The sequence below is a fragment of the Amblyomma americanum genome, chromosome 5 (assembly GCF_052857255.1).
Source record: "Amblyomma americanum isolate KBUSLIRL-KWMA chromosome 5, ASM5285725v1, whole genome shotgun sequence".
NCBI classification, from domain to species: Eukaryota; Metazoa; Arthropoda; class Arachnida; order Ixodida; family Ixodidae; genus Amblyomma; species Amblyomma americanum.
In genome coordinates this window covers 57,553,931-57,675,602 of record NC_135501.1, presented here as the reverse complement: position 1 = coordinate 57,675,602, position 121,672 = coordinate 57,553,931, and the positions used below count along the sequence as shown (strand labels likewise).

At 46.0% G+C, this 121,672-nt stretch overlaps 3 protein-coding genes across 6 annotated transcripts in view; 1 reads left to right on the top strand and 2 right to left on the bottom strand.

The window, feature by feature from the left end:
• Positions 1–21,486: 21,486 nt before the first annotated feature.
• LOC144132467 (cystatin-1-like) lies at positions 21,487–55,857 on the bottom strand. Of its 4 annotated transcripts, none has more exons than XR_013314821.1 (4): positions 55,759–55,857; positions 39,793–39,996; positions 26,822–26,920; positions 21,487–21,687 (listed from the first exon to the last, which is right to left on the bottom strand). XR_013314821.1 is itself a non-coding variant. In XM_077664899.1 (4 exons), the coding sequence occupies exons 1-4, from the start codon at positions 53,988–53,990 to the stop codon at positions 21,580–21,582; spliced, it is 420 nt and encodes a 139-aa protein (XP_077521025.1). In that variant the 5' UTR covers positions 53,991–54,005; the 3' UTR covers positions 21,487–21,579. The 4 variants fall into 4 exon arrangements, 2 of the variants coding, with proteins under 2 accessions (XP_077521025.1, XP_077521024.1); XR_013314822.1 differs by lacking the exon at positions 55,759–55,857 and adding an exon at positions 55,652–55,735; XM_077664899.1 differs by lacking the exon at positions 55,759–55,857 and adding an exon at positions 53,982–54,005.
• Positions 55,858–61,932: 6,075 nt separating this feature from the next.
• Positions 61,933–109,646, top strand: LOC144133899 (uncharacterized). The gene is made up of 4 exons (XM_077666959.1): positions 61,933–61,982; positions 98,977–99,183; positions 104,073–104,180; positions 109,551–109,646. The coding sequence occupies exons 2-4, from the start codon at positions 98,983–98,985 to the stop codon at positions 109,644–109,646; spliced, it is 405 nt and encodes a 134-aa protein (XP_077523085.1). The 5' UTR covers positions 61,933–61,982; positions 98,977–98,982.
• Positions 109,647–114,481: 4,835 nt separating this feature from the next.
• LOC144134718 (uncharacterized) overlaps positions 114,482–121,672 on the bottom strand; it is a 20,202-nt gene continuing 13,011 nt past the window's right edge. The window contains exons 3-5 of the mRNA XM_077667565.1: positions 121,625–121,672; positions 120,436–120,513; positions 114,482–114,783 (exon numbers count right to left, since the gene is read on the bottom strand). The exon at positions 121,625–121,672 is cut by the window's right edge and continues 17 nt beyond it. Of these exons, the coding sequence (XP_077523691.1) occupies positions 114,644–114,783; positions 120,436–120,513; positions 121,625–121,672 (266 nt within the window). The 3' untranslated portion in view covers positions 114,482–114,643. The remainder of the gene's footprint in view (positions 114,784–120,435; positions 120,514–121,624) is intronic.

Sequence of the window (121,672 nt, the reverse complement as noted above, 5' to 3'; positions counted from 1 at the left end):
AATTAAGTATTTTGCGAAAATGACCGCCCCAAAACAGAAAAGGTATTCACTTTGAATTCCACATTCCCTTTACTTTTTCTCTCCTTTTTTCTCCCTTTTCTTTTTTTCAAGTTCGCGCTGGGAAAAGAAATGCGAAGCTGCGTTCTCTCCCTCGCGTGCTCGCGAGGGACCGATGCATAAGCGCCCCCCCCCCCCTCCGCTCCCCAAGAGTGATGCCCAAAGGAACGACATGCGTCGGGACCAGATCCCCCTCCCCCCCTTCATAGCAACAACCACCACCACCACCACCATCGCTGCCACTGCCCAGGCCGCGCTCCCCAGTTCAGTCGACGGATGGCCATTTTGCCCCGGCAGGCCGGGGCAGAGCAGAACCAAGGCGGAGGGAGGAGGGGCTTGGACGTCACTGACGTCACGGGAAAAGCAGCCAATAGCTGCAATCCGGTCCCCGGCCGGATGCGCTCGTCCGCCAGAAAGTTGAAGTTCACCAACTTTCCATCCGTTCGCCGAACGAGGCGGATCCGCCAGCTCCGCTCGCGAAACGGACGAGGCGGAAGGCGCTCCAAAACGATCGTACAACGGCCCTTAGGGTGCCTCGATGCGCGCCCGCTCTCCGCTGAGGGTGGAGCCACTCTTTGAAGGGGTCGCCGCCGCCAAAACCGGTTCTCGGGAGGCGCCGCTGCCATTTTCTTGCATTCCGCTCCCGCGTCCCGTCGACTGCCCACGCTAGACACGGAAAGCGGCATTCTTCACAGTCTTTTTGCAGAATGCCTGGGTGCTGCGTTCCCCAGTGCACTAACAGCGCTAAAAATGGCTGGAGAATGTTTTCGTTTCCTAGAGACAAAAAACGACGTCTTCTATGGACTGTGAAAGTGAAGCGGGACAAGTGGCAGCCGACGAACTACTCTTGCATATGCAGCGTAAGTACCCGACTTCTCAGCAGTGCTAAATTTATTTCGAGGCTCGTGTCAGCTTGTCTTTGAGTCTGTTTCTGATGACCATATTTACGATTTCGTGTTCCTGTCGGAGGCGTCATGTCATGCTTTTGCAGGTTTCTGATATTTGATCGCTGCAAACGGTCGTAGTCTCTTAGAGCTTGGGGGGCGATATGGAACCTCTGGCGCATTTACGTTTCCGTTCATTTCACGTGGCAATAAGGCTCAGCCTTCTAAAATTATTACGATCTTTGTCAGCCACGAATCTTGAGCAGCAGTGCATCACGCTTACTTCACAAAAAGCCCTCGCTGCCCGCTTAATTTTGGCAGGCGCATACCTGTATAGCAGTATGAAAAGGGAATCCCGGAGTGCAGAATAGCATGGGACGCGTTTTAGGCTTGTGTTTGTCCACATTGCATCAAATTCAGATCTTTTATACTTTTGTTCAGTGCGAAAATTGTTATTCATGACATTTATTCTAGCTTATATGTCATGGAAGTAGCGCATGGAAATAAAAAAAAACGGAGTAGTGTGAAGTACATCTCTATTTTGTAAATGTGTGCGGATGTGAGCCCATATGCGTGCCGGCGTGCGTTTGTTTGATTTTCTTGATTTATCGTAATTTAATCTTATTTTTCGGGGAATAAGGCATTTATATTAGCAAAAAAAATTTTTCATGCAGGCTCACTTTGAAGAATCATGTTTTGAGCAAAACCGGGCAGATGGATGGAAAAAGCTGAAACCTAATGCTGTACCAACGGTTTTCTCATTCAGGGGTAGGTATTTCCCGTTTGATTCGCTGCCTGATTCTGTATAAGTGCATACATTCGTTACTAAAAAAAGTGGTGGCATTTGAGCCGCTTGCCCGGTATGGGTCACTTATTTCGCCTTTAACAGGTTATGTGTGCATGCATGCATGTCTTCTCGCACGCTCATCAAGAAGCCTCCCACTTATTCAATTCTACTGTCGATCGGCTCACGCAGCAGCCTTCATCTCAACCGCCCACTTAACCCATTCTTACTTGAAAAGGCAGAATCGGTCGCCTTCTCTAATTAATACAAATGGAATTAACCAAGACGGCATTGTAATTATTACAGGGAGCGGGGAACAAGTGAAGTACTTATGTGCACCTTTTGGCCCCTACCCTTAGAATTTTTTGTGCAAAACTAAAGACTGAAAAATAAAATGCCGAGACGCTGGTCATGCCTTGTTTTCGCTTTGCTCTTTATCTTGATTTTCCATATCCCGTGATTCCCGCATTTTTCCTTTACATAGTGCTCAGTTTGATCATTGGTTTGTACATCCTCCTGCTTCCAGTTGCTCCAAGGAACCGAAAGCCACCTAGAGACAGAACGCAGCTTGTGCCCATATCCGCCAATGAAGAGGTGAACAACCCCGCTGAAGGACTTCACATCGCATCAGAGGCAGATTTGCTCCCCGATTCAACCGAAATGGTGTCCCGAGATACGTCATCGGTCAATCTCCAAGTCGACAGCTTAGATGTAGAATCTTCGAACGTCGGAAGTCCAAGCTCGACAGATGAAACACCTACAGCTAGTGGGACACAAACGGATTGTGCTGAGTTGAGAAAGCAGTTGGTAGACATGGAAAGGAAATACGCCACGCTTCAAGAACATCACACAATTGCTAACAAGACAATCCAAAAGCTCAAAAAGCAAGTTCAAAAGCATGAAAGCATGGCTGATAATTTCGCAAAAAATACACGGTTCTTGAATGCAGACCAAATTTCCGCTATTTCTAAAAATAGCACTCAGGGTCACACGTGGTCTGCGGAGACGGTTAAGCAAGGGTTGCAAATTAAGTTTGCTTGCGGAACGACAGGATATGAGACATTGAGGAAGTTGGGTTACCCTCTTCCGTCCAGCAGGACGTTGGCACGGAGGATCCAGGGACTGAGGTTCCTTCCAGGCATTCTTCAAGAAGTTTTTGATGTCATGAAGTGCAAGACTGACACAATGGAAAACGTGGAAAAAGACTGTGTGCTGTTTCTAGACGAGATGGAAATTGCTACAGCATTTGAACTGGATCGAGGTGAAGACGTTCTCTTTGGAAGTATAACACTTCCTTCGAAGCCAGAGGAGCCCGCCAATCACGCTTTGGTGTTCATGCTGGGAGGAATCAATCAGCGGTGGAAGCAGGTCATCGGCTATGAATTCACTGGCCAACACGTGGAAGGTGCCGTGCTTAAAGACTATGTACTCGACATCATTCGGCGCTGTGGCCAGATTTCCCTCAGAGTCCGTGCTGTCACATGTGACATGGGATCAGCAAATCGAGCGATGTGGCGAGAATTAGGATTTTCAAGCCACAGAAATTCTACCACAGTGTGCTCAATACCGCATCCATGCTTGGACGGGAAAGAGCTTTTTTTCACTGCTGATGCAGCACATGTGTTGAAGAACCTACGAGGGCAACTTTTAAGCTCGAAAGTGTTTGCACTGAGCGATGCCACCGTGCTCGACAACAACCTCCCGTCACCAAACGTGAAACTGGAGCACGTCCAGGCAGTGGTGGACTACGACGCAGAGAGGGAACTTAAAGTAGCCCCTGCCCTATCGGAAGTTCATGTCAGCTCCGGCCACTTTACAAAAATGAAGGTAGGAGTAGCTCTTCAATTCTTCAGAGAGGCGGCACCGGCTATCCGATTTTTGGTGAAAGAAGGGCTGCTTGACCCATCTGCCGAAACGACAGCATGGTTCTTCGATCTGGTGTCAAAGTGGTATGCCCTGATGTCATCACGCCATCCCACTTTAGCTTTAAGCCACCGAAATATGGAGAAATATTACGCTGCTCTGAAAACCTTGCGCCTTGCAGCAGAAACTATACAAGGGATGAATATGGGCGCCACCTCTCAGTGGAAACCATCCCAAGCTGGGCTGCTTATTTCCACGACAGTTGTCCTTCGCCTCCAAGAAGTTTTTCTGGGCAATGAACGCTACGAGTTTTTCTTAACAAGCAGGCTACTTCAAGACTGCCTCGAAAATCTTTTTTCAGTAGTACGCCTAAGGAAGCCAGTGCCGACGGCATATGATTTAAAATGTGCTCTGAGGCTTGTTAGTGTGAGCCAATTTCTACACACGCCACGAACAACAAGCTATGAGCTTTATGATCGAGAGTACCTCGTCGATCTCCTTTCTCAAGCAAAGAAGCAGCACTCAGAAAATTTGCCTGAAGAAATAGATGACTCTGAGATTTTGTTCATCGAAGAACTGACGTCAACGAAATGTTCCATTTTGTACTACCTGGGAGGGTTCATCCTGAAAAGCGTCTTAAAGTCTGTGTCTTGCTCCCAGTGCAAAGATGCTCTCATCGGAACAGCTTGTAATGAATATGCCTCTTTGACAATTCTGAAGGAGTATGTGAGGGATGGAGGAAACTTGATTTATCCTAGCAGTGAAGTGATGCGCACTCTCAAGAACTACGAGGAGTACTTCACAGGCGCTGCCGCGTGGTGCACTAACAAAATACACACGATGAAGTCCCCGCTGAAATCGCTCACTGAATACTTTGCAAAGATAGACCGACCATGCCTGAACACATGTGCAGATCACAAGGAAGCAATAGGAAAAATGCTGATAGCCGCCTACACAAGACTGCGGCTACGTATACATCTACGTCAGTACCCAGCCACACGTGCTGGTGGTCACGGAAGTAAAACTTGTGCTGGTGTTTCTCTTCCTTGAAGACGCTGTAATAAGTGTGAACTTTTCGTGTGCATGCACATAAGCGTGAGAAAAATTAAAGCGTAAGACACACAAGTTGCATTACGCTTGCATTGAATCGTCTTTTGTAATCATTTTGTAGATATTGTACTTGTGCATTAAGGCATTAAATGATTGTTCTTGCGTGCGCCTAGGTTTTTATGTTTTGACTGCAAAATGTTTTTGCCACCATTGCATAATAGTGTAAGTTAACGTAAGTATGTCATGCGTTCGTACTTGAATATGCAGCTGTTCACTTGGCGCACTTCACCCTCTTTCCGCTATATCCACAAGTAAGCGCAATGATAGCAACTCCGTGGCGCCGGTATTCCAACGACGACGATCAGCTGCCCGCCGTGATCACCTATAGCAAAACAAAGAAAGATATCCGCTATACTTTCGCTAATCGTCTCGAAATAGCGAATGCATCACCGAATCTTTACTCTTACTTTTCATCTAAACTATAAAATGAATGATTTTCAAAAGTAAAGTCAAATTCAAGCTCCCAATGCAAGCGGGGCCACCTCTATCTAGGCGCGCCACGCAGCAAACGAGCGTCTCGCGACCAGCGGAAGCAAGAAAATGGCGGTCGCGCTAGCAGACGACGCGGTTGTCCTCACCCTAAGCGGAGAGCGGGCGCGCATCGAGGCACCCTATGCTGGGTGCGATTTGCGCGCCATCTATTAGCAGTGCGAGAAAGCTGGTTGAGTGAACGGGTCGCCCGCTCGCTGAACGAGAGATCCGGATCTCCAAAGGAGCCAAACGGCTCACTGAGCCGAAGACCCGGCTCTTCGAAAGATCCGGATCTTTTGAAGGGCCGGGTCTTTGGCTCAGTGAGCCGTTTGTCTCCTTTAGAGATCCGGATCTTTTGAAGAGCCGAGTCTTTGGCTCAGTGAGCCGTTTGGCTCCTTTGGAGATCCGGATCTTTTGAAGAGCCGGGTCTTTGGCTCAGTGAGCCGTTTCGCTCTTTTGGAGAGCCGCTCTTCTGGTGAACCGATTCTCTCGTTCAGTGAGCCGTTTGGCTCTTTTGGAGAGTCGCTCTTTTGGTGAACTGGTTCTCTCGTTCAGTGAGCCGTGCGGCTCTTTTGGAGATCCGCTTCTCTCTCGTTCAGTGAGCCGTGCGGATGTTTTGGAGGGCCGCTTCTCTCTCGTTCAGTGAGCCGTTCGAAGAACCGTTCAATCAGAGCCGGGTCTTCTGGCAAAGTGCGTATTTCTGGGCGAGTTGGTTGAGATACATTCCGAGCAAAAGAGCGCTCGCAGAGCTTGTCCTCGCTTTGTGTTGTCCTGCGGTGTTGTGTCTTCCTTGTTGCCGTCCGTTGTCTGCGAGCGCTGTTTCGCTCAGAACGTGTCTTCTGGCAAATCATTGGCAAAGGATGGCGCCGTTCGTTGACAGCTGTTGCTCGAGCAGTGTCTCACGACTCCCACCGATCGTGCATCGTGAGCAGGTGCAACATTTCGAAGGTATTAGTAAAAATACCTATAACACGGTTATTCTACTAATGCAAATATCGTTTTTTTAAAGCCAAATAACTAAACTCTATAGCAGAGGTTACAGTGTAACCTGCTAGTTATTTGGCTTTCATGAAAACAAAACGATATATGCATCAGTAAAATAGCCGTGTAGTAAATTCAGGCATGGTCTCTTCCTTTTCTTAAGAGAGGAACAGGGCCTCTCCAGGCAGTGTTTGAAGATGGGGACGATTGTCGAATGCAGATGATGAAGAGAGGAAATATATCTACATAAATGTACAAAGGCAAACTGAGTTACAGAAGCAGATCTCACACAGACGGCCGAACTAACTGTAACTAAAAAAAGGTAATTCTCACACAGACAACATACACTACAAGACCTTACTTATCGACCCACGTGTTAAAGCCTAGGTATATTTGCAGAATTACAAGCCACTGCACGGAGCCTCTAGCTAAACTAGTCAATACCGACCTGTGATTTGTAATGCGCATTTGCTTGCGTTTTTGTAAGTTTTATAAACAAAGAAGTTAGAGCGGCCGTATTTCGAGGCCCGTCCTAAATTTCGATAACCAATGAAGGTAGCCACGTACAGCCCTGAAGTTTGACACAACATCGAGCCCAGGGCTTGGATAAAAGAAAAACACATAACGAAAATTTCTGAAAAACCTATTATTACGGGAGCCCTTACCCTTATTGCGTGATGCTCTTTTCCTTCCCCGCCCCACCTGCGCGTCGCCTCTCGAAGGATGACAAGTTTTCTTTCTTTTTTTTCTCAGCTAACTGGCGGTGCCACTAACCCACTGGCTCGTCCCAGATATCAGATAGCGGAGGCCCGCGACGCCTCGGCGCCATCAAGAATAGAGACGCGATTGAAGGAGCCGGTAGCATGCGGAAGGAAAAGAAAAAAAATGATGGTCCCTGCGCCGCACTTGTGGAGAGAGGGAGTGGAAAGGAAAGAACCACGGCTCACTCGTTCTTTAAAGGAGTTGCTCAAGAGACCCGGCTCTTTCCTGAGCGACCCAAGTGAGTGGGTGAGCCGTTCAAATGATCCGGCTCACTTCAGTGAGCGGAGCCGTTCTGAGCCGATCACTGAAGTGAGCCTTTTTGCCCATCTCTACATAAGATGTACACGTGGTAAAAAATTAGGACAACGCACGCAGATAATCAATTTCGCTGTCACGAAACGCTATCTAAAGTATGCTGACGCATATACGTCGCTCTTTTGTCGATTGTTGAAGGCTTCTTCAATCTCCCTGGTCCGTTGATCAAATTATGACGGGATGACCATTGTGAAGATAAGCTGCAGAGCGCATTCATGCTCTCTGCAATGTTCTGCTAATTAACTGCTGATGGCGCCCTTTCGGGATCTTTTGTGTTCTCGAAGCCGTTCATTCAAACAGCGCCCTGTTTGACTAATGTAGGTGCGTCCGCATGACAGAGGTATTTTACAAACCCTCTTTTCACACATTTCACGTTTTTTCCGGTGCTTTTTCTTTCATTGATTTTTCTTTGCTCGCTGTCGACTGGCACGCAGGCTTCTTAACTTTTTAGGTGCTGACATGAGCACCTTTACGCCAGCTCTTGCTCCTACCCTTTTGAGACTGTGGGAAATGCCATTAATGTAAGGAATGACCGCGTACGGCTTCCTTCATTCTGATGTGGTTGTGACATATTTTCTGCCTCTAAGTGCTTGCAGAATACCTTCTGCGACACTGGATAGCAGTCTCGTCGGGTAACTTGCTGCTTTCAGCCGACTGTTCTGGGCGTCAAAACTGCCTTGAACTTCATGACGACAGGATCTCGTCAATGCGGCTATCATTGCTACTTTTCCTAAGGACTAGAAGAACTAGGACTAGAAATAAGTGAACTCCCAGAAAACAACGTTATACGATTTCTTGACTTGACGCTAGCCTTTCTAGGCGCTCACATATGCTGGCGGTACGGAAAGCTAGAAGGGACTGCTCCGCTACACATCTGCGCACTCCAAGATTATTAAGCGGGGATAGAAAAAAACAGCAATGAGAGCCGCATTGACGAGATCCTGTCATCATGAAGTTCAAGGCAGTTTTGACACCCAGAATTGTCGGCTGAAAGCAGCAGGTTGCCCGACGAGACTGCTATCCAGTGTTGCAGAAGGGATTCTGCAAGCACTTAGAGGCAGAAAATATGTCACAACCACATCAGAATGAAGGAAGCCGTACGCGGTCATTCCTTGCATTATTGGCATTTCCCAAATGCTCAAAAGGGTAGGAGCAAGAGCTGGTGTAAAAGTGCTCTTGTCAGCACCCAACAAGTTAAGAAGCCTGTGCGCCAAAGTCAACAGCGAGCAAAGGAAAAAAATCAATGCAAGAAAAAACACCGGAAAAAACATGTGAAATGTGTGAAAAGCGGGGTTTATGAAATAACTTTGTCGTGCGAACGCACCTACATTGGTCAAACAGGCGCTGTTTGAATAAACGGCTTCAAGAGCACAAAAGATCCCTAAAGGGTGCCATCAGCAGGGAATTAGCAAAACATTGCAGTGAGCATGAATGCGCTCTGCAGCTTATCAACACAATGGTCATCCCGTCATAATTTGATCAACGAATCGGGGAGATTGAAGAAGCCTTCAACATCGCACCAAAGAGCGACGTATGTGTCTGCATACCTTCAATAGCGCTTCGTGACAGAGAAATTGATTATCTGCGTGCGATGTCTTAATATTTCACCACGTGTACACCTTGTGCGTTACTTCATGTTTTTTTCTTTTCCTTCTTATACGAGCGAGATGTATATATTCGACGAACGTGCATTAGAAATCTGGGTGTTAATGAGCGTCGTGTCCTGCCTCTCTCTTTTTTTGTTTCGTGCTGCACTGCTCCCATCACAAGATCATGCACCAACCAGCCCAAATTTTCACCTTGATAAAGCACATTTCATGTAAACAGGTAAGTCTGAATGGCCTAGCCAGCAAGCATTCACGCGAGTGGACAGATGTAGTGCACCACCTGTAAAGTAAGCATGTGCCTGAAATTTGGGACATATGTGCGCTTAGATGCCTGAAGTCTGCATGAAAAAGAATAAACAATTTTATGGAGCCAGACCTGAGAAATATAGCATTAACCTTTTGGGGCCGTCCCTGGGACGCACAACGTTTTGGACACGGCTAGTTGTGGGGACGTTTTTTGGATGTCTTCGGGAAAAAAACACCTCCTTGTGACATTCCAAATGTCCTGATGGGATATTTCTGGGAGATTGTGGGGAGGTTTTGTTCCAGTTCTGCTGAACAGATTAAACGAAGAAAATTTTGACATAACCCAAAAATCAAAACACGAAATTCGGGAATACTGCCGGGAGAATTCTTTTCCTTGAGAATTTCAGATGCAATCTTTCTGATTATTATGCACCATTCTTTGTATGATTATCTATGACCTTTTCATCGCATCGCATTTTATTTTGCCATTTTTGCATGATGTGCATAGGTGGCCTGCGAAGTGTTTATATTCTTTTGCTTTGTATGTATGTATGTTGTATGTATAGCCGTCGCTTTTCCTCCTGTACTGCCGGATATGTAAAGGAGCCGGGACCATTGTCAAGCTGTCGCCACAGCTTTTAGACCCGGCTCCTCCTCTGTAAGAAAGGAATAAAATTTAACTTCAACTTTGTTGGGAAGCTAGGTCTGGAAACGATAGAAATTGTAGAAAATATTAAAATATTAGGGGTGTATTTCAACAGCCAGTTAAGCTGGGATAAGCACGTTAACGCTGTCATCAGTAAGCTTTCTCGTGTCACAGGTATCATTAACCGGCATCGTTACTTCCATGCAAAGTTAAACTTCTCCTGTATAATTCGCTCTTTATGTCCCAAGTAAACTATGAGCACTTAGTTTGAGGTACAACTACAGTTACCAATAAAAATAAGATTTTCGTTTTACAGAAAAAGGCTCTACGTGCAATTCTCAATGTCGGTTCAGATATAAACACATGCGACTTATTCCGCCAGTTCAAGGGCATAAAAGTATCTGAAATGTATAATGTTAGTGCTGGCTGAAAGATGTAAGAAGGACCTAAGACAAAATGTTAATTACTTGCATAACACGGCACACCTTTCGCTAAATGTACAAGTTTATCCTAGCAGACGCAGCGAACTATGGCATATTCCAACATGCCGCACAATATATGGTACATATAGCCTAGCAAACACGCTGCCAAGTCTTTTAAATAAGTTTCATGCCGTAAAAGTTGATGTATCACGAGCATCCCGCAAAAATATACAGGATGTATGTGCTACTTTTCAGATTTCATCATGCTTTCACTACTTCTCTCTTTCGTTGGATGAAGTGTTGACCTGATTTGAATATTCAATGACGTTTTTCTGTGCAGTATATTTTTCGGTTGCTTTTTTTGTCATCATTTATTTGTGTTCGCTTCATTTCCTCATCGTCTTTTCTGATGATTTTTGTGTATGTATGTTGCCTGCTGCCCTGCACTGTAGGGGCCGAGGGGCATGTCAAGCCACAAATTCTGGCTTTTTTCCCTCGACCCTCACCATGTATACATGGGAAATAAATTGAAATTGAAGTTTCCATATTAGTCTCACACAGTTTTGTATATTATGTACAATTTTTCCAGTTAGTCTAATTAGCAGGTGCTTTAGACTAATACATTTCTGTATTAGTTCTTTTATTAGTCAAATAGAAGGGTGTATTTCCAAATAGTGCAAATACAGTCAGAAGGTTGCATGTATACTCTACCTTAATTTGTATTTACCTTATTTTGTTATATTTTGGTATAGGTTATAATAACTTTCTGCAGCTTAATCTGCTAAATTTTATACAGCATTTATGCTATCTCTGCCGTCCGAAATGAATTAAATAACTATGTTTAACTGGTAAGCACCACTAGCCCCATTATGAGAGTCCCACATATGAGATATATAAGCAGAAGCAAAAGGTTACTGTACGCATGGATATATGTTGGGCTTAAGTTAGGTGTTTGACTGTACTAGCTGTTTCTTGTGTGTAATGTATGATTCGTTTGATTTCCAAAAAAGATTAAATTTCCCAATTGTAGTGAATTGGTTTTTTAACTGGGATAGGGCTAGTACACTAATAGGGAAGAGAACTTAATATAATTAGTCTAATAGCTTATTAGATTTTGTATTTGCTGTTAGCTTTATTAGACTAATAGCCTATTAGTTGTCGATAACGGAATAGGCTATTAGTTTTCCTATTAGAATTTTTGCTAGGGAGACGATGATGAGCCGGCAGTGCCACGTGACGAAACGCTCGCCCTAAGCAGTGCTGCATAGAAGACGACGATGAGCAGCGCTCGTGTGAAGCATATATACGCAAGAGCCGATTTTCTTAGGCTCTGAGAGTCTGGATGAGAGCTTTTGCTTTAAAATGCAAATGTGGTTTGCGGCAGGCACGGTGCATCTGCTGGCATTTTTTTACTGGTAGGATTTAGACGCGGGACCATGTCGTGATAGTGGACGTGTGTATGAAATGATTGGCGGGAAAATGAAATTTTTGTCATGAGGCAAAAGCGCTTGACATGATAGTTCACGAAAAAATTCTTCGCGCACATTCTGGAGTTCATATTCTCACTATATCCTTAACTTCACTTTTTCAGATTTTGCCATTAAGATTGAACTACAAAGAACACTACACCCACCAGCTTATCATTATCAGCCTGACTACGCCCACTGCAAGGCAAAGGCCTCTGCCATGTCTCTCCAGTTAACCCTGTCTTTTGCCAGTTGCGGCCACCGTCCCCGCAGACTTCTTAATCTCAACCGCACACCTGACTTTGTGCCGTCCCTTGCCCTGTCTGCTGCCCCCTGCCTTGGTATGCGAAGCGTACCAATTTATGCTCATTGTCGACGTGGGCTTCTTGTTTTAGGCAGCAAATCAACTCACTTATTGTAAGAGATTGGCTTTATTTAAAGTTTAAAGAGTTTTATCCAAGTAATGGCGCAGTGTGGGACCTTAACCATCCGCCTCGGTGGCTCAGAGGTTATGGCGCTCTGCTTCTGGCCCAAGAGACGCGGGTTTGATCTCGGCCGCGGTGGTCGAACTTCGATGGAGCCGAATTTCTACAGGCACGTGTCGTGTGCTGTGCGATTTCAGTGCACTTTAAACGACCCCAGGTGGTCAAAATTTCTGGAGCCCTTCACTACTGCGTCCCTCGTAGCCCGAGTCGCTTTGGGACATTAAACCCTTATCAACCATGAACCTTAAACAGGTAAATCGTGTCGTTTGTTCCTCAGGAAAGCTTCGTTCTTCAGGCTCTTAGATGTCTTCTTCAAATCAGTGCGTTGACTAAGCTCAGCACCGAAGGAATCATTTCTTGGAAAATTTCGAGATTATTGGCTCCGCTCTTTTTGCGACCAGGAGAAGGTGGCCCGACCTTATGAACAAAATATCCGCGTGAGAAACGAAAATAACCCTATGCTTCATGCAAAGGTGAAAATCTGTTAAAACAGATGATCGTAGAAATCCACGAATTTTTGTCGTTACTTCATTATTTTTCCAGGGATAGCTGACAGGAATTACGTAAAACTAAGTTTAATGCATTACATAAAAGCAATTTAATGATAAGACATATAAAGACCCTTAGGCCGCAAAGTCAGTGGTTTGATGCATAGATAGACTGATAGAGAGAGAGAGAGAGACAGACAGATATAGATAATTTTAGTGTGCCTCAAGAGCCAGCTGGCACAAACAAGTGCAGACTGGGTCAAATAGAAACTTCATGACATGAACTGCATACATTACAAAGACATTTTAAAACATGAAGTTCTTCCGCAGGGCTTCGGACGCTTTCTCAGCAAAGGTCCTTGCTGGAAGGAAGACCCCTGCTGAAAATCTTGCCATGAAAGGACGGGAAGCAGGTTAGGTGTGAACGGGTACGCTGATAAACTCATTTCAAGGGCAGCGGAGAAGCTTCTTAGACAGCTTAAGAATGGGGTTCAACCGAAAGAAGGCAAAAAGAAGAAAAAAACCGGCTGTGTTCCCGTATGCACACTGCTTGTGACATGTCACTTGGGCTGTAAAAAGTTGCAGGTAGGTACGACATTGATGTCGCCTTTTCTGCACCTAGAAATAGTGCAATGTACAAACAGATAAGTCAGAGGCACGACGGCAAGAGGGATGCTTGTCAAATGCGTCATGTGTCGCCGCCTATACCTTGCGAGGTGGGGGAGGGGGTGGTAGATCAGGTCCCCTTCTCAGGCGGTGCCACGTTCATTGGCCAGACTGGCAGGTGTGTCAACAAACGTCTAATGGAGCATGAGAACACAAGAATAAATGATACCCTTTCCCACACAGGCGCCCAATGCAGGAAATGCCAATGCAAGCATCAGAAAGATCACGCAGAAAGGAGAGCAAAAGGTGACCCCCTTGCCTAGTCGACTTTTCGATGCAAGGAGGGCAAATGCGTTTCTGATTATAAGAACACGCACTTCCTGTTCCGACACAGCGATAAACTAACACGCGAGGTAACGGAGGCCTTCTATATTACCACAACGGTACTATGTGTATCGGCAGCCCTTCCATTGCATTATCCTAGAGGAAATTGAGTTATCCTACCTCCCACGTGCCTTCCAGATAACTTTATGTCTTGATAAGTCTTCCATTGTCTGTATATATTCGGCTTTCATTCTTCAATAAAAAACCAGTTGATAGTCAGCACTTGTTTGTGTTAGTTTTTCGTCTCGTGTCCCGTTCTTGTTGCACTGTGAGCGAAAATGAAGAACGGCCAGGAGGCGGGTGGAATGAAGACGGCATGCCTTCGGCAGGGGAATAGGTTACCAGTGGACGGTTACCGTGCAGGGAGGAGGGTATGTCAAGTGTAAGGACTGCGCAAGTAGTGTCTGGTTGACACGGGAACCACCCTCCTGACAGTGACCGTTGAAAGAGGACGGTAGGGCGAGATCGTAGGAATACGGGAGCGCGGGGGTGCTGTTGCGGAAGCAGGCGGCTTACCGCGGAAGCGGAGCATGGCCATAGCGGAGTACGTAATGTAAAGTTGGTTACTGCGGCAACCAACCAGTAGGTGAACGCAGTGGAAGGAGGCGGGTGGTATGACGAGAGCGTTGGAATGCGCAACCGGATAATGGCTGCCACGTAAGGAAGTCGTGGGTTGGTTACTGCGGTAGGAGAGGGTTAGTAATACGTCAACAGCTGTCGCTTAATGTCTAGTTGTACCAAGGTATTAGTCCTCTGTGGAACGCAGTTTTCATGACTGATCACTGTACATCAGCCGCAACAATGTTCAGGTGCCAAGGCTTTGATTACCAGTTGGCCCCAATCGCGGCCGTGATATGTCCGTGGATTCCTAATAAAAGAAAATAAAATAAAACGCTTCCATCAGGCGCTATGCCCCTTGGATGTTAGAAAACGCGAGATGGAGAAATTACTCTCCGTGCTCTCCACCTCGTCATCTGCCTTACTCCAGGTAGAGCTTCAGCCCCTTAATTTGCACATTCCATCTTTTAGCGCACCCTGTCGCACCTGTGTTTGTGGACGGAGGAAGAAATAAATATCATACACACCTGGAATCTGAGCCTCCACTTGTATTCGTCACTCGGATACGATTTACAGGGTGTATTTCTAGAATAGTTACAGATGTCGAGTTCAATTTGTATAAATCATCCAGGCAGTTCCTGGAAATGTCCCACGATACTTGCTTATTCTAGGAGGGTGAACAGAGAGCGTCAGAAGCACAGGAATCGCCAGTCTGAAGCTTTTTCTTCCGCCTAAAGCCACAAAAAGCTCCCGCAGTATGCGTCGTGCAAGCTATGAATAATTTTATTGAATATTCGAAGGTTCAGCTGTAAACTCTCAGGCCTGTTGTGCTGCAACTGCGGTATTATGAAAAATACGCCCGTTTCAAGTTTCACTCGAATGATCTCTTCTTTAAGAAAGTGGAAAGCTTGGATAAATCTCTATTTCAGTCAAATGGCAGCTTTTAAAAAAGGCCAGCTCGTTTGCCAAAACATTTTTTCCTAACTAGCCTACACAGAACTCAAGAAATGCAAATAATTTTGGCAATGCAACAAATAAACTGTAGCGATCTTGCATATTAATATAAGAAATTTCCGGTTGTGCTCTTTTGTGCCTTAATGGAAAGAAAGCAACTCAGGCTGTCTAGCATCAAACGCAAAGTTTCGTGCGTTTATGTTGTCAAAAATAGCGAAAAACGTTAAATATTATTAGTGACTTTAGGAGCATTGCTTTGCTTTAGCAAACTGAAAACATCGAATATCGACTAGTGCATTACGTCTAAAGAGCAACGTGACGAGTAAATTGTTCTGTTTTGTTTACAGTTACCGAAACTGCATTTTCCTGAGCTTCTCTAGTTTTTTACACAAGTCTGAGAGGAATTTTCTTGCAATTCACACCCTTCAATATACTTTTACCAGTTTCGTTACATGTAATGCTTAATACGTGTTGGTCCAAAGAGAAGTCGGTATAAACTTACTTGATTGAACTACTCTTGGCATCTCAACTGTTTCCATTCTGTAATAATTAGCTTCACGAGATGTAACATGTAGTTCACAACTTTGTCCCTTGAAAACTGTCACCTAGCTAATAGTTTATTCTGCGCGCACCCCGTACATTTTGTGAAGCATGTTTGATGGCTTTATCTTTTTACAACGGGTTCGTGTGCACACGCATTGGCTCTGTATTTCCCACGGAATCCGACATATGGCTTGGGGCACACCAGAACTTTGTTACGTGTCTTTTTGGTGGGGATATTATCAATCAGCGCTTTAGTATTCGCTTTAAGGTTTGAACGTCTGTTCTGGAGTTTACCACCATGGTTGCGCTCTGAGAATCAATGTATATATAATACTGTTTTATATACACTCGGTCAATAATTTTTCTACAGCCAGAGACCCGCATTGCATTGAGCAGTAGAAGCCTCTTACTGATTTCTCGCAATTTCTATTATAGCACCTCGGATTTAGTGGGCTGAATTTTAACCATTTCTTTGTAAAATTGTGCGCATTCGTTTTCCTCTTTATTTATTTTTAATATTCTTCTTATGTGTGTTCTTGTCGTGCAAGCTCTGTGTGGAAAAGGGCTACTGCGGAGGCACATACATCGGGAAGGCTGTTGCAAGTTGGTATTGAAACGGTTTGCTGGGCAGTATCGCAAGTGTGAGCAATATGCGCAATTCTTTTATTTATCGTCAAAGCGGAGAACTAGTGGGAGAGCTAAGTACTTGTTGAGTGGTATAGACGTGGACTTTACAACTTTGGGACATCAAAGATATTTTGCCAGTGAGCGTGTTTTTAAAGTGTACGCATATGTGCGCATGGTTCTGCTTGCAAGGGGTGGTTCGTTGTGTTTGTTCTTAGAGACTGTGACATCCTATATGCCCCACTTTAAAGCCCAAGCCCTGATTTGTGTGCTGAGTCCAGTCGTTTAAACTAAGGTGCGCTTTCTGACCCACATGTGCTACGCAACCACAATCGTATGAAGAGCGTACTACGACAGGATAGATGTGTAAAAGGCATGATATGGTATGAGTGCGCTATTAAACAGCAAAGGTGATAAAACGACCTTGCGGCTCGCCTGTGTTTGAGGTGTTGTTATCAATTTGTTTATCGTTTATCCGACAGAAAACGTCCTCTCCTTAAGCAGATGATGTGCCGCTTTTATGAACTTTAAGAGATCGCCCAAACATTCCCACACGTTGCACGGGAATGTTTGTTTTATGCCTGCGGGAATGTCTGTCGTATGTAATATGAAGTTTCACCAGCGCAGGGAGATGGAGCCGGTTTCTGTCAGATTTCCCTGAGTGAACTCAACTTTTTTGACAAAAAAGGTGACGTAACCCGCATGTCGACAGGATCATTTTCATGCGGTAGTGACGCTAGCGTCATCTGTAGGACGTGTGCATTGGAATTTGCAGTACGTGAGCAGCAAGACGACAGCAACCGTATTTCAGCCGTGAGCGATGACAGTACCCTCCATCAGACCCAATGAGCGCCGAAAAGACAACACCTACACGCAGGGGGTTGTCACGTGATTTTGTCTGCAGATTTATGCGTTAAAAGCCCCTAAAGATGTCGCAATTTCATATTTAGTGGTCATATACCGCAGAAGACATCGTACTTTGCACTCTTGCTTTAGTATTTAGCATGTTTCCTTGTGCATGAAGTTTTTTCATTGAGGCAAAACATCATTTGGAATTTGTTTCCCTGGAAGCGCGGGAACCATCTTCAAATGGCTGCAAAGATCAGGGCTGAAAAAACCAACCTGAGAAGTCGTGAAGCGGCTTCAATGATGCATGAAGTAAAAAAATATTGTTATAGGGTCATATTCAGAGATGTCAGATATCATAGTTTTTCATTATAAAAAGAACAGTTCATTGTGAAGGTTCCGGCGCATGACAATGCCATTGTGCACACGATACCCTGTTGTGCTGCCCTAGTCAAAAGGAGGAAGAAAGGAGCTATTTTCAATGAACATCTATCGCGAAAAAAAAGAAACAGATAATTATTCTCTTCATGCTTTCCCATTTGATTTCGAACATCACGTCCTATATTCCTCGCTTTTTTTTAAAGAGCAGGGAATATAATAAGAGAAGGGCCATCGTGATTGACATGCAGTCGCCGACGCTGTTCCGTGCTTGAGGTGTTTATAGTTGTTGTGTCCAGAGATAACATAATAAATATATGCTGCAGCTTATTGACAGTGTAACCGTATTACATTTGGTGAGAACCCTACTAACGAGACATGTGTATGGGAGGACTGCGCATTACTCGGGTGACCCACAAAATAATCTTTCATTTTAATCGATGCACATGCAAGTTCAAGTCCTGGGAACGAAGCGTATTAATAATTCTAGCAAAGGAAGTGTGATGCTCCAGAACACGCCAAGGAAGATTTTCTTTATGATGACCTGTCATTGAAGAAAAAGAAGTGCGCAGGAAGGTGGAGACGCGGAGAAGAAAACAGGTGCAGATATAAGTCCTGAGGTGGCGCGCAATCGTGCCGAGAACACATGTACTACCTCGATGGAAAGGAAAGCGAACAATCCGGCGCCAACACGCAGTATGTGTATGTATGGTATGTGCCGTTAGGCCTGAGGACATCATCATCATTAGATGCAACCGCGGAGACAGAAGCCCTATACGGTCATGTAGTACCGGCGAGGGCCTGTCATTCCTGACGACGAAATTACGCTAGTGTTGCGAAAGACCGCCCAGGGCAGCTTGGTATCCGACGTGGGTTCATGAACACGTTAGACAGACAACGTAACGGACGTAGCAGGCGCTTCACATTTCACTAACGTGTGTGATCACAAGAAACCGTGGGCTAGCGCCAGTTGGAGAACAAGCGGTTGTGCAAGAACTAGGCCATGTGCGGTTGGACAAGTATATGACGTCTCCTCTAGCAGTTTCATATCAGTCTTTGGTATCTTCTATCCCGCCTTGTTCATCTGTATTCTCCTACCCATGTTCTTGCCTTTGCTTTACTCTCACTGCCGTAAGTCGGGAGCTGCCCTTCAGTAAATAATGGTTACGTCGCACTTGGTGACGTTACAGTCACTAAATGCTAATTCACTAAACGCGCATTCAATATTACACTTGTTGCTCGCGCATAAAGCACGTTTTCTTGTGTAGAATGCACGCGTACAGACACACATGCGCACTTGTCTATTATGAAGCGCACAAAACATAAGCACGCTTTCTAGTAGGAAGAATGCATACAAACACGCACACCTGTCTGAAAGCGAAGTAATGGCAGGGAACATACACTACAAGGAACAAAAACAACGGTTCAATCAAGCGCCGGTCGCAGTCCTAGTCAAACTTTAATTAGGCCATCGGATGCTCACCGTTTTCTCAAGACATTCCTTCCCAGATCAAGCGAGCATTGCACCAGTGCAGCATGTTATACTAGACACTGTCAGTTATGTTGAAGAGACTGCAAAAACCTAAGCCACTTTTCCTCTCAAATAAAATTTGCTAGATATCTTTGTCGGAGTTGGCATTACGAAAGCAATACCAAGCGAAGTAATGGGTAATTCGAATTAGCCTCTGCAATTCCTATTTACTGGGCACAACTGCAGCCATACATTTCTTCGATTTCCTCGAGCATTTGAAAGAATTATTGAACGCTGGTGCCAGTACATCCTCCTCTAAAAGCCGGGATCACGGGGACCATAGCTAGAAGTGGTGCGCCAAGAGAGCGCGCAACTGAAGACGGTTGAGTTTCAGTGTTAGCGTTGTCAGTTGCCATTTCGTGCTCTCACCTTCACCACAAGGAGGTCGGGCTAGTACGTCCGAGGTCAGAAAAGGACAGCTCAGCAACATTGCACCGCTACCACCGAGTGTGAAGTTATTGCCATGCACAGAAGGGTGCGTCTCCAATTACTGTGGTGAGATTTAAAACACAAGCAATAACATGGGTAGGACAATTTACACAGAGGCGCGACAGAATGCACTTCTACCCGTCACGATCTTCATGCGCACTTTTTTTTTCAGTGACAAATCATTATTAATAAAATTTTTATGGCCGTCTTCACTTGCATCACAGCCGGTTAATATTGGCGAAAAGCGAGGTTCGACTTTTAATCTGGTTGCGTTCACGAACTTGCACCATACCATTATATAAACGCAGTTTTTCTTTCCTTCTTGTAAGAGCGCACCAGTGGTGGTAATGCCTCTTGCTTCAGAGAACCGCCGCGAAATTTGAAATTTATTTATATTTCCTACGCTATATCACAAATAACTGATCATCATTCCCAATCAATGTGGCAGCACAGCGTGATAAATAATATTTATGAACTAATTTGTGTGCATTGGTATACACTGGAGCATACTTAGAACGGCCGCAGTTATAACGAACTTTCGCTTCGTATCAACGAGTGCGGTGCAGCCGTAAAGTACACAGTAAAAGAAAAGGAACTCGTTTCAGACGCAACCAGCAACTGTGGCCCCACCTCTTGGTTAGAGCAAACGACAAGGCGCCCGAAATGCTGCGTACTAACTGAAAGGGTCGTGCTCCGAGCTTAGTGCGGAGACTAAACAGCGTCTCTCTGCCACTGTGACACCGCTCGGAATGAACATGTCCAGCTGGCAAAACTAAAAAGAACACGGCATTGGAACTGCACGTAACTGCTGGCCAATCGCGCTCAGATGACCTACAAGGTCAATCACTGGCTGTGTGTGTGCCGGCTATGAAGAAACTGCCAAATGGAAGCAGAACAGCGTTTGGTGCGATTCAGTGGTAGCGTCGAAAATGATACTTATGCATACATGGTCCTGGATCAAGTAGCGATAAGAATTTGTAGAGTTCGAATGCCTTGCTGTCCACACTGGTCGCGTGGTATGCTTCGCCTGCCTAGTCGGCTTCATCGTTAGTGCTACTACGACGTGCAGGCAGAGCAAGATAACAAGCAGTGCGGCTTATACATGCTTTCTCTGCTTGGGCTCAGGAACGATAGATGATGTGTAGAAAACTTCATGATCAAACGAATGTAGAATTGTGGCAACGGGTCGTTCATGCATAACTGGCTGAATGTTGCCTCAGATGATTACACTCGTGCAGACGGCAACATTGCAGAGCCGTGTTCTGACGAAGTTGTTGTACTCAAAGGACCAGCACACCCCTATCGTTAAGAGCCTGTTGTATGCGGTCGGGCGGCTGCCATCTGCCGTAGAGGCTTCTGCCACGATTAGTTTTCTCTCGTCCCTAAGGCAAATTTTTGGCGACAAGGATCTCGGTAAAGGGAACAAGACCGCTCTGGATAGCCTGGATATTGTGGTAGTAGGGCCTGCTTTCAAGTCATTGACGAGCATGATGCAGTTTTTAAAGAGTGAACGCCTCTTTTTGTGTGCTTAGAATCTTCGATTGTAATACAAGGAGTAAAATTACTACCAACATCGGATGCAACGAACGCCATGTTCGTCAGGTTGGTTATAATTGTGCTCGACTCTATATATAAACGGCATAAATTTTGTTATCTACAGAATCCTCCGTGGTGCGAAAGCCAGCACGACAGCTCAATGAGACTGAGGCAGATAGAACTTGTTTGGAACGCTTCTTCATTAACGCAATCGCAACGCTTATTTTGCTTATCCAGTGCTTTTCATTGCAAGAAATTGCACAGAACTGATGTCAATTTCGCGCAGGCTCTAGGTGAAAATTATGTAAGCAGATTTTTAAAAACGTGCTCCACGTTGTGGAATTCCCCTAACCTCTGAACTAAGTCAAAACACATGGCTCGCCGTGGATTGTATGCTTCTAGCTTTCACGGTCGTACACAAGCGAAGTATCTGGCACAGAACAAGTTACAAATTTAGGTTAAAAATTTCCCTCTAAGAGAAGTAAAAGGAAATAAACATTAGGCTTAAAATGGGTCGTTTTCAGCGCTTTTTATTTCATTTCAACCTCAAGATATCCACAAGGCCTCAATGGAGTCGTTCATAATACCGTGCTTAGACATTCTTTAATCGTAATAGTCATTGTCATGTACACGTTGACAGTCAAATTCTTGCATCTCAAGAAAGTCTTCCCACTCTTTTTCCCAGAATGCAACTCGGCAAATGTGCTCGGCCTGACAGAAAAAAAAGATCGAAATTTCGCTAAAAAAACCATTCTATTTTGATCCCTATGGACATTTCGATTAATATTTCACATACCTGGAGACATGTTCACGGCATATTGCAATTTAAAGGTCTACTTAAGTGTCGTGGTAAACTGAGAATAAGACACTCAGTCATACATATTTTGTAGCAGCCTTGATTTTAAAAGATTTTACGACTTGGTGCCATTTTTTCCTGTTTTATTAAGGATTTCAAATCTGTGCCATGCTTCGAGGAGTTTGCTGTCCAGGGCGCATAAACCAAAGAAATACCGGAATACGACTGTCAACAGCTTTTCCATACTGCGTGCCTTCTTACGTCAGCACAACTGCTTTATGAGTACAGCCAGCTGCTATGTTTTTTCCTCAGCAGAATCACCATTACTTTTGTTGATGTCATCCTTATGTCAGGAGATCTGCATATCTGCATAGAAATCTTTCTCCATATCTGCATAGAAAGGAAAACCCAGCATGGCTGATGCAAACAGATTTGGTCATTACTTAGAAGGCATCCCGAGGTGTCTAAAAAAAGTTCTAGAAATAGAAGTGCAGATATATCAATCAAAACTCTCGTTTTGAAATAGGCTTCCTTTTTTACAATTAAATTTACTAACCACACCACTATCTCGTTTTATGCAGAGAGCAGCATTCCTCATTTAGCACTAATAAGCCGACTATTAGTGAGAAAATAATAAAAAAAGGAGGGGACACTGAAGCCCCGCCTTAACGGTATGACGCGGTAGCGTCGACAGGAAAATGTTCATATATGTGGAATTATCAATTCGTGACCATTCATTTACAGATCCCGGGATTCCTCACAGCCGTCCTGGCGATGTGGTGCAGCGGTTCAGCGATGCGCCACTGCCCTGCGATGGCAGGTGTTGGCACTGATGGGGCTTATCCGGCACAAGTTGAACTTCAGGAGCGATCTCACGACCAGTAAATAAACCAATTGCCACCTGTCACTGTGGCCAGTGTGCTCAAAATTCGGTGGCAAGTTGTGGTGATGCCACAAAGTCACGTGACCTAGGTGATCCACAAAGGTTGCTAGAACGGCCGGTTGCTCCGGCCGCTTCTGCTGCGGGTTTAAAAAGGCCGCCGACGATTCCCGATTGTTTCCGACGTCAGGGCACTAACTCTCTGGCTTTGAAAGTGTGGCCTATACATTCAACTTTGAACATTGCAGACATCATAAAACAAAGCTCCGACCCTGCCACCACCACAAACTCCTTAACGCATAGGACGTCGTAGAGAGCTTTAGACAGACACCATCGAAAGCCTCTGCCACAAATACCTCTTCTTCCCCACATAATATGCTGGATGCTGCCCAACTTCCCCAGCCCAACAGTAGGAATACAAGCTAGGCACTAACTGTCATTGTTTTAAAATAAGTTTTAACGCGGTAGCGTTTAGGCTCCCCTTCTGGAGAACATCTGGTGTCGCCCTCGTCGGCTTTGTGATGAAGATATTCCCGGAGAAGCAGCCGAGGTGGGCCACCTACGTCGCGTGGCCTCATGGCAAACTGCGGATATTCAGCAGACTGACCACCGTTGCAGGTGGTAGTTAAATTAATGATTGGTCGCGAGCGCTTGCTCGAAGAAGCAACTGAGGTCGCACAAGCCCGCAGAGAAACTGCCATCGCAGGACAGGCACGCGTCGCTCTACCGCTGCCACGCTGCGCCAGGAGCTGTATGAGGACTCCCACAGATCTGTGGATGCAAAGTAGACAATGACCTAGTCCCCTTAGATGGTCACTAGCGCTATCGCGTCATACTCTTAAGGCGGAGCTGAAGTGTGTCCCCCACTTGTTTTCTACCGTGGCAACACGGTCATTGCCTGTAATAGCCGGCGGAAGTTTAGGGCTGAAATGCACCCGGCCGATACATGAAAAGATGTAAGATGAAAAAATGTAGGAACCAAAGCTTTCAAGTTTCATACCTCAGACCTTTCAACATGTTATTATGCCCTCTTATATGCTAGCATGCGTGCAAGGCTAGTGTGATGCCACTGTATACCACAATACGCCGTAGCTTTTTATCTAGCAAAGGGATTGCTGTGCTGACACTAAGCCGAGAAACTCAAGCCTGGCACCATATATGCAGCACTATTTATGAATGCTGGCTGTTCTGAGTCTGCAGCATGGCTTTAGGCTGCAGACACCTAGTCACAACACCAGATCGCAATAACAAATAAATTTATCGTTTTTAGCGCATGCCAAAACACACTCCCCAGGCAATTCTGCTGCGCATTAAAAGAAGAAAAGACCCGCAGAGTGCGGAACTTCTTGAGGGGCAGTTTTGACAGAGACGGAGAAAGCACACTGACGAGAGAAAGGGGTCGTGAAGAGGAGATAGTCAGTACTACCAGATAAAGTTGCCATCCAGGAGACTGAACCAAAAGTTTGCTACGATACACTGCCTGCAAGGTAACATGAAAATATATTTCGTTTTCACAGTCACGTGGAATAAGCACTTCGATGCTGTCAATGCCTGCAGTAATGTCTTCACCAGTTCTCGAGCCGCCGTTTCAGTCTCAAAATTTAGCTCTCTGCTGTCAGCACCAGAGTATGTATTCTCTGTCCAGAGTTCGTGCAACTGGTTCCCTAATGATTGGGTTGAATAGACCGAGTTATCCTGTGACCAGAGCTAATCCTGCCGGCAACATTCTGGTTGGTGACAGGCCCTCAAACTGTGCTCTAGAAGCAAAGAGGACTCGTGCTTCCGCGAGTTTTCGAGCATGGGAAACAAAATATTGGACGTTACCACCACTCTTAATCCCGAAGGGGTAGAGCTTCGGGCCGGAACAGTTAAGAACGTTTTTGTTTCATAAATTTGATAAATTGCTGTCTTCACGCTTCCGAAAGGTCATTTAAATAGGGGCGAAAGATAAGTGGCAGAGTTTCGAAGTTCGGGACCTGTAGTCTTGGAGAACGAAGAGGAAGAGGCTCTCATGAGGTGTTTGGCTTGTCGGTGGAGAATTCACTGTCATGATACTAAACAATTCCCTGTCCTCCACGGAATGATTACGTCCGCTTGTCCTCCGTATTATTTAACAGTGGTTGAGCTATCGTATACTTAAATTCCACTCTCCTAGCAAATAACAGGAAAGAAGGAAGTGTGGAAGCATTGCAGGTCTGGTCAGTTTTTCTTTTACAAGAATTGATTCTGGTACGATTACCAATTTGCAAGGACATAAGCATTTTTGTACAGTTGGTCTGATGCTGTTTGAGCAGTCAGATGTGCGCCTTTAACTGCTGTAAACATGCCTGTGATGAAGCACCCCGGATGCAGTCAATGAGCGAAAGGTGCATCAGCTCGTCGATGCACTGCCGGAGAAGGGAGCGAACTCTCAGTTTGCGTCTTTTAAGGAAGAGAAACATTCGTCTCTGAATTCAAGCAAAAAATAGACTCAGCTACAACTCTGCGCTGGAGTTGATCCAACGTTGCTTCAGGATTTGGAATCTGTACTGCTTTTGGGCATCTCAATACTCCAAATTCGTGCAGATAATGGTAGAATCATGGTGCTATGAATGTCTAAAACGGAAATCCATATGACGTTTTCTTATCTGCCTGAGTAATTTCATCTTACATAGCGATAACCGTGACCACTCGGTGCGGAAATATTTATATCGCTGTTGCAACAGACCTGCTGCTTTTGCCGTTAGGAAGGTTTCTCTGGTTTCTCAGCTTGTTGGTGTATTTGTCGGAAAGGCTGGGAAGTTTGAAATTCAGCTGAAAAGGGTATCTTCTCCAACCTCCATCCTGCAGTAGTACTCATTATGGGTTACCCAGAGAATCATCAACTGATCAAAGGGTTCACAAAAGTGCGCTCACCGTAGATTCGCTGCATAGTTTGATTACTCGGTACCAACCCACTTTACACAATTGCAAAGTTCATCACTGGCAGCGCATTTCTTACGTTTAATGTGAAATTGCCCTACCGAACGTTTTCTGGGTGGTCACTGAAATTTGTGAGCGCAGTACTGAAATACTTGCCTCGCATCAGATGCCTTGCCGTCGCAGTCAATTTAGGATGCGGTAACCTGTCTCATTTGATGATTACCTGAGCCGTTCTGCGCGACTTGTTGGTTGAGAACGCTTGGCGTGCTTAGAGCAGTATCTTGAGTTACATCAATGGCGTGCCAAAAGGCGTTGTACCCTCTGGCGTCATGATGGAGTGGTTGCTGGCGGGGATTGTTGCGAACGACAGGCAGGTCAAAAGTGCAGTCCAAGGTGCATTGAAAGCAGTCTTCGAATATCACCTTGACACTGCGACAGGTGAGATGTTCCCCGCCGTGATAATTTATGGCAGCCTGCAACATCGCTTTCATGCGTTTGGTTGTGAAATCTGGGCTCTTCTTCACGGTGGATCTTTCCAGTTTAACACGGACATCTCAGTCACTGATGCCTTGTATTCGTGGCGTCGAGGCATCCGCCCTTACTACGGGGATGAGAATGCTTGATGTGGTGCAGGCCGTATACTCCGGAGGAGCTTACGTTACGAATGACTCTACAACTACAATCGTGCTATTTTCCCTGTGCGTGGAAAATTTCGCTGATCACGACTCACGTGAGCAGCAGGCACCATACGGGCTGCTCACTCCTTGCCATCTTTTATTGCGGTGTGAAGACTGAAACCTTAGTGAAGAGTCTGATCGAGGACACATAACTGCTTCCAAAGACCGCTGCGAGACGCTGAGCTGACGAAAGCCGCGTGTAAATATTTTGAGACTATGGCACCTGCCTGAGCATGGGCCATTGCTCAGAGATGTGTTATAGATAGGAAAAACATGAGTAAATGAAACTTCATGCAGTTTAACCTCTTATAACCATATGGCTTTTTTACTGCCGAATTTTGTTTTTCCAATACGTTAATTCAACTGCCTGATGCCGTGTGCACTTTTTAGCACGGCGTATACCAGGTATTGTGCAGCATCCTTACCTAATGTGAATGTCAATTTCGCAACATAACGATAACTACACTTCCTTACCTTGAGAGCCACAAGTTTCTTCAGATAGTATCGCGAAAGTTACAATTTACTTCAGATAGATGTTGAGCTTGAGGAGAGTTCCGGCACTAATTTGCTATGACGTTGTCGCTTACTCACCTTATCACTTATCGGTGTGCACTTGTGCATTTTGTAACAGCGCCTGCAGCTTGTCACAGCCGTAGTGAAATTCACCCGGTAGATAAATCCGGCAACCAGCTGTTGAAAAGAGCAAAAATGCGCATATTAGATTCAGTGAGGTTAATGACTCCCACTGAGCTCCCCTATGAATCGATTGAATCGTCAGTTCAGCACGTGATATTTAAAGATTTCAAAGTTCAAACAATATACTTTCATTGTAACGCGCTACCAGACATTCTTAAAATATTTTGTTCAAATCTCGAGGCGAACCTCTTAGGAAACCTTGTAGTCTCCTTTTGCTACGCCTTATAGCAAAGACAACTTTGTAGCACAAATTTGATGTTGTGAGTCTCTGGACGGAACAAGCTTTTGCCACTCTCAAGTATGGCGGCCATTTCTCCGAAGACGAAAATGAGCGATGATGATGACGAATATTTAGAGGTGAAGACGAAGGTCGCGTGCTATGCTTGCACTTTCTTCCCCCGCGGACGACTTCTCTTGTTCCAGTGAAGACCCTCCTCCTCCTCCCACGGACGAAGGCGAGCGGCCTGGGCGCAGGTTATAGAGAAGTAGGGCGACGGGCGAAGGCGGTAAAGCGCTATACATGACCTCTACACCGCTACAACGACGGCCATTAGCAGGATGAGCAGCGGCAACGCGATAGTTCACAGGGGACGTTTGTTTGAGTCGAGTCTACGGAAAAATACAGGGGCTGAAGAATTTCTCGCAGAAGCCAGAGCTGGAGCCCATAGCAGCACTTTATTGCCAGGGAAGAAAGACACTGCCCTTTGCTTGAAATAATGGGTGCTTATCCGGGACTCTTGGCAGGCGTCAGTATTAAGGGGGCAAGGGTGCGGTACTAGGCAATACGGGCAGTAAATTTTCCTGGGAGAGTCTGGAAGAGGTTGTGAGTGCAAGGAGAAAAGATACTTCGAGAGTGAAGGTACTTGGGAGGCCATACACAAGAAAAAAGGGGGGAAGCTGGCTGATCTTTGCATGGGAGTGCTGTAAGCAAGTTAAATGAAGGGTAGCACAGTGTCTCAGTTGGTGTGGTCTGGTTGAATATATGCGTACTGCATATCTGCCAGGGTGCGATGAACGCGTTTGGGGAGGCCGTTGGTCTGTGGGTGATAAGTTGGAGCGGTTTTATTGATGGGTCTGGAAGCGTGAAGAATTTCCGCAAGTACGCTGAAGAGGAAGGACTTGCTGTGGTCACTGAAGAAGACACCAGAGGCTCCATGGCGCAGAAGTATGGCGTTGCGGAAGAAATGGGCGGCCTCTGTAGCGGAGCCGGGCGCAACGGGGCTGTCTCAGCGCATCTGGTTAAATGGTCGATTACGGTGACGATCCAACGGACTGCCCGATGGAATAGTAAGAGACCATAGAAGTTAATCCCAGTGACTTCTAAGGGTGATAAAGGACGGGAAAGATGTAGCGGAAGGTCCACAGGAGGAGACATGGAGCGGCTCCGTCGTTGGCAAGGGATGCAAGATGCAATATATTTTGCAACGGAGCATGACAGGCCAGGCCAAAGGAAACGGCGCTCTATACAGTCTATGTTTTCTGGAAGCGTAAGTGGCTGGCCATGGAGTCGTCGTGAAACTCCTCCAAAATTTTACAGCAACGGGAACGGAGAATGACAGGTACCCAGGCGTGACTAAGGTGGTTATAAATGCGTCAAAGGAGGATGTCGTCGACCAGCTTGAAACAGTCAGGTAGACCACAGATGCGGGCATTTGACGGCCGCGTAGCGCCACACAGGTGATCGACGAGACCCCGGCCGTACTCGCAGGTCCTCTGTGCTGAGGCGAAATCGTCGTGACTTGGATGGGGCATAAAATTAGTGGCTGCGGCTTTCAAGGTTTGGATAGCCATTTAATTATCAAACTGGAGAGATGAAGAAGCAAGAGGCGCACACGGAGGTGGCGTCGAGGTGATGGGGCAAAAAGAGCACTTGGGGGTCTTTGTGTTTTTCCAAGCTCATAGGTGACTGTTAAATCATACTCCTTGAGATGGGGAATCCACCGTGCGAGGCGCCCGGACAAGTTCTTCCGTGGTAGCAACCAGGATAGCGCATGATGGCAAGTGACGATGGTGAACGGACAGTCACACAAATACGGGCGAACTTTCTGAACGGCCCAGACAATGGCGAGGCTCTCTTGTTCAGTAATGGCGTCGTTCTGTTCCGCTGCAGTCAGGGTACGACTTGCGTATGCAATGACCCACTCGCTCGAAGAGTGCCGGCGCTGCAAAAGAACCGCACAAATGCCATGAGCACCGGCGTCAGTGTGTAAAATCGTTGGGGCGTTCTTGTCAAAATGGGACAGTATCGGATCAAATGTGAGAGCCTGGTTTAGGGTCACAAAGGTGGGCTCGCATGCTTAGGACCAAACGAAGGGCGTGCTGGCGTCAAGAAGCTTATGCAAAGGAGTTGCGATGGAGGCGAAACTATCGACGAAAGCATCGATGAAATCACGAGCGCTGTCTTAGAAAACTGCGGAGATCTTTAATCCATGATAAGCAGCAAAATAATTTAGAACTGCAGCAACTTTTGCAGCATCAGGCTTTATACATTTCCGACTAGACGTGGCCGATGACATTGATAGACACGGAAACAAAGCAACATTTCTTTGTGTTTAACTGAAATCCGGCGGCTGAAGGAGCTCTTAAATCTTCATCCAGGCAACAAGGTGCTCAGAAAAAGTCGAGGAGAAAACTGCAATGTTGTCCAGGTAGCAGAGACGAAATTTTCATTTTATCCCGAGGAGTACGGTACAGTCATGTGCTCGAACGTGGCCAAAGCGTTGCACAGAGTGAACGGCATGACTTCGTATTCGTATACGCTATAGCGTATGGCGAAAGCTGCCTTCTCTTTGTCCTCTAGATGCATCAGTATTTGCCAGTATCCTGATCTTAGGTCGAGACTAGAGAAAAATTTGGCAGCTTGGAGACAGTCGAGGGCGTCGTCAATCCGAGGGGATAGATAGACATCCGTCCGAAAGATCTTAGTGAGGGTGCGATAGTCGACGCAAAAGGGTACTGAAGCATCCTTCTTTTGTAGCAGCACAACAGGTGAAAACCAAGGACTTGAAAAAGGGCGCATGATTGAGTAGGGCGGTTATATCTTCTCGAATAATTTTGCGATCAGTAGAAGCCACGAGATACGGGGAATGGCGAATGATGCTCGAACCACGAGTGTTCATTTGATGCGTAACCGCTGAGGTTTGGCCCAAACCTTTGACTGAGTTTTGAAGGAAGCTGATCAAAACGGCTTGTTCAAGACGGCAAGCAATTCTTTTTAAACAGATGTGTGATCGGTGCTGATCGTAGCTGAATAAGTGCAGGGGCAGAAGCATGGGACGAAATGGCAGGCCTTGATGGGGAAGAATAAAGAATGGTGGCAGGTTGACCGGTAGCCATAAAAGCGACTTTAGTGCCTTGGAGCAGAAGAATGGACTTCGAAGTAGAATTGTAGGCAGTGAGAAGTGATGATGACCCATTGGCTAAGCGACGAAAGGACACGAAGGGAAAAATAACCCTTGAGAGAAGCCGGAGGCTTGCTGTCAAGGAACCATCCGCAGCGTTTACGTGAGCGGGAGCAACGGAGATGACATTTTCGGAGCCGAGATAAAGTACGCGGTCAGTGGCGGTAATCAAGTGATGAGACGGTACATTAGGAGCTTCAGAAAGGTCGGATTCATTAACTTTCACCATAGGAGGAAACCATGCAGTTACAACTTGCGCCAAGTAGAAAAAATTCCAGCCGAAGACAAGCTTGTGAGCACAGGAGGGAAGTACGGCGAACTTATTGTGTTGCAGGATGCCGTCGGTAGTGACACGAACTGTACACATTCCGGAAGGATGCACTGATTCTTCATAAGCAACACGGAGAGAAGGATCGCAGTAAGGAGTGCACACTTCAAGATTGCAACAAAAAGTGGAACTGATGACGGTAACAGCGGCGCCGGTATCAGTGAAAGTTTCTACAATAGTGCCTTGAAGGATGGGTGGTTGGCGGAGCTTTTCCTCCGGAAGCTGCACAAATTAGCTTACCGTGTGGCGACCAGGGATCTGAGAGGCTGGACGAAGAGGCTTTGAGGAGCGGCGGAAGTATGACGGCGGTGGTGGCGGTTGTTACTCTGGAACATTCTGGGCTGGGGATACTGAACGTGGGTTATGTTGCCCAATTCGTGGGAGCACTTTTGGCTTCTACGGGGAAGGAGTTAGGAGGTGCGTGGAGATGGAGATTGGGGGGGCGGGGGGAGTTTCTGTCGCCGTCGTCACTGTGCTTTTCGTTTTCCAGGGCTCGTGGGGGCAGCTGGCTCTCCGCAGTCACCATGCAGCTGGTCCACCGCAGCAGCAGCATCGGCTCCAGGGAGGGGAAGATGAGCCGCAGCGCGCTGGGAAAGGCGCGCGTGAGTCAGGGGCTTACTGGAGGCAAGCAGCATGACCTCCGACCCACCGCAAAGCTAGGCAGGGGCGCTGCAAGGACTACAGGGCAGAAGATGCTGTCGGCAGGCGGCCGCCGCGTCGAATAGCCCACGCGGCGCGACGACCGGACGTTCGCCGAGTGGTCGGGAGAGGTCGACAGAGAGGAGGAGCGAGGATGAGCACTGGCGGCAAACTTCGGGTGGTAACAGCAGGATGAGTACGTGTCGTCTTGACGGAACTTACCAAACTATTCGCGCTCGTCGCGCTGACGTCGACGAGAAACACGGCCAATATGACCTCGAATTCCACAGTACTAGCACGCCGAACGAGGCAGAGGCGGGCGACAAACCGCTGGATACAGTTGGTCCCGGTGATGAGCGGGTGACACTCTGCCGAACATGCAGCAGATGTGAATGATATAGACGGCAAAAGCAGGAGACGCAGCAACCGGGGAATATGAGGGCATACAAAGGAGTGCAGATGGTTGTGCCGCGGGGCGAGTAAATGAAGCGAGATAGTCTTTGGTGGGATCACGCGAAAGCGAGGCCGGTAGCCAGTGCAGATGGAATTCCACTAGCGGTAAGGTAGAGCCGCGCAGCTCCTCTCATATGACGGAGAGAATCAGAGAAAAGAGGAAGATGTGCGATTATGATGAGTACTTACAGATCAAGACGATGGTCGCGCGCTATGCTTAAAATACGCTCATTTTCTGTAAACCTTCCACGGGCTATCAGGAATTTTAACGAGCTAGAGCTGGTGGCTGAATGGATCCAACATTGCGGTTGTAAGATGGTCATGGCCTGGGAAGAAACGCTTCCTCTTGTGCGCCAAACAGTTACGTTTCTGTTTGGCTCTCAAATAAATTATCTAGACTAGTGAACGAAAGCAAGGAAGAAATCGTGTTGTCATTTTGAACCCTCCGCTGTGAAAAAATATCGCTGGATTAACCAGACGCTGTCAAGGGAATTTCAGATCAATGATACAGGCGACGATTAATCATGTATATTGGACAAAGAACAAAGTATGACGCACAAGAATATGACGCACAAGAGCGGGGTGCGAAAAGAGTTCGCGAGGCTGAAGAGCGAGAAGAGAATAGAGCTGGCGAGGCAGAATAACGAGAAAAGAGCTCGCGAGGCAGAAGAGCGAGAAGCTAGAAGAGCTCGCGAGGCAGAAAAACAGGAGAAAAGAAGGTTAGAACGGGAGGAGTTTATTTTGTGGAAACAGGCGCATGTCGCGAGAGGATATGAGGAGATCACGGACAATGATCAGCGTTCCTTAGCGGGTACAGAATCTCCTAGACCGGCTAGAGTTTGTCTAAGAAAGCTGGTGGCTCCTTTTGATGACAAGAGAGATGATTTGGATGCATATCTGCAACGATTCGAGCGGATAGCTCTGGGGCAAGGCTGTGAGCGTAGTGAATGGGCCACGGCATTGAGCATGTGTTTAGTTAAAAAGGCGCTGAATGCATTTGGAAGGATGCCTGCTGCTGATTCCATGGACTACGAGGAAGTCACGAAGGCACTCGTCCAAACATTCAGGCTTACGGCAGAGGGTTTTCGTGAGGGATTTCGCACCGCGTAACCGGAGGATTATGAAACCTCTAATCAGTTTTCCTGCAGGCTGACCAAATATTTTGATAGGTGGTTTGATATGTCAAACACAGAAAAGAGTTTTGAAGGCGTGCGTGACAAGCTGGTCACGGAGCAATTTTTAGCGTGTTGAAGCTCAAAGTTAGCGCTATTCTTGAGAGAAAGAAAGTTGTGTTCACTACAGGAGTTTGTCGACACTGCAGACCATTTTCTCGAGGCTCAAGGGCTGATAATTATGAGTAAGGCAAGGGAGGAAACACAAAAGGTCCCAGAGACAGATGCGCCAAAACCAAGAGCATATGGTTGTGCATCTGAGGCACCAGTAAGTTGGTTTCTCTGCAGCAGAGTGGGACGCCGTGCAGTTTTCGGTCGGACTAGTATCGTTGACCAAAAAACAGGTTGTGTGTAAAGGTTGTAAGGTTGTAAGAGGAGGGGTCTAACTCTGGATGAGTGCCGATACAAAACGCAGGACCGAGCTGCATGCGTTGTCGACTCTCGGGCAGAACCTGTCACACCTCCTGAAGATCCACAGCTAAAAGGACAGCAAACGCCGCTGGGAAATGAGGCGGTGAGTGGAAGACCCAAGTCGAAAGCAGCGATGCGGGTTGTGGTTCGGCAAATAGGGCACCGTCCTATATTGGTTCTTAGGGACAGCGGTGCCAACACAGTTTTGGTTCGGAGAAGCCTGGTTAAGGACGAGGATCTTACAGGGTAAGCGTCGGTCGTCACTCTTGTGGATAGCGCCATAAGGTACCTTCCCGAAGCCAGGATTCTAGTGTACATGCCATATCATACTGGACAGGTAGTGTCAAAATGCGTAGGTTTGGTTTAGTTTATGTTGGGCTTAATGTCCTAAAGCGACTCAGGCTCTGAGAGACGCCGTAGTGAAGGGCTCCGGGAATTTCGACCACCTGGTGTTCCTTAACGTGGACTGACATCGCGCACTACACGGGCCTCTAGAATTTCGCCTCCACCGAAATTCGACCGCCGCGGCCAGGATCGAACCCGCGTCTTTCGGGCCAGCAGCCGAGCGCCATAACCACTCAGCCACCGCGGTGGCGAAAAATGCGTACAGCAACCCATCTACGATCTCATCTTGGGAAACATTACGGGTGCAAGAACTGTTGAGGACCCCGATCCCGAGTGGATGATGATCGACGTTCAAGAACATCGAAAAAAGGAAAGGCCCTCGACAGCTCAGGCGGGTGATGGGCAGTCAGTTTCTCGTCGGCCGTGGAGAGAAGGGCTCAAGCGACAGCCCGAGCAACGCAGCGTCCGCTCTCTACTTCCGTTACGATGTGCCTGAGCGTAACACCGGGCGAAATGCAATTGGGCAAACAGAAGTCCCGAGATTGAAGGCCTGCTTCGAAAGACTCGTGGAAAAAGTGAAAAGGAAGAGGAGTCGTACGTCATTCGAATATCAATTGGTAAACGGTCTTCTGTACAGAGAATGGATATTTAGCTCAGGAAGGCGGGTCTAAGAGCTGGTGTTACCGAAAGATATGAGAGAGACCGTGTTACGCTTAGTACGTGGCGTCATTATGGCCGGACGCCAGGGTGTTAAAAAAGGTTTCTAGGATCACCGAGGAGTTCTTTCGGCCGGGTGTTCAGAGTGACGTTAAGCGCTTTGTTCGCTCATGTGACGTGTGCCAGCGCACAGTTCTGAAGGGAAGAGTTCGTCCCGTACCTCTGGGCAAGATCCCAGCTATCGACCTATCGTTTCAACAAGTGGCTGTTGACATTGTGGGGCCAATCTCTCCAGTATCCCCCAAAGGCATTTATGTGCCTACTCTGGTTTTCGTGGCCACTCGTTATCCTGGCGCTATTCCGTTGAGGACAATTGACAGTATCCAAGGGGCGAAGGGTCTTGTGGAAATGTTTTCGTGTTATGGGTTCCCGAGGGAAATTTTCAGTGACCGGGGCTCGAACTTCACTTCAATGAGGGAGGTTAACCGCCTTTTGTCTGTAAGGCAGTTACCGACGACGCCTTACCATCCCATGTGTAATGGGCTCGTAGAGCGGTTCAACGGCACCCTCAAAAATATGGTCAAGAAAATGTGCCAGGAGAGACCTACTGATTGGGATAGATATCTCTCAGCTGTATTGTTCGGTTACCGCGAAGTACCGCAAGCGAGTCATGGTTTCTCGCCCTTCGAGATGTTGTATGGGAGAACCGCTAGAAGTCCACTTACAATACTGAAGGAGCTGTGGGCTAATAAGGAGATTGCATCAGATCTCAAGGCAACACGCTCATACGTTCTTGAGTTGCGGGACAAGTTGGAGGAAACATGTAGGCTGGCACATCAAGGACCGGAAAGGGCGCGTGAACGATATAAGGGCTACTATGACAAGAAGGCCACTCACAGGAATCTGAATCCAGGCGACAAGGTTCTCATCTTACTTCCCACGGATCATAATAAGCTACTGATGCAGTGGAAGGGCCCTTGCCTTGTGACAGAGAAGAAAAACGACATGTATTATGAGTTATTGATAAATAACACTAGGAAGGTTTTCCATGTAAATATGTTGAAAAAATACGGAGAGGACCCGTATCATATGCCCCAAGGTAGCATGTTCGGTAAGGGTGATGGGGCCGAGGTACCCATGTGCAGTGGGAAGAAAAATGCAGGAGGGGATGAGGCACTAATGAAGCCCAATGTGAATGAAGGCATACGATCACAGCTCTACTCCAAATCAAGGGGGAGATGTTTTCGGATAGGCCAGGCAAAACGGAGGTCATATGTTACAAATTAGACCTGCATACAAATAGAACCCACTAAACAGCTCTAGGTATTTCTGGGATGTATCTTGTTGTTGCTGTGCAGGGATCTTTGGGATGAATCTTGTAATTGTTGTTGTTGATGTTGTTGTTGCGGTTGTTATGTGATTATACTTGGGAGTGTGTTGTGGACATCAACATGTTTGTTAAGGACTGTGTACGAACAACGACAGTGGTGTGTTAATGTTCCGAAAATGCAGTTTGCTGTGCTGTGTTAGTGGTGTGCTTTTGGTGTGTGCTGGACATCTGCGGTGTACTGTGTGCTAAGTCAGGAATCACCACAGAAGATAGTCGGTTGGCTGGATGGCTTGAAGGTGACCATGACGTGAGAAGTTTTTCATAGAACAATTCTTGAGAGAGGGGGCCCTTGTCACATCTAATAGGGAGTCTGAAATAAAATTATGAAGGAAAGAGGTGTGAACAAGACGACGTGGATTAACCGAAGACTAAAGATGAAGCATTCGGTGAGGTGGAGAGAGATGAATGGTGAAGAAGCATTCGGTGAGGTGTAGAGAGATAATTGGTGGAGAAGAGAAGAAGGAGAACACGACGACAAGGCTTGCGTGGACTAACGCCAAGGCTATAAAAGGGCGAGAGAGAGAGCGAGGCACGGGGGGAGGGGAGAGGAGAACAGGGAGAACAGAGAAGCGGAGGCTCCGGCGGGTCAGGGACGCTTCGGCTGGAAGAGAGCGACGCCGGCTACTGCTCTGGTGAGCTCGAGTTCTACGGCTTCGCATCGTGGACTTCCTGCCGTTCCTGAGCCCGTTCCCGGGAGCTAGCTTAGGACGCTACCACCTGCTACTGCCAGGGGTGCCTCCAGCGCTGTTGCGTCCCATCCGGGTGGTTCCCCCAACGCCAACGTCACCGGCATCAACTCCACGGGCGCTTGGACCGGGAGCTTGTACGACGCAGCCAACGACGCCGCCAGTGACGCCAACCCAAGCACGCCGAACGCCGCCTCGACTCCGGCTACTGGACCCATACAACGCCGCAGCCGCACCGAACCAATTGTGGGCACGAACGCCGACCACTAACAGTAGAACGCCAGTAGCAGACGCTGGTAGCAGTGTTCCCAGGTCGTGTGTATTTATAGTCTGTGTTTTGTGTTAGCTTTGTTAGTTTTGAGTGCTAGTGTGTGTGTCACGTAGGGTGTATTAAATATGCATCTGTGTGGGTACACCTGTCGCCTAGTCCATTCTTTCAGTCCGAGTGTTCTCCAGGGAGATCCGTGACAGTTCTTTAATCACGTGGTAGTATATCGCATGGATGATAGATTGCGCTACCGCACCGCTAACACTCGTTACTTCAACGTCTTCCAGATGTTGGCGGCATAATTTTTTTATTGCCATAATTTCTGTACTTGTATTGTTTCTCTTGCGCAGTCTACTGCTTCTATGCATGGATTGTAACTAAGAAGTTTTTCTACACTTGGATTGTCGGTCATATTTTCTCTTGAACCCTCAATGAAAATAAAGAATACGGGTTGTCATCGCCGCCCAGCATCATGCGGTATGCACGCAGTCGTCTTGATATCACAGTCAGCCAATGCGTTAGTGCCTCTTGCTTTTATGTCGCAGTAATGCCGCGAAAGAAATGTGCCAAAGACTACGAAGGTGAGCCTGATTAAATAGAAAAAAAATCATTCGAGGTCTGAGGCTCAAAGCAAACGGAGACTACACGCTTGGGTAGCGCTGGTTATGTATTGCATGCGCTATTTTATTGAAATATTTTTGTCTTATTTATGTTCCTTTATGCTGGTTCCGGACAAGGTATGGACAGTGATGATGGACAGTGGTCCACAGAATGCGGCGTTTTGGTGGATCGTGTTTTAAGTGAAAACAAAAAAAGTATCTCACATTTCGAAACAAATGCTTGGCACTGCAAGGAATTAAATTCCTAATTGTTTTGCTGGCCGTGCCTTGAAACAAAATGTGCTATGGTTCAAGAAGGCTGATCCTTAGCAAACGACGGTAAGCACACGTCACACGCTCTTATATAGAGAAAGCACGCCACGCGATTTCCGGCTGTTGCGAGTGTGCCGTTGGCTCCGCATACGCCGCTGTGGTTAGGCGCAACCAGTCACGTGATTCGATTCTTGCGAGGCGAGCGAGGGTAGTCAGCTCAACGCGCGCAGCTGTGGCGAGTCACGTGACATGACGTCAGACAAGCCTCCGCTCCTCCAGGTTTGAAGGTCAAATTTCATAGCCACATGATCCTCAGCTTTGTACGGCAGATGTAGAGCTTTCGCTCTAATAACTGCAGAGCAAGAACGGTGCACAGAATGATTTCATTTACTCCTTGGACAATTGATGCAAGTGGGAGGTGCAGTGTTTCGCTAATATACGCAGGCGACGGGGATGGGATTCACGGCGGATCTCGCTTATCGATGGTAGAGCGATACACACGCCTTATTTGCGCGAAGCGGTACTGTTATCGCTGCGTCCACTATATATGTGTATTCAATTCAACCACGGCACGACGAAGTCTACGGCGGCACTCGCGTGAGGCCTCCCACAAAAAAAGGATTACTCCTGCGTCAAGACGTCCATTTTTATGTCACTGCACGTGCGCCTCGCCGCCACTGCTGTCTACAGTCCGAGACAAAACAACAAATCAAACTTAATTGTACAAAAGCATCCATCCAGTGGTTCTGACCCGAGCAAATAACTTTAACGTTTGTTTGTCTGTCTGTCTGAGCCCAACCTAGATTGCACAAATTTTACCGTTCGCAGCACCTGTCACCTTGTGCCGTGTTTTCGCAGTGCATACGAATGCTGTAAAAAGTTGTCATATTTTCTAGGTTTAAGGGAGTGTTGGAAAGAGGGTGTTAAGAAACAATAAACGTGTTGTTGTCTCCTCCAAGACATTCGACTCATGCTATACGGTTTCTATGAGCGTTGTAAGAACAAAAAAAAAACAAGTAGCGATGAATTTTAATGATACAAAGGAAATGCGGTGACATCTTTCGAATCGCCATTCCATTCCGGCTCTGATTAAGTTCTAATTATAGCTATTTACCAATTCGGAGTTCGTAATCCTGCAATCGCCATTTAACACAAATTCTTATTCTATTTCCGTTCCCACCAGGCACTACACAATTTCTTTATCATCGTTAGATTTAGACAAGTCCGTGTACACACTATCAGCGCAGTTGAGCACGGCTCAATCACTGCGACACTGCACTATGAAGTGACTGTTCCAAACACACCAACCGGTAGTGTCTGTCAAATCCAGAATGCTCTTCCCGAGCTATCCTAAAAGCCATAGCTCTTGCTCTCGTCTGAGCAATTTTCTTCTTTGTCATTTTGGTTTTTCTTGGGTTCTTCTTTATCTTGCGTCTCGCCTCTCCACAAACAATGGATTGGAGTAGGGGAGATGCTCGGGTACAGAGGAAACCGCTGCCAGCTGGCGTGCGGAGAAAGGCAAACCCTCCTAAACAACGCGCATCAGGTACAGACTTCACACAGGCGTCAAAGCCACCGGACAGAATTTGCCTTTGGGGCGCTCCTAATGCTGTGGTATTAAACATTGTGTGGTGCTGATGAGAACCTGTTTACTTAGCAAACTTGAGCAAAGAAACAGAAAAAAGTGAACGAAGGAGAATATGCAAATAAAAAACCGAATATGAATCACTTGCCTAGTTCAGGGTGGTGAATGGGGAATATTAGAGCTAAAATTCCTAAGCCTCTCAAAGCTAGGGGTGATGAAAGAATTAGAAGATTTGACTGTTTGTCTGGCCATATTTATGTTTGTTTTTTTTATTTTACGGTTTAGTCCTTTCACTGATATGTATGTGGCAGTGCTGGTGGACCACGTGCTTCCCGTTGAGGGAACATACCTACAATAAGGCAGCACCAGCTTCAGAGAATGCGTAGAGCACTCAGCACTCTGTCGGATTTATTAAACAGTGGGGCCATTCCATCCTAGCTTTAGTCTCACCCTACACAGCATGTGGAAAGCGGTTAAATATGTTATCACATCTGCAACATGCATGCTCGTTTAATGATGTTTTGTCGAGAGCTGATGGTATGCTGAGCAGCCGAGTGAGTTCGGCGGCGCCACTGAGTTTTGCACAACATTTCTTCGGGTAGAGACTCGAGCATTGAACTCTCATAGAGGCTTAGGTGCATATCTCATGAGGCACTTACCTGTTTTGATGCGCTTGTCAGTTCCAACACAGTGACATATCTCGAGTTGACTTTCAGAGGCCGTTCTGACAGAGCATACTCCGCAAGATGATAGTATTTCGGATCACTGTAGGGACTAACATTCGAAGGTGCTCCTTGCATTTCTTCAACCTTGGATACACCGGCGCAGGCAGCAAAGATCAGTAATGTTGTCGAAAGCATGCTCTGCAGAAAAAAAACACGACCCATGAAATGCCGTTTAACATGCCGCAACCACATTAGTATTGTAAGGTATAGGCAGGAAGCTAATCCTTAGAGGTATTTCTCGTTGTGCGCTGAGTGAAAGGCGTCTCCTGACCCTCTTTCGTGATTAAGGTGCCAAAGGGTTCGCGTATCACGTTCGTCGCAATTACTAGGACACCACGGTGGGTCATGTGGGGTGTGGTGGAAGGAAACAGTCGAGGAGAGTTCTTTATGTCAACATTCTCGCTGACTCCCATTTTTATGGATATCTCTGCCCACTTCAATTATACCCGTCTGGGCGCTGTAGCTATCCTGCTGAAATAAATAAATAAACACACAAACAAACAAACAAACAAACGAACAAACAAGCAAATAAATAAATAAATAAATAAATAAATAAATAAATAAATAAATAAGGGCTCTGGCATATAAAATGGCGCACTATCAAAGCATGAAGGTTTGTACCAGTTTTTATGCCTTATTGAAACTGGTTGGTTTAATGCAGGGTAGGAAGTCACTAGGGATGCGCTGGAGAAGTCCTGCAAAAAGTTTAACTTGAGTGTGCCTCGTCTGAAATCGGCAGGTTTTCAAAACAGTGTTATATGAAAAGCAAAAGCTGGCTGTTATCCATCGTATACAGTGGCTTTTCCACGCTCTCACAAAGATAGCATACTGATCTAACATCTCAGTCGTGTTCTCGGCCCCAACAAACTGATAAGCTAAACAAAATAACAGCAACAGGCAAGTGCTTAAATGTGGGACTAGCTGATCTTGATTTCATGTTGAACGAAGGCGCATAATATCACTGCATTGCACTGGCATCCTTACAGTTGTTGCAGGCCAGAGGTTGTGCATTGGAAAATCATCTGTTTGCAGTAGAATCAGCTGACACGAGACATCGTTGAGGCAGCAGACATTCATCAATGTTCCACTAACTGTGTGAACTCTCCATTTGTTTCGTTGCTGGATAAAGAGCTGAATATCGTGGTGGATCAGATATTATGGGGAACTGTGCTTGTGGCACGTGTGGCTTTTTTGTGTTCGTTTTTGTCTTCCTCGTGCCGTTTATTTGCTGTTATTTGTGTGATGCACTCGTAACAAAGGTTTGTTGATGCAGCGCCTCTGTGTCCATTCGTTCTTTTCTTCATATCCCAACCTGTGCTCAACGTGTGAGCGGATAGGGGAGATAAGAGCGCCTCTTCCTAACTGTAACAACGGTCGGCAGCGACACCTGGTTTAATGCAGGCGTCGTTGCCAAAACTACGTCATTGTTGTGCATAGAACACCAGCGCTGCCATGGACAGAAAACGCTAAACAATCGGCACTGACTGTAGCTGAGCTTTGGCTGATAAGGCCTATCCTGCTTTGCTTCCTTCATGACTGGGGGCTAGGTCTCATTTCACTACACTCATTGCGGTCACCCTGTCGAACTGCGACGACAAAGAATATTTGTTTGCGCTCTTGTGCACGCCAAGGGATTTATGATGCACGCAGCGCCAAATAGCACACAAAAATGGAAAGTGTCCGTGTGGTCAATGCGTTCTCGATAGCATGATTGCGCAGAAACTGATAGGGCTGCTGTCGTGCTCAACCTGCTTTCGGGCAACATGGATGTTGCGACATGCTTTAGGAATTAGAAGAAATCCTTCCCTATCCTCGCAATAACATTGACCTTATTCTATGCACCAGCTCTGAAGGGGGCAGTCGAACGACACATATACCGAGGACAAATGAGAGCTAACAGTGCACGCCAATGCATGTCAATTTTATTTTCCAGCTTTCTAGAACAAACCAGTTTATGTCCACACTGTTTCCGGTCACAGATCCTCTTGCCTGGACACACATCCTTAAATGTTCACGTTGCCTATTTCTCCACCCCCAATATATCATTATACTCAGCCGGAATTTTTCTTTATTGGAGTTTTCTAGGACAATCGGTCTAAAGCTCTTCTCCAACCATCCAGCCTGGACAAAATTCCAAGTTCATGGCAGCCTTGTCAACACCTTTCCCACATCGCACCTTCATTCTCTTCACCGAGGCTTCCTCCTCAGAGTGTACGTCCTATTTAACACGCTCCAATGATGAACACTTCGTTCAACCGATGACAATTCCTTATGTCGAAATGTCGGCTAAACACCTTAAGGCTTCGTTCTGCCCCTGTTCACATGGTTTTGTGTTGTCAAGAATTCCATCTCCCCTCTGTCTAAAACACCTGTTGAAGGCAGTTTTGTTTAAATATCAGTTGAAAGGTTTGTATACTCCATTTGTTAAATGCTTGTAACTGTCTAGAAAGGTCGGTTGTTCAAGAGTAGTACCTTTCGGAATCAGGACTGAATGATTCTTGCGTAGGACTACACTTGTGCTTGTAAATCTACTTATTGTTAAAACATGTATCAGATTAGAGCTTTGATAAAGGAATATTAAGAAATCTCATTAATAAGCAACGCATATCTGAATAGTATTTGTATAAATGTATTTCGTTGATGTGCTTGGCGCCAGTAGCGCCTTAGGCGGGGGTGCATGGATGCATGATGTAGCATGCGCTTTGTTCGAAAATCATAATTCCGACGGAAGGTAAAAGCCAGGGAAAAGAATCTTTCAAGCACACAACTGATGCTTTTATGGAACGGAAGCAGTAGCCTCTATTGGGGTGGAAGCAGGACATGGGTAAACGTAGCCCTTACTACCAGGCCAAGATAGATTCAGACAGGGCAGATAAGAGAATGTATGGCCTCTCCTACAACCTCGCTTGAACTCAGCAGCAACAGTGAGCGTACAAATGGCCTTAGGCATCTCTGGAGACCATAGTACTCTTCTTGCAGTGTCAGGTATTTTTAGTGGGCCAGAGCTTATAGTGACTATTCCTATCATTTAGCCGTTATGTGATTGTTTGTTTGCCTGAACCCAGTTTTGTGGCAGTTTTGTGGGAATATATATATATATATATATATATATATATATATATATATATATATATATATATATATATATATATATATATATATATTAAGGAAGCCAACAGTCACCGAAACCAAGGTGCATAGGGGAATGTTTTTCTTTTTTTTTTTCATTTCTAATGCCAATCAATTGTTTTTTTAAAGCAAATTACTTATAAACCAGCAGAAAAAACAACCATGCCGCCGGTGGGATCCGAACCCACGGCCTCCGAATATCGCGTCCGGTGCTCTTACCAACTGAGCTACAGCGATGGCTGTCCAATATGCTGCTCTCGTGGGTATTTATGCTTATTTTGTGTAAGCAAACCTTGATAGTGTTTACCAGCGCCACCCTCGACCATAGCGGCGGATGTAGCATGTCCTGTAATACAGCGAGCGTGACGTGGAACCCACCGGCGGCATGGTTGTTTTTTCTGCTGCTTTATAAGTAATTTTCTTCAAGCGATTTATTAATCTAAGTATTATTATCCCACTGATAAGCATAACACATTAAAAAAATAACGTTCCTCTATGCACCTTGGTTGCGGCGACTATTGGCGCGCGCGCACACACACACACACACACACACACACACACACACACACACACACACACACACACACACACACACACACACATATATATATATATATATATATATATATATATATATATATATATATATATATATATATATATATATATATATATATATATATATATGTATGTATATATATATATATATATATATATATATATATATATATATATATATATATATATATATATATATATATATATATATATATATATATATATATTACGCGGAAGGTGATCGGCAGCTGCGGCAGAGCAGGCACGCGCTGGGAAACTAGAGCGTCAACTGTTTTAGGCCCGAACCTGTCGTTGCCTGTTCCACCCAGCCTTCGAAGAAGGTCTTCACCTTAGAATGAAGCCCCTTTCATTTCTGTGGTTTGCGGAATTCTACCCTGGAGCTGCGAACGTGTACCCTCGCTACAACCATGCCAACCGAGGCCAACCAGCCAACCAACTCTTCGACGGCGCCCGTTGTCTGTCATGGTGCGCCCCGCCAGCACGACCCTGCCGTCTCCAGCGACATGGACGACCACGACGTGGAGGACTGGATGTCCTCATACGAATGGGTGAGCGCTCATAACCGGTGGGACGACAGCATGAAGCTCACGAATGTGATCTTCTGATCTTCAGCTGGCCTTAACACGTTGTTTGTGACCAATTCGTTTACACATCCTTCCGCTGTAGGTCGCCGTGAGTGCCTCGGTACCGTTCATATCATTTATTTTATTCTCTGTCACGATGAGACTGACGATTCGCCGTCCCTCGACGTAGATGCCCTCAGCCCGCCGGGTTCTTCTTTTGACACTTCGTCTCCAGACGTTTTCCTTCCCTTTATCGACGGCTCCCTCCCTGAGCCGCCACGCACTCAACTTCTCGCGCTGCTTCATCGATTTCTTTCCTCTTTCGACTCACACCAACTCGCTTTGACGCGCACGTCGACTGTCGCCCATCACATCGACACTGGTGTCTACGCCCTTCTGTGTCAGCGCCCATATCGTGTCTCCGCTAGTGAGCGCCAACTTATTCAAGACCAAGTTGACACCATGCTTCACAGCGGCGTGATAGCAGGCCTCACGCAGTCCCTGCGCCTCACCCGTGGTACTTGTGAACAAGTCGGCTCTCTTTGTTTCTGCGTTGATTACCGCCGCCCGAATAAGATCATACTAAAGGGCGTTCACCCTCTTCCACGCATTGATGATGGTCTGGACTGCCTTCAAGGAGCGGAACTCTTCTCTTCAGTCGATTTATAGGTCTGGGTATTGCCAGGCCCCCATGGCAGGCGACGATCTCCCTAAAACCGCATCTGTGACCGCTGATGGCGTGTATGTATTTAACGTCATGCCTTTTGGCCTCTTTAATGCTCCGGCTGCTTTCGTGTGCATGATGGAAGTCGTGCATCTGTTATCTCGACGCCATCGTGATCTTTGCGCTCGACTTTGCGACTCATCTGTCCCGGCTCAAGCACGTCTTAACCCGCCATATGGAGGGAAAGGTAGGGAAAAAGTGTTGATCTGCTGCTGATGTACTCACAATTTTAAGCCACGTTGTGTGAAAGGAGGGCGGACGCCCGAAACCGCCAAAGGAACTGCGCAGCTTCCTAGGCCTCTGTTCTTATTTTGGACGTATTATTCGCAACTTTGCGGCCATTTTTTCCCCTTTAACTCAGCTTCTGAGCAGCAACGTAGATTTTTCGATTTGCTCCCCTGCCTGCGACAACGCCTACAACACCCTGCGCAGTCTCCACACCACACTACCCATCTTCTATCACTTCGACCTGCAAGCCTCAATCGAAGTGCACACGGACACCAGTGGGATTGGCCTCGGGGCTGTGCTCGCCAAACGCAAGTCTGGATTCGAGGAATATGTGTTTGCTTACGCCAGCCGCGCCGTCACGAAAGGCGAATCCAAGTACTACGTGACGAAAAAAGAGTGCTTGGCCATTGTCTGGGCCCTTGGCAAGTGTCAAGCTTATCTCTATGGCCGTACTTTTGACATGGTCACCGACCTCCATGCCCTAGGTTGGCTTCCTTCGCTAAAAAATTCCTCTGGTCTCTTGACTAGATGGGCTGTCCGTCTACAAGAATATAACATACGTGTCGTATATCGGCCGGGCCGCAAGCATCAGGACGCTGATGTCCTCTCCCGCTCTCAGATATCGGCCGAGCTTGCCAGCCTCTCGGCCCTCGAATCCGGTGCGCCTTGCTCACCACCTGTGACATGCCTTCTGAACAGCGTAAATATCAATAGATTGCCTCGCTTCTTGACTTTCTCTCCAACGCATCTTGGGCTCCAGCGTTCCGCGCCCTTCGTTGCGAAGCTTCAGATTTTGCCATTTGTGATGATCTGCTTCATCGGCGCAACTGTAACTCTAATGAACGGAAATGGTTCTCGTCATTCCCTTAGATCTCTAGTCCCAAGTATACACCCAGTTACAAAAGGTTCAATGTAGACAACCGGATCTCTGGGCGAACGGAGTCCCACAATAAAAAGCGTACACTGTGTCGTATTTTCCGGAGAGGCCAAGATGTGCTGGCGATAAAGATTTTGCTGTGATCACTGCCCCAAGTACCTGGTTCGACAGTCCAACGAGGGTTGCCGGGGCCTAACCACCAAGAGAAATCAGATGAATACAGACCACCCCGTGAGCGCGTTGAAGTTTGCGGTTGATTTAGTTGCTAAAATGAGTGATCTAGAAATGTGTTATGAATGTGAGCACCCCTGGAAGAATCCAAAGTGTGAGCGCCGTTGAAGTCTCCGCGAACTAAAATAGGGGTGCCCGAGTAGTTACTGGGGAAAAGAATCCAACCTAGGTTGGGTGATGCTGTTTCCGGACGACCATAGAATGTATCAGTGGTGTATGCGTAGGTTTTACTAGAAGGTCAGCCACCTCTTGGCGAGTGTTGCGCTACCGTGCAAGATGTATCGGTGTATGGGGGACATATATTAGGTTGGGGCAACCTAAAAAGATGGAAAAATAATAAGCCCCTGCGTGAACCACTTCGAAATAACAGGCTTATCCCCAGGTTGTCGAAATCTCCGGAGCCCTCCACTAGGCGTCCCTCATGGCCTGAGTCGCTTTGGGACGTTAAACCCCCATAAACCAAACCAAACCAATTTGAAGATACAAAGAAAAGGACATAGGGCAATGGTAACTTTACCACCCGTACACTCTTAGCCAAAATTAGTCCCGTGGGAGCAATATAGCAGCCCGGATCAAATGCTTAGTCTTTGGCCTTAATATGACTAACTGAATGACGAAAGACAGAATCTGCTCCTTCTGCTTCGCCGTTACACCCCAAACATGTCGGCATCCCTCAAAGCGGGACCTCCCGCTTCACGCTGAGTTTGTCGTTGTTACTGCCTTTTTATTGCATTTTCTGGAGACAAATGGGGCACAGGTTTTTCACTTCGTCTCATTTGGCCTATAACAAAACGCATGATTGATAAATTTGCTTTATTTTTTAATTATGGTGACTATTCTACCACTGCTTTCATGGGCAATCTGTAGAATTTGCGCTGTTGTCTTTACGGGTACAACAGCCTGTTTGAAGTTCCTGACATTCGACATGGTGTAATGTTGGTAGAGAATATTTTCTTCTTTACGGAAGAAGTATCTATGACTCTTACCGGATGTAAACTCCTGATTGATTTTAGAGAGCAGCCGTTTGAGTGTTGCATCCTTCTGCTGCTCTTCAGCTAAGTGGTCTTTTGTGACGTCACAACACTGGATTACTGGCGCATGCAACGGGATAACTTGTCCTCTTCTGTCTTGGCCGCCGCGGTAACTCAACGCTCCAATTTTGCAGGCGGGAGATGTTCCTGGGGAACTCGCGCCGATTCATGCTCGCTAGCATACGCGTTCATCAATCAAGTCAAGGTTCGGAATATGTAGTTCCCTGACACCTGGGATGTTTCCGAGCACGAGGTTATACAAGGGACGTTTTATGCAAAGTGCTGTCACCTCGCCAGAGAAGTATGGCGTATGCACCTGCACTCTTGCGCCGGCTAGTTGGGTGACGGTACCATTCAGGATATATAGTGTCCCTGTGTGTCCGGTGAAGCAGTTCTTCGGAACCAAACTCCGGCGGATAACGGGAGCATTACTGCCCGTATCTCGAAGAACGCGAACGAGTTTTCCTGCCGCTATTCCTTCCGCAACTGGCATCCGTCCCATTGCAGGCTGAAGCGCGTTCCCCGTGTTTTGGTCACGACCTCTAGGAGCGGAGCCTTTTTGTGCTGCATGTTTTCGCTTTTTAGTGCTGGCAAGCAGACCAGGTCTGAGAGCAGGAGTAACATGGCAGGCGGCACTCTGCTCTTTCTCCGGGGGCCGACTTCTGCAATTCGCCGCACTGTGCCCGATCTTGCCGCAAGCACTCCACCTGGGCGCCTCTTCAGTGGAGCTGCGACAATCGGAAGCCCGATGCCCCGGACGATTGCACAACATGCACCTTTATTGTGCCCTTTTCAGCTGATCAGCAGAGATCCTACAGAGTTATTTCGCTACATCAAGCACTTTTCCGAGATTAGAAAATTGCTGTGCTTCGAGGAAGTGATCAGGTGCGTTGGCCACTCCATCAAGTGTCTTGCACTTCCGTTCTTTCGAGAAGACAACGATCTTCGAATGGCAGCATCGAAGGAACTGCTCGGCGTTCATATGGCCCTGCAGGCCTAGAACTATCTTTTAAACATTCGCTATTTAAATCCAATGGTCGTAGTAACCAGAAAGCCTGGCTGCTAGCTGTTTCCCTGTCTCGGCATCCTCGGCTGGAGCCCTCCGAAGTTTTTCGTTGTAACCCTGACCAGTAAATCTAAATCGCTGCAGGAGCGTTATCTTTACTTTCTGATAATCTAAACACTCTGCGGCAGTCATTCGGCCAATCACAGTTAAGGCCTCGCCTGTGTGGCACATGCATACGGCCAAAGCCCATTTCTCTTGAGGCCAGTCCTGTCCAGCTGCCACGCGCTAAAAACGTTTCAAGTATGCATGCAAATCATCCGATCGTTCATCGAACAACGGTAACAGTTTTAGCGGGTTAATTCAAAGGCCTTGATTCGACGCTGAGTTTCGACAGAAGCGGTCTTGTTACTCCTGAGTCCTTCTTGGAGTCTGAGTTTCAGATCCAGAATCTATTTCTCTCCCGCAGTGGCTCCCAGACTTTCCTCGCTGAGTTTCAACTCCAGAATCTCTCTCTCTCCCTTGCAGCGGCTGCCCGACTTTCCGCTCTTTCCGCAGCCCGTTCCGCCTTCTGCGTTGCGCATTCATTGTCTACCCACTGTCTCAGCTTGTGGAAACCTCTCTTCCCCCCCCCCCCCCTTCCATTTCGATGCGGACCATCTTCATCGTCGGCCGTCGGGATCGCACCGGTTGGGCGAGGAGGAAGTCTCCCTCATGGGGGAAAGGGAACGGCGACGGGAGCGCCTCCTCGTAGGTTACGCGGAATTCTGCGGGACCGGACAGAGTCTCTTCGGGATCCGGCCAGTGTCACGAGCGGTTGCAGCCGCACGCTCTCGTCACCTTCTGCGGCAGGCGCACGGGGGTTCCGTTGTGCCTTGCCACTGGACTTCTCGTTCGAGGCAGCGAAGCGCGCGCAGCAAACGCGCGCTCTCGGTACCTTCCCCTGAAAATGCTAGGGAATGGCTTGCCCCAAGAATGCGGCGCGCACGGGAAAACCCGGCCGCCATTATCGGCGCATACAAACGTCCGCCGCCGGTACCTCCGAAGTCGCGCCCCTGCCCCAGCCGGTAAGTCGGAAGTCCTTGTTACATAGCCTTCTATTTCCGAGGAATGCCTCGTTGATGTTTTGTAGCTAGGCGGCGCGCTCTTTGTAATAATTGCAACTGTAATAAATAGCGTATGAGCGTTAACGCTATTGTCGTCGCTTCTCTTTGTCCCTCGAGCGCGAACCCCTCTGCGGTTTGTGAGGGGAACGCTGCATCCGCGGAGTGGGAGTGCGGGCGGGGCGAAAGGTTTGTCTCCCCCCATATCACAACAAGCTCTTTACCCGAGAAACCCCATTGCGCGCCTAACGTGGCTAGACGTTCGAGATCCATCTTCTCTCAAGCTTACCTCTCTGCGTGAATACGGACCTGCTAATCGGCCCTCTCGGTGACGGATCCTGGAATCTCCGGATCACAACTGTGAATACGGATGATTACCGATTTCCCGGAGCGCAGTGCGTACCGCTGGCAATGACCAAATGTTCGACCACACTACAGGCTGTTTTTAGTTCTTACTCTTTGCCGGTGAAGAAACCTCAGATTGCCCACAAGGTAATTTCATTCACATAGATGGTAAATGCGATGTCGTAGAGGGTAGAGAGCTGATATGAGAAACGAGCAATGACTACGCCTAATAGGAGCGTGATATGAAGGCACCTTCTGGAATGCTCTTCTCAGGTGTTCCAATGTATGACGATGGTCCAGTCGATGGGATGCATGTCGTAACTGCTGTGGAAGTGAGCAAGGCCGAGACATATTCGAAAGTTTGGGAGCAGCAGTGTATCTCAATGGGACCTACTAAGATGGAAGAGTGCGAAATGATGTAAAAGGCGCCCATAATATGAAGCGTAAGGAGGCGTTCTTCGTCGGGGGCTGTGGCAGTAAGGACTCCATGTTACAGGAGAAGAAAGCCGTCGGACGTGAATAAAACTGGGCAAAAAAAAAACAAGCAAAAATAATCCAAAAAGGCTGTGTTGTTCAATGTATAAGTTTACAGGCGTATTCCGACGATCTGTCGATACGTGCGATAGGGGACTGATAGCAGAGACGGAGAGTGGTCTGTTGTGCTTGGTGATAAATATCACTCCAGCATTCTTGTATGAAGGGCTAGTGTTCCTTAGGTCCACGATACATCATTGACGAAATGGGTGAGGGCCTGAAGGGAGTCAATAGAGAGGTCGCATAGCACTGTGTTAATGATTTTGTCGTCTCCTGGGGCAGAAGAAATTGCGCAAGCGGCTGCGGATACCTCGTATTTATTGATTTTTACCTCGAACGCCCGCAAGGGGCATTACATGAGGGGTGGGTTCACATATGTATTAAGTGTTTAGTTCGATTGATGCCTTGAAGCGGTCAGGGGTGTCAAGTAGAACAGTTCCCATTAACAAGCTGTTCCACTCTCTGGCAGTATGGCTGAAGAATGATTTGTGATGAAGAATAAAATATGAGTTGTGATGGGCACGTCTAGTTCCGGGTTGGGGTGGCCGCTGTACGGGATAGACGAGGTGGGTGCCAGGTGAGTACCGAAGTATTGAGTATGGAGCGTGTCAAGTTCCTGGCGAGTCCCGGTGACGTGATGGACCACTGCTTGTAATGTTGTACTTGTAGAGGCCTCCGTAGCTTCAGGATATAGGAGGCTACGGAGTATGGTCCATGTTTTGGAAATATTCAGGGTGCCAAGGAAAGAATTGTAAAAGTGATACGAATTTTAGCTAAAATATTTTTTCGCGCCGTCCTTAGCTTGTAGGAAAAGTTGTGCGAAGTGCTTTTTGAGGAATCGGTTATGTTGCTGTAGGCCGCATCTCTTCAGAAAGCAGTAGCGGGCCTCCCAGAAGTGGGGACGATTGCGGGATTTGCCACAGTGTGTTGGAGCGTTCGCATGTGTTATTGATGGTTTTCACTGATAGCCTGGGTCGATGCCATAATATTGCGGTGAATAAAGCCGCCAAGCACCACGAGATAATTACGCTGGGCTTTGCGGTTGCATTCTGAGATCAGGAGGCCAAATGAAGTGTCTTTTGTTGAGGAGCGCTAACACAGTGCGAGCAAATGTGGTTTGCTTACGGGGCTTTCGCGGGATAATTTTTGTGAGTTGATGATCGATGACTGAGGACGACAGGGGATGGTCGGTAGCGGCTGCGGTTTTGGAGACCAGGATGGCTATTCAGGATGCGGGACGTGGCTGGAGCATGTGATAGCCCCGGGAACTGTTGGGGCCATTACCGACTTCTTGAAGGAAAGTAACGTTTGACGGGATTTGGCTGGAATGTATACATTAGAGAAGAGAAGCTGCCTTAGAACGGGAAACGCCATTCCCACTGCAGATTTCAAGCTGGTGGAGCGGCGTTGTCGATGCTTTATTGGTCTCCATGAATGGCATTGAACGGCCTGCCTTGAATAACCCATTCGCTGATTTCCAATTACAGACAGATACATCTTTGGCTGGGCGCAACAGATGGGTCAATACATGGTGTTTTTTTACACAAGAGGCTGTCTATGCAAGTGCTGAAGGTAGTGTACATATCTTGCATCGTTTGCTGGAGTTGTTGCATAGCAACCAGGAGCTGTCGGATCTGTTGTTAGAAAGCAACCATTTGCTGCTGCATTTGTTAGTACTGAGTAGGAGCAGGAGTGAGGGGTTGCAGATGTTTAGAGGCGGGGGGAGGGGTGTTACTGTGCAGGCGCGGAGGGGGTATGCAGGTGGGTTCTTAGAGCTTGTGGATGAATTCTGGGCAGGGTGATGTGCTTACGTGGCGCAAGATTTAGGCCTTGAGTTGGGCGAATTCTGTAGATTCAGTTTTGGCGCAAGGGTGGCAACTACTGACCAGGTCATCTGTGATTTCGAAGCCGGTGCTTTCTTCTGATCGTTAGAAAACATATAAGAGATTCATTGTAATCCTGGAACCTGTTGAATGTTATCAAGCGCTGATAACTGTCTTGCCATTCTTCTGACTCTTAACATTCGAAGCTTTTGAAGGTTCATGATGTCGGCCGCTTCTACTCGGCAACGGGAGCAGCGCCTTTGACCCTATGATGGCGGACGTGGAAACTTCTTTCCGCTGCCGATTGCACTCCGGTAAGCTTCGATGCTGAGGTTGCGAGCCCTTGTAGACGGCGGCTGCTTCGATATTCACCGCTGGTCTAGGTGGTCTCGATGCCTATTATTGCCAGGTCTTCTGCAGACATGTTGGGAAAAGGTCTGGTGCCTGCAGAGCTCATCCACCATATGTCACGTGATGGTGACGACAGTCCGGTATCCAGAAATACAGCGAACTACTTCCAAAATAAACAATTCACAGGACTGACCAACGGCCGGAATGAAATAGTTACAGAGTGGCAGGAATAGTAGCAAGCGTTCTCTGCGGTCGTTGAAGAACATGTTAAGTGTTGCTCCGCGCTGCACGCAATTTAAAGTACAGGAAGGAGTTTTAAGACAAGTCACGTAACTTATGCGCTGAAATATCGAATAACCTAGAACAATTTCGGCTTTTTTACAACAATTCCAGAACAATATAGTCGCAACATGTCTCAAAAACACTTAGCAAAGCCACGTGGCGGTTGCTTTCAACACAAGCATTACAACACTTCGCAATATTTTAGATGCACCAAGCACTGGCGAAACCGTGACACGTGTTCATGGCAGAAATTCAATCCTCGTGCCTAATATTGTGAGAATTCAGCAGTGCACATTTGAAGTAAGTAGGATTTATAATTTTAATTAGGCATTAAAAATCGCTTTGAGTTCTATCTTGCAGTGAAACCGTTACATTAGTAGCGCGGTCCAACTCATGAGATCTCGGTAAAACATCACTTATTTGTCTTAAATGCACAGAGTTTCTGTCAGGAATGTGCCTGATATTTTAAGAAACTACGCTCTGGCGAGTGCGCCCTTGGATGACAAGCAACCCGCCCACACTTCGTACTGCCGAATATAAGTATTTAGATTTTGTCACTATATGGGACCCCTGTGTTTTCAGTTTCTTGCATATCACTTTGTATGCATACCACTTTGCAGTGATAGTTTGAATCGGGAAACAGAGAACGATGCCACTCCAATAAAGCAGCATCTCGTATTTCTGCCTGGATGGTGAGATGTTTATTATTATTTCAAACATCAAGGCTGTGTGCGTGCAATCGCTGATCATGGTTTCCAGCATCGCCGACATATAAAGGGGCGCGCACAATGAACGAAAAATTCTCGGTAGAATTATTCTGTAATGTTTCGTACAAACCTGTTGTAGAATTGTGCACGTTACACAGAAAGTTCTCCGTAGCGCTGGAAAACATTGGGTGTTTAAACGTCATTCTTCTATCCCCTTAATATCCAGCACAGTATACGGGGTTTTAACTAGTATCAAAATCTCTTCCAAGAGCCGTGAAACGATCAGAAGTGCAAAGGGCTTCAGGGGTTCTCATCACCCACCACCCCTCTTTTGAGGCAGGAAAATGACTTCAATAAATTATCTTAACATTTCTCCTGCACTGCAATTCGAGATATCATTAAGCATACAAATAAGAAATAAACAATGGCTATCACAAAGAGCGGCAGTGGTATACCTTCGGTTCACAGGGAGCCAGCAAGCACGGCGTTTCTGCCGCGATGCGTGATTGAAAATGGATGTAAGGATTACTAAGGGCGTATGAATACTTTGGCTGTTAGTGCCATGAACCAGTGGTTAATAAAATAGAGATGCATAGAAACAAACGTTGCTTACGGAGCTCATGTAGCCAGAAGAGTCTTACGCATTTATGATTGAGCCTTCTAAGAAGACACTCTTGGCGGCTCGTGACTGCGGTCACCTGTTTTCGTTTCCTAAAGGGTTCCCCAGTACAGGAACTAGTAAGTTGGGTGTCGCTAACACTTTTTTTGGGTTTAAAGAATACAAAAACGTGGTCAGTGAACACACATGTCCCAAACATAAAAGCATTGTACGTCATTAGAAGCTGGTTATTCTCGCACTGCTGTATTAGAAAAAAGAATTGGAAAGATAATCTGCTCCAACAGAAAGGGTTACAGAAGCAAGCAGGCCTCTGGAAACGGACACACGTATTAGCATTGCGCCCACATGGTTCCACGAAATCGTCAGTTCCGGTTACATAATTACACACCTTAGAGTTGTTACCAATGGCCTTGTAAACTACTGTGAAACCTCTGATTACACTCGATGACATCCCTCTTCCTTTCCCTCTACTCAGAAACTCGCCAATACCGTAGTTTAAATGGAAATAGTCGCTTCGAATGTTTCAGTGAACAACGTGTGTACTTTGCACGTTTTTCAAGTTTCTTCAATGAATAACAGGCGAAATCTTTATTCTGGTCCTGGAATATTGACCCTTACAGCTACAGCGTTTAAGGACAGTTTGGAGGTTTTCCTTTGCTGTAATATTATTTGTAGTAGCAGTAGGAGCAGGAGTTGGAGCAGCAGCAGTAGAAGCAGCAATATTATTATTACTACCACTATTATTATTATTATTATTATTATTATTATTATTATTATTATTATTATTATTATTATTATTATTATTATTATTATTTGTAGTTAGTAGTAGTAGTAGTAGTAGAAGTAGTAGTAGTAGTAGTAGTAGTAGTAGTAGTAGTAGCGGTCGCCTTTGGAACCGCCGGGTTGCCGGTAGAACCCATAAAGCCTGATGACAGCGGACGAATGCGTTACCGGAGGTTGGTTACAGTGGAAGAAGGAAGGCAAGGCTAGCTTGAGGAATGTGCAACCAGAGGCTCATTCCGAAGAGAGCCACACCACGATTGGTAACCGCTGAAGACGGAGGCTACGTCTAGAGCGTGAGAATAGGCAACCCGGGGGTAGTTATCGTGAACGAAAGCGGCTTACCCCTAATGAGAGTATAGCCAGAGCGGAGCGCGGGATCGGAACTTGATTACTGCGGAGCCGATACTTTGGATGGGCATTGGAGAAGAAAGAGGGCATATTGAGAGCGAGGGAACACGCAGGCGGAAAGTGGCTGCTACGGGAACATCTCGGAGATTGGTTACTGTGGTAGGAGGAGGGTTAGTAATCTCTCAACAGCTGTCACATAACATCGATTTACGCACAAGTACCCTTCCATGAGATTATTTGGGAAAACTAATTCTGAAGAAGAGGGCGCAGTAGGGATGCATGGCCTTGGTATATCAGCCACAATCTCTTGCTAAATCTGTGATTATCAGCTAGCCCAACTGCTGTCGCGCTATGTTCATGGGGACGAATCGAAAAAAAAGAAACTCGCATGCTTTTCTTTGCCCCTTGGTGGGTGGAAAGTACCTCATGGAGAAATTAATTCGGAGCTTCTCTATTTCATCATCTCATGCACCCTAGGTTTAGCTTATGCCCGTTATTTTACATATTTCACGTTATAGTTCACCCTACCATACCTGCCTGTGGATACAGAATGAAATAAACCTCGAATCGGAGCCTCTACTTATTCTGACCCCTTGGTTTTTGTCCTTGGTTATTTACAGGTATATATCTGGATGCTCACACTTTCCGCTGTCCTCTCTGGTGTAAATCGTCCAGGCAGCCCCTGAAAATGCTCACAAAGCTAGCTTATTCTCGGTGGGTGAAGGGAGGGCGTCGGAAGGACAAAAGAACGCCCAGTCTCAGGCCTTTTCTTCCGCTATAAAAGCGCACAAAGCGCATGCAATAAATGTTGTAAAAACAATGAAGAATTTTAATTTATATTTCAGGATTGCACTTTAAACTCTAACTCTTTTGTGAACTCAATAGTCGAAGCTGCAGCTGTGGTCTTGTGAAGCAATACGCCCATTTACACATTAAATCCAATATGTTCCTTCCTTAAGGAACGGAGAGCGTTGATGCATGTCTGCTTCCAAATCAAATTGGCGCTTTGGCAAAAAAAAAAACTTTCCTAGCCTGCAAAAAATTTCTTCCTATCTAGCGTAGACAGGCCACAAGAATAGCAAATATTTCTCTAATGTCCAACGTCAACGTTGGATTTCTGCAGATAAATATATGTAGTTTCCCCTTGTACTTTCTTCTGATGTGTTTAACAGCAAGAAAGCAAATAAGGCCATCATGCGGCAAACGCATAATTTAATGTGATTTTTGTAGGAAGTACTAAATGTTTAAATATTAATTAGCCCGTTTGGGAGCACTGGTTTGTTTTAGCACTTTGAGAACATGAAAAATCAAATGGTGCATTGCCCTTCAGTAGCAACCTGGCCATTAAAATTGTTGTGCTTGGTTTATAGTAACGTAAACTGCTTTCTGCTTATTTTATCTAGTGTGTAAGGTGATGTTTTTTGTGAGTGGAACTCCACATCCTTCACGTATCTGTTTACTCGGCTTAATGAGAATAATTGACGAGTCAGAGGCCCGATGAGATGGCGGCATAAAATTACTTCATTGAAGCACTCTTGGTGTTTCTGTGTCTTCCTGTCTGCTACGATAGGCTTACTCAGGTGTAGTTAGTTCTTCACTATTTGTCCTGCGCAACCTGACATTTAGCTACTAGTTTACTGTGTACACACTCCGTGCATTTTTTGAGCGGAGAATTTTTGATTTCGCTTTTTTTATTAGCGGCTTGTGCTGCGAACGTATCAGCTATGTCATTTCTGCTGATTTTGACATGCCTTGAGAATAAGCAGAATTTTTTGCGTGTCTTTTTGCTTGGGTTATATTAGTGCAGTTATTATTACGCTAAATGAAATAGTGGTCCTGATAGGAGCACTCAGTGCTTGCAAGGGTCCCGGTTCAGATGGTGAGCCTAATGCTCTTCTTCGGTCGCGGTCTCATACAACAGCTCAATATTAAAAATACGGTTCCAGTGAAAACTGTATTGCTGCTCACTCCCAAACGACTGGAAAGTTGGCTCAGTCGTTGCAATGCACAAATCAGGCCTGTGAAATCAACTACCGCCCATTGTTACTTACCTATGTTTCCTGCAAATATCTCGAACATCACTCATATTGTTATCTTATAAAACACCTGGATCTTCCGGCTTGTTAAATCCTTACCAACACGGATTTTGAAAGGGACTGTGCCGCATAGTTACCCGAATTTGGAATGACTTAGCAGCTGCCTTAGATGACATTTTTAGATTGCATTTTCTTTGATTTTGAGAAGGCGTTTGATCTGGTTCCACATGATCTACTGACAAAATTAATGTTTTACAACCATGATGCTCGGATAATTGTTTGAGTTGCGGAATACTTGAGCTCGAGGCACCAGTTCGTAATTGCACATGGGGCTGAATCGCGTAGGGCTAATGTGGCTTCAGACGTCCTTCAGGAGGGTCAGTTTTGGCCTCCTTGCTTTTTACTGCTCATAAATGATGTCACTTAATGCACACAGTTCCGTGTAAGAATGTTTGTAGAAGACTGTATTCTGTATAGAATTATAACCCCTGATACTGATCATCAGGTTCTTCAAAGAAGACCTACACGCCATTTAATAATGGTGCGAAAACGGGAACATTCAGCTTAATTTTCAAATAGCAATGTCAAGGATGTTTTCTTGAAAAAATATCGCAAGAGTATTGCTACTAAACAAACCAGAAGTATTCGAAAACAGTTTTGAATATACATATCTAGGCACTTATTTCACTTCCTCTCTGTCGGCACCAACACGGAGATTATATTGTTGGCAAAGCCTACAAGTCATTAGGATTTCTGTGCCGCAATACGCATTCTTTCTCTCAGGCTGCACGCGAAGTCCTGCGCGCACAGTAAAGGATCCTCCTACCACAAATTCTAAAAATAACTAGAAAAAGTTTAGTTATTGACAGCTCGCGACGTTTTTGGAATGCCTGTCAAAGATCAAAATTGTAGTGCCTCTAACGCAGAGTAAAGCTTCAGCTTAAATTGTTCCACAACATACACCATGCTCACAATTGTTTTCTGCGTGAAACATATATTTTTAAGCCGCATTACGTATCCGCTCGGCTAAACCATAATTAAATGTACTGGAATATAAATTTAAGGCCGCTTTCAGGCACTCTTTCCAGCCGTAAACTATCCGTCAGTGGAACAGACTGCATTCAGGGGTTGTAGCTGTGTCATTGAATGACACACCCCATTCATCTTGGTTCTTTGCAGAGTTGTACGTATTTTATTACTTGTAAAGGCTACCTGGGCGAAGTGTCCGTCCAAATAGTTCGTCAAATAGTTTGGCAGCACGCGATGGCGCGCATGGCTGCCTGAAGTGTAGGGCTTTCAGCGGGCTTCGTTCCTGGTGTAGCTGGCACCATCTATGGATGCTTCTTGCAATATTCATGCCTGGCTAATTCGCTGTATTAAAAAAAATCTGCCTTTTTCTTGAACTGTTAGAAAAGCGCCAAGATGGCGGGGACGGTGAGAAGGAATATTTACAAGACAGGGCGCTAACTGCGGACTGATTTATTTGGCTTCAAGGGGATATATTTTATAGGTACAATCATCACCCTTGCTCACCATCTCTGACACCATCAAGCTATAAAGCTTATTTCTCCCGGTACCAATTGCTTATTAACAGCACACGCCACAGTTCTAAAAAGCAAACAAAACAAACAAGACATCCGATATAAAACTGCCTCATAACATGAAATAAACAAGAAAAAACCTGCGTTTACCAACGCACAATTGTATATCTCCTTGCAAGGCTGTGTCAAAAGAGAAAAAGAGAAAAGGTGAAAGAACGGAACCAGTGTAGATAGTGAAAACCACTCGAAGCAAAGCACTGTCAAAATTATAAAAAAGCCATCCCAGTCAAAGGGTAATAAAGACATGAAAATCGCAGAACAGGCGGCAGAAATTATGTTCGACAAAAAGAAACAGCCTACACATGTCCCTTCAGATATCGGAGCTCTTTATGAAAGAGTGAAATGGAGAGTGTGCAACGCTTTTATCCCGCTTTAGAAATAAGGAATCCTTGGATAAGCTTTCCCTCCAGTTTGTGTTTGGCGTACGCAAAAAACTTGATTTTGTTCAAGAGCCGTTTACAACCTCAGCTCTTACAATGATATGCCAAGAAACCGCCGGATTTATTTTTTACATTCAAGGTGTCTTATCTGGCACTGTTGTTTCATCACCTTCCAGTTTGTCCAATTTAAACACTATTCAAGGTAACGAGTATCGTACAGATAAGTTTGCTCCTGCATTTTGCACACTTCATGATCATCAGCCTAACTAAAATCCTCTCCCATGTCTCTCCAATTAACCCTGTCCGTTGCCAGCTGCGCCCACCCTATGCCTGCAAACTTCCTGATCTCATCCGCCCACCTAACCTTCTGCCGCGCCCTGCTACGCTTGTCCACTTCGTGGCGTGCTTCTCACAGCGTTATTCGTGCTTTCGCCCACCAAGCATTGTACACAAACATTGCCCAGCTAGTACCGGGCACGTGGATGTTATATTTCTCATCTTCTTAACAATGTGTGCCAACCTGTGGAAATAGGGAATTACCTGCCTGTTCGCATCGTGCTTCCCTTGAACGTATGATGCCCAGCAGAAGCAGTCGGCCGAACTAGGCGCTTACTGAACAGGCGGCGAGTACGAGCTGCATCGGATGGACCACACGTGACAGTGTGGGGGGTCACGCCGTGATTGTGTGGCTGCAGAGATTGCAAGGACTGATGACCTTTATAATGTGCTTCAATAACTTCACACAGTGGCACGGCAGCATCAGAGTTCGGATTCCAGTGGGAATAACGGAGCACACCACGCCGGTGATAAAAAGGGGCGTCATGCTCTCGCTGAGATGATGCCGCTGCGAGCTGACATCTTGTGGATGTGCGTCAAAAGTTTGGAGCCGAGGATTGGGTGATGCACGTCGGCGGTGAGGTCAGTCCGCTGAAGCGTGCCCCGCGGTCCTATGTCAAGAGTGATGGAATGAAGGCCATATGTGGCGATGATGTTGAATTCGCCGCAAGGAGCGTAGGTCCTCTTGAATTGGAACTGCGGTCAGCCTGGGGGACACCAGCACACTGACCTCGGCACTCATATGGACGAGGAAGGGCAGGCCGGAAATACTGTCCAATACCGAGAAAAGGCACCATGTTGAGGAAACAGTCACATACCGCCGTGAGTGACTACACTTCGCATTTCCCGACCAGCGGCACGGTGAAATGCACTTGCGGGCGCTGTGCTGGAAGTTACGGTCACACCAGCAATGAGGCGAGCCTAGAGGACTGCGTGTACGGGTGCCGTTTGGAGAACAGGAATGGCGAGGAGGCCATGCGGAGGGTCCCTTCTGACCATGTAGGACGTTCAAAGGGCGTCGCCGAGAGCTTTTCAATCCGAGCCTATAATCTGAATATGGCGGATGGCTCGGGCGTAGAAGACAGGGCGGCGACCGAGGGAGAACCTGGTGAATTCTATCGGCTAACACGGCAAGACGGTCGAGAGTCGTGTCCCCTAGAGCAACCAAGACGAAGTGAACGGACAGCGGAAAACGCGGCACAAACACTTCCCTCAACAGCGTACCTTTGGAGTCGACGTTGCTCTTGCCTGGAAGGTGCCACACGCTGTTGAGTAGCCAGGAGGGTCGGCCATCGCTCAGCTCTTCGCTAGTGAGGAGGTACCGGAGGCGCACGCGCTCGATGCCGCGGTGTGGTCCAGAATGCTCTGCTTAAGAAGCTGATATGTGGTATCGCCCACCCGACCAGCGACGGCGTTCTCCGACTCATGAACCGGATCAGGAGAGAGGTAACAAGGTGGTGAAACCGAGAGGTATCGGAGGTGAGGCCAAGGCGGTGGAACACGGCATGGGTCCGGGTGAACCGGGCCTTGAAAAAAATTTGGCAATGCCTAGTCCACTGTTGAGCTCAAAGCGCGCCGGCGGCAGAGGCCAGCGAACGAAATCCGGCTTTGCGTCGATGGTGGTGGTGGTAAATGCGTTTTTAGATAAAGAGCTTTGCGCCCCTCGAACTAAGAGGGCCCCACTGGAGTCGCCAATTTCCGCTCGTTAGCGAGCCGCTCACGCTTGTGCACGTGGACTGTTCAGTCAAGCTCGGGATTTGCTGCGATGGTCGCCACTTTTCTTTGTTTTCTCATCAAGCTTGCTAAAAGGAGCACATCTACAAGCGAAATGGCGGTCTCATGATGCCGATTGTCTCCGGAGCCTTGCGCGTTACGACCAGCAACGGCCGAGTGGACGTCATTTTTGTCTGCTAATTGCCAAACAACAGGCTCAGAGGGAAGAAAGCCGCATTTGAAAGGGGACAAATTCAAGCTCTAGCTAGCAGTGCGGAGCTACGATCTCTTTTGCGGCAGTGATACATAGCGTAGACATTCCAGTCCATGCTGGTGTGAGATGCACTTCGCTTCGTGAAGTCTCAGATTGAATGCATGCTGATACACGGAGAACGTAAGTGTCGTTCACAACGCAGCTTTTCCAGCAACATGCTGTATATTGATGTGCCTGGGAAAAGGCTATACCAAAATACACATTCATAAACCGATTGTAAAAGTATATCTCGCTGCAGAGTAGAAATGTACGGCGTAGACGTGTTCACATTTCCGTCTTTCCTGACTGTATTTTCTAACACAGGGTTTGGATCGGAGGGAACTTAAAAGAGAAGCCAGGCGGCTATGCAGGTCACAAAAACGTCTGCGCTTTTCTTTTTCAAGGAGACCGTAAAAATAACGCGTTTTCTTCTCAAAAGAAGCATTTAAGATGAGCAAAGAACATCAACTCTAGCTGACTATGCGGATGAATAACTGCTTACAGCCTGTCAAGTTGGCGTTCTTCAGCACAATGTGACCAACAGGGTAAGTGCACATCGCTCGCTTTCTATCTTTTATCATTGTATTCACAAGTAATTTTCGCGCAGTTTGAAAACACGTTTTAGAAAAGTGAAATTCAGAACAATACGCACCCCTGCCCACACATCTTGTGTTCCTATGGAGAACACCACTTTCCTGCACGCACTTTCACTACGGACACAGGGTTTCACTATTTCTATATATAATGTTAAAAGCTGCTTTGCCAACACTGCTATCATTTTTGTGCTCGTACGTTGTACTGCTCTCACATTAGCACATTATTGCCTACTTTGAATGAGCAGTTTCCACGTCATTATTCGGCTACGCTGTGTGGAAAAGGCCTGCTATTTTAGTTTTCTGAGAAGTGAGCCAATGAGCTCATTCCTAAGTCGGCCCCAGATGCCGGTAAATGGCGCAATAGACGTAACAAATCTCTGGTTGGTGGATGGGGGAGCGGCGTAGACGCTATTTTGCCGGCCACAGCGCCACACGTCATTTATTTTGCTGAACTCATGCCCACACAAAAAGGAAAGTACAGTGCCAGGAGTTCGTCGGAAATGCTGACAGTTGAGGTAATTATAGCAGCGTGGTAATAATTTCAAGCAAAGTTCATCATATTATACGTTGAGCTGAATACTTGCACGTTCTTCGGGCAGTACAATGGGCAGAATTGTTTACAACCCTCGAGCCAAAAATCGAGGACCCTGTATCTGTGATTCGTGGCCAAGCGACATAATTATGTCCCTTCATAACAATAGTGCACAGCATTAGCTTTACCATCTGTTAAACGTGCGTGAGGAGGTATTCAGGGTACGAGTTTGAAAACAGTTGAGGATAAGAGCTAATGTTTAATGTCTTACAAATCTGTTATTAGCTGCTGAAATTCCCTTGCTAAGTCAATCATGAGACGAATTTCAAAGTTTGATCAGTGATCTATATAGGCAAGGCAGAACGACGAGTTAAAAATTTGAAGTAAACTAAAGCAATGTTGAACAGTTTCGCAATGGAACAGCAGTTTCCAATAACTAGCGAGGTGCTGAAGGGGGCAAATAAAAGCATAAGTTAGGGCAGGTAGTGACAACAGATCTCGACCACTACCGTGAAATTGATACAATATTAAGAAGGGTGGAGGACTTCTCTCAAGTTCTCTGAGATCATGAATGGCAGTTTACCGGTATCTCTCAAGAGAAAAGTAAAAACGCTGTAGCTTACAAGTACTCACCTATGGTGCAGAAACGCGGAGGCCTAAGAAAATGGTTGACCTTACAATGAGGACAACGCAGCGAGCTATGGAAAGTAAGACGTTAGGTTTACCGATAAGAGAGAGCAAACGAGCGTAGAACAAGATAATGACGTCTAAATCGATTGAAGAAGACGAAATGTACAAGGGCAGGGCATCTAATACAAAGTAATGTGGACCGATAGTTGTTAAGGGTAACGGGCTGGTTTTCAAGAGACGAGAACTGTGGCAGGGGGCGGCAGAAAATTAGGTGGGCGGATTAGATTAGAATTTTTAAGGCGAAAAGGTCACCGGAGATGGCACAGGACCGAGTTTATTAATGAGACAAGCGAAAAGTTTCGCCGTGCAGTGGGTGTAGTCAAGTTGATGATAACGATTATGATGCAACGTGGACGGCAAATAATATTCTCTACGACACGGCGTCTACGATCAGGAGGAACATTAAGAAGAGAAGGAAAGAGTAACGAATCATGAACAGTAGATAGCAGGTTTAAACAGAAAAAATTACGCCTTGAGGTACTAAATGTGGTCTTACTCTCTTGAAAATAAGAAAGATCAAGAATATGTTTGAAGTTATCGCCTAAGAGTGGCTGCTTTATCTGATAAACTTATAGCAAACCGGTAATCTTGTTATGTTACCGGCGCAACGTAAGCTTAATAATTTTTAACGTGATAGAGTAAGCACGTTGTGTAGCAAAAATTCCGGCGTCGTCATCGGGATTGTCGGCGTTGTTTACCACAACTAAAAAAATCCGCTAAAAAATTGCAGGGGAGAGCCAAGCACTGACTTAAGGGTATGACTCGATACATAATGGGTTGATGCTCTTATATGCAGAATTCGGAGTTCTGTGTTTAACCATCATAGATTCCTGGAAGTTCTCATACCACTCCGCTCGCAGTGGCACAGCGGTTAAGCGAGGCACCCCTGACCTGCCATGGCTGATGATGCCACCAGTGGGACATGTGCGATCCAGGTTGCTCTTCCCAGCACCCTCTAGTCACCAATCATTATTTTCATCATCATCAGCCTGATTACTCCCACTGCAGGGCAAAGGCCTCTGCCATGTCTCTACGGTTAACCCTCTGTTTTGCCAACTGCGGCCACCGTATTCCCTCAAACTTCTTGATATATTCCGCCCTCCTAACTTTCTGCCGCCCCCTGCTGCACTTGCTTTCTCTTACAATCCACTCCGTTACCATTAAGGGCCAGCGTTTATCTTTCCTTAGCTTTACGTGCCCTTCCCAAGCCATTCCCTTCTCTTGCATTCGAAAACGATGTCTTTAACCCGCGTTTGTTACCTCACTTATTCTGCCCCCGCTTCTGGTCTCCTAAAGTTACACCTATCATTTTTCTTTCCATAGCTTGCTGCGTTGTCCTTAATTTTAGCTGAACCCTTTTCCGTAGTCTCCGCGTTTCTGCCGCGTAGGCGAGTAGCGGTAAGACAAAGGTGTTGTATACTTTTCTCTTCAGGGATACTGGTAAAATGCCATTCATGATCTGATAGAGCCTAACATATGCGCTGTACCCCATTCTTATTCTTCTCTGTCAGAATCCGGATCAGCAGTCACTACCTGCTCTGAGTCACTACCTTTACCACTTCCGGCATCTCGCTTCCAACTGTGAACTGCTGTTCTCTTGCTAGACTGTTGAACATTACTTTGATTTTCTGCGTGTTAATTTTTATACCTACCGCTCTGTTCTGCCGTTGTAACCCATTGATCGAGCATTGCAGCTCATCTCCTGAGTGACTTAGCAACGTAATAAAACCAGCGAATCACAAATTACTTAGGTTTTCACTTTTAACACTTATCCCCAGCTTTTCCCCATTCAGGCTACTGAAGACCTGCTCTAAACACGCGGTGAATAACACTGGCGGGTTCGTGCCCTCCTGCCTGATGCCCTTCCTTATTAGAATTTTATTGCTGATGTTATGAACGGCTATGGTAGCATGGCAGTCATTACAGATATCTTCCAGTATTTTCACATAAGACTCTTCTACACCCTGTTTCCGCAATGCCTGCATGACTGCTGAAGTTACCACTAGTTAAATGCTTTCTCTTAATCAATATATACAGGGGTTGATGACATTCTGCGCTTTTTTATCCCCTGATTGATCGTGTGAATATGGCATATTGCCGGTTGCATTTCACCGAAGATTGCCTGATAATTTCGTTGATTGATTCCTAAGGTTGTCCTAACTCTATTAGCGATCACATTAGTAAATACCTCCTTGTACGCTCGAGGTCATAATGCGTTACGTATACAGGGTGGCTAGTTTTTCTAGCATAATCTCCGCTCTGTAATTCAAGTGATGTGATGTTGCGTGATCCTCACCAGCTGCTTTTCCCCTTTGCATTGCTCCTAAGGCTTTCTCTGCTTCGTCTCTAGTTACTGGTGGGATGTCCCATTGCAGTGCGCTACTCTCCCTTTCATTAAAGGTCTGATTACATTGGCTACTGATTAGATTTGTATAGAATTCATCCGCTACTTCAACTAACTTATCCATATTGCTAATGACATTGCCCTCTTTGTCTGTTAGCCCATGCATATGATTTTTACCTATGCATAATTTTATCTTCGCTATTTTTAGGTTTCCTCCGTTCTTGAGAGAATGTTCGATTTTCTCTATATTGAACTTTCTTATGTCGGCTACCTTGCGCTTATTTATTTGCTTTTACAAGCTCTTCTAGTTCATTTCTTTGCGTAGTGTTAGGTACTTTAATGCGTTTGCGTTTCTTGATCATATTTTTGTCTACTGAGATAGCTTGTCGGTATCCTGTCGAAACATCTATGCCGCCAATTTCTTCTGCGCACTCACTTATGATATCTGTGTGGTTATCATTCATTGTTTGAACATTAAGATTGCCTTCCTCAGTTAGATACCATTAATTTATCTTTTGAGATCATTAATTTATCTGCGACCTACCATGGTGGGCAGTTTGCTCACAACACGGTGGGCAGGTTGTGATCACGCCACACGGTCACGTTCCCTAGGTGGCCCACTTTCCTCGTAGCTTGCTTCTCTGAGGATTTTTTTTCGACTTTTGTCTCACGGTGAATGACGCCGACAACGACACCGTATTCTCGGCGACACGATTTGTTTACCGCTGTCGCGTTAAAATCTAAAGAGAACCAACTTAGGAGGCAGGTGGGGCACCTTGGACACGTAACTTTGCGGCGTTATCACAATCTGTGATAACGCCCTCTAAACTGTGAGCACTCTGCGCACAGTGCAAGTGGCAGCGAACTTAGTCATTGGTCGGGAGAGGTGGCTCGGGAAGAGGAACCGCCGTCGCACAAGCCTCGGCGCTGGCAGCGCCTGCCACCGCATGGCAGGGGCACATCGCTTAACCGCTACACCACTGCCCAACGAGTGGTATGAGGACTCCCTGTGACCTCTGCATGTTAAGTTAAGGAGGACGAATTCTGCATATATGGACAATAACTCCTTAATGCCTTCGCGTCATATCCTTGAGCCGAAGTTCTTATCCGCTGCAGTTTTTTTAAACTGCTCTTTATCTTTCCGTCTTCGATGTCCAGTACTCACACAATGTGTTAAAGGGAAATTCGTTAACCAGTGCGAAGCCTCTTGCATTTTTCGTCCCTAATAAATTAAGCAGTAGAAAAAGTTACAGAAAAGTGCATTGCTTAAGGAGGTGCCGAAACCATGTAGTACCATTTACCCGCCGCGGTGGATCAGTGGTTAGGGCGCTCGACTACTGGTCCGTAGATCCCGGGTTCGAACCCGACCGCAGCGGCTTCGTTTTTACGGAGGAAAAACGCTAAGACGCCCGTGTGCTGTGCGATGTCAGTGCACGGTAAAGAACCCCAGGTGGTCGAAATTATTCCGGATCCCTCCACTACAGCACCTCGTTCTTCTTTTCTCCTTTCACTCCCTACTTTATCCCTTCTCTTATGGCGCGGTTCAGGTGTCCAACGATATATGAGACAGATACTGCGCCATTTCCTTTCCCCTCAAAACCAATTATTATTATTACCATAAATTCGCTCTCTAACACGAGCGGAGAACTCCCGCACTGCCCATCTGACTGTGATTTGTCAAAATAAATCATTGTCGAGAAATCTCTGCAGGCTTTGGCAAAAGATTTAAGATATCAATAATACCAATAGTTTTCTTCAGGCATTATTTCTTCTTTTCTGTCGTTCGTTAGTCGAGCGCGTCACATGAATAAGAGGTAGGCAAGGATCGTCCGGTACAGTATTTATTATAATGCGCCAGTAATAATGCTGCCGTTCAGCAGAAGAGTCGGCGTTCTGAGCAAAACGTTCCCGGAAAAGTAACCTACGCGGGCCACATAGATCACGGGACCTTGTAACGTCATCACAACCTGCCCACTACGTTGTGAGCAAACTGCCCACCGTGACAGGTGGCATAGCGATTGGTCGCTTAGGCTGCTTGAGAAGAGCATCCTGGCTCACGCAAGCCCCACTGGCAGCAGAACGTGCCATTGCACGGTAGTCGCATATGGCTTAATCACTGCATCGTTGCGCCAGGTGTGGTATAAGGACTCCGAACGATCTATGAAGGTGAACTGGAGATTTACTTATTCTGCGTATGCCGACATTAAACAATTGACGCTATCGCTTTTCACGCTTAGTGCGCCGTGCAGCTTTTTTAAAGCGGCCTAGTGCAGAATATGCAATAAACTTGCTGCAAAGCTACAAGAAGAGCTAGTGGGAACAATGCAGTAAGTTTAATATCATTCATATAAGCAGTGGGAAATAAAAATATAAGTAATTAAAAAGAATAAAGAATTTCACTTGCTGTATAAATGTACGAAACACTTTACTGAACGGTCCGTATTTGTACACACAATGTGATTGAATCGCCATTAATAATCAGAACAATGAGGGTCACATATTTGCACTATTGAGCCGAGGATGTATCGCCGTATTATAAACTTGCTGGTAAGGGAAGTGCAATTAAGTGGAAACTACTACCGACTTCCAATTGCTGGCGATGTGTCTTCGTTCCTGTGCTCTTTACCATTGTCGCCTCTTCCACGAGCTAAACGAAGTCCATTTTCGTGCTCCAGCACACATTTTTACCTTTGGCGGTGTTGTGACAACCTTTATCCGCAGATGCTTTGCTTGAGAGGGTTCCAATGGTGGCATATATTCTCACTGAGTACGAGGATTGTTGATCGCTCGTAAGTCCAGTAAACATATCAGCGGTTATGTTCTGCAACTTTGATTTCACTTCTACATTCTGTCGTGCGTACTGTGAGTTTGCTTGACAGTCAGGAGATGGGAAAGGACCGCGTGGTTCATGCAGGCTCGCAGAAAGTGCTTTCATTGGACATTTTGCTCAGTGCCAAGAATAGGGCAGTCTGTGTACGCCACGCAGTTTTCCTGATGCTTGTTGAGCCTTTCGTTGGCTACTAGCGCAGTTTAATCCGCGAAGTTAAGTGACGAAGCAACCTCATTAGCAGCAGTACATCTGATGTAGTTTCTGATTGCTTTCAGTCGATACACTTAAGAAAACTGCGTATAATACAGTGAAACAAAATTTTTTGGCGCTTAAAACCCGCCTTTAATATGTCACAAAAGAGCGTTAATGGGTCCCGGCAGCAGCACCCCTTGCCCAAAACGACACAGACGTGGACTCTGCTACAATAATATGTGAAAGACCAAACGACACACAAATGTCCGCTTTAACCAAGCTGTACAACTGGGCTGCACGTCTATAGCTCTTATGCAAATTGGTTCCAAGTAATGTGCGAACAGGAGCGAAGATAGTGGGCAACATTGTTTCACAGGCGAATGAATATGGACTGATTGTGAAAGACTGTTATTTACAGTCAAGCGCATAGAAGAGTTTTTCCATGAAACGTGGAAACGCGGAAGAGAGTTTTTGTGAAAACTCATTGTGTCTCAAACGGCTCTTTGGTCATCCGTATTTGTGGGCCTAATTTCTTCAGGTTTACTTGGCTGTTCGTTTCTTACTTGTACACTCTTTCGTCCACGCATGCGCCATTCTGTGTATTTCCGATTACAAGGACATTAACATTCGGGGGAGAGCCAACTTGCCAGTGTTACCACAGTTTCCCCTTTAATGCTGTAGTTAAGAATGCTCCTAGTTTTGCAGCGACCGCTGTTCAGCGGCTGGTCCTGGGCTTCGCGTCTTCGTCGCTGTAGTAGTAGTACCAGCTCTAGTATTAGTATGTCTAAGCTCCGGCATACCAGATGGGGGCGTTGACACGGGATCCACTCAGAGGGTGGCTTCTGCGGAGGAGGATAGAGAATGTGGAAGGAAGATGGCACTGTAATAGCGTAGAAGGCATAACCGCTAGGTGGTTACCGAGAGATCCGTCGTGAAGGTGGTTGCCATGGAGGGAGTAGGTAATTCCGGCAGCATAGGAAGGCGCATGGAGCAGAAGGGTCCCTAGAGAATGAGTAGGCATGCTGACAGCGTAGGAAGGTGCAACCGGAGGGTGGTTACCACAAGAACCGTCCAGAACTAAGTTATTATGTAAGGAGGACGGTGTGCAAGAGCAGAGGAGTCTCCAACTTGGTGATGGTTGCAGTGGAAAGGAGAGTGTATGGCGAGAGCAATGATAAGTTCAAATGTGTGGTTGCATGGAAACCGACCCGCCGCGGTGGCTCAGTGGTTAGGGCGCTCGACTACTGATCCGGAGTTCCCGGGTTCGAACCCGACCACGGCGGCTGCGTTTTTATGGAGGAAAAACGCTAAGGCGCCCGTGTGCTGTGCGATGTCAGTGCATGTTAAAGATCCCCAGATGGTCGAAATTATTCCGGAGCCTTCCTCTACGGCACCTCTTCTTCTTTTCTTCTTTCACTCCCTCCTTTATCCGTTCCCTTACGGCGCGGTTGAGGCGTCCAACGATATAAGAGACAGAAACTGCGCCATTTCCTTTCCCCAAAAACCAATTATTATTATGGAAACCACCCGGAGGGTAGTGACCATTGAAGGAAGACGCTATGGCGAGCGCATAGGAATGCGTAACCGTAGGGTGGTTGCCCGCGGATTCATCCGGGGTGTGGTCACTGTCAGTTGAAGGAGGAGGAAGAGTATGGCGACAATGGAGGAATGTAGCTAGGTCTATCTGCACCAGCTGCAGCGAAAAGCGCCGCCCATGGAGAGGGTCACAGGTGGCACCGCGGGCCTAGAGTGGCGAATAGGAGGGAAGAACTGATAGAAAAACGAGTACTTGTGGAAAACAAATCAGCGCCATCTGGATGCGTACAGATGTTGAGCCGTTCTCATATCCTCTGCCTGAACATAAAACAAAAAATAAATTCGTTCACAGGTGTCACTAAACGCCAAATTGAACAGTGTTAACGCTCATGTGAATTTGTCTCACTTTTGGGGCAATCTCCATTATTTATCCTTGTCATGTTTAAAGCAGGAATGCATTTACAAATATAATTTACTTCTTGCCGTCTAGAGATTTCTATGCATCGGTCAACACCACTTGAATTCTTGACAAAATGACAAACACAAAATTCACACCGACGCAAGCAGACAGTGATGCCGTGTGTTCTCTTGGCATGCGGGTCGTAGAAATGTATGCAAAATGTACCTGCTCAAGTACTAGCTGTATATTGGTCCGATATGAACATAAGAGCGTAATTAAAATTGGAGGGTACACTTAAGCTCCGCCTGAAATGTATGACGGTAAGCGTAATGGGTGCGAACGGCAGATTCTCTTGGTCAAGCTCCTGCTTTTTCGGGATAATATGTGCTTCTGTGGCCTTCAAGGCGACTTGCTGTCCCAGGCGACGGCGGATGACGCGGTGTCTCTGCTGATTTCTCTGGTTAGCAGCGTGGACCGCACATATGAGCGTTGCTGCAGTGTTGATCTCCCCTGAGAGTTCCAGGAGTCATTCAGTTTTTCCAACACGGATGGCATAGTGTCCGACGGTAGCTACAGCGAGGTTGTAAGTCGGCGTCCGAAAAGGAAGCTCTCTAGAATCTCGAAAGAGTGTGCGCCCAGTGTGAGTATGAAGCGGCCTAAAGCCGAGTGTAAGCACGAAGAAGATTAGCCAGCCTAGTGTCAGCAAGAAAGCAGTTAACGAAGCCAATGAAGCTGCGCAATCTCCCTTACACGATTTCATACATTCCTGTCGAAGGTTTAGGGAATATCAACTCCATCAACAGGCACACTTTGACTCTTCTTGAACGACTGGTTCTGGGCTAAGTCAAAAAAGAGCGTAGTCAGGCGCGCAGGAACATTCTCTCTGTTGATATCTCCAACCGGGCCACCCTGGACTAGTTGAGGTTCGTGTCAGTTCTTGGCAACATACGAGTCCGCTCGGTCTTCCCTCCTGTACTTAATAATACTGCTGGTGTGATTTCCGACGTGGACATAGCGATAAAGGATATGACGCAACTTCTATCTTGCCCTGCTCGCATAACTGACATCCATCATTTTGGCCAATCACGGTGTGTCAAACTATTGTTCGAGGGTACTATTTGACCATCTCATGTGAGAGTGGGTTTTGTGAGGCATCCAGTGCGTCAGTATGTACCCCGACCGCTGCTGTGCCGAAAATGCCAAAAGATTGGACATGTAAGTGCTGCGTGTACGAACACGAAAGCATGCCCGCGTTGTTGTGGAGTTCACGAGGGACCTACATGTACGATTAAAGCTCCAATTTGTGCCAACTGCAAAGGACTGAGTAAATTTTCTTGATTTGTCCTTTTTCTTGCACCTGGGCTGCGTCTTTCTTGACAGTTTCGTGAAGGGAAGGCTAGTCGCACCTGAAGTGCTCCGTCAGTGACGGGGTAATGATGACTTGCGGCGGCGGGAGCTGACGAGAAAATGAAGTTAAGCTTAACACACGACACTTACAAAAACAGTATATTTACAGAGTTGCAAATAAAAAGGAAGTGGCTAACAAGGATATCTTCCCTCCTCGACATACCCGAAGATGCAGAGCATCTAAACCTAACCCAGAACGACGGATTGGGCTCCTGGACTCGGTTTTAAACCCTATGGAGCCCCTCTCGCACTTAGGAACCATCCTTCTGCAGCAAGCCTCGACACGATTTGTGGCTTGCTGTGTGCTGCCCTCTTGAGCTCAGACCATATTAAAAAGTGTTTTCGAAAACAGAAAATAAAGACAAGTAATTAAATTATTTGCAAACTGCGATGCAGAGAGCGACCTCCACAAAAGCGATTAGCTCTTCGAATCGCGCGTCCCGCCCTACAACCTTGATAGTGCATGCCAAACCCTCTCAAGGTAAGAACGAACAAACAAACAAGAACGACCACGGAGACTCTTTCCGCAGGGCTTAATCCGGCGCCTTCCTAGAACAACCACCTATGACCCCGCGTTTGAGACATTCCAAAGAGCCGGTAAGGTATCGTGATGCAGTATCCCCCAGGAAGGGAAGGGAGGGGGGTTCTTTGTTGCGGCCCGCTGCTGCCAGCGGAGTCTTTAAACGGAATGTGGCCTTGGTAGGAAGATGTCCCGGTTTACAGGCACAAAGACCTTGACCTTTTGACGAACCGTTGAGGACCGGCCACATGGTGATGTCTGTCACCGTCCACCCTTCCTACATAGGCAAATATGTCGAAGGAGTGCTGTATTTCTTCCCACAGTCCCACGCACCAGATGCTGACTCATCGACCCGTATAGAATCCATGTGGCACCCTCTAGGGAAATTCCGAAGGCGGAAAGAGGAAGATCTTGAAGAAAACGGTGAGAGACCATTCTACTCACCGAGAAGCAGCAATCGCCGTACGTCGCTCGAGAAGCAGGACACAGAACAGGGAGAAGAAATTGAATTTAATAAATGCAGTAAGAACGCATCATGAGAAACGAGACCGCTGTGCAGCGCAGAAGCCACCGCCTCCAGCTCCGCAAGGTCCAAGTGTGCCAACCACCCAGGAGCACACTGAAGAGTAACCACCTCTACCATCACGCACTGTATGCCTTATGACATGTCCACATGTCCGTCCGCCGGATGTGTCTACAACAGATGACCAAATCAGGGTGATGCTGAAACAACTGATAGGCACCTCACGACTGATAAATGCCCGACTGGACACGCCGATTGCTAAGGCTGCTGTCCAAATTTTTGACGATATTGAAGCAGTGCTTGCCGCTGTTTAATAGCAGTCAGAAATCATGGCCGAGAGGCTGTGCGCTAAAAAGACGTTCAGAGGAAAAAGGAGTGGAGAAGGCAGGAAAGAAGCGCAACATTTAATTTAATAACGACAAAAGAAGCCAGGCATGCTCATATATCCGTTGTTATCTTTAGTCGAGCTGCATGAAATAGCGTGAACCTAGCAACCAAACAAGAGAAAAGGGGCAATGGGGCACGTCTAAGTTAGATTATAAAAAACCCAAGAAGGTGAACATATCAACACGTGCCGAGGTATGGCAAAAAAGCATTCACATGGGCTAACGACAATGCACAACAACATGAGAATACAGAGCTGCATGAAAGTTGATACCTAAACAAAGAAGTGCATAACAACATGAAAATATGCATAAAATGAAAAAAGTCTGACAATGAAAAGAAAGAAGAGAGATGAGGAAAATCGTGTAAATGATGGCAAAAAAATATAAACGCACATTAAAAATTCTAACATCAAACTAAAACAGAGTAGCGAACGTGTTAAAAGAATAGATGTAACCATCCAAAAAAGATAGTACATTCCTAGAAATGTGCATTGAAGGCGTGATAACGCACTTGTCTTTTATTAGGTCAATGAAAAATGCCTCAGTTACTTGTCTCTCCGTCTTGTCCTGAGCTTTAGCTGGAACGTTAGTTTCATTAAACGCGGGGTAGCAGTTTTGGCAACTGCTGCAGTGTAAGGGAAGGTTACCTCCAAATTAGAGACCGCTAGGGGGCCGGCGAGTGCGAACGCGCTTCGCATCGGCTCTGTACAAGCACGGCGATTTCGTCCGAATTTCGACCCACGCAGTGCCCATCTCTTCACTTTCCCGTTCGCAAAGATGAGCGCTACCATCTGTTCAAATTTGGTGGCCGTCGGTCCCTCCTAAGTGGGCCCGCGGGCCGAAAACCGCCCTTTCCCGATCAGCTGCGGCACTAGGCTTCGCGCCACTGTGCGCTAAGCTTGAGCCGCTTCGACCTCCCCTAAATCGACAGTATGGAGGTCCGAGTGATCGGAGAGACCATCAACCCAAAGCACTATGATCTCAGGGACGGGAACCATCTCCAGAGCTTACCCGCCCGTCAGAAAGGAGCACCGAAAATCCAGGACCAGGCGAACGCCACCACCGGCTCACGACCTGCCGATTCCGTACAGCAAGCGTCCCAGCTGCGCGCGACGCGTCTCGCGGCTCAAAGGTCGCTACGCCAGCCGCGGTTGCCTGAGGATGCCTACAAGATAGGGTTTCGTTCACGGCGGACTTACCTTAAACGACTTCAACCGCGCCAGCTTCGCCTGGCCCTGATAACTGTAGCCAAGGACCTCCAAGCCCCAGACGCCACCAACTTGCGTATCCACCCCATAAACAACACCTGCACGATGAGTACCCCGCATAAAGCCGACGCGCTACGCCTGGTCGCCATCAAACAAATCTCCATTCGAGCCCAAGCCTACACCGTCACCGCCTACATTGCCCCCCCCCCCCCCCCCCGGATGGTGCAGTAAGAGGAGCAATCACTAGCGCTTACTGGGAAGAAACCCCAGCACAGATTCTGGAAGACCTTATCACGTGCAACCCTGGCGTCCCGATCATTGATGCACGCCGCATGGGACAGACCCGTTCGATCTTCATCACCTTCCGGGCGGGTCCGGTGCCCCGAACCATCTCCTACGGAGTCGGACTCCACAGCTGCACATTATATAGAGGACACCTGGACGCTTGCACAAACTGTAGAAAACCAGGGCATCGCGCAGATGTGTGTACCCTTCAGTGTACGCACAACTGTTCAAGATGCGGTATCCCGCACCCCCGAGAGGACACCCCGGCGTGCACCCCAGCCTTCATACTCTGTGCAGGCGCCCACATTAGGGGAACTAAAGGTTGCAAAGCGAGGGGACGCCGCTCACCGCCCGTTTCACCGTAACAGCACATCTCCCGCACACCGGAGCGAGACGCGTACCGCGCCAGCGTTCGTGGCTCCAGCAAGTCTCGCTCATCGTCTCGTCGCCGCCAGTACCAACAGACTCCACAACTTTCCTGGGCGGACAGAGTAGCAGGCAACAGACTCAAAGCTACCAGCAAGCCCTCACTTCCCCCGCCTACACAGGTGGACCCCTTCACCGGGAGCTCCAGGCGCTGCGAGAGGAGGTGAGTCGTCCTACCTCTCTCATCAAGACCCCAACGCCACCCCTCTACCGCTTCCGCCAATAGTCCCTCCCAAGCAACCCACGCTGCTACCTCAAACACGCACTGAAAACATGGAACAATCGGACTCCGAAACCCACACCTCATCCCCACCCAAGAAAAAACGCACAACTGAGCAACCACCCGTCACCCATACTTACCTTCAATCCCTAGAGGCCCGCATGGACGCTAAACGCGTCGAAATGAACGCGTTTATAGAGGCAAAATTCAATCACCTCATCAACCACCATTCCCAGCGCTTCGAGCAACAAATTGAAGCGGCATTTACGCGCATGGTCCACACCCTTGAGATGAGCCTTGCACGGTACGACACCCACCTCCAAACAATAGAGTAGGCCCTTCCCTCGCTGCACGTACCCAATCCCCTTATCAATCCCGCCCACCTACCCCACAGAACCCCCTACCCAACCCACCTGCCCTCACCCCACCCAAGCTACAGTATGGTGGGGCGACCATAGCATCCTAGAGCGCTGGAAAGGGCGAAAGCTCAATCGGGCTCTTAAAAAGCAGCTAGCCGCACTGCAAACACAAATTACTGAGCAATCTGAGGAGCTCTTCCGATCCAACTGGGGACAGATTTGCGATAGTATGGCTGGAAATATGTCCTTCAAACGCAGTTGGAAACTCCTCCGTCACTTCATTGACCCCACGCAATCCAAAACAGCCGCACAACACCACGTCACAGGTCTTATACACAGGACCGACCTTTCTCCCGACGCACTCATCGACACACTTGGGAACAGACATACAACTCCAGGTACCTCAAACCCCCTGCACCCCTATGCCGGCTACCAGAATGCCAATCTCGGCGCGGAGATTACGGAAGCAGAAATGCAGAAATCAGAGCGGCCCTCCAGATTCTCTGCTCTAACTCCACTCCAGGAGTTGACCGCACCTCCAATAGCATGCTCCGCAATTTGGACGATCAGTCACTTGCCCAGCTCACGGTGTACTTCAACAGATGCTGGCATGCTGGATTGCCCTTCCGCAATCCTGGCGTCACGCCAAAATCTTATTCATACCCAAGCCCCACAAACCCCTCACACCTGCAAATATTCGTCCCATCTCACTAACATCATGCCTGGGCAAGCTTTATGAGCATGTCGCACTCGCCCGACTCACCCAACACATGATGGAGCAAGACCTCTATCCGCACAGCATGGTGGGCTTCCGTCCCCACTTGTCGGCACAGGACGCCATGCTCCAGCTCACACAGGATATTTCTGACTCTCATACCGGGCCACACAAAAGCTGTCCTCGCCTTGGATCTCTCCAAGGCCTTTGATCGCCTAGAGACCATCAAGCGATCATGGTGGCGCTCTCCCCCTTTAACATAGGTTAACGTATTCACACCTATATTCAAGCATTCCTTACTAACCGCAAATCCTAAATTCACTTCGGTCCCCACACATCCCTCCAGTACACCCTTAGTGGGATTGGCACCCCCTAGGGATCTGTGCTCTCCCTTTCCTCTTCAATTTCACACTCATTCCTCTTTCCGCAACAAAAAACCATCCCTCACCTTCGGCATACACTCTATGCTGATGATATCACTCTATGGACCACCCATGACAGTGATGTAGACATAGAGACTACTCTGCAGTCGGCAGCTTCCCTTACTCAAACACTTGCGGGGAGTATCGAACTCATGCTCTCTGGAGAAATCGGAGCTCCTCATAACTCCGCCCCACAACCCGAAATTGCCCCGCAGCCCCCATAACCGGGACACTGAAAAACGGGTACATCCCGGAGGTACACACTCTCCGTGTACTAGGCCTCCACATCCAGAACAACGGAAAAACACTCTCACCATCCAGAAACTCAAGCATACGGTATTGATATCCCACCTATTCCGTCGACACCACCAGAGCATTAAGGAGCATGACCTATGTCGTCTCATTCATACCTTCTTCCTCAGCCGCTTTCTCTTCACGCTCCCCTACCTGGAACTCCAGGGCACTTAAATCTCCACCCTAGAGGCCATGATCAGAACAGCATTTAAGACAGCACTACACCTACCCCTAAATACCTCAATCTAAAACTCCTCAGTCTAGGCCTACACAACACGATAGGTGAGCTTATCGAGGCCCACCGACACACACAATACATACGTCTCGCGAGAGCCACACCGGCAGACACATCCTACACACCCTCGGTATCAGGATACCAGCCACGGATCTCACACAGTTCCAGGTCCCTCACCACATTCACCGCGGACTACTTATTAAACCTCTCCCCAAAAACATGCACCACACCTACCACGAACCCCGTCGCAGAGCTCACCCGCGGGCGCTCCACAAACACTATGGCATGGAACCGGATGTCGTGTGGGTGGATGCTGCATGCACAGGCGAGAACGTGATTGTAGCCATCACAAACCCCTCCCTACAACCGATTGCCACCCTTCACATATCTCCCACTGCCACTTCGGAGGAGACTGAAGAGGCCGCTATTGCCTAAGCCATCACGCGCACGGAGGCCCGGTATATGCTATCGGACTCTAAAACTGCCATACTAAATTTCGCCCGCGGGAGGGTTCACGTCCCTGCATTTCGCATACAGAACTCCCTCGCCGCACACACACCCGCCCAGCGATATGGAGCTCTTATGGGTACCTGCCCACTCCGGGAATCCCGGAAACGAGGCTACCAACGCTTTAGCCCGAGGTTCCCTCAACCGGGCACCGGCGGCCTCCGATCTGGGGTTCTCACGGGAGCGCATGCATTCCTTCAGTGAACTGACGTACGTCTGCAAAGCCGAGCGTCGGCTGTACCCCCCACCCCTTCCCTCCCTCGATAATTATCACCAGACACTTTGGAGGCGGCTCCAAACACGCACCTTACCGTCCCCTTATATACGTTCGCTCTATCACCAAGTCCACACAAACCCCTCCTGTACCCTCTGCCACCACCCCAAAGCCACTGTCGATCATATCCTTTTCCTCTGCCCGGTGGAACCTCCCCCGCGGGGCCTGGAGCACCTTACCACTTGAGAGGCTTGGGAGACCCTACTGCGCTCCGAGCACCCGGCCGAGCAAGCCATCACCATAGGCCGGGCTGCCAGCGTCATGAGCCTCCGGGACATGAACGTTTGAGTGCAGTGGGGCCGTGCGGGGTCTCAAAGACCTGCGTGTCTTAATCTTCTCTGTGTCTAATAAACTTTCCACCACCACTACCGCCAGATTTGCTCTCCAGGGTGACGTGATTGCGGGCGCGCTCATTGATACATTTGCCGGTTTGCCCCCCCCCCCCCCCCCCCCCCTTCCAACACTTTGCCGCACGGCAAGGGAGTCTCATACACAACATTTGCAGTGCTTTGTGTGTACACGGTGTTATGCTTGGTATCACATGCCTTATTAACACGCTTCTTGGTCACCATCGGACATAGTTTCACGAGTTTGCAGGGAACCGAAAAAACTAGATTAACTCTGTGACGAGCCGCAACTTTCTTCATATTGTGCGAACGACCGTGCAAGTAAGGCATTACTTTCGCAGGTTCCGGTTCTGTCTCACGTTTAGCATGGTCATATTTTTTCAATTTTTTGCAAAAGGTTTTCAGACATGCCAGTGACCGGATGGGCTGGGTAACCTGCAGATAAAATTCGACCAGTCTGGGAGTGCAGGCTCTCACCTGTCTTGTGGCACAAGATTTTTCTAATGCAGATTTCATGCAAAGAGATATTATACCACGCTTTTCCAGCTTGGAGTTGACACTATCATAGGACTTTTAAAAGTGACTTCTTTGAGCGCGGCAGATAAGCACAACACACAAGCCCATTTCTAAAAATAAGCTGTAGGTAAAGAAACTGACGTCGATCATTATCTGCACGTTCATGCGTGAATTTCAGACCTCTCGATAAAGAATCAAAGGCAGTGAGAGTTTGGTTTACAAGTGTATCTGCGGCACAGTGTAGGTAAATTGTTAGTTTATATTGTCGGTCATCATAAAATTCGTGGAGTCTTTTTCTTCAACCTTAAGCTGGGACGTGCACACAAATAAACTCTCCATAAAACGATTCTCAATCGCTGGTGTAGTATCACGCTGTCGCAGCTGGCTTCCATTATCAGTCAATCTTCAAATATATAATGCCCTAGTTAGCTTTCACTTAACATATTGTTCTATAGTTTGGAGCACAACCACAAAACGTAATTTAAACAAGCTTGCAGTTATTCAGAAGAAGATTGTCCGTTGCATCGCAAATATTATACCTATGCTATCTTGAAAGGAATCATTTTCATCCCTTAGCATTATTCCCATAGATAAGCTATACGACTTTTGTTTATTAAAAGCAGCTTGCTACTCCTCCCCACAACTAAAGAGCACTAGAGCTTCGTTGGCGTCTTTAAAACAGTGTAATACATGTTCAAACATAAACAAAAGAAACACAGACAAGTGGGCAATTGCGCGCTTTCCCACTTTCTTCAAATATCAGTCCTTGACCCATAACCTTCCTGTTGCGCTCAGCAAATATTATTCTATTCACGAACGCAGTGCCAAGCAGATGCATTCCTTTTTGGTAATATATGATTTCTACTGCTATTTTGTTGTTTTAGCAATATTTCATATTGAATTGCACATTGATGTTGTTACTCTTTTGTTGTTGTTCTCTTTGCGTGAGACCTGTTTTGTGATATGCATCATGTATGCTAAATGCTGTGTGTATGCTACGGAAATAGTATAGATTAATTTCGTTTGTGAACTTTTTGGATGAATGTTTATTTATGTATTTTTTTGTAAACACACGCTATTGCCATGTATTAGGTCTCCTGGGCATAGTCAAGCTGATAGCTTTTAGCTCAGGAGACCTTTCAAATTTCTGGAAAAATAAAATATGTATGTATGTATGTATGTATGTATGTATGTATGTATGTATGTATGTATGTATGTATGTATGTATGTATGTATGTATGTATGTATGTATGTATGTATGTATGTATGTATGTATGTGTGTGTGTGTGTGTGTGTGTGTGTGTGTGTGTGTGTGTGTGTGTGTGTGTGTGTGTGTGTATGTATGTATGTATTTATGTATCTATGTATGTATGTATGTATGTATGTATGTATGTATGTATGTATGTATGTATGTATGTATGTATGTATGTATGTATGTATGTATGTATGTATGTATGTATGTATGTATGGGGATCTGCGGCCACTGGTGGCACGTGTTAAGTTGCTCCTGCTTTGTTGTAGGTATCCAGCTCCTGCCGAGTACGTCATCGCCTTTGCCGCTGCCAGTCAGCAGCACATCAGTTCAGCAATCTGCGCCTTATCGACCTGCAAACTAGCCCTTGGTGGTGACAGCGGCGCTGCCGTCGTCTCCGTGACGTCATCACTGCTGACTGCGCCACCTGGATACATAAAAGGAACGGACAGCCCCCGGACCCTTGGGATCTGCGGCCACTGGTGGCACGTGTTAAGTTGCTCCTGCTTTGTTGTAGGTAGGGTTCTGTCTTTTTCTTTGTAGCTATATTTGTTAGTACATTGTGGCCGCTGATCCCGTTCTGGTCTGTTGGATGTTTGCAACTTGTAAACGCACCTTGCAAAATGGGCACTGATGTGAACACGTACCGCGCTCGCATTGGCACCTTTCTACCATCTTCACATCGCTGCAGTACATTAACCGTCCAAAGAAATACCGTTTCCGCGCTACTTCAAGCTCTTCTACCGCGACCTTCTTATGTACTAGCATCTGTATGCTTAGCGCTGCTCCTCCTTTCTGCTGGAGACATTGAGGCCAATCCTGGACCTGGAAAGGTAGAGGACGTTCTTAACTTGCTGAAAGACTTTATTGCTGAAAACGACCAAAATTTCAAAGGCTACGACAGCCACGTTGGAAGAAATCAAGCGCGATGTTGTTGACATTAAATCACGGATTGATGTCATTGAGCAGAATATGGGTGGCGTGTCCGGCATTAAAGAAAATGTCTGTTCTGTTCATGGGGCGATTACTGAAGTCAAATCTGTAGTTGCAAGCACAAGCAATGATCTTGGAAATGTAGTTGACGATCTTAACAATAGAATGAGGCGAAACAACCTGTTGGTAAAGGTCATGCCTGAAACAGAAGGCGAAGAGTATGAAAATACCGAAAGCAAAATACTGGAATTCATTTCCACCCACCTAAAAGTTAAGCTGGATGCAAACGACATTGAACGAGCCCACCGCATCGGCCGGCGTCGCGATGATTACAAGCGTCCAATCATCATCAAGTTCCTAAATTTCAAGGTAAAGGAAGAAGTACTACGGAATGCTTTCAACCTAAAAGATGTCGTGCCCAAAATGTGGTTGGAAGAAGACTTTTCACCCAAAATCCAACTACAACGAAAAAAACTGAGGGATTATGCAAAAAGTATTTGGGAGGAAAATGAGCGATTTACTATTCGGTTTAATAAGCTGCAGTTGCGTGGTGCAACCTACAAATATGACCCCGCTTTGGAACAAGTTGTGAAGGTACTCGAACAAGAAGCGCGCAGTCCTAAATGACCGGAAATTCAAAGCAAGTGGTCATCCGGCAAGCTTCGAGAAATTTCTGTGCTTCTTGCAAACTTCCGCAGTATTGTTCCTAAACTTGACACCGTGAAAGGCATAATTGTTACGTGCTCTCCAGACATCATTCTTGGCACCGAGACATGGCTAACGCCCGACGTTTCGAACAGCGAACTATCACTTCCTGTGGACCTAACTGTTTTTCGAAAAGACAGGAAAGAGGGTAGGGGAGGAGGCGTAATGATCGCCATACGGAGCGATTTTCAGCCATGTCCCGTCGCCTTTGAAACGTGTCTTGAGCTGCTGTGGGTCATGGTTCGGCTCAAAGGTGTCACATATGTCATAGGTGCATGCTACCGGCCTCCAAACTGTCTTCCCGATTTGGTCGATCACCTGCAGGATGCACTAGAATACATTTTCGCTACATACCCCCAAAGCATTGTACTGTTAGGAGGCGACTTCAATTATTCCGCTATTAACTGGAAAACGTCATCTGTCACTTCCAGATCGAATCGCCATGAATGTTCCCGCCTGCTTGATACAATGACAGCGTTTCATTTAACTCAGCTGGTACAGGAGCCCACCCGAGGTGATCACGTTCTAGATCTGTTATTTACAAACCTTCCTACTCATTCCCGCACCTACGTACTCGAAGAGATAAGCGATCACAGATTCGTCCACAGTTTAGTACCCATGTACGTTCCTGCCAAGCATATTACGACCAAATGCATCCTAAACTACCCGAAATGCGATCATGCAAAAATAAACCGCATGCTAAGAGACTTTGCGCATATTTTTCAAAACACTTTTGTAACTCGCACGGCAAACGAAAATTGGTTGTTATTTCGCGAAAAGTTGAAGGAAATCGAGCATGCCTGCATCCCAAAATTTCACTTCAAAACAAGAACTGACTCCCCCTGGTTCACAAAAGATGTTAAGAAGTGTCTAAACAAAAAGAAAAAAGTGTACCGCAGAGCTAAGGAAGTTAACTCTGACAGCGCCTGGCAACAGTACAAAGACGTATCTGCTACGACCAAAATCACCATAAAGAAGGCTAAAAACAAATTTTTTAACCACACGTGTTAAGAACCAACCCTGCAATGATAAACCCTAACGGCAGCCATGAGATACCAGTATTGAAAGATGCGGACGGACGTGTAGCACCTCCAGAGGCAATGCCTGACCTATTCAACGAGCATTTTACAGACACCTTTACAACCGAATCAGTGCCTTTTAATTACCGTGAACCTCAACAACCGTTAGTGCTTCATCCATCAGAACCAATCATCATTAGAGCAGCTGGTGTTGCCCGAGCTATTGAGCGACTTCCACTTAATTGTAGCCCTGGTCCAGACGGTATCAATACCAAACTTCTTAAACTTACCGCGCACGTGTCGGCTGCCTTACTAATTTTAATATTTCAGCAGTCTTTAGATACAGGATGCATTCCCGATGACTGGAAAACCGCAAACGTCAGCCCAGTTTTTAAATCCGGTGATAGCACGTCACCGGAAAATTATCGCCCCATATCACTAACATCGATTTGTTGCAAGTTGCTTGAACATATCCTCTATTCAAACATAATGGCCCACCTAAACGCCAATAACTTGCTTATTGCTAACCAGCATGGCTTTAGGCAAAAAGAGTCCTGTCAAACACAGCTATTTGAGCTCTTAACAGATCTTCATGAATCGGTACACGAATTAATATATACTGATGCCATATTTATAGATTTTTCAAAAGCTTTCGATCGCGTTCCCCACATAAGACTAATGAAGAAAATTAAAAACCTACAACTGCACCGCGATATCACCCGTTGGATCGGAGAATTCCTAAGTAATCGCTCCCAAAGCGTCAAAATAAAGAGTATTCATCGAGCAGTTCACGAGTCATATCGGGAGTCCCACAGGGGTCCGTTTTAGGGCCAATACTATTTTTAATTTACATTAATGACATAGCATTTAACATATCATCTAACGTGCGACTGTTCGCTGACGACTGCGTAATCTATAGAAAAATAGTCACCCCCCTTGATGCAGTTATTCTACAGACCGACTTAGTGCGCCTAAATGAATGGTGCCAGCTATGGCAGATGGAAATTAATATCAAAAAACAATGTTGATGACCTTTTCCACGCGCACTAATATACCTTCTAATGTCTACACAATTAATGAGAATACTGTTGAAAGAACGGATTGTTTTAAGAACCTAGGTGTTTATCTCAGTGCTGATTTAAGCTGGAACACCCACATAAATCACTTCACAAACAAAGCATTTAAGAAACTGGGACTCATCAAACGTCGTCTATATCTTGCCAACCCCGAGACAAAGCTTCGCGCGTATTCTACACTCACAAGGTCAGCTTTAGAATATGCATCTTTAATATGGAGTCCAAGTAGCGTTTCATTAATTAACCATCTTGAGTCTGTGCAAAATAAAGCTGTGAGGGTCATCCTTTCTTCATACTCACCGTATGAAAGTGTGTCATTATTGAAGCAAACTATCAGTATTCCCGACCTTATCACTCTACGCAAGTTCTCTCGTTTATCGTTTTTTCATTCCGTGTACTACGATGGCTCCCCGTTCACAGCTGATCGCATCGCCCCTGCCCATCATGTTTCATTCCAGTCTGATCATTCCCACAAAGTGCAACCCATCTTCGCACGAACACTGAAATATCAAACATCACCCTTACTATTATCTATGGCAGAGTGGAGCTCGTTACCGGCTGACATAGTTTCTGAAACTGAGCTATCACATTTCCAAACAAAACTTTCATCGCACCTTGACCTACAAAATTCACCGTGATATTTTCAGTATTGTTGAAGCATTAAGTCTTATACCTATGTATCTTTCAGCGACTGCAGTGATGTGTACATGCAATTTGTATATATAGTTATTCTTTGTATTTGTTAACTACTACGTGCCAATAATCTGTATTGTGTTGTTTTCATGCCCTCCCCCACCCCTATGTAATGCCCACTTGGGCTTTAAGGGTATTTAAATAAATAAATAAAATAAATGTATGTATGTATGTATGTATGTATGTGTGTGTGTGTGTGTGTGTGTGTGTGTGTGTGTGTGTGTGTGTATGTATGTATGTATGTATGTATGTATGTATGTATGTATGTATGTATGTATGTATGTATGTATGTATGTATGTATGTATGTATGTATGTATGTATGTATGTATGTATGTATGTATGTATGTATGTACGTACGTACGTACGTATGTATGTATGTATGTATGTATGTATGTATGTATGTATGTATGTATGTATGTATGTATGTATGTATGTATGTATGGGGATCTGCGGCCACTGGTGGCACGTGTTAAGTTGCTCCTGCTTTGTTGTAGGTATCCAGCTCCTGCCGAGTACGTCATCGCCTTTGCCGCTGCCAGTCAGCAGCACATCAGTTCAGCAATCTGCGCCTTATCGACCTGCAAACTAGCCCTTGGTGGTGACAGCGGCGCTGCCGTCGTCTCCGTGACGTCATCACTGCTGACTGCGCCACCTGGATACATAAAAGGAACGGACAGCCCCCGGACTCTTGGGATCTGCGGCCACTGGTGGCACGTGTTAAGTTGCTCCTGCTTTGTTGTAGGTAGGGTTCTGTCTTTTTCTTTGTAGCTATATTTGTTAGTACATTGTGGCCGCTGATCCCGTTCTGGTCTGTTGGATGTTTGCAACTTGTAAACGCACCTTGCAAAATGGGCACTGATGTGAACACGTACCGCGCTCGCATTGGCACCTTTCTACCATCTTCACATCGCTGCAGTACATTAACCGTCCAAAGAAATACCGTTTCCGCGCTACTTCAAGCTCTTCTACCGCGACCTTCTTATGTACTAGCATCTGTATGCTTAGCGCTGCTCCTCCTTTCTGCTGGAGACATTGAGGCCAATCCTGGACCTGGAAAGGTAGAGGACGTTCTTAACTTGCTGAAAGACTTTATTGCTGAAAACGACCAAAATTTCAAGGCTACGACAGCCACGTTGGAAGAAATCAAGCGCGATGTTGTTGACATTAAATCACGGATTGATGTCATTGAGCAGAATATGGGTGGCGTGTCCGGCATTAAAGAAAATGTCTGTTCTGTTCATGGGGCGATTACTGAAGTCAAATCTGTAGTTGCAAGCACAAGCAATGATCTTGGAAATGTAGTTGACGATCTTAACAATAGAATGAGGCGAAACAACCTGTTGGTAAAGGTCATGCCTGAAACAGAAGGCGAAGAGTATGAAAATACCGAAAGCAAAATACTGGAATTCATTTCCACCCACCTAAAAGTTAAGCTGGATGCAAACGACATTGAACGAGCCCACCGCATCGGCCGGCGTCGCGATGATTACAAGCGTCCAATCATCATCAAGTTCCTAAATTTCAAGGTAAAGGAAGAAGTACTACGGAATGCTTTCAACCTAAAAGATGTCGTGCCCAAAATGTGGTTGGAAGAAGACTTTTCACCCAAAATCCAACTACAACGAAAAAAACTGAGGGATTATGCAAAAAGTATTTGGGAGGAAAATGAGCGATTTACTATTCGGTTTAATAAGCTGCAGTTGCGTGGTGCAACCTACAAATATGACCCCGCTTTGGAACAAGTTGTGAAGGTACTCGAACAAGAAGCGCGCAGTCCTAAATGACCGGAAATTCAAAGCAAGTTGTCATCCGGCAAGCTTCGAGAAATTTCTGTGCTTCTTGCAAACTTCCGCAGTATTGTTCCCAAACTTGACACCGTGAAAGGCATAATTTTTACGTGCTCTCCAGACATCATTCTTGGCACCGAGACATGGCTAACGCCCGACGTTTCGAACAGCAAACTATCACTTCCTGTGGACCTAACTGTTTTTCGAAAAGACAGGAAAGAGGGTAGGGGAGGAGGCGTAATGATCGCCATACGGAGCGATTTTCAGCCATGTCCCGTCGCCTTTGAAACGTGTCTTGAGCTGCTGTGGGTCATGGTTCGGCTCAAAGGTGTCACATATGTCATAGGTGCATGCTACCGGCCTCCAAACAGTCTTCCCGATTTTGTCGATCACCTGCAGGATGCACTAGAATACATTTTCGCTACATACCCCCAAAGCATTGTACTGTTAGGAGGCGACTTCAATTATTCTGCTATTAACTGGAAAACGTCATCTGTCACTTCCAGATCGAATCGCCATGAATGTTCCCGCCTGCTTGATACAATGACGGCGTTTCATTTAATTCAGCTGGTACAGGAGCCCACCCGAGGTGATCACGTTCTAGATCTGTTATTTACAAACCTTCCTACTCATTCCCGCACCTACGTACTCGAAGAGATAAGCGATCACAGATTCGTCCACAGTTTAGTACCCATGTACGTTCCTGCCAAGCATATTACGACCAAATGCATCCTAAACTACCCGAAATGCGATCATGAAAAAATAAACCGCATGCTAAGAGACTTTGCGCATATTTTTCAAAACACTTTTGTAACTCGCACGGCAAACGAAAATTGGTTGTTATTTCGCGATAAGTTGAAGGAAATCGAGCATGCCTGCATCCCAAAATTACACTTCAAAACAAGAACTGACTCCCCCTGGTTCACAAAAGATGTTAAGAAGTGTCTAAACAAAAAGAAAAAAGTGTACCGCAGAGCTAAGGAAGTTAACTCTGACAGCGCCTGGCAACAGTACAAAGACGTATCTGCTACGACCAAAATCACCATAAAGAAGGCTAAAAACAAATTTTTTAACCACACGTGTTAAGAACCAACCCTGCAAAACTCTGGCAAGTGATAAACCCTAACGGCAGCCATGAGATACCAGTATTGAAAGATGCGGACGGACGTGTAGCACCTCCAGAGGCAATGCCTGACCTATTCAACAAGCATTTTACAGACACCTTTACAACCGAATCAGTGCCTTTTAATTACCGTGAACCTCAACAACCGTTAGTGCTTCATCCATTAGAACCAATCATTATTAGAGCAGCTGGTGTTGCCCGAGCTATTGAGCGACTTCCACTTAATTGTAGCCCTGGTCCAGACGATATCAATACCAAACTTCTTAAACTTACCGCGCACGTGTCGGCTGCCTTACTAATTTTAATATTTCAGCAGTCTTTAGATACAGGATGCATTCCCGATGACTGGAAAACCGCAAACGTCAGCCCAGTTTTTAAATCCGGTGATAGCACGTCACCGGAAAATTATCGCCCCATATCACTAACATCGATTTGTTGCAAGTTGCTTGAACATATCCTCTATTCAAACATAATGGCCCACCTAAACGCCAATAACTTGCTTATTGCTAACCAGCATGGCTTTAGGCAAAAAGAGTCCTGTCAAACACAGCTATTTGAGCTCTTAACAGATCTTCATGAATCGGTACACGAATTAATATATACTGATGCCATATTTATAGATTTTCAAAAGCTTTCGATCGCGTTCCCCACATAAGACTAATGAAGAAAATTAACAACCTACAACTGCACCGCGATATCACCCGTTGGATCGGAGAATTCCTAAGTAATCGCTCCCAAAGCGTCAAAATTAAAGAGTATACATCGAGCAGTTCACGAGTCATATCGGGAGTCCCACAGGGATCCGTTTTAGGGCCATTACTATTTTTAATTTACATTAATGACATAGCATTTAACATATCATCTAACGTGCGACTGTTCGCTGACGACTGCGTAATCTATAGAAAAATAGTCACCCCCCTTGATGCAGTTATTCTACAGACCGACTTAGTGCGCCTAAATGAATGGTGCCAGCTATGGCAGATGGAAATTAATATCAAAAAAACAATGTTGATGACCTTTTCCACGCGCACTAATATACCTTCTAATGTCTACACAATTAATGAGAATACAGTTGAAAGAACGGATTGTTTTAAGTACCTAGGTGTTTATCTCAGTGCTGATTTAAGCTGGAACACCCACATAAATCACTTCACAAACAAAGCATTTAAGAAACTGGGACTCATCAAACGTCGTCTGTATCTTGCCAACCCCGAGACAAAGCTTCGCGCGTATACTACACTCATAAGGTCAGCTTTAGACTATGCATCTTTAATATGGAGTCCAAGTAGCGTTTCATTAATTAACCATCTTGAGTCTGTGCAAAATAAAGCTGTGAGGTTCATCCTTTCTTCATACTCACCGTATGAAAGTGTGTCATTATTGAAGCAAACTATCAGTATTCCCGACCTTATCACTCGACGCAAGTTCTCTCGTTTATCGTTTTTTCATTCCTTGTACTACGATGGCTCCCCGTTCACAGCTGATCGCATCGCCCCTGCCCATCATGTTTCATCCCGGTCTGATCATTCCCACAAAGTGCAACCCATCTTCGCACGAACACTGAAATATCAAACATCACCCTTACTATTATCTATGGCAGAGTGGAACTCGTTACCGGCTGACATAGTTTCTGAAACTGAGCTATCACATTTCCAAACAAAACTTTCATCGCACCTTGGCCTACAAAATTCACCGTGATATTTTCAGTATAGTTGAAGCATTAAGTCTTATACCTATGTATCTTTCAGCGACTGCAGTGATGTGTACATGCAATTTGTATATATAGTTATTCTTTGTATTTGTTAACTACTATGTGCCAATAATCTGTATTGTGTTGTTTTCATGCCCTCCCCCCCCCTATGTAATGCCCACTTGGGCTTTAAGGGTATTTAAATAAATAAATAAAATAAATGTATGTAAGTATGTATGTATGTATGTATGTATGTATGTATGTATGTATGTATGTATGTATGTATGTATGTATGTATGTATGTATGTATGTATGTATGTATGTATGTATGTATGTATGTATGTATGTATGTATGTATGTATGTATGTATGTATGTATGTATGTATGTATGTATGTATGTATGTATGTATGTATGTATGTATGTATGTATGTATGTATGTGTGTGTGTGTGTGTGTGTGTGTGTGTGTGTGTGTGTGTGTGTGTGTGTGTGTGTGTGTGTGTGTGTGTGTGTGTGTGTGTGTGTGTGTATGTATGTATGTATGTATGTATGTATGTATGTATGTATGTATGTATGTATGTATGTATGTATGTATGTATGTATGTATGTATGTATGTATGTATGTATGATAGTCATCAACGTATCTGAAAATACGTTCTACCCCTGTGTCCTTCAAGCTGGCTTCAAGGCGCCGGTCAAATGACGCCAGAAAGCTTTCACATAGGAGCGGTATGACTGAAGTACCTATACATATTGCCAGCTTTAGTAAGTAAAACTCTTTCCGGTAGCAAATGACAATGGAATCCAAATAAAACATTAGGAGGTCCAGAAATTTTTCAGTTGTGACGCCAGCAGTATTCTGAAACCTGACTTCGCCATAGCCCTCTAAATGTTCACGGACAGCTTCAAACAAACCGTCGCGAGGCACACGGTAAAATAAGTCCTCAACGTCAATAAAGAAACCAGTGGTGGCTGAAAACTTGGCTCCTTCCAGTACCTACACCACTTCCGTTTGAGCTTCGAACGCCGTAAGGGTCACCGCCAGCTATTCTGTCCAGTTGGCGCCAAAGGAATTCACTCACAGCTTTTTGCCATTTATATCTTTCGAACACAATGGCACGTAGTGGGCATGCAGGCTTATGCGTTTTTCCTAAAAACAAATTTGAGGCACCTGGTCTCAGCCGCTTTTGACGGAGTTAATATGTACCAACTAGCCCATCAGAAAGCCTTTATAAATCATGGCTGTACCATCGTGAGCACCATTACTAGAGGAGAGAATCTCTCCATCGGCAGTATTTCAATCGAATGCTCGAGGTCTGCGAGGCCACCAGCAGATTTCAGGCAGAGGATTTTCAATTACCTATTTCCTGTGCTTATAGCAGGTGAGCCGAATAACAGATATCCTGTTCGAGTGTCCGGTTATGATAATTTTTTCTATGAAGCGGCTGGGCATTTGAGCAAGTTACTACTGTGCGTCTGCCGCGACCTCACTTAAGTCCGGCATCAAATTCCTGGAGGGAGTAGCAATGAGTACGTTGCAAAAACGTTGAATTTGAATGAGCGCACAATCTCTATTTTAAGTGGCTACATCCTACCAGTGAGTGGATTCTATGCCATACGACTAAAATCACTAGTAGACAGGGATTGAGAGCCTTCGATAATAGGCGATTTCAGTGCACATGACCATGCGTGAGAAATCGCCGTTACGAACGTTCGAGGACGGGATATCGCCACGTTCATAGACAGTAGAGGTCTTGTTTTATTCAATCATGGCACTCAAACGTTTTTGCGTGGCACTGTCTACAGCAGCTGCCTGCACCTGGCATAGTATCCAGGCGCCTCTAATTGTCCGCAACGTGTTGTACTGATATTGAAACGTATGGAAGTGACCACGTACCAACGTATGTGCGGCTACGGTGGTTTCCTCGTCTTCCACATGATAAAATACGCTGAACCGAATGGAGTGCTTTCCGCATTGTTCTAGAAAAGAGCTATGAGAATCTCACTAACCCAACGGATATGGAGCAGCGTATTATTGCGGCAATGCACGATACAATGCGCTACATCTCGGCGCCCAGTTCTGCAGCTCAGGTGGTTGTGATCTACGCGCAGCTTCAGGCGATTCGTTGGCGGCAGAAAGAAAACAGTGATGAACTAAAGAATGTCTCGGGCCTTTGGGCCTCTTGACGTGCACAGAAGCAAATTTTTCTCTCGTATGGCAACTTTTTACAGATCATTGTTTTCTTCCTTGTGTTTCAATGTGCATGAAATAAGCGCCAGTTATTACCGCACCAGCGTTAAAGGCCCGATTCAATATAAATTCAGGTGTCAGCGTTGTCGGCGTAGTGGGCGAAAGATCACCGGCAAGACTCTGTCAGGTGGTTCCAAGAGAGGAATCTAGGAGGCAGGTGGGCCACCCAGGTAACGTGACTTTGTGGCGTCATCGCAACCTGCCCACCGGATAGGGAGCATAGTGGCCACCGTGGCAGGAGCAGTGAAATGAATGATTGGTGAGGGAGGGAGAGAGAAGGGAATAGAGGAGAGGTTGACCGGTGGTAACATGCCCCTGGCCTGCTATTCCACACTGGGGAAAGGGGAAGGAGGAAAGAAAAAGAGCGTGTAGCGACCCGCGCGGCCGGCATTGCGCGTGATGCCGAACAAGACGAAGTGTTCCCAGCACGCGCTAGGGGGAACGCTTGTGACCTTGGCCAGGGCCGGACGCTGCCGCCGCCGCTCCGCTGCTGTCTCCTCTTCGGCAGCCCTCCATAAATGTGGCCGCGATCGCCTTCATGGGCGACCTCCACAAGCGAATGAAGGTTGATGATGGCATAATAGAATGAGTTTCATGGATGATGTCCACACACACACACACACTGGCTGGCACTCGCATCACGTTGATTATATGCACGTTAAATTGGTCTTGAGCACACACCGGAGCATGTCATTAACATATACTGGAGTAGGGGCTCCATGAAAACGCTTATGTGCACACTCAAGAATGATGTCAGAGCTGTCACTGTGTATGCACTAACGCGGTACGTTGTATAAACTGCGTAGGTAGTGCACAGGCGGTCACAGACGGGTAGCTAGGCCTGTTTCACATAACATCCTGAGCACGGCCTTCGTCACACACTGCCCACCAGCACGTTTCGCCCTGGCGCCTAAAAGAGTTTCTTCAGAGAGATGGCGAAAGCCCAGTTATCTCACGGTAGCTTTCTAGTGTTCTCCTCTCATCAGTGTAGTTGGGGCACTCGCAAAGAAGATGTCCAATAGTCTCTGGAGTGTGGCATTGTACGCAATTTTGGTTAGATTCTACTCCGATCTTGTGAAGGTAGTGTTTGGTGCAGGCAACACCAAGCCGTTACCGGTGGTATAAAGACCTTCGACGTCACATTATCCTAGAAGGCAGATGAAATCGTGAGCTGGAGTCAAGCTTAGAGATGCGGTCCTATTGATGGCTCGAATCGTTCCGGTGCAACTGCATTCCGGCCTGCATTAAATGCTCCCGGAAGGCCCCAAAATGAGATCTGGAAAAGGCTATTTCAATGAAATCACCATCAGAATGAGCTAGCCGAGCCTCGGCATCAGCACGCTCGTTTCCCGCTATGCCGCAATGGCTTGGTATCCACTGAATGTGATGCGGACGCGGTGGAAAGCCTCAGCTAACAAAAGCACAATCTTTTGAACTAGCTGCTTGCAGGTCTTTCATAAGTTTCTATGACCTGTAATGCCGATCTGGAGTCGCAGAATATTGTCCATTGGCGCGCACTTGTGAACAACAGGACGGACGGTCTCTCGAATTTCTGGGAATTCTATTGTCGTAGATGACGTTTTATGCATTATCCTGAAATGGTGACCTAAGGCATTTCCAGATACTATGACCGCTGCAGCTGAAGTTGTGGTCGTCACGGATCCGTCCACAAAAACATGCTGTGAGTCACCATACAAAGATGCAATGTATGACAGCGCCAGCTGTTTCAGACCGACTGGTGGACTGTGCGTCTTTGTTATCCCTGGAATGGTTGTACGTATGTACGGCTTCGGTACTGCCCAAAGTAACACCTCCGCAATCTGGTGTGACATGTAGTTTATAGGCACCGCGTTGCACTGCATTCTAAGGGCTTTGGAAAAGGCTGAATCTGGACGCGCCGCACTAATATTCGTCAGGGTGTGATTGCCTGGTGAGATGTGGCAAATGCACGCAAAGGGGCTCCTGTTGAAAATAAATTCGCGCTGGGCAGGCGCGAGCCACATAAAATGTGCCCCATGGGGAAGTTTTGCATGGCAAACCCAAGCATACTCTGAAAGCACGAGCCTGTGCGCTTTCAAGCGCACGCAGGCCTGATAGTCGGACCCTCGAGAGAAGAAATTCACTGTATCAGAGAATATCGACCACCACCGCCTGGCACACGTTAAGTAAAGATCGTTCAGAGGCATCCAAAGATTTCCCTGCCATACACCGCACAACGCTTGCAAAGCTGTCGAGCTTTTTCTTGAGCAAAGAAATGTGCTTCGTCCAGGACAGGTCACGGTCTATCGTAACACCTAAGAATTTGTGATGTGTTACATATGAAAACAATATGTCCGTCGATTGTGACCGGGTACCACGCATTTAACTTGGGTGTGAAAGCCAAAATTGCCCATTTAGTTGGCGAAAGTTCAAGCCTCTGACAGTGAATGTACACAGATATAATGTAAACGGAACGCTGCAACCTTGCTTGACCTGTGGATGCGTGACACTTGATGTCCGCATCCAAACATCGTTTGCGTAGACGAATATCGAAGCAGTGTTCGGTAGTTTTTTGAAAAGCGCGAGATTAAACAACGTTGGACGGAGCACTCCTGGGCAACATGGTGATCTGCTTTGTCTCCTTCAAGTGTCTCCATGTAGACTGTCCGGTTCGTCGAATAGCTTGCAGTCCAATGGTGCAAACATCCGCCAATACCATATTCGAGTGCATTTAATACTGCTTTGTGTTGAACATTATCGAATGCGCCCTTGATGTTGATGCCGGATTTGCCTACGTGTGGAAATGTTCATGTAGGCGGCACCTGCCGTTGCATCAAAGAACGATTGGGAGAACATACCTGAAATTCAAGTCGGTTAAAGGATAAGTACGCACATTTGGTTGCGCTCGTAAGTGCAGAGGATGCGTGGCTCATTTGGGTGAGACTAGAATTAAAGGTAACAGTGCCGACACGACTCCCAGTGTTAGCCTGGAAGCCTACTGTATTAAGAGATATGTCGACACTTGCAACAGCACTCCCTCATTATCACTTTTTGCAACAGAGGTCGACTTTTTAGAAGCATCTAACGTTTGAATTTTTTATGACTTGTTGTTTGCTTGGGCTTGATGTTATCTTTCACTATTGTTCTCTCTCCCCCTTTCACCTCATTTCCTCTCCTTGTTTAAGGTGTTCCTTCCTTCAATAAAATTCAATTGATAGTCAGCGCCTGTGTCTCATCCTTTCTTTTTCTATGGTTGCATACTTTGACGCTGCTTCTTTTTTTAGATATCTGTATTTCCTTCATCTGTATTGCGACACAAGAATGTGGGCTGAACTTATCTCATCACCTGCATTATCGGAGTGACGCAGGTAAAGAAATCTAGAAAGTACCCAGAAAATAATCTGTAGCTTTCTATAAATACATGGGAGCGATTGAAACCCTGGGCCGAAAACCCAGGGATGCAGTCCGCTGGATTTTTGTTGCAAAAGTGTTCTTCAAACCGACGCCGTCGTGTGCTAAGCCGCTGTAGAATGACACTGGGTAGGCTTTCGTTTTCTCTAGAGAAGATAACGTCGCTATAAACTTCCTAGATTCCAACTGCAAATATTTGCCGTCGTCCATGCGTGTGCTTTGTGTGTATGTGTTTGTAAGTGTAGCTATTTTATCATCTGCGGCCTTTTATGTGCGGCAGATTCCCATCCCCGGAGTCGGAGCCTGCGGGTCGGCGACAGAACGCAGCCGGCGCGGCGTTGCGGTTCGCAACGACGTTGGCCAGCAGGGTGGCGGTCCGGAGCCATCACGTTGCTGCTGCGCGTCATGGCACGCTGTGGTTCTTCCGCATTAGTCACAGAGACGCCCGCACTACTGTATACCCACCACAACTTCGTCCTCTTTCCAAGCCAGGCTACCCCAGCAGCGCTAACACCACACTAATAATGATGATAAATTTGTTTGATTTACCTCTTGATGTTCATCGAGTGTCACCACGAATACAACTCATGCAGCTCTCTGCTGGCACCTGGTCGGCCTGCGTGCGTGTTTCTTGAGATGGTCAAACAAAAAGTGTATTTTTTTTACAGCTACTCTGCACGTGCGCGGATCTTCTGCTCTGCCCTCTCTCGCTTCTCTAGTCGAAAACAAGCCACTAATACTGCATATGCGTAGCAGGCGTTAGTGACAGGTTGAAGCGACGGATGGCTACCGCTGAAAGCGCACACCTGCACTTTGAAAGATAGTATGCGTCTCAAGTAAGTGGGCGGCGCCTGCGACTCACGAGAGATTTTGCTTTCAAGCAGTTTTCTGTCTAGCACCGGAATCGGCTCGAATCATCTAGAGGGCGCCATATCTGGTGAAAAAGCCTAATTGCTTCCTTAGTACCACAAGCAATGAATGCGGTGAAAAATATAGTTTGAAATATGGTTTATGGCATATTAGGTTTAACGTCCTAAAGCGCCTCAGGCTAAGGGGGACGCACTAATGAAGGGTACCGGGTAATTGCAACCACGTGGAGCTTCTTAGCGTGCACTGACATCGCACAGTGAACGGCCTTCTAGCACTTAGTCTCCACCAAATTACTGCCGCTGCGGCCAAAAATTAACCCGCGTCTTTCCGGTCAGTATCCGAACACCATAATTAGTGAGACACTACGGTGGCGAGTTTAGAAGAATATGCCCTCGCGCGTGTGTTTCCATGCAAGGAGACGTGCGTTTTTGCACAGAACATGGCGCTTCTGTTGATGAAAGCAAAAGAAATACAAATTTAGATATCGAATTCTTAATGGGGAATCTTATATACTCGGAAAACATATTCTAATCTGAAGCGATAAAGGTCTAAGAGAGACAGACTAAATGATGCCTACGTCTCCTTATTTTCGTTACCGAGAAAAATATACTTAATAAGATAAGCGTAATTGTCATTGTACTTCGGGCGGCTTCATTGGTAGAGCAGCTGTCTTGCTCTTTCCTTTGAAATAAACGCAGTTGTTCGCGCGTAATGTTAAAAGAAAGATATACCATCAAACGTTGTCTTTTCAAATACAGCACTTGCAAAAGTGCTTGCTTTGAAGCAAAATACATACATACTTTTCTACCTGTGAAATCCCGAAATTTGTGCGAGCTATGAAAATGCCCCTTTGAGACAGGCAAGGGAAATACACTTCTGCATTTGTTAAGGTCAAACACGTGCAAAATGGTTCCACAAGCCGTACTCGCAACGCATTCTTCGAGTTATGTAAAGCTGCGCTCAACTGGTCGCTCTATATCAAAGTGAAACAGCTGTAGCTTTGTTGCTAGAGAAGATTTCTTCGCACATGCCGCCTTCATGCCTTCGTCTTGACCTACACCCTGACCCCTAAGATTGTCTCTAGCCATATAGGGTCAGAGCTGTGTTGTAGGACCTGGACCTTCCACATCAAGCTCATCTGCCTCCCTCAAAACTTGATGTCCGGTTTCTTTTCGTAATGATATTTGCGGAAAGCTGAAGTTTTAGCTCTCACAGGACAATTAAAATCTTAGTTAGTCGAATGTGCCCAAGAACCACGCTCGTATACGACATTATGCAATGTGCCTCTGCCCGGTGATGTATGTGAGATATAAAGCAACGACTGATGTTCTGCCGGGAAAATTTTCCTGGGGAGACTCATATAAGACTCATGTCCTACGGTTTCCGTGGGACACTATTAAACTTAATTAAGTCTTATTTAATCAGACGCAGACAGTTTGTCCAAATACATGAAGAGAAATCGAGTAACCGACCGATAAAATCTTGTGTGCCGCAAGGTAGCATCCTTGGTCCGGTACGTTTTCTTTATTATATAAATGATATTGTAGCAATCAGTAATACCCGTAAGTTCTTTATCTATGCAGACGGTTGCACCATATACGTGGAAGGAAAGGATTTGGGAAGCATTTTAAGACAGGCAAGCTCTGTGTGTTGTAGCCTTCAAGAGGGGTCTGTAACGAATAACCTAGTACTAAATGAATCTAAAACAAAATGTGTTCTTTTTCGTGCAGCAGGGTTTAAAAAAAAAGTGGCTGGAAACATTACTTTAGGCCCCTACTCAATCACAGTCGAAAAACACGTTAAAACTTCAGGAGTAATTTTCTCAGAAAACATGTCCTGGAATGAACATATTAACGCTATGTGTACAAAAACTCGCAAATCAGTTGGCGTGCTTAACAGAACCCGGCATTCACTTCCTGTCGCCATAAAAAACTCATATACCATTCTCTTTTCCATTCTCATCTCTGTTACTGTGTGTCAGTTTGGGGAAGTACGACATCACAAAACCTGCATAAATTGACTATTTTACAAAAGAAAGCAGTACGAGCCATACAAAATGCACATTTTCTTGAACATACGGAAGGATTTTTACAGGCACTTAAAATACTTAAAGTGGCAGACGTGTATAATAACAAACTACTAAGATGCTATAAAAGTGCAGTCCATGGAAAACTGGACTCATTTTTACCAAATGACAACCTCAAACGCTCCCACTACGTGTACCCATATAGACACCAACCGCCATGTCAACTACCATTCTCACGCACAGAGTACGGTCGGCAACGGGCAAGTTGTACTCTACCTAAACTAATAAACTACTTTGATCAACTAGGTATCGATGTATTTACACTAAATAATTGGTCCTAAGAGAATTACTCTTGTAGGTAATATGCATCACATTTTACTAGACAAAAATGAATTAAATATTCAATTACAAGTGCAATCGTGTTTTTCTGTGTCTCTTGTGTACTGCATGCATCTGCCTTCCATTATTTACATATTTGATAACCATGTGCTATTTCGACACAGTTTTCAGTTACAACATATGTTATCATAAATGACAGATCTGAGTGATATTTCTGTCTTTTTAACTCTTGATCAGCATAGATTACTTGTCTTTTTTTCTTTTGTTATCAGTGTGTGTGCATGCGCATTTTTTTTTACATGTACTATAGCCTGTCGCTGCTCGAGGGGCGGACGGGGCTTTTGTCAAGCTGCGAAACTTTCAGCTTTTTCTCCGCCGCCCTTTTTCACCACCTGTACACTTTGTTGGTGAAATAAATGCTCATTGATTGATTGAACGTTGAAATGAAATGCGCTTAGACCGGAAAAGTTATTTATTTATACCGCGAAAACTAAATGCGTTATGCTCCTAGCAGACGGCGAAGTGACGGCTCTATAAAGCTAGCATGACGTTAGTCATTTTAATATCTTTCACGTTGATAGCAAAGCTTTTTTATGCTATATTTTTCCTTATTTTTTTCAGTCAAACATGGCTCCTACAAGCGTCTTTGCCGTCATTTGTGGTGTCGTCGCTCTGGTGGAAGTGAATGGCTGGGTTGATTGGGTGGAGACTGACCCTAACAGCGATCCGCAGTACCCTCAACTGGTGCAGCACGCAATCGAGAGATACCCTCTAGTTCTTGACACACATTATGGCATGATGACGAAGTTGCTGACGGTTAAAGAGCGGGTAAGTGCATGGCCAGCAGATGGTTTCATTGCGCTCGATAAAAAAATTGCTGTTTGAGGGCTTCTTGCCCATAGTAATTGTTAAATATATAATGTTTTTAAGACACCCTTCACCGGACCTCCAGAGTGCACCGTAAAACTAAAATATTTGCTGTTTATAATAGTTTCCTTGATTAGTGTAGTTACAGATTTTGTTGCTTAAGAATGACACATTTTTTCAAAAATGCCGGTTTGAACTTCGGTTAAAGAAATGCAAGTGAGCCTGTCTGAACTTTGCTTTTTAATCGTCGAGGTTGTTTTAGACAGAAGCTATCGTCGTGCTGCCATGAATAAAAAGAAGCCAACTTAACCAGAAAAAAAATGACGCGGATTGGGTTAGTGGTGTTTCGGCTTCCTTTTAGAAGAATCAGTACCGCTTTTAGACGGATGTTATTGATTTAAACCTGACGCCTACGTAACTCGCTATCTATACATAACGCAGACAAGATTCGCAGAATGAATAAAAGGAATACAGAAGACAAGGAACAAACAAGACAGGACTGTGCAGCACTTCCAACTGATTTTATTTCAAAAAGCTCGACGTTTAAATACATTCAGTTATCATGAGGTAAAACCTAATCACAATCATCCAGAAAAGCCATTTCATTCTCCAGCACGAAGATGCCGCTTGCTATATATACACGCGGCCACCAGCCGCGTCTTCCTCTTCCTTCCACTGCGCCTTCTCCCAAGGCGAGCGGCGGCTCCCCAGCTTATATCCTCCGCCACGGCGCAGCCTATAAGCGCAGAGCGCATGCGCTCTTCCTTTCCTCGATATGACCATCGGCGTCTAGAACGTTGTCAACACCAATGACCACAATGAACGCCGACAGCTTTCCCTTTGGATATTCTGGATTAGCTGAACTAATCCACAGTAATTTTTTGTAGCAATAGCTACATTACGGTAGCGTTTCGAGCCTTCAGCGTGGCGGTGGCGGCGGCCCCACCCTGTGGCTGCACCGCCATGCTGTCACGTCATTGGTCACGTGGTGTGGATCACGTGGCTCCGTGGCTGATCACGTGGTTCGTCACGTGGTTGGTCACATGACCAGCCACGTGGTGCGGAGCAGCCGCGCCGGCGAAACCGAGCTGCCACAGCTCTGTGCATGCGCCGTGTCAAGTGGGACGAATATGTAGAAGGAACGCCCAGCGAAACGAAGCGGCGAAAGACTGACTTTGCAATTCAACTGAGCAAATTCCACTGGGGCCAGCTGTAGCTATCGTATCACTCCAGGTTTAATCAGAGCGAAACCACCGCCAATTTTTTTTTACGAGTTATTTGCACTGGAAAGATTGCTTTGCCCGCATGCTTATTGAAAGCGCGTGTATTGTGGCACGATGTAGCCAAATTTTGTCGAGCCACAGTGCCAAAGATAATTGCATTTTCGAAATTCAAGCAATCTGAGGTTTTCCTTTCCTTGCTCAGTATATGAATATCAAGAACCGTCTGCCCAGCATATCTATACCATAAAACTGTTATGGCCATTACTAACGACCGGCCACAAATCTCTATTAACTTTTTAACTCTGCAAGTTAAAAAGTTAGTCTTTAAAAAAATTAGTTAATCAGCTTACTACTTAAGATAATTCGCCTGTTTTCTGGCTTCCGCCAACACTGGCAATACTATTCTGAAAAAGCCATATTTTTGCCTCAAAAATCTATTTCTGAAAATTATTGAAACAATTCCCAGAAATGCCAGGTATATTTGTGCGTTTTTGCTCGGAATAAAACAGTTGAGAGTGGCGCTCACTTCCGTCCGCCTTACTCGAGTCTGTGTGTTTCACGCCTGTAACCAAAGATGAAAAGAGTCACTAAATCTGCATATAGACATTAACTGATTAAAAGAATCGTTTCATGCCCTTGCAGGCGGTAAAGTTGATGTTCTCCACAAAGTGTCTGCTAGTGACAGGACATATATATTCGACTGCGTGCCCTTGGGGGAGGGGGGGGGGGAGGTGAAGCTACCTGATGCTGAGTGCTGCGTGAGCTTGTTCACCATCGGTAGGCCTCTCTTTGCTTGAGGTAAAGGCAGTTTTCTACGCCCCCGCTTAGAATGATTTTTGAAGCGCGTAACTGACCTTATTGAAAACATTATGTTCAATACCTCCATTCATCAGAACTCGCCTCCAAAAATAACCGTAGCCAAAGCAGACATGAAAGATAGCCACTACAATATGAGTGTGCATAGAACAGGTTCGAAGGTATGCGACCGATATAAAAGTTTAAGCGCAGCCAGATAGCGATCATATCAGTTAAACAATAACATGCAGAAACTTCAGAGTACTGAGATAGAAAATTGGGCGAGGTATTGGGTGCAGCAGCGCGACGGGACGAAAGACTGAACGGAACGAGGAAACACAGCGCGCGTCTGTGTTATTTCTCCCTTCTTTCTATCTTTTGTCCGGTCCAGCTTGTCCTCCAAATATACAAATCCGTACTTACGCAGTCCTACCAAAGCTATTGCCGAAATCTCATTTCTTTCACACTGCGATCACCGTAAATCGGCCCCTGTCTTTTCCCTGCCGTACTGGGACGAGTCTAAGTTCTATCTGACGGACGACAATTCATTTTCAAACCAAGAGCAAACATTAGATCCCTGTCGTTACCTCGGTTGTCTTGCGCAAAAGCGACAGCAGGGTGTTAATCGCGCGCCGCTACTTACTAGGAAACGCTCTTGTGAGAGACTGAAATGGCCAGCCTAACCTTAATATTACGATACTAACATTGATCCTCGTCGGCATTGTCTTCTGTGGCCGATTCCCGTCATGGCCATAGTTTTGCATGCCATACCCCTCCCCCCAATTGGCTACGGCAATTTAGGATAGCGTTTTTAGTTACACGTTGAAATGATGGGCGCCCGTGCAGCGCTTGTATTGTTTTAGCTAGGGAAACCCTATGATGAATTTTCGAGAATAAGCAGACTTGAAGGAATATATACTTGCGCTTAAATTTTTCCAAGTAGTTACGCATCAATCTTTTAAAACCAAACAATGCAGAAATCGGGGATAGTTGGTTGTACACAGTGATGGATTCGACATTCTTCCACTAGGAGCAAGGGACAAAACAATGATCAACAATGCCTGTATTAGCACGTGAATACATCGCTATTCAAAATTTAAAAAAAATATGGTACATGCTAATATGCAGTCATACTACTTGAAAATAAATGCTGGCTATCAAACGAGCCTCCAAACATGATACTATCACGCCATAGTCACGTTTTACAGGTAAAGACAGCGACATTGAATGGAGCGTTGACCGCTAGAAAAAACTATAGACGCCTTGATGCTTACGCATAAAGTGCACCTGTTCATACAGTGTTCCTACCAACGTTCTTACAGAGTTTCAGTTTCGAGGCTTTCTATACCCGCCGCTCGCTGTCGAGCCTACTGTGGACGCCGCTAGAACTGACTGAGCTGCAGCAGCGCTTTTCTATATTGTCACGTAGTGGTGACGGGAGTCCAGGTATGGAGGAAGGCAGCGAAAGTGCTTCTAAAAAGTAAGCTGTTTATTGAACTGACCTGCACCCAGAATGGGCTGGATCACTCGTCGACGGCGAGAGGAACAAGCGTGCTCGGCGGTTGTCGCACAGAATGTCTGCCGCTCTCGGCCGTGTTCAACTTAATGCTGATAGCGAACTTTCGAGATAGGGCGTGCAAAGTTACTACAAAATTCTGGAACAAAGTAGAATCAGCGCCGCGTGGCTGGGATCAATCTAGATAAATCTGATCGCGTCTTGCGATAAAGCGGCGTGCCGGTAGCTTTGAAGAATGAACAACGCTATTACCCTCACCGCCGTGGCTCATCCAAATTCGGCCATTGCTAGCGCAATTCGAAATCCTCGCGCTTTCAGGAGGGCGCATAGTGACATCAATCAAATTGCGACACTCCGTGATGCACCTTCTAAGCCACAAATTCAGTCCCGCCCATGATGCAGTGCTGAGCGCTCCTCCAATTCGCTCGTCCAGTGTGGGCGAGGCAGACAATGTCACATAGTACGCTCGGCACTAAGTGTCGCGATTTTAAATGACGTCGCTCGTCAGCCTCCGCGCAAGCGAGCGGGTTTTCGAATACTGCGAGAAATAGCCCACATTAGTTACGCCTCCACAGCGAGGGTGATCGCATTTTCGAAATTCTAAAAAAAAAAACGACAAGGCTGTTACAAACGGCGGCTAAAGATCGGTAATTCTATCTATTAGAATTTAGCTAAACATTTTCTAGTTAACAATGATTGGCGTGTTTGTTTCACGTCCGCCGACACTGGTAATATTATGCCGCAGAAAGATTCTGTTTACCTCAAAATTTTTATTTAAAAAATATTCACTGGCTTTACTGAAACATCTGGTATACAACTCAAGGCAATAGATATGGAGTTAGTAAGGTTAGCTAGTGAAACTGGGCGATCACTGATAATCCTTCAGTTACTTATTATATTTCGATTCATTGTTTAGCGCTCAAGTCAATGGTAAGGTGTGCCATATGATGGGCACCATAATTTTATTTGTTTTCCATATGCGCCATATGGAGAAAATATGGAACGGAGTCGATAAGGATTATATGAACAATGCGTATAGATAAGGACTCAGTTCGTGCACACCATGTAGAAATGATTCAGAATTCATACGAAGGCATAGAGAAATTAAACTGATATAATAGGGAGAAAATACAGATTTCCGTATATTTTTCAGTATTTATAGACTTCATACTCTCCGTTTACATAATACTGTTTCGCAGGGAACGTTACAGTAGGGGCATATAAAACACAGTGCACGAGCATCTCATTATTCAGCCTGTCATCCATTGGGTGAAGCAGTCAGGCGTTTGCTGTCTGCCTGTTTTTCCTCCGCACAGATCGGGGAGCCAACTCTTTACCAGTTCGTCTTCGTCGCTGGACCAACGAACTGCACCGCAGCACGTGACACATTCAGCCGCACAAGCTGCCAGCTGCAGCGGGAAACTGTGAGCAGTACCAAATTTTCGCTATTGTAAAGCAAGTGCTTGATTACTTCAATACAGGCGCTTGTTTTCTCGGTTTGTTGTAACTGAGAATTTCTTGCGCATCTTGATGCCAGAAAAATAACTATTCGAAAAGGCATACTAAGCCAGGCATAAGCAGGCACACTTTAAAAAGTCTACGGAAGGCACAATTTTATATCTCAGAAAAAAAAACGAATAAATAAATTGAGCGCCTAGACTGGAAAGACAGGTGTCATAGAGCGCTAGAGTGTGCCCTTCGCGCATTTCAACCGAAGCGGTGGCTTAGTCATTTGAGCATCCGTCTGGCATGCGGGAGGTGCGGATTTCGATTCCCAGTGCCGCAGGGTACCCGCCGGTCATACAATGGGCACAAGCATTCTCTTGATCTGATGCTCGGGTTTCTTTAGAGCCAAATGCTCGGAAATGGGTGTTTGAGCCTGTGTTGAGTAGAAGCAAAAAATGTTGTGCCATGGTACTTTTGGCCACAAATTCATAATATTATTAATCATCATCATATGCGCATTAAAGTCTATACATTGTACAGACACTCCCCTTAGGATGTCCAGTGTCTGATCATTAAAGTCTTTGGATAGATCAGCAATTTGAACTCTTGGTCCTCATATATCTGAAAGGCGATGCTTTTCAGTTCTTGATCACACTGTTGCGAAGCGAAGTTTTGCTTCTTTTTTGATGTTGTGGCTGATGGCGCACGGTCACACCTTTTCCTGTTTGCTGCTCGAGAGTTTACTAGCTTAGTTTGCACAAATAATAATGACGCGAGGCAAGAGCTGCTATATAGTTTAGGACCGTTAAAGAGAATTTGGTGCCTTACCTAGACAGTTTCATCTACACACTTCAGTGTGGGACAGAGTGAGAGGTATACTGATCCACAGACCGCCAAGTGCATTTTCTGCTATCGCAGCGCCTTTCTCATTTGGGGCACATGTTCACTCGGTAAACGTTTTTATTTCTGCGGCAGCTGTCGTTTTTAAGTGAGGGTACGGAGCAGCGCAAAAACATGCAATCACACAAGAAGGACAAGACGCGACACGAGCGCTGACTGAAAACTGAATTTTATTGAGAGGAGGCACGCCTTAAATAAGGCGAGCAACAGAGGTGAAAAAGCAGCAGAGCGGACAATCAATAAGGATACCAGCAAGCACTCAAACGTTAGCTGCTAACAAAAAGTCTATTTCAGCTACAAAAAGCGATAACGAGGGAGTGCTGATGCAAGTTTCTGCATATTTCTTGATATAGTAGGCTTCCAGGCTAACACGCGCAGTCTTGTCGGCACTCTTCCCTAGAATCCTAATCTCAGCCAAACGAGCCACGCATCCTCTGCACTTAACTACGTGCGCAACCAAATGTACGTACTTATCTTTTAATTGACTTAAATTTCGGGCATGTTCCACCAATCGTTCATTGATGCAACGGCCAATTTCGCCTACATAAATCTTTCCACACGTCATGGGAATGGCATAGATCACGCCTGTTGAGCACTTGACAAACGGTGTGTCATGTCGTATCTGGCATCCTCTTTTCTTGGAGCCACAAATGCGCGGGCACAACTTTCCCAGCTTGTTGGGTGCCGAAAATACAACGGACACCACATGCCTGTTGGCCACTTTCTTGATATTGTGCGAAGTCTTGTGCAGGTATGGCAAAACCACACGCTTATCAGCCTTCCGACTGTCATCATTCAGTCTTCTTGTACCCTCACCTTCATTTACAGTCCTTTTAAAACGCGAGCTATTTTTTTGTAGTAGTGAATTTTTGGCGACATTACTGAGTAATAAACATACAAGACAAGCCCTCAAGGCACTAATGGACGAGAGGCTAGATGCTTATATTGTTGTGCGTGTGGGGATGTGTGTCGTTCGAGCTAATACTTCAGAGAAAACCGATACAGTTACGAGCTCAGCCTCAAAATATCATTCTGCCTTAACGTCTGGCAAGCACTGCATGCATACGAGCGCCCTGCCATTATAACATTTCATTGTTATCTATATGCACTGCTCAAATGAGTCAGTGCGTCTTCTCTGTATGCAAGAAGTAACGTGCGCCAAGAATATTTAGAAAGCAATGCAGTAGCGCTTACCACGACAATTACAATATGTGCTAAGCAAAAAAAGACTCAGAACAAGGAAATTTGTAGGTCCCTTTATTACCATTACCCGGCTACTTTGCGATAGCACAGGGTATTCTTAATTTCAATGCTTCTACTCTCCCTCTATTTCATGCGGTTTGCTGCATGCTCGTCTGATGACGCTTCCACACGTACGGATGGAAGGTGAAGACCACGCCTTCAAACTACAGCGTGAGAGCACAGCATGTTCATTCCATTGGCGCTTCTTGGACGCAGCGACAGAGGATGCGCTCTGCTATGCAAAATTTCCTTCATGAAACGCAGCGACTCCCATTCTAATTTATTTTTCCCGTTCTCAGTCAGTACGGCATTGAAACATTACAGCCATTGTATACTATTATGCACATTAAGCCATTGTCCCGTCTTTGATCTCCAAGTTAACAAGACCCCTGCCCTTGAGCCTTATGCTATTACCACTCCTTTTCCCGTCAAAATTTTCCTGTATCCAGCAATTAACCGCCTGTGTCTTGGCCACTCCCCCGCTGTGGGTATATGCCAGCACTGTTTGAGGCCTACCTAACCTACCTACCCACAGCGTGAGAGAGGAAGTTCCACACGCGTGAACGCGGGTATGTGACAAAGACGACGGCATTACAACAGCTTCAGAGCTTGCCAGTTCGTTCAGGCAAGATGTTAAGATTTCTTCTCCCAAGTGATTGTTCATCTGAGGGAAGTATATGAACCGACCTACTTTAAACCAGAGTGGCACTCCCTTTTGGTGATGCGCTCAGCCTTACCTCGCGTCTATAGTGCTCTCTTGCTCTGTCTATTGCGATGTGTTTCGTGGAATTCCCTAAATGTTTTGTAAATAATTATGGTAATGTAATTAGAATACATTTTAATGTAATAAATACCATGCTTAAAACAAAGCTATGGCAATGGCGTAGCAGTCTGAAGCAGCGGTTTTTTTAACGCCGCCGCGGGTTCGGATCCCTCTCCCCCAGCTACGAAATTTTTTTATTTCTTTAGTGCCTTCCCCCCGTGCGATGCTGGCTTTGTGCTGCAGCGAGCCTCTTATTCTCTCGCTCTAAAAAAAAAAAAATATTCTCGCCACTTCAAAATCAAAGGGGTCGGTAAAATTCAGCATTTGGGCTAAATAATGGTAATCACTAACTCCCAGACTCTGGAGTGAATGATTCCTGTGGTTGCCATTTTAGTGCCCTAGCGCTTCCACTCCGCTGAAAAGCGGTTGGCTGTCTGTTCGAAACCTGCTTCTAACACGTGGGCTTCCTTTGTCACGTGACGTTGTGACACCATCACAAGCTCCCCACTGAATTGTGAGCAAATTTACTGCCCACCGTAGTAGTTCAATTAATGATTAGTCACGAGAGATTCCTCAGTAACAACATGGGTCTCACAAGCCCCACCGATGGCAGCAGCCGCCATCGCAGGGAAGTGGCGCGTGGCTTAACTGTAGCACCTGTGCGCCAGGAGCGGAATCAGTACTCCCCGGGGATCTGTGAATGTAGAGAAGGACCAACTCTACCACAGTACAAGTCTAAATGATACAATATCATGCAAAATTACATCATATGATATATCAACTAAAGTAAGCCAATTCAACTCAGGTAAAAGTACAGAAAATGAAGTTTAACCATGCAAAACCAGGGCTAATGGTGCTAGTGCACGATAATTCGTGGTGTACCCCAAACTAAACCGCCCAGGATTCTTTTTTCATTTCTACGCATTACCCAAACGATGAGTGTCAATTCCCTACCATGTCTGCAAGGAATTTGGTTCATAATGCCAGGCGCGCGATTACGTGGTCACATGTCTCGCCAGGGACAGAAACAATCCAGAAAAATGTTCCTGTTATTTGGACAGCAGTGCATCTTCTTCTTTAAAGCACCTCATACAATGCGAGGCGGAGCAAGAGGCGATTCAGGCCAAGGTCGTTAAGCTACTGCTTAAGTTTCATGGTAAAATCAGAATGGTTGGCTTTGCCCTCCAGACTTTGCGGCACTGCTTTCCTATAACGCAATTCTAGCGAAAACAGAAAAGAAAGATGATACGACAGTACTGAACTACTCACAGCGTGAATGAAAAAAATCCACACCCACGCCGCCAACAGGCTTTGATTCGACAGTGGAATTTCGTAGAAGCATTATAGGAACATACCAATATAGGAATATAGGAACATACCACCAGTTTTAGTTCCGATTTAAATGTTTTCAACATCATCATACTTTAATCTTCTTTATATATTATAACGTTTGCTGCACTTATCACGAGGCTGTTTCTACGGCAGCAACACTCTATACCCATCACCTTTTAAATTATTATCTTTATATGTTGGCAGCCCAGCATCCTCACGCGCAGGAAGCATGCCATCGTACTGATTCCAGGTGTAACCACTAATATCGTAATATTGTTTAAACTTTATTCGTGGCATCATTTTGAGCGTTGAATAGGTTAGTTCTAGCCTTATATAAAATCACGATGGCCGTTTTCTGCTGGATGCAAAAATAGAGTACTGCAAAGCTGCCTGGTTGGAAAATTTTGAAAAAATTGGTCATGTGACCAACCAGGTGACGAACCACGTGAGCAGCTACGGCGCCGCGCTGCCGGCAGCTGCTCCGCACCGCGTGACCAACCACGTGACAGCCTGGCTGTGCAGGGTGGCGGAGCCGCAACCGCCCAGGCGCCGCCACGCTGAAGGCTCGAAATGATACCGTAATGTAGCTATCGCTACAAAATATCGCTCCTTCACGTCGCCATATACAGCAATACTAAAGAAACTTGAACTAATAGGACTAAATAGGAAAGCGTGGTAAAAGAATAACAGGGGTGAATACAGAGGGTGTGGAAACCCTCATTAGAGTTTAGTTCACTGTGGTAACCGACTTTCGTTTAAATATTCTTGCAGGTTATAGTGAACACCTTGTGCAAACTACCTAAAGTAATGGCCTCGTAGCCAAAAATTCATGCTATAATGGCACTCAAGATACCACTGACAAAAAATTCATATAGGGCGACGATCAAAGTAAATAAGATATCGCGTGTCGGCTGCCCAACGGGCGCCTTTTAAAATCATTATTTTCTCGTCCTCGCTGTTTCTTCGTTGTGTACCATACCAGTCAGATGGGCCTCTGTCGAACCAAGATACTACTAGATGGTTAGTAAAAGGTTCGTTTGGAATATTTGTACTCGGTATGAGCCCTAATGCCGATTAAGCGACATCAATTTGCTCTTTTATTGCATTTCAGCCCACACATCGGTGCACAGCCGTCCTCGAGGACAATTTGCAAGAGCACACTCGACGAGTGTGGGAACTTGTGTGTGAATATTTAATAAACATTTGAGTTCCTACGCACAACGATGCCTTATTAGTGCTTGGACTGTATCCAGGATCGCCACAATCGTTTACTAAGTAAAGGTGATTTGCCATCACAAACTACCAAAAACCAATATACCTAGTGCATGTTGTTTGCTAGGAAGATTACAGGGGCTTCGAGGCTCATATAATCAGTGGTACATCACGCACACCTGTTATCTTTAGCGACAATACGCTGCTGTTATACGGCTGAGAGTCACAAATTGAGTGCGCATGACAAATCATGAAGAAATGTTACATCTTCATAGTATGAGTTGATGTAGTAGAGAGCATGCTTGATCCAATAATGATATTTGTAATCGTCCTGAATTATTATTTAAGGCTTTGAAATATAACCGCTTTTTTTTTGTTGAGAGGTTTCTCTAGAAATGTGTATTCCGGTTGAATTAACTGGCTTGGAATGTTAGTGGCAATCAATAAAGAAAGAGCGGAGAAATTTTTTAATAACCATCATGCATTTTGCAAATTTATTCGCAGAAAAACGATAGCCAGTGTCATTTCCGATGGAAAATTTCTCGCCGCAAGCACCCAGTCTCCAAACTCTTCCCAAATGCGTTCGAACCATGCACTTTTTCATTTTCTTTCAGGCACGAGAGAGTAAGCTATGCACCACCTTGTGGGCGTGCCAAGTGTATGTGGCGCCTGCGTTATAGCACTAAGGTCATGGTGTAAAAAAAAACAAATAATACTGCGTGTAAGGGTATCAGCTCCCTGATGCATAGCTATAGTGTATTGGGGTTGGTTATGAACTCCATCGGATTTTGCTGATGTCGCAGCCTAGATATAATTATTGAGAAATTGAGAAAACTGCATATTTTGTCATCACGGGCAATTACGTAATGCTTGGTTTGGTTTATGAGGGTTTAACGTCCCAAAGCAACTCAGGCTATGAGGGACGCCGTAGTGAAGGGCTCCGGAAATTTCAACCACCTGGGGTTCATTAACGTGCACTGACATCGCACAGTACACGGGCCTCTAGAATTTCGCCTTCATCGAAATTCGGCCGCCGCGGCAGGGATCGAACCCGCGTCATTCGGGCCAGCAGCCGAGCGCAATAAACACTCAACCACCGCGGCGGCTACGTAATGTTCACGCTGAAAAAGTGGTACAGCGTAAGTGATATGCAATTCTGATGCGTCCCGGTTTTACTGCGCACAGCACCTCGAATTTGTTTGATGCTTCGTTCTAAATTCACGAGTATTTAACACTGATGCTAAAAGATGACTATAAATCGACCTGCTCTTGTTTAAGTTGGTTTTCCTATCCTAAGATCATAAAGCAAATTACTGAATTTCATGAGCGTATACACCTCGAACACAGACAGGATTTTTACGGATAATGTTAGCCAAAATAACGCTAAACACACAAGAAAACCCAGCAATGCACCAGAATTATTCACAGATTCAAAAATACTGAGACTGCAAAATGCTATCCGGAGTGAAAAATAAGCAACCCCGTCCGATATGACGAAAGCTTCGGGTCAGCGAACGAACGCTGTGGAGAAGTGAAGTAATGCCAAAACAACCTCTCCGCGTTTTTGGAGTATAGAGAAGTTTACCAAATGGAAATTGTATGCCACTGCTAGAAAGGATATACATGGTTTTAAAAATTAATTAAATAGCTATACCAGCCACGCCATGGAGGACTTTTTGCTTCCTATATTGCCTGTTTTGAATGTTTACAGTAGGTCACAAAAAGGTTATGTTCTGGATTGCACTCTCAGACAACAAAACACTTCGACACCTTCGTCGTAACTTTGCTTAAGCACCATCATCGCTGAAGCTTTTACTGTACAAAACACTAATTTTACCTAACTCAAATATACAGCATCAATATGGGATCCTTATCACCAGGACTTAATGCTCTCACTTGAGATGGTCCAAAATGCACCTGCTCGATTCATTCTCTCCAACTACAACAGAACTGCAAGCACAACCAGCATGAAATCTCGTCTCGGTCTGCCATTCCTTGCGTCCCGTCGTCGAGCACGTCGTCTTCGCCTTTTTCATGAACCTTTTCACTATTCTTACCTGCGCAAAGAACTTATTTTACCCCCACAGTATGTGTCAACACGCATGGATCACTCCCACAAGGTTGGAATACCACTCTGCTGAACGAAAACCTACTTTCATTCCTCTTTACCCCGGACATCCGACGAGTGGAATCACACCTTTGGCACTAATCGAAATTCTCGGTGGCAGTAGGCGTTTGCCGCTAATCGTAGACTGAAACATCCGTCAATCTTGAGAGTATACAACCGATCTTTTGAATCTTGCCTTGCAGTGTAGCTACCGGTAAAATCGTTGCAGCTTTCTTAGGGCCAGCCACGGTGAAGGTAATTGCTACTGCTCTTCCCGCGCACAATTCCTGATATGCATTGTGTTATACCGCCAACATTCGTACCATGATCCATCACGTAGATTCGGATGTGTCCTGTGATTCTCTAGCAACTAAACATTTTCAGACGGTAAACAAACTTTTGAAGTGGGGGATTGATCGGCAGCTCTATCGTGGCTCGGTGAAAGAACCAGGAAAGATAGAGAGCAAGGGAGGGGCTCTTTTCCCGTTTTATTTTCATGTACAGTTGTTTGTCCTCTTCTATTCACTTTTTTAACATTTCTTTCCTTCTTTTGGGACTGTTCCTTGCACTTCGGAAAATTTTCAAGGTGGTGCGTCGCTGCGTCGACGTGCACTACGAACACTGATAATTTTTGTCCTTCCAATAGCTCGCAAATATTTTTAATACTACATCTTTCAAATCTCGCCCACTGATATTTGGTGCTATGCATAAATGATCCGACTTTTTTTACATTAGTGCTGAAACATATTCTCCGTCGACCAGATTACAAAACCGAGTTCGTGCTTGGTAGATGTTTTAGCTCGGCGGCCTATCTCGTGAGACCCGGTCGCCGATTGTTGGTGGACTGGTTTTGTTGGCATCGCGGGGGTGAAAGCATATCACACCGCGAAGAAAACCGGTCGTCACTCGCGTTTCTGTCGTTGTTGGCCTAGTGTAGCAGCTTGGTCTGCCACAGGCACGGTCTCCAGAACGGTCGGCCAATCATCGGTTTTCGTCGTCTGGTCAGCGTCGGCGTAGTGTCGCGATAGTGTGCGAGGCTCTGCGAGATCTGCGAGGCATTTTAGTGTGGCGAACCACTTGCGATATAACAGGCTCTACAGGACGAGTCCGGATAAGGTGGTGGTGGAAATCTGTCATTCTAAATTTCTGACCCCGCAACAGGTCCAAAAAAGGTTTGCTCGATATCCCGGTGCTCTCAAGCGGAGAATATTGACGGGGTTATCATGAAACCCGATGCGAGAAAGTCGCCATAACAGTATGGATTTACCCTTATAAACTGCTGTGGTGCTTTCACCCCAAAGTACGCTTTTACCCTAAGAGAAGGCTTCACAGACGGGAAGGTGGGCAGGTGGGTGGCGCTTCTCGAGGGTATGTGTGGAGGTGGGTCGACGGTGGCCTTGGGTGTGTACGTATCCCGCTAGCCAGGGGGACGGGGAGGTGGGTGGAGGGTGCTGCTTATGGAGGGTAGACGGCTTTGCCACTGCGTTTTGAAGCGACAGCGTTAAAAGCGCCGTTACGTAGAAAATCAGGCGACGGCGTTCTTGGCGTTGTGCACGATTAATAGGACTGCGTAGGGTGGCCCAGACAGCCACCCCCAGAGAAACAGCCTAGGTGGGATACCTAGGTCTTATGACCTTGCGGTGTCATCACAATCTACGCACGGACTCTGAGTGCACTAGCCACCCTGGCAGGTGGCAGTGAAATTGATGGTTGATCACGAGAGGTTGCTCGGGAAGACCAAATTGCGTCCCAGAAGGCCCACCGGTGGCAGCACCTGCCATCGCACGGCAGTGGCGCATCCCTTGGCCGCTGCATCATTCATTGACCAAGGAGTGGTATGAGGGCTCCCAGGGAGATATGAATATATAAGTTGAGAGTGACCAATTCCGCATAAGCAGGCAACAACTAATTAACGCTCTCGCGTCATATCCTTAAGGCGGAGGTTAGCTGTTCCCTCCAGTTTATTTAATTTTAATTGCGGTCACTTTTTCACTCTGCTGGTGCATGATCTTCTAGAAAGTAGAGGCTTTGGGTGGGGTGTACGTAGGTGGGTTGGTTATGCGTTGCTCTTCTGTAGGGGGAGGTCTCAGTAACAGGGATGCCGCGTGGACCACGCCATCATTTCCACCAAATTCGTGTGGTACTGCTAACGCATTAAGACTATTTCGGGCTATGCTTATCGCTCATGACGTTCAATTCACGCACTTCTGGCGGTGTGTACAATTGTGGTCCTTGAAATGTCGGTACATTTGATAAAACAAAGCATGTACCTGGAAGGCTGCACTCGAAACTACAAACTGTGTTCTAGGCGATAGCCCGCACACAGAAAATTGGGAATTTGCGACGTTCACATTCAAACCATTACTTAAATGCGCAGTTTTTTGTTTGCTTCCAGTTTCTTGATTGCCTTGGTTACATGGTCTGATCTCAAACAGCTAATATCGCAGGAAAATCTTGTTTTATGTTATGAAAATGCTGAAGTAAGGAGACAAATTTCATGGCAATAGTTTTCTTCTCATCAGAAGCGGCGCTCTTCAATAGTTATTGAAGGCTGCAGCATCAGGATGACCAGCCAAAGGGAGTTACGACTTTACATGCAATTGATTGGATACCCACTGGGATACACAATTATTATGCAGACTTTGTAAGCGAATGATGGCAGAGCTATTTTCGAAAAGGGAGTTGTCGTTCGGAAATAGTAACGAAGCGAGCACGAAAAAAAAAAGCAGTGAGTGGCGCCAGCTGTGTTTACTTTTGAAACAGCCAAACAACTAAAAAATGCAGACAAAAATGGAGGAAAATAAAGAGCAGTTTTTCCACTTTGCAACCTTCCTTTTCATATTGCCACAGATGACGGTATCAATACTGCTCCTTGCAGGATGAGCTTAAGGGTTAGGTGGTATTTTCTTGCACAGGTACTGGTCCCTTAAATGTGTAATGTTGCCGCCTGAATACTTCATCAGCTCCTCAAAACATGAGTGGTCATTCTTGATACCCTTGAGAAAATTGTCGCACAAATAATAAGCTGAAAAAAAGAGAAGGATATGAACTTTGGGTAAACAATGGACGCTTCTCATTTTTCTACAATGGAAGTGTTCTTTTCTGTGATAACACAAAATGCGTTCTTTGCTCTAATAATGCATAAACGACGCTCAGTATAGACATTTTCAGTAATGATCGAAGATAGCCTCCATATTGGGCATTGGTCTATGCTAATAGTAGAAGGAACATTTCGGGGTTAAGTTCCCCCAAAAACTTGCCACAGCGCAGAAAACCGGCTTCCCCGAGGATCAAGGAAGGGCCTACAGAGGGCACAATAAATACCACATTTCGTGCTCCGAGTTAAAAATTTAACACTTTTCCATGGCGTCTTAAAATGAGTTCAAATGTTTTTAAACTTCCTATTTGTAAATTCCGCAGAATAATATTGAATTGAACACTAGCAGCCCATAAAAGCTCTCCACATTAGTATAGCCTCTGCTTTTGTGCTTTTTGCAGCACTTGACATCAGGAATGGAGAGAGCGCAAGACAGGATTAAATGACTCGATTATATGTGTATGTCGTTCTTTATTGTCTTATCTGCTTACTTGCGAAGTAGTGTCAATTTGGAAGTTTTCTCTATATTACTGGACGCAAGAAGGGAAGTAAAATATTATTTTCTTTACAACTGTAATATTGTAATATAGCATGTCTTTCTTGAAATAGTGGGATAATATTATAGATCAGTATTTAAGTTCTGAGAAAGTGAAGGCAGTGGTTTGCTCTTGAAATTTTTACACCTTTCATTTCTTATTTTATAACGTATTAGTAAAGATTTTTGCCAGTGCGCAGCAAAACCCTGCTGCAGATTTCAGAAAGAATTGTCAAAACATGGATAAAGAGTGAAACTAGTAAAAAATAAAATAAGCCGCAGCAAAAGCAGGTGACCTGCACCCCAAGTAGTAAAAAAATAAAAGTTGACTCGGATTTCTCGCTTCCAATGCAAGTGTACTTGGCGTATAGGCAATAATTTTCTCCTGTCGAAATACGCGAAGACGAACATGTTCTATAAACCATGGATAGAAAACGCCTCGCTTTTCGCGTTTGTTAGGGGGTGAATATGCTTCATGTGGCAGATTTGGTCGCTCGTAATTTGCACCCAAGGGGCAGGAACACTGCATGCGCGAAAGCTGTTCCGGGGAATGCGAAGTATGAATCTCTGCTTGAGGAACCTAAGGAAGCAACTTCAAGTCTTCATGCGCGTCAATTGCTTCCCTAGGATCCCGTGGCAAAATGGAGAATCATGAGTTAATTTTTTCTCTTCTGAAGGTATCTGTGCTTCAAGGAGCATGGGCAAAGCTGATGACACAACCACTAAGAGCTGGCGTCCTCAACAGAAGGAGAGAGTCCTATGTTCCATCTAAAGCTCCTTCGCTTAGGCTCAACATAACTGCATTTTTAGTTTTCGTGACTCTTAAAAAAACTTAGGAATACGCGAGAAATTGTCAGGATTGTAGAGGTTGAATCAAGCCTGAAACAGCTAAAATACTTTGTCCAGTTGATCCATACAGTCCACCAGAAATACGCTCATATATTGTTTCTACGGCCTCAAAATGGGTTTGGACAAGCATGCTTTATTATTGGAACCAGAAAAGAGACTGCACTGGATGAAGTAATATTATGCGCAACAAAGATACCTCAAATACCTTACTCCCACGCTAATCACCTCGTTTTGACAAGGGAGTAATTGTTCGTTAGCATCGATATGAGCTCAGCTATACGGCTACAAACTGCTCCACTACAGGGTATTCCCCTAAAATATTTGGTCCAGGGCCATTCCCACTTCGAGTTATCGATCAATTCGCTCTCGCTCTGCCATATCATAGCTGTTCCGGTTAGTTCAGTTGGTAAAGTGACTGCCCCAAAGAGGCGGTGGTGCCGGGTTCGACCGCCGGACATGGACAAATTTTTCTCTCACTGCAAAGTTGCTGTGAAAGAGCTTTCCTCTGTAGCTGTATTGCTGCACTTGGGTTGGTGCTAATTAGTAATTACTCCCTTATTACAAATCTACTCCACCTTGCGGACTTTCGTAAAACATTGGACCGAGAAGCGTCTTTGTGATACTTTTGCTATCCGTTCTCTGGTTTCATTTATTTTATTAGGTGTTGTATACATTGAACCTTCGAAATAATTTCGGGAACAAAATTTATTTGCAAATTACAGGCACAATTTTTATTGCGACCACCAGCTGCTAATAGCAGGTATACTTTCTCACAGCGCTCTCGAAGCACTGTTTCTTGTTCTTATTTTTCCTTGGGCTAATTGTTCCGGTCTCCTCATTCCTTGCATGCTTATTGCATGATCGCCTCATGCTCACGGCTACGTGCGAAATAAGCTGCTACACTTTAAAAGCAGTACTGTGTGAGACGGATATACTGCAATCACTGACCGAAATTGGAAACCCGCCAAATTTTGCGGAGTGCTCTGCACTCCCAAAACTACGGCTTCGTACAAAAATAAGCACGGCAGGGTTCTGGTGGCCAAGAATTGTCGCAAGTAATCGAGGATTTCATTCTTCAGAATTTCGCCCTGTCTGAGGTATACTGAAATCTGAACAATTTTAGCCCTTAATTGGGTCTTTCTATGCTTTCGTACATTCTCTAGTATTCCTCACGAATCTTCAGAAGAAACGTTTTGTAACCTTAGATGCTTTTCTAATAAACCTCCCTTCGTTCTTGTTCTACAGGTTACTTTCTTCTCGTTTTTCTGTTCTAACCTCTCTACCGGCACTTCTTAAATTGACTTTCGCATTTTTTCTCTATTACTAAAGCTATAGTGCAAGAATTTCGAGCATTAGATGTGTTTACTTCATTAATTCCATTTCTTTTCTGGAACTACAATGGTAAGTAGTTCCTTCAGGTACATCTGGATATTATATGTTGGCTTTTGAAAGTTACTTGCAAGGAAGGCACTACTCTTCTCGCTGCTTTTGCAAGAAATAATTTGTATATCCTCTTCTGTATCGCTTCTATTTGCATTATACAGGGTGGAACGAGGTTGTGCGAGTAAACTGCGAAAAATATCGCCAATCCTTATCTATCGAAATTTTCTGCGAAACTTTCTCCGCCCACTGCTACCAGTGGCTCTAAAATAGGATCGGTTGTTGGGTAAATGTTAAAGCAATTTCACTTTTTATATCTTCTAAAGGATTCGAATGTCAGTTGATGTCTCCTTATCTTTCGCTACTTAGTATCTTCGTATTTTATACACATGGCTAAGCCCTGGGTATATTTTGATGTCTAAAATACGTAATTCTTACGCATGGCTAAAGAAACAAATTTTCTCTTTAATAGAAGCAAAGTTCAAGCAGTCACGAAGATTTTAACCGAGGTTTCAATCTGCTCAAGCTCTTAACGTAAGGACTTCCGATGCCTCGTATAAAAGCCTCCTCTCACTGCTACCTGTATCAGGTTGCTAAGCTTTGAGGTGAGAATGAACCACTACTGCCAAGAGTCAGCAATCCGTGTATTTAGGGACCAAAATTTACCGCGGAACGTGGACACTATAACCTGTCAGTAAGAAAAGTGTACATGGCATACAATACAGTGACACGCCGGCAAGGGTGCTTGCAACGCAACCATACCCCAAACGTTGCTATGCATAACCTACATCGCACCGAAGCCGCAGTGGAGGATCTAAGAAATTAGGCACTACTGAGGCATAGAAGGTGGTTCCCTGGTGTCCGAAAATTACATATTAAAACAAACTCGACAAAAAAAATTATACCTAATCGGGCCAACGCATTCGGCAGCGAAGCATGCGCCGTCAGGCATTATTTGCCTACTTTCACTTGATCTAAGGACAGCTATGGGGAGTGAGAAATGAGCACAAGAGACTGAGGGAGAATCTCAGGCTTACCCCACATTATTTCACATGGTTTCACATAGCCAGCGATGCCTGCAGGCGCCCTAGGCCACGCGTCGACCTGTTTTCGCGCACGAAAGGTGCTCGAATAGCGTCGTTAGGAAAAGAGCCACTCGCCGAGGCGCGGCGCGCCTTTTGATATATCGACCGACCGGTGCAGTGGCAGTGGGATATAGAGCAGGACTTTCTATATTTTATTGCCTGCTACGTGGCATCTGGTCACATCACGCCGTGCGGCGACGTTCACAAGGTGAACGGGCGAGCTTACGCCTTCTTACACTGCAACAATTTGAAGTGCCGCTGCCGACTTTCTTTTCTAGGCGGGGTTCAAGACTCGTTCCCCGAGCTATTCTATACAAAGAAGCAGACCACCATGCCGGGGCAGAGCTTGCACGCATTGTTTCGCCGCTGTGTACGCGGAGGATGCTTCGAATTTTGCACCTCCCGCTACAAGATGGATGATGAAACCCGCTGCTGTCAAAATCTTCAACGCGCTCTGGGTTTGTGCTCTAAGACCAAAAAAATCACCCCATAGCAGACTTGGTAAAACTTTTTATTTATCATGTCTAATTGCCTACAGCGAACACGGAGCACCCGCTCACTGATACAAATTTTTCGTGCGTTTTCCTGTGTATGTGACTCTTTTCGCCAAAATATAAAAAAAATGGGGTCAACAGGAAGTATTACCCGAGTACTCTCTTGAGCGTTACGATTTTCGACCGTCAACTCTTCAGCTGAAAGACAAATATTTTGAGCTGATTTTCTTTATATTTACGTCTTTTATAGCGCTGTAGAACTCTTTCTTTATTCAGTATGTACCAAGTTACTCAACTAATTCGTTTTAATGCATTCATTGTAGCAGTAGTATCAGTATAGGGGAGCAGGAGCAAGAAAAGCAAAAAGAAGTGGGGGCTTCAGTGCGGGCAGTGCATAAACATTGCTCTAGGACTGATGACAGCTGCATCTTTCGCGCAGGAGCTGGTCCTGCAGTTCTCATGTCAAGGCAAAACGTGTGGAGCACGCTTGGAGACGGGCACGCAATGGTCCGCGGACGCTCATGTGCGCCTCCGACCCTTCACGGGCAGTTCGCGTCAAAAAAAGAAAAGAGTGCGCAACTGCGATCGAAGATAAGAGCCAGGCTAAAGCCTTACAAGAAATGCCAACGCATAGTGGAAGCTCCATCCGCAAACTGAGGCGGAGTTTGAAGGCAGGTCTGCCCACCGCTGTTTCCCTGAGCACCGTTAGCACAGAGGCCCTATTTATTCCGGTGAGTAGAAAATAAATGGGTACGATGCTTGGGTACAGAAGATCAGCTCCTTGTAAACTGAGCAGTCAAACAGCCGTTAATTGCGGAACGTACCAATCGTATACTGACATTTGTGCTCTGGTGAATGGCTGCAGGCCCTGATGAACACCGTGCTGCACTTCATTAGCTGCCACCGCTCACACAGTAGGCATTGTCCTGTGTTGTGCGCTCGCGAGTTGGTCCTGCATTTCGTTGTGTCGAACCTATAAGGACCCGTTGCCTTCTGTAGGAGCCCAGCGAGCGGCGTAGGAGTGGCATCAACATCCCATATTAGAGCAGCCGTGTTCCCAGGCGCTGCAACCCACTCTACGGCTTGCGCGAATCGGCTATTCGAACAAAAAATTTTTAAAATGCTTGCGCAGTAGCTGGTTGCACGATAATTCGGAGCGGTGACGGTTAATCATATTACTTGATTTCCATTAATATGTAGCCGTATTAGGAAAACAGTGGGTTGAATTGGCACTTACCTTCTGTTCGATTTGACTGTGCAACAAAGCAGATATTGTTCACTAGATAAAGAATTTTCAGTTGTTCGACTTCCGGATCTGAAAAAAAAGCGAATGTTGAGCGAATCTTGTTTACAAAACAAAAAAACCACGAATTTTCTTTCTTCGTTTCGGCTCCGTCATGTGCTTATACAAAATTCCTATTTAGAGGCTTCTCGAAAGCCTAACGGTGTTAATATTAGCCGTATAAGAATGTTTTCAAATGATAAGTTTTTTAAACTCTTCAATTATTTATGTGCAGGCGCTCTGTTCGCAGCAAGCCCCCATGATGTGCTTCTAGTCACAGACATGTGAATACAAGTCCCGCATATTCACTGGGCCTCTGCCGCCACCTTGCGGCGCAACAAAGGTAAAGTTTGGCACAAAGCGTCACATTTCCTGCTCTTCAAATTTTTTGCCGCTTAAAACGCTAGCGAGAGTTGCTTGCACATGCCTGCGTTACCACGCGACCGCTTTTCACGATGCTGCAATATATTCGTGGTGCGGTTTGCTCGATGAAAATGGTAGTTTGCGCCTTCCATGTATATCACTTAAATAATTATGAAACACTTGCGTACAAAACTCCTACCTCAAGCGCTCACACTAGCTGCTACCGCTTCAAAAGTTTTTCTGCCTCTTATTTTATTACTTTCTAGCTCATCCTACTGTTAGAATGGTGACTGGGGGTCGGCGAGATATAGAAACTCTATGCGGACTCCCCGTCGCCTTCCTCCATAACAGTGGGTGCCTGAGTGTTTGTTCTCACACCAGAGGGTGGAAACGCATTTTGTTCCCTGCTGGGTGGGCATTCTTTGCTCTATACTTGAATACACAGTTGCGTTTTGGGAGCCTTATGTACTTAGACAACACCGGGCGGTGTCTGTTGGCAGTCTTCATTAGTGAAAGCACTTCTCAACTTCCGGCGCCGGCCCTGCTTCATTTGTGCTGTGCGCACCATCAAAAGGTCGAAATCCGAAAAAAAACGGACCGTGGTTTTATGCGCGCATTGTAGAGTATTGAAAAGAATGCTCACACTTGAGTGAGCAAGGAATAGTTTAACATTTTTTTTTTATGGGGGGAGTGGAGCCATTGCCTCCAGATGCTTCTGCTTTTGAAAATCACATTGAATGTGCAGTCATTGACAAAGGCAGATCTTAGTTTTCAGACTCACCTTTCTCTGAAGTTGCATGCAGAACAGTGTTGTTTATTACTTTGAAGG

Excerpts from the sequence above, each read along its gene's own strand:
- LOC144132467 (XM_077664898.1), bottom strand. Across the intron at positions 26,921-39,792 it reads TGACAAGCGCATCAAAACAG|CTGGTTGCCGGATTTATCTA; the intron begins GTAAGTGCCTCA and ends TCTTTTCAACAG. Across the intron at positions 22,163-26,821 it reads GCACACCGATAAGTGATAAG|ATATGGAGAAAGATTTCTAT; the intron begins GTGAGTAAGCGA and ends CTTTCTATGCAG.
- LOC144133899 (XM_077666959.1), top strand. The coding sequence starts at position 98,983 with ATGGCTCCTACAAGCGTCTTTGCCGTCATTTGTGGTGTCGTCGCTCTG. Across the intron at positions 99,184-104,072 it reads TGCTGACGGTTAAAGAGCGG|ATCGGGGAGCCAACTCTTTA; the intron begins GTAAGTGCATGG and ends TCCTCCGCACAG. Across the intron at positions 104,181-109,550 it reads GCCAGCTGCAGCGGGAAACT|CCCACACATCGGTGCACAGC; the intron begins GTGAGCAGTACC and ends ATTGCATTTCAG.